Here is a 144,179-nt window from a genome sequence, read left to right on the forward strand (position 1 = left end):
ACCTCTACTTTCCTTTACTATGCATAAAAGCCTTTTTGGTGTATTTGCTTTTTTGTTGGAGGTATATTTTTGTACCTTTATATTTAATTGCTTCCCATTAAGGGGGGGCACCTGACATCTGGGGCAAGAAAAACTGATGTAATGGCGTCGGCTGCATGTTTTATACCCCCGATGACCTGACATCATGGAAGAAGGGACAGCAACCAACGTAGGACCCAAGACTTTATTAAACAGGCCAACTGAGGGCTACCTGCAAGCAGATAACCCAAATGTAATGACTGCAACAGTGAATACACTCAAACATCTACATTTATGGTAAGTGTACACAACTGTACTTTTTATGTAATGGCTTGTGTCATAATGATGCTTGCATGTCTGAACAAAGTTTTTGAATGCTACAATACAAACTGGTGGAGATTTCATAATTTTGATACTTAACTGGTTTGTTCAGACAAGACACATTTTTTGTGCCTGACCTACTTACTTACTGTATTGTAAAGACATACCAATGTGCACTAGCTTGTAGAGCAGTTATGACTTTACTTCATTGTCAATGTTAACGAAAAGGTGTGCCCAGCCAGACATGCTCTTGCAAGTTTGTAAGCCCATTATATACTATTTCTCCAAAGTTAATTATGTAGCCAGCAGTAGTTACACAATAATTGTAGATGTTAGCATTTGGTTACATCAACACTGCTTTGTGATTGTTGCTAATTATTTTTATCTTCTTCTTCTTTCGGATTTTCCCGGTTAGGGGTCACCACAGCAGAACAGTGGTCCACAGAATGATTGGCAGTGGAGTATTATGGTGTTGAGTTGTCAGCCCGGCACTCAGCCTTCCACAGAAGGCACGCACATGCACACACTCACACCTAGGGCCAATTTAGAGTGTCCAATCCCACCTATAGCATGTCTTAGGGATGTGGGAGGAAACTGGAGCACCCGGAGAAAACCCACGCGACCGCAGGGAGGACATGCAGACTCCACACAGAAGGCACCCCAGCTGAGAATCGAACCAGGGAACTTCTTGCTGTGAGGTGGCAACACTAACTACTGCACCACCGCGGCCGCTCCACTGTTTCATACTGCTCAATATACCTCTCAACTGTCCAGATTTTTGCAGAATGTCCAGATTTTTGACTCATGTTTTTGGTCTGCTCCTCATAAAATTTGTGTTTTTTCTGGCAATTCACAATGATGTGAGTATTGAAGTTACTAAATAATGACATACATTTGAGTTTGAGTGCATATCCTTCAGAAAATATGTTTAAAAACCCTGTTACTCTAGCAACCTTCTAAGTTTATAAGAGCAATATTTAAAATATGTCAACAAATAAAAAATGCAAGGTGGTATGAGCAGACTGTGTTCCCAAAAAAATGGTGTATGCAGAAAAATATAGGAAACACCAGACCACAGCAGATAGTATCAAGTAAAACTCCAAAGTTTAATCCACAGTACAAAAATGGTGAGTGCTTTCGTAGCCAGAGCTACTTCATCAGACAACTCAGTAAACTCCACTGCTGTTTTTAAAAATCCTTGTGGAGTTTATTGAGTTGTCTGATGAAGTAGCTCTGGCTACGAAAGCACTCACCATTTTTGTACTGTGGATTAAACTTTGAAGTTTTACTTGATACTATCTGCTGTGGTCTGGTGTTTCCTATATTTTTCTGCATGTACCATTTAAAATATGTCCCTATTTTTGAGCCTTTGTCCCCCCATTTTGTTGGGCTTTGTCCAGATTTCTTGCACTAAGGTTGAGTGGTATGCTGCTCAAGCACTACAATTTCATATTGGTTTCCCCTAATTCATTATCATTTTAGCTTAGTACCAGTTATTAATGGTGTACTGAAGATTGATTTTTAGGTATTTATTTTCAGAACTTTAGCAGATTGTGAAATACACCCCCCCTCCAGAGAAGGTCTCCTTAGGTGCTCTGGATAGCATCTTTGGTGTCTTTCTGGGCTTAAATCAGTGGCCTAGGAAATGCTAAGGAGGTAAATTCATTTTTAGACTGAGTTCTCCATCTGGAGCTGTGTTGGTATAGTAGCGGTGTATTCAGACCATTGAGAACCTTGTGGCTCTTCCTTTGTCCTTGGACACGGCACAGCTCGTTCATCCTTTCTGTATCTGATCTCCTTCTTAGAGTATGGCTATGGTAACCCATTCTTCTTTCAGTGTGGATCTGGTCATTCCTTCTTTACCTGTTAAAGTTGTTATTCATTGTTCTTTCACAGAGAATGTTCATAACTTTGACAGTAAGCTTGTATTAACATGTTTATTGTTTGGAGCTACCATACATTAATGTTAATTAACCCCGTTATGTTCACTTTAAACTGCTGTACTGCACAACCATCTAAGTAACACACACTAGCTAGGAGAGTAATTGAACTGTGACTTTACTGTAGTTTGAATAATACAGGAAGATCACAAAAAGCTGGAGACTATGCTCATGCATGCATATCCCGTACACATACAGTAAGGTCCAGATACACTATGAACTTATTGCTTGCCAGCCTCTGAAAATTTCATATGGACATATGTATGTGCAACATCTGTTTCAGTTTCTTCTTTTTTAAAGCCAAACTGCTGAAATTTTTTTGCATTCATTTGAAGTTGTCAGAGCAGTAGAAGCCCAGGAAATGACAGTGATTTTAGAAATTCCACATTAATGAAATGATGGGGTCCACCGCCGCACACTGTCCCACAGCCCTTATGGTGTATAATACAGTATACATCACAAATATTTTCTTTGCTGTTATCATCAGTCCAGCATTACAAAAATTGCTGAATTCCTGTCTTCCCTTAAAAGTCACTTCTCATCCTGAACATCATTATGCATATATTGTTCCCACAATTTCCATTTACTTCTATGTAATTTGCTCCTTCTGTTTTCTAAAGATCCATCTTCCAGTTTTTTTTTTATCTCTTTTATAATATTCAGTACCTCAGATACAGTTGGTATAGACTTTGATTTCTATTTTCAAGTAATTGCTTTTTTGGTAGCCAACAGAATTAAACTTAATAAGGCCTTACTATATCTAGGCAGTTCACATCCTGTATCCCAGATCAGAAGAATCATCTTCTTACTTACAGCCATTCACGCATGTCTTTTGCGGTCGAGTGGCCTTTGAAAGACATGCGTGAATGGGCGTGCCTTCGCTGAAGGTTGGGCGTCGGGCCGGCAACTCAGCACCATAAAAAATCTACTGCCAATCATTAACGGACCGGAGTTCCGCTGTGGCAACCCCTAACCGGGAAAAGCCGAAAAGACAAACAAATTTACAGCCATTTGCTCTCCCAGTAATTCTGATACAGTACTCTGTAGGGAATTTTTTAAATCTGCCAGCTCATTAAACTCCCAACATATGTTCCCAGTTACCTCTTTCTTCTCCATCACACCATCACCATTTGCTATTTACTTTATGAAAAATTCTTTGAAGTCTGCTTGGGGTATACAAATACCTATGCAAACACGTCCAAGCAAAGATCCTAAAAATTCTGGACTTGGTTCTATACTTGGGAGCCATACATATGTCTTTCCATTGCTTTCTTGTGAATTGCTTTTCCAGTCTTTGTTCCCAGTCTTTAACCTTTTCTGATTGATTTTTATAGTTATCATGCAGTATTTTATAAGTAGTATTAATTATTCTTTTTGTAACAGCCATGTCTGTCGTAGATTCAGCTAAAAACTCTATCAGAACAGGTCTTTCACTAAAATCCCCATCCATTTCTCTTTGCCTGTACTCTTGAGATCAACCCCTGGTAGGGAAGGCAGTCTCTAGCCCACAATTCAAATGTCTTGGCCTCATCCCACTCTTTTACCTTTTCTTCTTGAGTTATTTGTTCCCAATATCTTGGATCCTTTGTCATGTTTCTCCAGCAAATTCCAGCCCACTATTGCCTGTTTTATGTACCCGTACTTGCAGTCATCGCTACTGGCAAAATCGCCTTTCTCTATTCTCGTATTGGCTTAGTTCTTAGAATACTTTCTGCTACTTTATCAAAATAATATTCTGTGTGGTTGTTATTATTCTCCTTAAGGATCTGCATCCAAATCCCACTCTCTCTCTCTCTCTCTCTCTCTCTCTCTCTGTCTCTCTCTGTCTCTCTCTCTCTCTCTCTCTCTCTCTCTGTGTTTCTTGAACTTCCCCTTTGCTTCATCATAATCCCTTTCCACTTTGAATTGTAACTTTCTGCTTGTATTATTTATGCAAGTCTGAACTGTGTAGCTCTAAAAATATCCCTTCAAATCAACTAAACTTAAACCTTCTTGTTCTGTTGGAAGGATCAGCTTATCCCACTTAACTCTTGCTCTCTTTCCATCCCAGATAAATTCCTTCAATTCTTTATTAATTATTGTATGCAAATTCTCCTGGGGTTGATAAAAGTACTCCTGACCATACCTCTCAACTGTACCAAATTCCTTGGTATTTACCGGTTTTGATGTCCAAATAATGGGGTGCCACGAATTCCAGAGTAGCCCCTTTAATTCCCTTTTTTTTTTTTTTTTGAAGTCGCTGATAACATTACATGCAGGGCATGCGCATTGACGTCAGCTCCATGAGGGAGACTGCCAGTCTGTTGGTATAGGGCTCGGAATGTCTTTGTTTGTTTACCCCTTTTTTTTACGTACGTTCATTCGTAGTCTACTACATTCATTTTGATTGAATTAATGTTCATTCGCAGCAGCAGCACAGCACATAGCAAGTGCGGTGGAGGAGCTGTAAAGCTGTTTTGTTTCTTTTAATATTTAATAAGTTAAGTTACTAAGTAAACTATTTAAACGTTCTGCTTCTGCCAGTGGCACGCAAGTAAGCCAAGAAGGAGCAAGTGCTACAACTGCAAGTTCAAGTTGTGCAGAGTCTGGAGTCCCAGACCGCTCCGTCCAGCATCTGCTGGTTGCAACTCCAGGAATCCCATCCCAGACCCCAGAGACCCAGATCCAGGATCAGGAGGGATAGGAACAGTACACAGCAGTCAGGATGAGAAAATTTCTCTCTGGCAACTTGACTTACAGATCCAGGATCAGGAGGGATAGGAACAGTACACAGCAGTCAGGATGAGAAAATTTCTCTCTGGCAACTTGACTTTCTCTGGCTCCTTCAGGTAAGAATAAAAAAAATGGAACAGACATTGTTTCAGTCCTTTAGTTAAATTAAATAGTATTGCAGACTTGCAGTTGAGAGTTGCAAATGAGGGACATATTATTGCAGGAATAAGCAGAGAGACATGACACACAAGAGTGGGTAGAAAGGTTGTGCTAGTTAGGTGTATGTTCTCATGTTCAAAAAAATGTTATGGGATTTGAGTGAAGCCAAGAGCTTACCAAAACATAAAATACATGCTGAAATCCAAAGAAACAAAGAGGCTCATGTCATGCTTGTAATATTTTTTGGAGAGCCAAACTATGTCATGAAGGCTACATACATGTGCGCATTTTTATATTGCTTATTAATCTGTTAATAGGGTTAATGGTTCAGAGACGGTTTTCAGTCATGATCCAGGCCAAAACCACAAGTATATCAAAGGAAAAAAAATATATAAGAAGATGCAGAACTAAAGAGTACTTCGGTAGAGATTATGATGATAAAAATGACAAGGTATAGCAGATATGTAAGTATCTGGATTATCTTCCAGTACAATGCCTGCTTAACAAGAAATCTTGTCCTCTGCAGAATTCGCTATAGCCTTGGCCAGTCTGTCTCTGTCTGTAATTTGTATTGTATTAGCAGCAGCAGCAGCAGCAGTGAGCGACTGACTCAGCAGAGTGGACTCTGTACTGGAACTGTAGTGTGTGTGTGTGTGTGTGTGTGTGTGTGTGTGTGTGTGTGTGTGTGTGTGTGTGTGTGTGTGTGTGTGTGTGTGTGTGTGTGTGTGTGTGTGTGAGTGTGCACGTGCGCATGCGCACTGTGCACAATTTTATGTAGTTAGTTACCTTCTTGCAGAAGGAAGGGTTAGTCCACCCAGGCCCTACACCTGCCCACCGGTGTCCACACTACACGATGGAATCCATATCTATTCTTTTGCATTCCAAAGAAAGTATGAGAAAAAGATTTACTTTCTTGACCTCCTTCAGGTAAGTTAAAAAATAATAATAATAATAAATAATAGTAAATAATAATAGTAATAATAATAATAAAAAGAAAACAAAAACAGAATTTGCCCCTGATCCTTCATATATCCTCCTAGTTAACCTTATTATTGTATCAGGAAATGGAAATGCTTCTATTGCCCTACTCATAAAATACCAGCTTACTCTGCCAACTGCTTTCTCTGCATGAACACCCAAGAACAACAGACGTATTTTATTACATTCTGCTTCCCTCTGGAACATTATCAATGTCCTTCCATATCACTGTTGCAGTATTCTTTACTAAAGGGATCTCCTGCCAAGGATAGACCAGTATCTGGTCAGCATACCAAAGCCTGTAGACACCAACAAGATTTTGGGAGAGTCCTTTTTGATCTTGTGCACAACTCTTGGCAGCAGATTAAGGGGAGGAGAGGCATACAGAAACATTCCCTTCCAAGGAAACGACAGGACGCTCACTTTCCTCAAAGGACTTGGTATTCTTGAACAAAATTAAGAAAGCTGTCTCTTCAGAGGGGAGGCAAAAAGATCTACCTGAGGAATACCCCACTGATGGAATATGTCCAGAAGCACATCTCTGTAAAGCATCCATTTGTGAGCCTGTGTTCTGGAACTGCTCAGAGAATCTGCCAGTAGACTATACTCCAAAGGAATGTAAAGTGCCTGAAGAGTCACCTGAAACCTGAAAGCCAGATCCCAGGACTGAAGAGTTACTGTCCTAGAATATTTTCAGGGGACTGGGAAGAAAATGGGAATGAAAGGCCTGTAGAATCAGAAGAATAGCCTTCATCTCTTTTTACATTGATATGGTCTGACCTCTGATAGAGAGGCCAGAGACCCTGAACATTCAGTGGTCCACAAGAACACCCCACCCGAGGTCTGAGGCATCTGTGAACAGTTCTTGGAAAGAAACTGTAGCATGAAAAGGCACACCCCAATTGAGAGAAGTTGCTGAATCCACCACTGGAGCTCCACTTTGAGAAAAGGAAGCAAAGGAACAGGGGACTCTAAAGGGTGGCAGTGTTGAAGCCACACTGATTTGAGTTACCGGAGCCCAGGAAACGTGAGAATGATGGAGGCCATAAACCCCAGAATCATGAGAAATTCACACACTGTGAAAGAAGACAGAGGAAGAAAAGACTGGAAGAAGGTTGTCAGAGACAAGACCTTGGGAATGGGAAGAGAGGACAGTACCAGAATCGTCTGAATCTTGTAACCGAGAAAAAATGATCCTGGGAGGACATAAACAGTGACTTCTTGAGATTGGTGGTGAACCTCAGACTTTGTAAAAGACAAGTGGTAAAGTGAGGATCCTGTGGAACGCTGATGGGAGATTAAGCTAGAATTAACAAGTCATGTAGATAAAGGAATGTCTGCATCCCTTAAAGCCTGTAAAAGGCAATGACAGGAGCAAGGTATTTTGTGAATACCCTTGAGACAGTAGAAAGGTCAAAAGGCCAAGCAGAGGACTGAAAATGAGAGGAAGAAAGAGAGAAACTTAATTTCCTGAACAAAGGGTAAATAAAGATGTGAGGGTAGACATCTTTCAGGTGTAGGGAGACCAAGAAGGCCTGGATGAGAAGAAGAAGAAACAAAGTCTGAAGAGACAGCATCCTGAAAGAAGAGACCTTGAGAAAAGTGTTGAGGAGAGAGATGTCCAGAATTGGTCTCCAAGACCCCTCCTGCCTAGGAATAGAAAATATCCTGGAGTAAAAAAAACTCTTCCCACTTGGATCAGTGGAGCAGGTTAAGTCGTGCCCTGATCCATAAGGGACTGCAAAATTTCTGGGAAAATAGAGAGTTGGTCTGGAAGAGGATGCGGAATGCCTGAAAAGGGAAGAACAGATTTTCATGTCATGAAATACTCCTGGTAAATGATAGCCAGCACCAAAGAGTCTGAGGTGATCTGTTGCTAATATGGGAGAGACAGAGAAAGGCGGAGAGACATGGGGACCTGGACAAAGGAAAGAGGAGGCAAAATGTCAAACAGAAACTGGCTTGTCCTGAAAAGAAGGCTCTGAGATTTAGGAGATTGAGTGGATTTAGCAGGAGGAATATGCCTGGACCCCTTCTTACCTTTGTGATTACTAGTCTTTGTTCTACATCTACTAGAGCTACACATTTTCTGTTTTTGTGATATGTCTAAATGGAAAAGATTTTCTGTTTGGTGCCTTTCTCACCATCAGGATCCATTCTCAGTAGGGGTTCCTCTGGTTCTCTCTTATTTGTGTGATCTGCTGCTTGCTGACTTTTCATATTCTTATGTTAAAGCTCACGTGTCAGCTGTATCTGCTTGTGTGCCTTTCAACCCTCCTTTGGCCTCTCAGTTTGAGGTCAAGCAATATCTTAAAGGCGTCCTTCATATCAAGCCCCAAAGAAATCGTGTTCCTCCTCCTTGGAACCTCGGTTTTGCCCTTGAAAAATTGACTCAGGCTCCTTCTGTACCTGCCAGTGCAGCTTCCTTACACTTTGTACTTGGAAGATTGTTATGCTGTTGGCTGTGTCTTCTGCCAAGGGAGTGTCTGAGCTTCAGGCTCTTACAGCCATTCCTCCTTTAATTTTTCACAGAGGCAGGGTGTCTCTTTGTAGTAATCCTTTTTTATGCCTAAGGTGGTTAATGAGTTGTTCCTTAATCAGTCTATTCAACTTCCTTTGTTTTTTTCTTTCTCTGTAGTCTGCCATTGAGAAGGTTCTCCACACCTTAGACTTGCATAAACAACTCAGGTATTTGGATAAAACAAATGCTATTTTCAAATCTGAAAAAACTTTTTGTTTCCTTTCATTCAGGGACTTTGGCTCTAGCTGTTTCCAAGCATACCATCTAAGGCCATTTTCTTTTGTTATTCCTTTCATGGCAAAATGTTTTTTTTTGTTTGTAAAAGCACATTCTGTTAGGATGGTTGCCTCTTCTGGTGCCTTTTTCAAGGGTTTGGACACCATTTCCATCCTTGAAGCTGCTACTTGGTTCTCTTTTCATACTTTTAGTAAGCAGTACAAATTAGATGATTCTAGGGCCAGGACAGGTTTTGCCAGGACTATTCTGTATGGGTTTGTAGAAGGCTCTTCTGTGCCTTCTTCCTCCCAGTCTTCTTAGCTCTTGTACTTTCCCTTTAGTGAAGAGTATTGCAACACTGACATGGAAGGACATAGTGCAATTGTGTAAAACCTTACCATTGTAGTAGATGTCACTCTCTTCAGTGTTGTAGTATTCAGTACCTCCTTCCTTCCCCACTCTATTATGGCTCTTGCCTCTGCCTTTTGTTACCCTGCTGGCCGAGAGGCTCTCATTTCCTTTCTCTTCTGTATTTTTTTTTCCTCTGGATGTACATGTTCTACTTTGTCCTTGGGGGTATTTTTTCCTGCTGGGACAATTCAGTTCTGAGTGTTTGTGTCTGTACATCACCTGTATACCCTATATCCTACATGGGGAGCATACATGTGATGTGTGACACCTGTAAGATCTAAAGGCTTTGATCTGATGTTGTCCTTTTGATTCTTCCGCAACGAAGGATGGACTAGGACATTATGGGTAGAGGGAGGAGCTTGAGAGTTGGATCCAATGTCTATAGTATGCTGCTGAGTCGGACCTGAGGATCGGATCAGTAACCCATTTGTTGAGGAATAATGAAAATAGACAACACAGAGGCATAGTTATGGCGAGTACCTAACTTTTAAGTGTACTGGATGGATGTTGGACTATCCTTGGCAGGAGATTCCTTCAATGAAGAATACTGCAACATTGAAGAGAAGCACATCTATTGTTAAGCTAAGATTTTACACAACTGTATTTTCTATTAATGTTGTCTAATGCTTGCCTCCCTTCCACAAAGCCACATTGATCCATATCTGTTAATCTGGCAATACCTTTGCCATTCTTTTAGCTAGTATAGACATAAACACTTTGAAGCCGCGGTGGTGCAGTGGTTAGTGTTGTCGCCTCAGAGCAAGAGGTTCTCCTGTTCGATTCTCAGCTGGAACACCTTCTGTGTGGAGTCTGCATGTCCTCCCTGTGGTCGACTGACATTTAAACACATGCAGGTAGGTGAGTGCGTGAATGAGTGTTCCTTCTTTGAAGTTTGGATGTCGGGCTAGCAACTCAGCACCGTAAAAAATCCACTGCCAATCATTAGCTGACCAGAGTTCCGCTGTGGCGACCCCTAAATGGGAAAAGCCAAAAGACATTAGTTTTAGACATAAACACTTTATAATCATGGTATAAAATTAAAATTGATTTGAATGAAGCTTGGTCTAATGGGTCTTTATTGGCCTTAGGTAATACAGTCAGCACAGATTTCTTTCAAGATGTTGGTGTTTCCCCTCCTCTTAAAATACTATTAAACAAAATCTTCCAAATCTTTATCACTTTCTGCCCTCCTAACTTCAAGTGTTCCACATGAATACCATCTGTTCTTGGAGAGTTTCCTGAAGAATCATAACCATTTTTATCGCATTCTTTCCTATCTTAATTGTTGAACCTCATCTACCTGTAACCATGGCGTCGTTAAGTCTTCCATAAGTATTTTCATTTGTGCTCTTTCTTGATTTCCACACTACTTTGCTTTATACAGATTTTCATAAAATTATACCTAAAACTGCTACAGGACCTCTGGTTATTTTTCTTATTATAGGCTCAGTAAGACAGGCAACAACCCTTTCTTCTTCCTGCTGCCTAAGTCGTTGTACTAAAACCTTTTGTGCACTGGAGTTTTTATTAAAAAATACTTGCTTAACAGCAATCTTTCTCAGCTCATGCATATTATCAAGACGCTCCCTTATTTTCTCTTTATTACTCTACATTTGTGCCTCTTCTTCTGTGAGATTCCTCTTATTCTGCAGTACTTTAACCTTTGTCAGCCCCAATAAATAATTGCTGACTTAACCATATCTTTCTCTTTTTCATTTCATCCATGTTTTTAAATGCCATTTTCATTTTATCCTACTCGTTAGCTATAACTTCTGAAGGTATTATTATCCTCCTTAGTAACTCTTGAATAATATCTGCTACACATTATTTAAATTCCTCTGTTTTTAACAGGTAAGTGGGAAAGTGCCATTGTCTCATTTTTACTTCATTACCCTGCATTTTTATCTTAGTTTTTATTGGCGCATGACCTGAAATAGCTATTTGATGTGTCAGAGCTTTCAGTTAAATGCAAATGTCCATGTGAAATACAATGCCTGTCCAGTGTAGCCCAGTTATTGTACCTTGGGGAATAATATTTAAATTCTGTCGGAGGTCTTACTACTGAATTTACATCTTCCATACCAAATATTTTCATAAACTTCTTCAGAAATGTACCCTCTTTTATTACATTTTTCCCTTCTAGGTTTCCCTGATGTATCCTCACGTTTGCAAATCAAGATGTTCTTCATATACTGATCACTGCTGTAGTAGCTTTAGCTATATGTTGCCAAGGATATAACAGCTGGCCAGCTTAAAAGCTGCAGGGCACCTTCTACAATCCCAATCTGTCAATCAGCTTGAGCTGAGCTGAATAAAAGACAAGTCTGGGTGCAAAGCCTCTCAAAGCTTTACTGCTGCCAAAGAGTATGCTCCTGTGAGACTTTTTGAGGAACGATGGTTGGCTTGTGCATTCCTTACCTGGGCAGATAATTTCCAATTGGGGGTAAAAAACTTCCATTTTCTTATTTTTTAACGATGTTTTATTACTTTCCTCTTCAGGAAACTCCTTTTAAAGCTAGGAACATTGTGTTTTAATGGGTCTAATTTAATTCACCGAAAGTACATTTTACTGAATCTGAAAAGGCCAACTCCGGTAAAGCAAAAGTGCAGTTTAACAAAAATGCACTATCGCAAAATACACATCACCAGAGTACCAAAACACTGACATATACACTAAAAACAATTTTTTTTGCTGCACCCCCCCCCCCCACTAATTATATGTACTAACTCTGAGATTGCACTACAGTGAGGAAACGAGTACATTTCCTTATCCTCACTGTACTGCGATCTACATCAACAATCCCCAACTGCTGTACAGGTTCCACTCCCGTTGCAGGTGTAAATCATAAGGAAAAAAACACCACACCTGTTCTTCCACAGGATCCCGGAACTGCCAGTCATTGTTCGGTGATGTGTACTTCACTGTAGTGCATTTTATTAAACTCCAATTTTGCTTTACTGGAGTCGGCTTTTTCAGATTTGGTAAAGTGTACTTTCGGTGAATGAAAGTAGACCCATTTTATTGGATTGTATTGAGACTGTAACGTACCACGTCATTTTACGGGGAACACTTGTTGTTTCTATCAGCTTAAAAGTAGTGTTATTTAATTGATAAACAATTTTTTTGTGGAGAAATTGTTTATTTTAAGGTTGTGGGGCTGCCAGGCTGCCAAAGTATTTTAAAGTACTCAGTACTGTGTTTTTGGCATTGTTGCTTGTTTTCCCTAGGATAAAGGCACCATTTTCGGCTTGACCATGGAACAGATTGTCAGTCCCATGGTCAGTCCTTCTTCAGCCACAGAAAGGAAAAGTTAAGCAAACAGCCTTTGCCATCTCAGCAAGCTAGCAGTTTGCTTCAGCCACAGGTGGGTGACTCTGCTGTGGTCATTTGTTGTACCTCAGACCACTCATCTTTTAACACAGATCCCACTGGTGTAGCACTTACAGCCACTGTGGAACAGAGGTTAGCCACATCCTCTGTGGCTGTTGGGGTCCCCTCAGTGGGCAAGGAAAAGCCACTGCTGTTGGTCCTGGGAGAGGGAATAGGGAAGGTTTCCCAGTTGTCAGAATTCTGCGCCCATCCCTGGGAAAGCAGCGGCTGCCATTAGTAATCCAGCTGGCCCCATGTTTCCCCATTAAAAAGAAACAGAAAACCAAATATGTATCTACTCTTCTTCAAATTTCTTTGGATAGAAGTAGTTTACTGGGATTGGATCAGGGTTTGAGTCAGGCTGTTGATCCTTCTTGCAGAGCAGTGTCTGTCAAAAGAAAGAGTGTTGCCTTCTTTCCTGAAGAGATTCGAGACTCTTAATTTGAACAGGAAGATACAGGGATAGATTCAGGGTTTTGTCTTAAGATTTCTGATTCAGAATCAGAGGAAAGCTCTCTTTCTGATTCATCCTGTCATGGTTTCTCTTTCTGTGAGACCATTGCTAGAATGTCCCATTGTTTTCAGTGAGAGGACACTGAGGTTTCTCCGTCCCTCAAAAAATACTATGAATCGTTACAGAAGGATTTTCCAGAACCTACAGTTATTTCTCCTCTCTTGTCTGCTTTAGAAGGTGTGTGTCTTACTGCCTGCAGTTTTCCTGATAGTCAGCCAGCTGTCCCTAAAAAAGGCAGATATGATGTGCAAAGTTCCTCAGTCTTTTTCATTTTCATACACCATTCCCAAACCTGACTCAGCTGGTATAGCCTTAGTTGACTCCACTGCTGCTAAGCACTTCATTAATTCCAATCCTACACTTTCTAATAAGGATGGGAAAATTATTGATAGGTGTGGGAAAAAGTGTATACTTCTGCAGCTGTGAGTTTCAGAATATTAAAGTGTCAAGCTCATATGTTAAAGTATATTGTTAAATATTGTGAAAGTATGAGGATGTTTTATGTATAGTTTCTTCTTGTGAAAAGAAATTGCTTTAAATAACTTAGTTTCTTCTGTTGCACAAGTCACTACTTCGTGCTTGCAGTGTGTTTATGACTCTGTTGATAATAATTCTAGGGCTTTGGCCACTGGTACAGTTTTAAGGATGTCTGCTTGGCTGCATTCTCAAAACTTCCAGATTATGTTAAAAATGAGATTTTAAATTTTCCCTTGATAAGAGATTTAGTGTTTGGCCCCTCTGCTGCAGAGAAGATTTTTCAGCTCTCCTTTTCCAAATTGCCTAAGGGTCATAGGATCATAGAATCATAGGAAGTTACTAGGCTATTAGCCTGAGGCCCTTACAGGCCTAGCCAAGAATTTAGCCCATGTTCCAACAAGACAGCACCCTATGCCACTGTCCAGCAGGGACATAGGTGGAATCCCAGGGATCTATTTTCTGTTCCCCATCCAGTTGTCCAAGTTGCGCTTAAAAAGGTTTAATGAGGTACTCTGTTTTACATGAAGAGGGAGTCCATTCCACAAAAGGGGGGAGTCTCTGGGACACAAATCTGCCCTGCCAACAAGTCCTATTGATGTCGCAGACCAGGTTGAGGTCTCACATTCGGGTTACTCCAATGGAGTTTGGCTTGCGGATATGCAACAGTCCCATCAGGGTGGGGTCTGAGATTGCTTTGTATGCCAGAAAGAGGTTACCTCTGAGGAGTCTGTAGGAGACTGAGTAGAGGGACAGTGCTTTTGGTTTACCTTTGAATTGCACGCCATGTGTCCGACATGCATAATGCCGAAAGTATGGCTGCAAAAAACAACAATGACGATTCACCATGTGTTTGAATGGCAAATAAGCAAAGTTTTTTTGCCATTCAACCATATGGATTAAATGTCGGAAATGGCTTTCCAGCAAATCATTTTCGACATTTGATCCTTCGCCGTTCTCCGTATTTCCGTAATACTGGTCACACAACAGGACGATCGCACATACCATGTGCAACAAAACGAAGGTAAACCAGTGCTTTTAGCCTATCTGTGTAGGGTAGATGTTTGAGGCCCTGGATTCTCCAGGTGAGGAATCTCTGTGGTCTCTCCAGCTGCTGCCTGTGCTTTGTGAGGTACATGCCGAAAGGGGCATTGTATTCAATAATCGGTGTTATAAGGGAAGAATACAGGGATGTTATGACCACCTTGTCCCTGGATGAGATACCCTTACTAATGAGGTGGGTTATGTAGAAAGCTTTCCGTACAATGGAGGCAATATGGTTGTCAAAAGTCAGTTTGCTATCAATCCTGGATTCCAAGTCCCTCACGAATGATCGCTCGCTTAGTACCTTATTATCAATGCGATAATTTGTGGGGACGTCACTCTCTCCAAAAGGGATGATGATGCATTTTTTGGTATTCAGTTTGAGGCCATGTGTCTGGCACCAGTCACTTGTTTGGGTGAGACCCTGTTGGAGGATGTCTACAACACGCAGCTTGCAGTCATCTGCACACTTGGTCAGCCATAGCCCACTAGATTTGGCCTGCACCTCTGAGATGTATATCCCAAATAGCAAAGGCCCCAAGACCAATCCCTGGGGTAAACCACTTGTTACGGGTTTACTACGTGAGATGGCTTCCCCTCTTTTGACTAGGTGGGGTCAGTTCTATCAGTGAGCCAGTTTGCTACCCATCTGGCAACATATGGACTGATGGCTAGTTGAGAAAGTATATTTATTATACCTGAGTGGGGAATAATATCGAGGGCCTTGGCCAGGTCAAGGTAGGTGGTGTGCACTGTCTTCCCCTCTTCTGTGGCCTTGGTGAGTGTCTCAAAGAAGTCAACCAAACTTAACAGGCATGCCCTCCCCTTGACAAAACCAAATTGTGTGGGATCAAGTGTCTGGAGATTGCCATTGTCCTTGTAAATGAGGTCCATGATGATCTGCTCTATGGCCTTGCAGATCAGGCTAGTTAGGCTGATGGGTCTATAATTTCCTGGATCGGTGGATGCTCCACCTTTCACAAAGGGATGACAGTAGCTGTCCTCCACTTGCCTGGGAGAAGCCGGTACTCGGGCTTTGGTTGAACAGGGTGCCTAATGGTCCTGCAAGTTCCTGCATTAGTTCATGTAGGATGTTATTGGGTCCCATGGAGGCTATATTTTTTGTCTTTGAGAGGGCAGTGATGACTTGTTCCCTAGAGATAAGGGGAGGGGGCAGGTACTGGGGATGTCCTCTTTTTACTGCTGGGGAAGGACAGAGGAGTGAAGTTTTCACTGAAACTGTCTGCCAGCAGGTTGGCTATATCTACAGGGTTTGTGTATGTGGTGTCCTTGGCCACCAGTTCTGAGCAGATCTGGGTGCTTCCCTTGAGACTGTGGACATATGTGAAAAAAAGCCTTATGACTGTCTTTAGTAGATGTGGCCAGTTTGGACTCGAAGTTTGCTTTGGAGGATTTCACTAGTGTTCTTATTTGCTTGTTCAGGCTAAGGAGAGATTGCTTCCAATTAGACACCTGCTCCTTCTTGGTCCTGGACAGCAATTTTTATTCGTTTTATTATGAGTTTATTTATTGTAGATGTCCACCAGACAGGTTTACTCTTCCTTGAGGAGGAGGATTTCATCCTGTCTGGTATTCCTGATTCCATGCAGCTATATAAATGCTCATATAGCACTCTGGTGTAAGTTTGGACATATGTGCCAGTTTCTGTGGAGGGGGAGGGGGCTGTGAAGCTGTTTATACCTTCCCTCAAGAGGCTGTAATCAGCTTTGGATAAGTTTTTTTTTTTTGACCCTAGCAGTGGGGGGGTTGGGGGAGAGGGTGACTTTGAAAGTGACTGCTTTGTGGTCGGATCTTACCAAGGATGATGACACTGGAGGGATGCTGCATTGGTTACTCATGTTAGTTAATACCAAGTCCAAGATATTTTCAACTCTTGTTGAGATTTCAACTAACTGGTCCAAGGTATTTGCATTGACAAAATCAAGCAATCTCTGGGCATTTGTGTTTTGGCATGAGTATTTCCTCCAGTCTATGGTTGGATAGTTAAAATCACCCAGGATCAGGGTGAAGGAATGACTCTTAATAGATTCAAAGAGGTCCACATAGGTGGAGTGGGCATCTTGAGTCAGAGTTGGAGGCCTGTAACTAGCTATGATTTGAATAGGGGTCTAGTCAATTGTTAATTTCCTGTGCATCATACTGTTTGACCAGCCTAGAGGTGTGTATGTCTTTTATAAATATTGCAACTCCACTTCCTTTTGTTTTGCTGCCCACAGCTTGGGGTCTGAGTGAATTATAGGATGAGTAACCTGATATGGCTAGAGTGCTCTCCACAGCTTTGAACTAGGTTTCTGTGACTGCACACATGTCAGCTTCCTCCAGGGTTAAGAATGCTTGCAATGAGTGCAGTTTCATGTTTAGACTTGTAGCGTTTAGCAGCATGAACTTTAATTTATGTTTAGATGAAATTTGCATGTTGGTAGTTTTGACCTCATGGCATTGTCAAAAAAAGGCACTACGGGGGAGGCAAGAGCCTTTACCAGGAGCCTGAAACCCCAGGGAGACAGACGCAGGCCATCTCTGGCAAAGCATCATGGCTTGTCAGTCATGTCATCCCAGACTGTCAGGTTACGGGATCCCCTTTGAATGACAACTAGAAACTAAGCCAGTTGTTAAAGTCGATAATTTTCTGTTTGTATTGAGTCATCATTCTGGGTGATGGTAGACTGCTGCTTAAGGCTAGGGATGTACTTGCCTGGTAGACATACTCAGTGAGCTCGATCATGTCTCTCTTCTTATAGTCTAGGGAGGTACATCTCAAGTCATTCACTCCAACATGGACTTTGACAGAGGCATAACAGTACCTGTTGAGAGACTTGAGTGCATTGGTGATATGGTGGATTCTGGCACCTGATAAACAACTAACTTTTGACTTTCTCCTCATCCAGCCTGGTGAGGGGCACATCTGTGTGTCTCACAATGGAGTCTCCTATGACTAATATGTTGGTTTTATGTGTAGTCCTTAGTAGCTGTGAGACACAGGTGTGTGGACTATGTGTGGTGTGGTGGGTAGTGGAGTTTCCATGCATTTATGCCTCAGAGGTCTGTTTTGTTTGGGTGCACTTTTGTTGAGGGCCTCCGCATATGTAGGAATGTGTTGTGTTGGTGTGGGTGATGGTTGAGGTATATGGTGTCCGTGTTGCCAACCTTCTCAGTGCCAGATATACTGGTTTGTGGGGGAGAGAGCAATGACACTAGGTGCTTGATGTATTTGCATCTCTCACAAATTGTGTTCCTAGATGATAGTAGTAGAGGGTTGTCCGTGTACATGAGGTAGTTGCTACACTGTCTCAGGATGCCCATGTTGACCAGACTGGCAGGAGAAAATGTAAATGTAGAAAATTGTCCATCCATATTTGTCAGAAACTGAAAGAGCTAAGAGGGTAAAGGGATGAAGGTCTATGAGTAGCAGTACTAGATGATAACACAAGTGCTACTAAGGGAAAACTTGTAGCTGGAATACCTAAAAAGGGTTAAAAACGTGCAGCTGAAGTTTTGGATGTTGTAGACCTGTATCTAGGCTATGCTACCTCAATTTTAAGGTTAAGAACTCAGTAAGAAAAAACTCACAATGAAGCACAGATTAATCACTTACAGTCGAAAGAATAGAACTCGCAGTATGAAAAAACAGTTAAAGAGCAACGAAATGCAGTAAAATGCATTTAAACAGTAATGAATTGCAGTAGATAGCAATGAAATATTGTTAATCAGTAGATTGCTTTGAAACAGTAGCTTGTAAATCACAACAGTAACAGACAGCACAAATAAAGCTGTGAGTCAGTAGAATACTGTCATCAATTTAGTGAGGCTACCAACAAGCAGTAATAAATATGGCAAACTAAATGCAGTTGAACTCCTAAGCACAAGCAGCAAAATGAAGTAGAAAGAGGTACAGTTTTTTTTCCTTTTAGTAAAAAGTGAAGAGACAGAAGATAATGAGATAATTCAAGGTTCAGAAGCTAAAGGGTGGGCCTTTACTAAGTTCTCACTATAAACAGTAGAATGAGCTCATGTAATGTGGCTGGAGGGAATGTCCAGTATCAACCCTGAGCAGCCAAGTGCTCCGAATTATGCAAAATGCTCCGCATTCAGTCATAAACAAACTTAATATCCTGCTGTTCCACACTGAATAGCTTTGGCTCTGCTAAACGGCTTTTGATTGGTTCATATATCGCAATTACTGCCAATCGGCATTGCGGTATACAAACCAATCAAGTAGCTGTTCCACTGTTCCACATTGAACAGTGTTGGTTGTGCTACACAGTTTTTGATTGGCTTTTATACCGCAATTACAACCAGTTGACATTGCAGTATATGATCCAATCAAGTAACAGTTCCTGAAGATGGGAGCCAGTCAGAGCTCCCAAATTACAAATTCACTGAAAAGGACATTGACATCATTGCATGGTGGTTTCATGAGGATATGTTGGACCATCTCATGAAAAAAAAGAGACTTGTACCTTCTCCTAATGCAGTACTGGCAGTTGAAATACATGAATGACATCTAATGTCTGGATATATGATGTCAGGGCTCCAGATTTAGGTGACTCTCACTTATCTTCTTCCCACTTAAACAGGACACAAACCATAATGTATACCAGTAAGGGAATCACCGGAAGGATCATAATGCTACATTACATATCAGATTACACTTTAATATGCCCAGCCACACTCAGGACAATGTCATAGTCACTATATGAGGTTCTACTACTGGACAAGAAAAGCAGACAAGCCCATTTAATGCAGACACAAGTTAAACTAGGAACGCATTTTGTTTCTACAAGTCGCTCACTGTTTTGGGGTCATTTCAGTAATCGTACTGCTCATAGAACGAGTCATTTCATAGATGTTTACTAATGGAGTCAAACGCATATAATTTAAACCTGAGTAAGCGCAAAGCAGTAGCAAAAATATGCATGCACAAAAAGACATCAATACTCACAGTCTGAGCTCCCGTAAGTTAAGTTGTTGCAAATAATCCTGTATGCCTCCATACCTGTCAACCACTTAGCATAGTAAATCTGGATAAAGTTAAACATGATGGGGGGACGATTGCCCAAAAATAGGGACAACATTTTAAATTCTGCTCTTTTAAACTTAGAAAGTTGCTAGAATAACAGGTTTTATGTTACCATACATTTTCTGAAGGATATGATATCTGAAACTGATATTTCTGTCATCTTATTTCTTTCCTCTGCCATTTGCCAGAAAACTACATATTTTATGAGGAACAGACCAAAAATATGAGGCAAAAATGTGGGCATTCTGCAAAATTCTAGGCAGTTGAGAGGTATGAGTCAAGGGTGAGAGAGTGAGTGTGTGTGTGTGTGTGTGTGTGTGTGTGTGTGTGTGTGTGTGTGTGTGTGTTTGTGTGTTTGTGAGTTTTTTGTATCAGTGAGCCACTGTCTTTTTGCTTCTGCATGTGTGTGTGTGTCTGCACGTAAATGTCTGTCTGCAAGAAAGTGTGTGCATTATTAAACACTTACATACTGTGTATTTTGGTTGAAAGGCCATGACCATGGTGAAGGTACACGTTTCACTCAATGTGAAAATAGGGTGTTCCACATTTTGACTGTTTGTCACACATTGCTATGGTCTGTGTTCCACATTGTACTATTAGCAGGTTGAGACCTATGTATCAACCTTCTCATCCAGTTTCTGCAAAAAACAGAGTAAACAGTCTCAACAGAATTCAGGGAAACAGAAGTTTAAGAAGAAATGGCACGGAGGTTCCAAAAAGAATTCTCAAACCTCCCAAAACTAGGGACACTCCAAACAGATTGTTTAGACAAATAGGTTCTGAAAATCATTTGTCAGGGTTGCAGATAGGAGTGGGGGGAATGTCTTCCTTTCTGGAGAGTCATTCCTCATTCTGCAGATCACTGTTTTATTTCCACCTGTTCTTCATCACATGCTGTCCCAAGGAGTGATAGAACCAGTTCCTTCTTCCCAGGTGAGGAAGAGTTTTTATTCAAGGATGTTCCTAGTGGCAAAGAAAGAAAGTGCTTGGAGACCAGTTCTGGATCTTTCTTTCCTAAACCTGTTAGTGATAGTGCCCCGATTCAGAATGAAGTCACTTCACAACCTGTTGCCACTTCTTCCTCTTTCAAGTTCCCTGTTAATACTTGACTTAAAAGATGCTTGTCATCACACTGCTATTCATCCAGACATGAAGCATATACATTTTTGTGCGGCTGGATCACATTAGCAGTTCTCTGCTTTACTCTTTGGACTATCCACTGCACCAAGAGCATTCACAAAGTGTGTAGCTCCAGTTACAGCTCATGTTTCTGTATTAAGATGACTTGTTTATCTTTGCAGAGTTTTTTTTTCAAAATGTCAGGAATCTCTCACTCGGGTGAAAGATCCTCTTGCAAAAGTTGGGATTCCAGGAGAACATTCAAAAGTCTTTCTTGACTTTCTCACACAAGATTGTGTTCTTGAGATGTAAACTAGAGACCACAGTTTTCTTCCACAGGAAAAAATAAGATCTTTATTATGATCTGTTTCTAAGGTTTTCCATTTAGATTTCGGTCACTACAAGGGAATACCTCAAGATTTTGGATCTCATGACATTTAAAATTCTCACGTTACCCCTGGTAAGACTTTACACGCGAAAGATACAGTAGTATCTGAAATCTCTTTGGTCCCAGCATCAACACCCTTTAGTTTTCAGATCCCAATACTTGGCATTTGCCAGAAGAGAAATCACTTGGTGGGGACAACAGTTATCATTAAGTCAAGGTCTACATTTCTCCCTCCCTGCTACAAAGCAGTCGGTCACCACAGATGCTTTAGATTTTGCTTGGGAAGCAGTTTCAGGAGAGATAAAAGTCCAGGGGTGTGGGACACCAAGGACAGATACAAGCACATAAATATTATGGAGATGCTTGTCTTCATCAACGCACTCACTTCTCTGAACCATCTTTGCTTCCCGGGACCTCTTCAAGTGGTTACAGACAACATCACTGTGATGTAGTACATTAGCAAGCAAGGAGGAACCAGGTCATACCCCCCTTTGCAGACTAGCCATGTTAGCTTGGGATATAGCTTCACAACATAGTCTCAGTCTACAGGCATCCCACATTCCTTCAGAGCAAAATTGTATTGCAGACATACTGAGCAGGACAAGGGCAGATCCTCATGAATGGAAACTAGCTCCAGGAATCTTCCAAGGTTTGACCCATCTGTGGGGAGTTCCTCAAGTAGACCTCGTTGCCTCCTGTCTGAACAGTCAACTGGCAAAATTCAGTTCAAGACTCCATGCAAGAAGGGCCCTTTTTCAGGAATGTTCCTGTATGCCTTTCCACTGATATCCAGGGTACTTTTGAAGATTCAGAAGGGATCCTCTAAGATCATTGTGGTGACTCCCTTCTGGCCCAGGGAGCTGTTTAGAAATGGCCAGAAACAGTTACCTCAAGCTTCCTCACAGAATGGGTCTACTCAAACAAGAACAAGGATATTTGATAGACCCCAGCATTAGTCATCTTCAGTTCACGCCTGGATGGTATTATTTTAATTCCTTTTAGGCACCTGTTTTCTGAGGATGTGCAGCAGGTACTAATGGAGGCAAAAGAGCCTGCTACTAGAAAATCATATATTAGCAAGTGGAGAGAGGGTTTCTAGCTGGTGCCAACAACATAAGCAGCACCCATTCAGGGCTAGCTGTTCTCTGATTTTACAATATTTGTGTGTGTTATTATCCTATGGCCTTTCTTATTCCTTTGTCAAAGTTTATTTATTAGCCATTTCAGCATGTCTGCTCATGGATCCTCATCTTTCAAGACAGTCACATTTCAAAATGTTCTTGAAGGGGATTTTGCAAAAGGGGCCTCTAAGAAACCGGTGGCCCTTCCCTGGGATCTTAAATTTGTGTTAGAGAAACTAACACTTGCCCCATTTGAACCAGCTAATCTGACTGACTTGAGGTTCGTAACATGGAAAACAGTTTTATTGGTTGCTCTGACCTCTGCAGGAAGGGTATGTGAGTTGCAAGCTCCTTTGGTGAGTCAACCCTACCTCATTTTTCACAAGGACAGTGTTTCTTTGAAAACTAATCCTTCTTTTATGTATAAAGTGGTATGCAAGTTTACTTTAAATCAAACTATCCATCTTCCCAGTTTCTTTCCTTAAACGGAAAATGAGGATGAAAGGATGTTGCATACCTTGGATGTCCACAGACAACTCAAGTACTGTCATGACAGAACTAAATCTTTCAGATCATCAGGTCAAGTGTTTATTTCTTGTGAAGGTAAGAAGAAGGGGCAGCTGTTGTCAAAACAGACCATTTCCAAGCGGTTGTCTAAGGCTATCACCTTTTGTTATACTCACCATGACATATCTATTCTAGGCAGGGTCTCAGGTTGAATTCTAGAAGTATTCTAAAAGCTGCTGCTTGGTCCGCTGTACATACTTCTACAAAGCACTATAAACTGGATTCCTTCTTTAGTTCTAGGTCATGCTTTACTAAGACCATTCTCCAGGGGCTCCTGGAACATTCTTCCACCTCACAAATATAGTTAGCTTTTGTAATGTACCCATATAGCTAAGACTACTGCAGCATTGATCAGTATGAAGAACATAATACAGTTGTGCAAATTGAACTTGTCATAACAGTAGATGTTCAACTGATCATTGCTGAAGCATCTGCTCCCTCCATCCATCCCCTTTGTTTTTTGGTATGTTTTTTTATGCCAGGGTGTGGATATTTATTTTTTGATATTCCTAGCATTGTCCTTTCAGTGCTCAGTCTCCTTCTCTCTGCTGGCAGGAAAGCTCTGAAGGACTTCACACCCAAACTTGTCTGTTAATCAGCTCAGTTTGGGCATGTGGAAGGTTTCCTGAAGCTTCGGAAGCTGGTCAGCTGTTACATCCTTGGCAGGATATAACCCATGTAGCTAAGGCTACTGCAGCAGTTATCATTCAAACATCCACTGTTACAGTTCAGCTTACACAGCTGTACTTTCCAGTCCCCACCTAGAAGTAATATACCCTGCCGAAAGCTGATTATTTCTCCCAAAATGTTCTTAAGCTCTATAATAGTAGTTTTTGGTGGAATATAAATACTTGTCAGCATAATTCTCCTCCCTTTCCAATAGCCCCGTACTACCACAAATGTGCCCAACACACTGGTCGTAGGTGACTCGATAGTGAGGCACACTGATGGCCCACTCACTAGGTTGAATAAGGAGAAAGTAACAGTCATCTGCTTGTCAGGTGCCAGGATCCGCCACATAACTCACGCACTCAGGTCCCTCAACAACAGGTACAAGTATGATTCTGTCATTGTACATGTGGGTGTGAATGACCTGAGAAGTACCTCCCTGGGCTACATGAAAAGAGACATGGAGGAGCTCTCGGATTATATAGCCCAAATGGGTATGACCCTAGTCCTAAGCAGCCTCCTACCATCACCCAGAATGATATCACAGTACAAGCAGAAAATTATTGATTTCAAAAATTGGCTAAGATGTTCATCGTGTTACACTGCTGCAATCATCACACTTGGGTTATCCTGCCGTCAGGCGGTCCCGCAGTCGGCCAGAGTTCCAAAGTTTTGGTCCGGCGTCTGTTGCTGTCGCTTCTTCCCTGACGTCAGTGCACCAGGGGTACATAATATGCATCCGATGCCATTTTCTTCAGTCTTTCTTGCCGCACGGTGCCCGAAGCAGAAGCAGTTCGCAAGTGCCGGTCGGACGATTCCTGAGATTTTCAAAGTCGAATTTCAGATCCGAAGTCTTCAATAAAGCTAAGTACCTCCCGTTGGGGAATCCTTTTTCTTGCCTCAGACCAATGTCAGATAAAGTTAATAATTGTATTTCTTGTGGGAAGCAAATACCTCTTAAGGACTTTCACTCTTACTGTATTCCATGCCTAGGCCCTGATCACAACGTCACTAGTTGTCGGTTTTGTGCTAGATTCAACAAACGCACTATAAAGAGATGTTTTGATTTTGCTTTACACTACTTTGGCCAAAGGTTCAATTATACCATGCCGCCGGATCAGCCGACGACTTCAATACCGAAAAAACGCAAAGACAAAGATAAAGACAGGCATCCGAGGTCCAAAACCGACGACAAAACCTCTTCTAGGCCAGTCGCCAGTTCTCAGTGAGGCACTTTCGCAGCCCCTGACACCCGCTACCTCAGAGCCACAGGCTGCTTCTGACTCCCACATGGAGACAGATAGGCCTCTGGAAACTCAAGGTATTGAGCCTACGGAAACTAATCCCTCAGATGGGTCCGGAGCCGCTGAGCAGGCACCGGCTTCTGAGGGTGTTTTTAGACCTTCACAACTTGCCATTAAGACAACAGCCAAGACAAAGGTACCATTAAAGACAAAGAAACAAGTACAGCATTCTCCAGGAGACTCCTCCATGCCTAAGAAACAGATGCTTAAAATGGCCGAAGACCTCATTACTCTAATCAGGGGTTCCCATCCCCCTTCTGAGAAAAGGCCTAGGCAGGATACAGACTATGACTTCTCTGATCAGGTTTCCATTTCCTCTGATTCCTCTTCAGACCAGGGATATTCTTTACCCCCCTATGAGGACTGTGATGCTGAGGAATCTATCCCTTCAGCCTCTCCTCCTGAGGATTACTCTTTTGGGGAAATTTTACATACCATGAGGGAACATTTCCACTGGGAAAGTCAGGAATACTCAGAATCCAAGAAAAGGCTCAGGGATTTCCTCTTATTGCCTCAGCACAGGCCCCTGGCTATTCCGCCTGTGCTAGACATTGTGGATGATGTGTTCTCTGAATCCAGCTTATCTCCTGACTCTTTGCCCCCTGCTCCAGCAAAGCCAGATAGGTATTATAGAGTCCCTGACTCTCACAAGTTTCTTTACAAAAACCCTTCTGCTGATCCAGAAACTATTTCCCAGGGTCCAAAAGGGGTGAAGGCTTCCATTGCAAAAAATCCAGTACCCTCTGACAGAGATTCCAGAGCTTTGGATAGATGGGGGAAGAAAGTATACACGTCTGCAACTTTAGCAGTAAGAGCTTTAAATTGCCAATTTCACATGCTTAAGTACCAACAATATTTAATGGCTCAGTTAAAACAGAAAATGCTTGCTAGCTCAGAAGCTTCTGATTGTAAAAGAAATGCAGGATTTATTGCACGCAGTTGAACAGGTGGGAAAACATACTCTGCAATGTGGTTTTGATTCTTTAGAGGCCTCTTGTAGAGCTGCAGTTACAGGTTCTGTTATTCGAAGACATGCTTAGTTAAAAGAACAGAGTTTACCTGATCATGTTAAGGCAAAGTTATTGGATGCTCCTTTACAACATGATACCTTGTTTGGTGTTAAGGCAGAAGAGATGTTAAAGAAAATGGAGGATAAAGCTAAATCTATGCAAACAGTCAAGGATTTCTTACAGGTACAGCCACCTCGGTTTAGCAGAAATTGGCCAACAAATAATTGGTCTTTTCCAGTGTCAGACAGGCCACAGAGAGGAAGATACAGATGCCCAAGAGGCAGATCTCAACCCCAAGGCTCAAATAGGCAATGACAGTGGGGCACCTCGACCCCAAAAGGAGGTGAGGACAAGTCTCAACCTTACAGGAAACAGTCACAATGACTTTGCTTTGCGTATGCCAAGCACGTCCCTTCTGGAAGCCCCCTTAGGGGGAAAACTAGCACTTTTTTCCCAAAACTAGCAAACAGTCACCCAAGACAAATGGGTCCTGAATATTGTGTCTCAAGGTTACAGATTCCACTTCCATACTTTACCAAAGCTAAAAAGAATGCCAGACCTGCCACAAAATCAAAGGGCAGAGGCACAAAAACAAATTTCAGCACTCATGGACATGAGAGCTATACAAAAAGTACCACAACAGGAACAAGGACAAGGATTTTACTCAAGACTCTTCCTGGTCCCCAGAAAGGACAAAGCCTGGAGGCCTATACTGGACCTTTCAATTCTGAATACTTACCTGGATATTCTGAAATTCAAAATGTTGACATTACAGCAGCTTCTACCCATGCTGGGCAAGAAGGCTTGGCTTGTTACTCTGGACCTCAAAGAGGCATACCTGCATGTCCCTATCAGACAAAATTGCAGAAGATACCTCAGATTCAAAGCTGGTACAATGCACTACCAATTCTCTGCACTGCCCTTTGGCTTATCTACTGCGCCCAGGGTCTTCACAACGTGCCTGGCACCAGTAATTGCATTTTGCAGACAAAAAGGAATTCAAATATATCCATACCTGGATGACTGCCTCATTCAAGCAGAGACAAAGGACATTCTTCTACAGCATCTGGCGTTTGTGAAAAAGTTGCTAATTTCTCTAGGGTACACAGTAAACAAAAAGAAGTCAAAACTAGTGCCCTCACAACAGATTACATTCCTGGGTGCCAGCTTAAATACAGCGGCCCAGATGGCTTACCTCACGCCAGACAAACAAGTGTAACTAACTCAATACTTTCAACTACTGGCAAAAACGTTCCATCTCCCTGCAAGAAAAATTCTGCAGGCCCTCGGATTCATGGCATCCTGTATACTACTAATACCACATGCCAGACTGCATATGAGGAAATTACAGTGGTACCTAAAAAGTGTTTGGACTCAACATTCTCACAGTCTAGAAGCAGTAATTCCAATAATTCCCTGCCTACAACAGGAGTTTCGATGGTGGGCACAGGCATGTAACCTTAACAAGGGTCAGCCTTTTACCCAACCCACAGCCAGGCAAACTCTAACAACAGATGCTTTGGATTACGCCTAGGGAGCACACATGGCAGGGAAATGCATACAGGGCAAGTGGACCTCAGACCAGATGTATCTTCACATCAATCAAAAAGAGATGTTGGCTGTTCAAAATGCCCTAACAGCTTTCAAGGACCTTCTACATCCAGGACAACTATTACTAAAGACAGACAACACCACAGTAATGTGGTACATAAACAAGCAAGGGGGCACTCATTCCTATCCCCTATGCATGCAAGCCATGACCTTGTGGAACACAGCTCTAACGTACCAAGTTCACCTGCAAGCACAATTCCTGCCAGGCAAGAAAAATACTCTGGCAGATGACCTAAGCAGAAATATCATGGACCCTCACGAATGGAAATTGAATCCACAAATCTTCAGCATGATAACACAAAAATGGGGATGTCCAGACATAGATCTTTTTGCCTCCCCTCTGAATTGCCAGCTACAAAAATTCTGCACAAGGACTTATCACAAACAAGCATGGAAAGTGGATGCCTTCTGTTCAGATGGAAAAACCTAAAAGTCTATGCCTTCCCACCACTGCCTCTCCTTTCAAAGGTACGCCTAAAAGTCAGACAAGAAAAAACACAGATGATCCTGATTGCTCCAGACCGGCCACGCCAGCACTGGTACCCTATCTTAAGGAACTTGGCTCAGGGCCCACCATGGCTTTTGCCCCAAATTCCACACCTTCTGACTCAACAAAACAATCAGATCCTGCGCGATAATCAGCTCAAAACCCTAAACCTGGCTGCATGGCAGATAGTTTAGTCAAAAAGGCAACACCTCTATCTAAAGCTGTTATTGATGTCATTTTGGAGGCCAGGAGGCCTAGCACCAGGAAAGCTTACTCAGAAAAATGGAAGAGATTCTGCGCCTGGAACCAGGCTCACAGCCTTGACCCTCTTGTTCCAAATATTCCTCAGATTTTACAATACTTAACTGAGATGCTGGACAGAGGCCTATCCTTTTCATCAATTAAGATCCACGCCTCTGCCATTTCTGCACATTACAACACGGATCCTCCTTTATTCTCTCATCCCTTGCTAAAGCAGTACCTCAGAGGGGCTAAAAACATAAGACCGCCCCGGAGAGCACCAGCACCAACTTGGGACCTCAATTTCGTTTTGGAAAAACTGACCCTGCCACCTTTTGAGCCAGCCAATACAGCCGACCTAAAATTTTTATCATGGAAAACAGCTCTGCTTCTGGCAGTAACTTCAGCACGAAGTGTCTCAGAGCTACAGGCATTAATGGCAGTGGAACCTTTTATAATTTTTCATCAGGACAGGGTATCTTTAAGGACAAACCCTACCTTCATGCCAAAGGTAGTATCTAGTGTGGCTCTTAACCAAATCATCAATTTGCCTACTTTTATCCAAACCCCCAGAATAAAGGGGAGAAACTTCTGTATTCTTTGGACATACACAGGCAACTACGATTCTACTTGGACAAAACAAAAGCTTTCAGGAAAACTGATCAACTGTTTGTAGCATATGCTGCAGGATCACAAGGCAAGGCTATCTCAAAGCAGACTATATCCAAATGGATAGGACACTGTATTCGTTACTGCTACACACAGCATGGAAAATCAGTCCCTAATAACATTAGGCCTCATTCCACCAGGGCAACAGCCACTTCAACAGCCTTTCTCAGAGGAGTACCTACCAAGGAAATTCTGGAGGCTGCAACTTGGAGTTCAGTGCACACCTTCACCAAGTATTACCACCTGCCTCTGTACTCTAAAGCCAGCTCAGGATTTGCCACTGCAGTTCTGCAGGGCCTCTTAGCCAATCCTAACTCTTTATAGACCAGCCACCCAAACCTAGCTTTGGGATTCAACCCAAGTGTGATGACTGCAGCAGTGTAACACGATGAACATAGTACAGTTTTGTACCTACCATAAATGTAGATGTTTGAGTGTTCACACTGCTGCAGTCCAGGTTACCCTCCCTCCATCCCCTCTGAACTAGCTGGACTTATCTATACCCTTCTTTCATATACAACCTTTGGGGTGTATTTGCTGGTAGCTGAAGGTATTGTTTTTATTTTATATGTATATTTTTGATTAACAATATGTATTGCCTACCCACTTGGGGGCACCTGACATCTGGGGCAAGAAAAACTGAAGAAAATGGCATCGGATGCATATTATATACCCCTGGCGCACTGACGTCAGGGAAGAAGTGACAGCAACCGACACCGGACCGAGACTTTGGAACTCTGGCCAACTGCGGGACCGCCTGACGGCAGCAGTGTGAACACTCAAACATCTACATTTATGGTAGGTACAAAACTGTACTTTTCTGGTGTCATTCTAAGGGGATCCAGTATCTGTCTGCCTGGGATGACATGATTGACAGACCTAGATACTTTGCCAGAGATGGCCTGTATCCATCACCCCTGGGCTTCCGGATACTGGACAAGGCTCTTGCCACCCTTGTAGTGCCTTTTTTAGGTGGTGTTCCAAAGACCAAATTACCACCATAACAGTTACAAACAAATGCAATCTGAGGGTCATGCTGCTCAACGCTAGAAGTCTGAATCTCAAAATGCACTCACACGAAGCTCTCCTTAAAATGGTGTACATCGACATTTGTGCTGTAGCAGTGACCTGGTTTAAGGCAGCAGATAGCACCCCTGCACTACCAGGCTATAACTCATTCCATACCTTTCGGCCCTAGAACTTGGACCAAAGCTCCAAAGGTGGTGGTGTTTCCATATTCATAAAGGATGCGCACAACTCCCGGCGGGTAGCCCAACATGACGCATCAGAGATGCTTCAGGTGCAGCTAACATTGAGTAACACAGCGATTCAAGTCATAGCCTGCTACAGATCCCTAACCATGACCCAAGACTCACACTCCACATTCCTAAGCACCCTGGAGAATATTATGGTCCAACCTAGCACTGTCATATTGGGTGACTTCAACTACCCCTCCATTAACTGGGAAAACTACTCATGTACCAATACACTTGCCCAAATTTTCCTGGAATTCATTAATTCCAGTGCCCTGTCCAGCTCATTCTTACCTCCAGTAGAGGTAGCAACATCCTTGACCTGGTCATTACTAACATGGGTGACCGTTGCTCTGTACCAATAGTCAACTCCTCCCTGGTTAGATCCGAATACAAACTAATCACCTTGGAAATCCACATCCCTCCCACCCCTCCCCGCAAAGGTAACCACCATGAAAAACTTCTCCAAAGCTAACTTTGGGCTCCTAAAACCAGAGGTGGCTAACTTCACGTCACCCATGCAATTGGAGAGCAGCTGCATGGCCGCCGAATCCTACACGAACACGTGCACAAATGAATGGATCTCACCATACCCAGTAGAAACAAGACACTCTCCTCCAAAAAAAGGAAGCCAATCTGGTGGTCCCCTGCCATAAACAAAGTTTACAACAGGAGGAGGAAACTGATGAGAAATAAGGTGAAGTCCCAAGAATGGAAAATCTCCCTTATCAGCTTCTACAAAAAGTTGAGATCCCTCATCAAATCCTCTAAAGCTAGCTATGAAAACAGAATTGCAGCAGATAGTAAAGACAATCACAAGGCCTTCTATAGTTATTTAAAGAATCTCCATGGCAATACCCAGATTTGCTCGGAGCTGTTGCACAATGGCACCTCATATACCAAGCCATTAGATATTGCCAATATACTGGCCACCCGATTCAGTGCCAACTTTACCCCTCTCTCCCCCACCAAAGGACCAATCACAATACCAGTAGATTGCCAGGCACCCAGTATTACTGCTGCATAGGTTAAAACAGCACTGTCCAAGGCCAAGAATACAGCTTCTATGGGACCTGACAATATACCTGGCTGTGTTCTACATGAACTACAGCGTGAACTGGCACCTCACCTGTGTGCCCTGTTCAGTCACAGTCTCAGGCTTTGAATGGCGCACTGCTACAGTCATCCCTCTCCACAAAGGAGGAGCGACTACAGACCCTGGGAACTATCGCCCCATTAGCCTGACAATTCTGATATGCAAAGTTATGAAACGCATCATCATGGACCTAATAAACAAAGAAATAGGGAACCTCCAAACTCTGGATACCACACAGTTTGGTTTTGTAAAGGGTAGATCATGCCTGCTCAACCTGGTCGACTTCTTTGTGTCAGTCACCAGAGCTGTGGGTGAAGGCAAGGTGGTTCATACAGCCTACCTTGATCTGGCCAAGGCCTTTGATACCATTCCCCACTCAGGAATCATAGAAAAACTCACTAAGCTAGGCATCAAGCCCTGTATCACTAGGTGGGTTGCAAACTGGCTCACAGAACCCACTGACTCCAAGTCAGACTGTCGACCAGTCACAAGTGGAGTCCCACAGGGTTCAGTCCTAGGTCGTCTTCTGTTTGGTATCTACTTCTCTGAAGTCCAGGCAAATGCAAAGGGACTCTGGCTGACAAAGTTCCCAGACGATTGCAAGTTGGCAGCCATAATTAACTCCCCAAGTGATGTTGACATCCTACAGAAAGGCCTCACTGAGACCAATGACTGGTGTCAGAAGCATGACCTTAAGCGCAGTGCAAAAAAAAAGTGTCATTATCCCCTTTGGGAAAAACCCAGTTCCTATGAATTACTGCATCGATGGTAGTCCACTGAACACAGAAGCCGTCATAAGTGATCTGGGAACACAGATTGACAGCAACCTCTCTTTTGACCACCACATTGCTACTGTGCTCAGAAAGTCCTATGTGGCACATCTCATTACTAAGGGTTTTGCATCCAGGAAGAAAGAGGTCATTGTCTCCCTCTACTCTTCCCTCATTAGGTCAGTCATTGAGTACAATGCTCCATTTGGCATGTACCTCACTAGACACCTACAACAACTGAAGAGGGTGCAAAAATTCCTCACAAACTGTTAGGCCTTAAACACTTGTCCTATATAGACAGACTCAAGAAACTCCAACTATTCTCTGTCTCATATCGCCTACTTAGAGGCGATCTCTGCTTGACTTACAAAGCCATGTCTGACCCAGCTCTATTAGAAATGCTACATCTAAAGAAATCCCAATCCCTCCACACTACACGCTCCACAAATCTCAACCTCATTGCTACAATCAACAGAACAAGCTGGAGGGACAGGTTCATAACCCAGATACTGTCCATGCTATGGAATAGACTTCTTGTACATGTCAAGCAGAGCATCTCACTGGCCCTCTTCAAGAGAAATCTTGATGAGTGGATGGGAAATAGAAAACTCACCCCTGGGATCACTCCAGTGGCTCTACTTGACAAAGGCACTGGGAACTAAGGTCAGGTGCCACGATGCCAGGGTAATCCTATGGGTTAGGCTTGTAAAGGCTCCAGGGCCATTAGCCTAGTACACACCTATGAACCTATTACTGTCTTTTTTTCTTCTTCTGGCACTATTGGAGCCTCTCTTGCAATTAATATAATTACTCCCTTTTCCTTTGTCCCTAATATTCTGTTGAATATCCTTCTTGAAATCCTTTCTTTGTCAAATTCACATGCTCATTTCTGTCCAAATGTGTCTCTCGCAGCATTGTGTTTTGCACTCTGCATTTCTTAATATAATTTAATACTCTTTCCTTTTTCTCTTTAGCTGTAAGACCATTTACCTTCCAAGATAGAATGGATAAAGTAGCCATTGTGATGATAGGAAGATACTTATGACAAATGTTAACAGCTTAGTTCTCAATCTTTTAACTCCAAAATCAGAGAGACATCCAGAAATAATCAGGGACAATCAGAGGGACTGTGTGAAGTTGACAGAATAAGATGATGTGAATTAATGTTGCAATTTCTAAAGTAAAACAAGTCTGTAACTCTAAATCTGATGTCATTTTCATTCGTTCCTCAACTGATGGGTTTGGATCCGAGACTCAGAGCCGACTCAGCTGCTTCTACCAGGTCATCGAATCCCAGAACTCTTGAGCTCCTCCCTTTACCCATAATACCCTACCAATTTAATGTACCTCAGATCTTGTATGCCACCATTAAGTATCAGATATGGATTCCTAGGTCTTGAACGTTTTTTTGCGTGGTCTTCTGACTTTTCCTTGCTGTGGTGTTTGTGAGTTAATTAAGCTTTTTTTAAATATTGACTTTTTTCTTTCTCCCTCCCATTTTTTTAGTCTTAGCCAATTTTTTACAATGTTTCTTTTTATTGTCAGTTACCATTGTAGTACTTCTCTCTTTACCATTGCTGGTATCCTCTTCTTTCTTTTAAGTGCTAAGTCTACCATCATTGGTATTTCTTCTCTTTTTCTTTCTTTCTCTTCTTTCTTAAAAAAAAAAGAAATAGTCTGTCTATATAGGTAGATTATTTTCTTATAGCTTTTGATAGGGTAATATTATTTAGTACCCTTTTGTGTTTAGCTGTGTGTTGTTGGTAGCAGTTTTGATAGGGTAATATTATTTAGTACCGTTTTGTGTTTAGCTATGTGTTGCTGGTAGCAGTTTTTAAGATGTCAGGCAAATCCTCTGGGTTTAAAAATGTGTTTCCTGTGGGTGTAAGATCCCAATTTCTGATGCCCACAAGGAATGTGTGTATTGTCTGGATCCTTCACATCTTGAAGTTGACTGTGCCATGTGCTCCAGATTTAATTCTAGGGCCTTGACTGACTGCAAGAACAAATTGGTTCTGCACGGTCTGTTGTCCTCTACATCTTCCTCTTTTGTGATTGGGGCTCAAACCCCCTGTAAAAAGTGAGAGAAATCTAAAGTTGACACTGTTACTAAGGACAAGGAGTCCCAGAAAAGGTCTCCAAATCAATCTTCAGCTTCGGCTTTTTCTCCTTTAGTGGAGCCTCCTACTAAGATTCTTAAAAACTCTAACTTGGCTCTGTCAGCTCAAAAACCAAGGTCTTCTTGGATCTGTAACCCACCGCTTCTAGTGGATCCGATTCCATCCAGGTTCCTCTATCCCTTCTTAAAGGAGTTGGTTTGAAGGTTTTCTAAGCCTCCTTCAACTACGTCCTTTCTTCACTCCTCTAGAAGCCTTTCAGAAGCAGGCATGAACAGGATGATGAGGAAGTTCCTCAGAACACAGATAAAGATGGGGGGTCCTCCTGGTTCCGACCCCTTCTGGGCCTTTGAGCCGATGTCTCTCCACTTCCCCTCTGGTAGTTCCTTCTCCTATCCATCCTTCTGTTCTGGAGCCATCAAATCTGGGATCTCTGGATGTGTCTACTTTGGATTGAAAGATTTTTTTGCTCTACAACTCTGGTAGTTTCACCTGAGCTTACCAGCACCATGTGTTTTTGAGCCAGAGGACAGTCTGAGACAAAGCATTGGTGCCAGATTCAGGGTCTTGAGTTGACTGCAAAACTTTTGGAACCATCTCTTCCCCTTGGAGCCTAGGCGTTGGATTGCTCAGGTCCAACTTCCTCTGGGTGGAACACTGATGGGGTTGCAGGAGGCCAATGATACAAGAGGCTCCAGCTTTGGAGCCATCTAATTCTGTTTCTCCTAGGCAGTCTGCTTTTGAGGTTGTGGAGAGGGTTTTCTCCATCACTAGAGAAGAGACATCCTTGCCCCCATCGGATACGACAACCCTGCCTCATACTGTTCTATGTTCTGAGCCTTAACCATCTCTTCCACAGGGACAGCCAGCCTGAATGAGCCTCCAGCCAGTCCATCAGGGTGTTATTATGTCTTCCAACACTTCCCCAGAACATCCCACTAAGGAAGTCCCTCGAAAGAGGGAGTACAAGAGGAGGCACTTGGATTCCCCCAGGAATCTCTCACAGAGGACCCTGATTTTGATGAGGGGGAGGAGTCCCCCAGATCACCACCTCATGATGTCGTCTTTGGAGACATCTTGGCGCTATTGAAACAAAAAAGATGGTTGGTCTTCTAATACTCCCTCCCAGGAGGAATTGGTGTTCCTGGAGGCTTTTGGGTTTGGCCCATCTACTTCTTGTGTGACCACCCTGGCCAGTGAGCTCATGGACTTAGTCTCTTAGTGGACATGATAGGTGCTGGACACTGTTGAGCCAGTACCAAAAATGTCAGATAAAATTCTTGCCCCCTAAAGATTATGCACACTGGAGCAAGGGAACACCTGTTAATGCCATGGTTGTGACTGCAGCTACAAGAAAAGAGCTAGCAGAGCAGAATTCTTGTGCCTATCCCCCACATACCAAAGTCTAGTGTGTTGGACAAATTTGGGAAGCATATTTATGCTTCAGAGACCTTTGCACTTATGTCACTAAATTACTTAGCACATTTTACGAGTCTGAAAATTGATTTGATCATAGAGCTTACCAAATCTCTTTCTGGGTCCATGTCCTCTGAGGATGGAAACTGAATGCCCTCACAGCTGGACACCCTCCAGTCTGCGTCTGTGAGCATTTCCCGTTCTGCAGAAGGTACGTCATGAGCGGCGGGTTCAGGCATAGCCATCAGGAGACATACCTGGATGCACTTATGTGATCTTGCAGAATCATTTAAGTCTTCGTCTGTTAATGTGCTCCTTTGACGGATCTTCTCTGTTTGGCCCTAAGGTTAAAAACATGCTCTCCAGGTGTGAACAAGATGGAAATACCCTGTCTGCTGTGGGCATACATTTTTCTAACCTTTAAGGGCCCTTCTCTAGGAATCAGCGAGGCGGCAGAAATATGTGGTTTAGGAAGTCCCCGTGCCTTTCCAGGATTTAGGTGGAGTTCGTTTCCCCCCCGGGGGGGGGGGGGGGCAGTACTCAAATGGAAGACACTGTCCTTGGAACTGAGGTGGTCCATAGAACCAGGGCATTAGATATTCTTTTTCAAATAAGCCCTGTCAGTGCTCCTGAAGAGAGGCCCAACTGTTCCTCTTTGGAGCCACTCAGGGGTCATTTATCCATGCATCAGAGAGCCTGGCTGTCTATCACAAACGATTCATGGGTGCAAAGGATTATGTCTAGAGGTTATACTGTACCATTTTCCCTTGCCCATCACACAGTTAAAGAAAATCCCTAATGTTCCACCTAGTTTGAGGGAAGCCAGGTTCCACATGAGAATATTTCAATGGACTCTGTCTCCTCATTGGCCCATTCTTCAACATCCATTATCCGCTCCAGTCAAGATCACACAAGCTTGCAAAAGGAATCTTCTTTGGTGGATTCATTCAAACCAGCTCTCCAAAGGCCATCCATTTATTCTTCCTCTACCCAAGGCCACTGTGACCACGGATACCTGCCAGCTCAGATGGGGAGGCACTGCATGGGAAGGACAGTCTAAGTTAGGTGGTCCCCGAAGAAGCCAGGACACACAGTGCCTTGGAAATGAGGTCTGTCCTCCTAGTGTTACAGGCCTTTTATTATATTATCCCTTCTGTGACAGTTGAGATACAGACAGACAGTATGTCAGTAGTCTGGTACATAAGCAAACAAGGGGGAATCAGGTCTTACCCTCTTTGCCGAGAAGCTGTGAGAGTATGGTAATGAGTGATCTCTTCCAGTCACTTTCTAATAGCAATGCACATCATGGAGAAAGACAACATGAGGGCAGACTTATAAACTAAGCAGGTCCATTCTGATGCCTCCCGAATGGTCTTTCAATGTCAGTGTGGCAGAGAGAATTTTCCATCAGTGGGGATGGCCATGCTGCGATCTATTTGCCTCTTCCCTCAACAAGAAATTCAGCAGGTTATTTGCTGTGATCCCTCCACTGAGGGAGTCACCTAGAGATGTTGTAGTTCAAAAGTGGCCTTCCGGTCTTCTTTTGCATTTCCTCCATTGCCACTAATCTCCAAGTTTCTACAGAAAGCAGTATGATTGAAGTGCACAGTTGCCCCCTTTTGGTATTGTCAGATTTGGTTCCCATTTCTTTGACCTAATCATTTACATCCACCCTAGATTCAGGATCCAGCTCCAGATCTCCTGTCTCACCTGATAGGCACAACTCATCCAGACATTACAGGCCTCAAGTTGACTGCATAGTTTCTGCAGTTTCACTGATTGCTAGACAGCCCAGGTTTTCTTCCATGGTCCACCACATTTTGTTATCTTCCCATAAGGCCTCTACTAGAAAGACAAGAGTAAATGGAAAAAGATTTGTCTTCTGGGCTCTTAGCAAAGATCTGGACCCTTTTTCAGTGCCTCTATCAGCAATCCTTGAGTTCTTAATGTCGGTCTTTAATGAAGGAGCTAGTTTCTCAACTACTAGAGGCATGTTGGCTGCCATCTCTAATTTCCTCATGGTCGAAATAACTCTGTGTTAGCCTCTTGTAAGTTATGCAAGGCCTTTCTTTAGGGATCTTTTTTGCTTAGATCTCCATTAATAGATCCTACTCCTCCTTGGGATTTGAATTTATTGCTTTAGGCCTTAACGCAGGCTCTGAACCTTCAGCCAAAGCAGACCTAAAATTTTTATCGTGGAAAAGCATTTTTCAGGTGGCTGTTACGTCAGCTAGAAGGCGTTGTCTTCAAAACCTCCTTATCTAATTCTTCTAAAACTCAGGGTGTCTTTGAGAACTGCCCCTTCTTTTTTTGCCTAAGGTGGCTTCTGAGTCAAATATTAACAAAGTCATTAATCTTCTTTCCAAAATTTTCAAACAAAGCAGAGTACATGTTACATCTGTTGGATGTGTATAGACAACATCATTTCTACCATCATAGAACCAAAGACTTTAGGAAGTCTGACCATTTTCTGCTACCTGATTAGCAGTCCAGTTTCTAAAGTTACATTGGCCAAATTGCTGACTGATTGTATAACCTTTGTTTATGGTAAATTAGGTTTATCTTTACCAAAACGTCCTAGGGCTCATTCCACAGGATCTATGGCGGTTCTTTAGATGCTATTTGTGCAGCTGCTTTGTGGGCTAATCTACATTAATTCTTCTATTCGTTGCTAATTTCAAGTTGGATTTGATTTCTAGGAACAGAGCAGCTTTTTGCTGAGCACTGCTCCGGAATTTCCTTCTATAAGGGCCTCCCATGGTTTCAGTAGTTGTGGACTCTGTCAGATAAGTTGAGGAATGAATGAAAATATCAGCATCACATAAAAAAAGTTATTTACTCACCATAACATTCCATAACATCATACCATAACATTCCATCTGTGTTGTCCATTTTCATTTTTCTTCAACTCCCTGCCCACCTTCCACCACCCTTATGTATTTATTTATTTGCTTCTGGGGAGATCTAAGAGCTGCACAGGAACCTCTGTTCCTTGTTTGAGCTCCAACTTCCCTTTTTCTATTCTTCCTCAGGTATTTTCTGTAATAGGTGGCCCTTTTATGTGTAGGGGCAGCAGACTCGATCTAAGGTACTTTAGGTTGGCAGGCCATTATGGGTAAAGGGAGGAGCTCGAGAGTTCTAGGCTCCATTAATCTGGTAGAAGTGGTTGAGTTGGAGCCGAGTCTGGGATATGAACCCATCAGTTAAGGAAGAATGAAAATGGGCAACCAGATGGAATGTTATCATGAGTACATAACTTTTTCTTTACTTTCATTAGTTATTAAGTGTAATCTGCCACCTACTCTCCTAAAATTGCCAGTTTTAAAAGGAATAAGGAGCACAAAGCAAAAATAAGAGCCAAAATCAAGGATGTCCGTGAAAATCAGGATAATTTGAGAGGTATCTACTAACTTCAGTGGAACATACTTATCACAAAAAAGGGGTATGGCCATGGAAGCCTAGTTTTCCTCAAAATGAGCAATTTTTTTAAAAATAAATTGTATTTATAATACAGTTTTTTTCACAACAAAGGATTTTTCTGCAGTGGATTCATTGATCACATGTTTTTTTTTATACATACAGGTTAAAGGAATGCTTTTCAGGCATTCTCTGAGAGATTAATTATTAATAACTGTGGCTTGGAGTTTTATTTTTCCTGCATGACTTTGCACGGTGGCTCCTGTACCTATTCCCACTTAGCCAGTCATTCCACAGAAGTGGGAGCCAGGCTTTCCCAGCCTAAGCTTAGATAGATTTTCCCCGATGTGTCTAGATTTTGGTAATGTGACCAATTATAGACTTATTTACTGTTCTTCTGTGCCTAAGATTTTTGGAAGGTGTATTAATTGGCATATTGCCAAAATCTGGAGAAATCTTTAGAGATTCCCATTTTGTTAGACACACACAACGACTTCTGTGTTGTTCTCAGCATTTTTCATTCTGGCTATAATACTGCTACTACTGCTATATGAACTTTTAGTGTCTTTGTCTGAAGAACAATTAATAGTGGTTTATTTACTGCATTTGATCATGGGAAAACTCCAACTGTGTAATAAGTCCTCTTTTTAGTAGAGGCCCTGGGAGAGAAGCTGTAGCTGACATATTTATACTCATAAGATACGTACAAGCATCTCTCCTAAGATCAGAAACACCTGATCTAGGGAGCAAAACCTCATCTGCAAAATAAATAAGATGTTGGAGGGACAGATGTGTCTCAGCAATTACTTTTTCTCTAGAACAGGATTCCCATCCATGTAAAGCAGAAGTCGCATCTGCACTTATTCAAGCACAGTTTGATCAGTAGATAGTGTACATTTACCCTGGTCTGGCAACTATGTCCCTATTAGAATGAGAAAACTTATAAATCCTTAACCTCTTCATACCCAAGTTATACTCCATATCATAACCTGTCAAGTACAGTTTGGAAGCATGGCTATGCTTAAAAAGTCCCTTTAGGATTGTTAGCCTAGTAATTACCTATTACCTTTGAACCTATTATGAGCTTCAATTGATGCACTTCCCTGTTCCTGTAGAGTAACTCTAGGCCAAGAAATCCAACATTTGAATTGCATAGCAGTAACAGTGAAAACAGTTGGGAGCATGTAGTTTGAAGGCTGTAATATGTCTCATCTTTATTAATGATCTGGTAACCTGTAGATTAGTTGAAAGTCACTGTTTTCATGGATGGCTGTTTCAGTGTGACTACTGTGTTTATGTGGATTAGTATCAAGGTGTCTGCACTGATTCACTGAATGAAGCTGGCAAAGGAACCAAGGTATTGGAAACAAATAATTAGAGAGGGAAAGGTAACAGAATGGGAAGAATCCAATTACACATTTAGATTGCAGGTTAGTGATTCCCTTCCCTAACAGGGATTGGTATCTGAGTATAGATGAAAGAGAAAGAGACAGGAGAATCCTAAATGCAAGACCTGCACTAGTTGATTTTTTAATTGAATTTAGAATTGAAGCTGCTGTTAAAGGTGTAATTAGTATGACATATAAAATATTGCACAATAAGTATAGGAATCAATCAAAAGAGATCAGAAAAGATCGGGAAGAGAGATTAGATATGCAGTTCATAATGAATCAGTGGGAGGGCATCTGTATGGCTCCCAAATATGCAACAAAATCTAGAAGATTTAGGATTTTTGCTTTGAAGTGTTTGTGTAGAAAGTTTTGCACCCCAAGAAGACTCCAAAGAATTTTTCCTCAGGTAGATGGCAAATGTTGGAGGTGTGATTGGGAAAGAAAGAAGTAACTGGGAACATATGTTTTGTGTAATAAGTTGGCAGACTTAAAAAATTCCGTACAGAGTACTCTGCAAGGAATACTGAGCGAGCAAATGAGTGTACTTAAGGAAATAATTTTTTTGAGCTGAGATACGGGATCTTATTTGCCTAGACATAGTATAGCGTTGTTAAGGTTAATATTGATGGCTGCTAAAAATGGAAATCAAAATCTAAACCAACTGTTCTTGAAATGGTGAAAATTGTAACAGAAAGAAAAGAATAGGAAGTGGGATCTTTAGAAAATGGTAGGAGTAAATTACACGGAAGAAATAAAAATTGTGGGAATACATAAAACATTTGGAGGGGGAATGAGGTTTAAGAGAAGACAAAAATTAAACAATTTATGCAATGCTGCTTTGATTTATATGATATGCAACAATATATGCAATGTGTTGTTGTTGCTTGTCTTTCGGCTTTTCCCGGTTAGGGGTCGCCACAGCGGAACTCCGGTCAGCTAATGATTGGCAGTTGTTTTTTATGGTGTCGAGTTGCCAGCCCCACACCCATTCAACGCATGTCTTTCAAATGCCCACTCGACCGCAGGAAGGACATGCAGACTCCACACAGAAGGCAATCCCTACCCAAGCCGAGAATCGAATGGGAGAACCTCTTGCTGTGAGGCAACAACGCTACCGCTGCACCACCGCGGATGTGTAATGTTTGTAAATATGAACTTGTTAATATGGTTTGATTACTTTTATATAAATGTGTTTGCCTATGTCACAATTGATAAATTCAATAATGACAGTTTTGCTTTTCGTTTGTGAGTGTGTGTGTGTGTGTGTGTGTGTGTGTGTGTGTGTGTGTGTGTGTGTGTGTGTGTGTGTGTGTGTGTGTGCGCGTGCTGGAGCTATTGCTGTTACCAGATGCAGCTTAATCCTTTAGGGGTAGTAGTTCGTTTGCCAAGGTTGTGCAGATGTGAAATCAGTATATTTATCTCATTCATACCTAAGACATGAATCACATGTGGTTTTGCTTCTTCCCTGCAGCACTAGTTGTACAGGCCACTTTATTTCGTGCAAACTTAGTGCTTGATATACAGACCACACACAGCATTATTATTACAATTTTGCTTAATTGCAGTACTGAATTCATGCTATTCACTGTCAACATTAGGCACTTTAAATGTAGTGAAATATTTAAATTAAGTAAGGCAAAAAAACCCTGCTTTTCTTGTTTAATTTAAGTTGATTTTACACACATTTAAATGTCGGAGAGCCCCCGGAAGTTGAAGTCCAGCCTGTGATCAGTCAGGAATTAACTAACACATGTTCAGTATCAATGAGTTAAATGAGGAGGATATGGTAGATTATCCCCTGCAAAAAATTTATTTTTGGTGATTTATTTAGTTTTATTATTTTTTGTACGTACAAGTTTAAAGGAGCAGAATAAACAAATGGATTGAATAATCATAATCTCCTTTCATCTTCACTCGTACACAGCACACCTCTTTTCACTGGGTTTAATTTTGAACCCTCTGTGAAAGAAAACATCAGTTGAGCAATTTCATTTTCATATTTTACTGGTATCATATAAATGTTCGACATGCACACTATTTCTCCCATTAATACAGAATTCACCAGATAAGCCTTTTTTCTGAATGCTAATATATACGTCCTCCACAGAAGACATGCTTTTTCATTTATTTTATTAAACCCTCTTATTGGACATAACTTCATCATTTTTCCAAATTTTATTCCTAGCAAATGCACTACATTTATTGAAAAATACACCCCCCGGTTTTTACCACATTACCCAAACCCTTACTTTTATCTGTATTCATGGTCATTCCCATTTTCTTTAAACATCCATTCAGACAAACCAACATTTCTCTCATCCATATTTAGTTCTTAGAAACTCCAACTGTGTTGTCTTTGTATGCCAAAAGCACCAGTATCCCAACCTGACATATCTAACATCTTTCATTTTATAAACTACTTCATTCACTGTTATAGTCATCACCAGTGCAAACGATTTTCCACTTATGGGTCATCCTTGTCTTATAGCACACTTCATGCATCTTTCTTTACTCAACCACCCATCCAGTAACACCCTCACTCTGTTATTCTGATATGCTGACATACACACTCTCCTAATTCTATTACTTAGTCCTTACTTTTCTATAACATCCCATAAAACATCATGTCCTACTTAGGTCCACAGGTAAGTACTAGGCTATCTGCCCAAGGGCATTTATAAGCCTAGCCAGAGTGTGTTGGCTTTCGCCACCCCCCTTAGATTAGTTCGCTGTGCCTCTGACCAGCAGAGCTATTAGTTCCCTGTGCCTCTGTCCAGCAGAGCCACTGCAGTGATTCCCCGGCGTAAATTTTCTGTGTCCCATCCACCTGTCACAGTTTCTCTTGAAGAGTGCTAGTGAAGGACTCTGCCTGATGTATATTGGAATCTTGTTCCAAAGCATGGGAAGTCTCTGGGTCAGGAATATATCCCTCCAGCATGTCCTATTTATCGTTGTGGTAAGGTTTATATCCCTAGAGCGTGTGGCTCTCAGGGATTTTTTTTTTTTTTTTTTTGGTGGAGCATATCCATCAATTCTGGGTTGGACATGGCCTTGTATGTCAATTAGAGATCACCTCTGAGTAAACGGTAGGCAACCGAGTACAGCTGGAGTTTCTTTAGTCGGGCTGCATAGGTCATCTGTTTGAGGCCAGTAATCCTCTTGGTGAGGTACTTTTGTGGTCTTTCCAGCTGTTGCAGGTGTCTTGTAAGGTACATCCCAAATGGGGCGTTGTATTCTATAATGGGGTCTAATAAGTGATGAGTAGAGAGGCACAATAACCTCCTTTGTTCTGGATGCGAACCCTTTTGAGATTAGGTGGGCCACATAGAAGGATTTTCTAACCACCTTGGCAATATGATTATCAAAGGAGAGATTGCTATCTACTTGGGTCCCCAGATCCCTTATTACATTTTCTGTATTTAGGGGACTACCACCTATGTGGTAGTTTGCGGGTACTTTGTTTTTTCCAAAGGGGATGACTATGCACTTTTTGGCATTTAGCTTGAGGCCATGATTTTGACACCAGGTATCTGTCTCAGTGAGACCCTACTGGAGGGTGTCTGTTTCAGCCAGAGAATCAATTACGGCCCCTAGTTTGCAATCGTCTGTGAACTTGGTCAGCCAAAGTCCTCCTGTGCTTGCCTGTACCGCTGAGAAGTATATACCGAACAGGAGGGGTCCTAGGACTGAGCCCTGGGGGACGCCACTTTTAACTGGTTTAGAGTTGGACCTAGAGTCTTCAACTCTCACCGTCTGGGTTCTGTTCGTGAGCCAATTTGCAACCCATTTTGTGACATAGGGGTTAATATTCAGGTTGTTGAGTTTGTCTATAATACCAGAATGGGGAATGGTGTCAAAAGCTTTTGCAAGGTCTAGGTAGGCTGTGTGGACCTCCTTATCCTAATCTAATGCCTTGGTAACTGTCTCAAAGAAGTCCACCAGGTTTAGGAGGCATGATCTGCCCTTAACAAAGCCAAACTGGGTGGGGTCCAAAGTTTGGAGGTTCCCAATGTCTTTGTTAATGAATTCCATAATGATGTGCTCCATAGCCTTGCAGACCAGCTAGTCAGGCTTATAGGGCGATAGTTCCCGGGGTCCGTTGTGGCGCCACCTTTATGGAGTGGGATAACTGTTGCTGTGCGCCACTCTGTGGATACGTAGCCTGTAGAGAGGCTGAGTTTGAACAGTGTATTTAGGTGAGGGGTTAGTTCATTTTGGAGCTCTTGTAAGACACAGCCTGGGACACCGTCCTGTCCCATTGAGGCTGTGTTTTTGGCTTTGGATAGGGCTGTTTTAACTTGTGTGTTGGTGATTGTCGGGGCCTTACATTCTTCTGGTATGGTTGTAGACCCTTTAGGGGGTGTGAGGGGTGTGAAGTTTGCACTGAACCTGTCTGCCAAAATGTTGGCAATATCAGTTGGTTCAGTGTATTCTGTGCCATTCTGCACCAACTCAGAGCAGATCTGAGAGTTTCCACTTAGGTTCTTGACATAGCTAAAGAACGCTTTGTGGTTATCTTTGGAGTCCTTGGCAATTTTTCTTTTGAAGCTAGCCTTGGATGATTTAATAAGGGATCGTAGTTTCTTTGCTGATACTGATTAGGGATGTCTTTCCTTCTAGGGATTTTGCTCTTATCTGTACTAGTTTCCTCCTTCTATTGTAGAGCCTGTTTATGGCAGAGGTCCACCAGACTGGCTTCCTTTTCCTGGAGGAGTGAATCTTGGTTTTACTTGGGATGGCATGATCCATGCATTCCTGCAGGTGATTATATAGAGTGCCTTTGTATAGGTTTCAGCAGCTTGGACAGCATTGCCCATTGGAGTGGGGGCTGTGAATCTTTCCACCTTGGTCTTAAGCAACGTGAAGTTTGCTTTTGAAAAGTATTTCATGGTAGATCCCTTGATTGGGGTTGGGGGCGGAATGTGAATATCCAGAGTGATTAGTCTATGGTCTGATCTAACCAGTGGGGGGTGATGTCAGTGACGACAATATGTTGTTCCCTATGGTGGGGGTGTTGACCAGTTGATCCAGGGCATTCGAGTTTATAAATTCTAGGAAGCGTTTATCATATGCCTTGCTAATATCACATACCATGAGTTTCACATCCTTTCTTTTACTTGTAACATCATGCACAATTTCTCTCAAATCCAGTAATAATTCTTGACATCCCCTCCCATTTATGTCATAAATTTCTTCTTCCATATCAGTCATGCTTCCTTCTATTCTCCTCTGTAATATTCGCATACAGAATTGTGTTATTTAGTGCTATGGGTCTCCATTTTCTATTTTATTCTTTTCATCTTTTTACCATATAAATTTTAATATCCCACTGGATAACTCTTCATAAACAAACCCTTCCTTCGACAATTCATTCAAACATTTGCAAAACACTCTTTGCTGGTCCATTAATTTCTTGTAAATTCCATACCGTGTTCCATCTAGGCCTGATCCTGAATCATCATTTACTTTCCTAAGTATTTCAAACACTTCACTACTAGCAATTTATTTTTAAAATTCTTCCTTAACTCCGTGTGGAAATTACTTTCCATTCTGTCTTATTTTCCATCCTTATTTCCACATGCTGACTACAATACTCATTATTAGTTCTTGAGTTCTTTTTACTGCCCCTTTAACATTTTTTTCATTTCTCTCATTATACTAATATCCTTCTCCTTTATAAATAAAATCTCTGTGTAAACAGTCATTTCTTATTTTTTCCTCAATTTTTTTATATATTTTTTGCATATTATAATGCTGTCTTGTATTATTCTCTAAAATACGTTTCTGTAAAAATTTCCATACTTCATTTTCTCTTCTTTTCTTGCATCATCCAGCTAGTGAAAAAATAATTTTTTATACTTCTTTTTAAGTTCAGTTCACCAGTCAGACCAGTTTTTATAGAAGTCCTTCAGGGTTATATGATCCTTCTGTAATTGCAATACTTCCCACACTCCAATTTCATCCCATAATTTCCCATTTATTCTTTTTATTCCCTTTCTTTGTTTTAATATACTGCTTTTCTTCCATCACCTCCATCCATAATGCTAAATGGTCTGAAAAAAAATCACAACTGTATCACCATCTGTAACCCCCAAACCTTTAAGATCCACAACCGATTTACTGATTGAATGCTTTCATCTCACAATAGAAACTTCATCAGAACTGATGAAGTTTCTATTGTGCGACGAAAGCGCTCAATCAATAAATCGGTTGTGGATCTTACTGGCTTCTATCTGGCTTTTTATATCGGTTTGCGGTTGGTGTGTGCTTTTCATAACCCCCAAACCCTCCAATAATACAAAATAATCAGTTTCCGATCCAAGTGCCCTGCTGCTATAAGTACATTGACTTTTGTTCCACACAGCTTATTTACTACATTTTATCAGTTTGTGTATTTCTTTTAACATCGTTCCCTTTCTTTTTTTCTTATTTGTCTTCCCCTTAAATCACAATTAAAGACCACCACATAGTCTACTATTTAATGAAACAGATTACCTTTTTCTTTGCTAGTTGTAATGCTGTAAATCTATGGGCATATTCTCTGCATCTCACATCCACAATGAAAACAAATTATCTTTGTCTTTGCAAGTTGTAATACTGTAATTCTATAAGCATATTCTCCACGTCTCACATCCACAATGATTAACCTTTCCATCCTTTCCAACATTAGAGCTAGTATTTTCACTGTTTTTTTTTTTTTTTGTTTTTGCACAATACAGACACTCTAGAACATAGTTCACTCCTTAAGTCCCATAATATATTACTACCCCACAATTTTTCTGTTTGTGGTCTTTTTTCTCTTATCAGGAATCTTACATGCTCTAACAGAATAACATCCACATCATATTTAGCACAACATTCCAGTTTCCCTATCCTTCTTGGTGTGTTAATAATGCAGTTTATATTTACTGAAAGTACTTTAAAATTGTTGCTTTTCCTTCTTTTTATGTTTAGGGAAAATATTTTTAAGTTTTTGTTTTCTTATTTTTACGCTTTCCCCAACTGAATATTTTTTTCAGGGTTTATGTACAAATAAGCCTTTATCCTCAGAAACAGATTTTTCACTGGCTAGAACTTCAAAAAATTATTATTGTCAATTCCTTCTCCCGACCCCTCTTCCAGCAGCAGTTTTGCTCATCCTTTTCTCCCTTCCATATTTTTACTTCTTTATAGGTTCATAGGTTGGTACTAGGCTATCGGCCCTAGGGCCTATACAAGCCTAGCCAAACAATTCCCCGGATATTTCTTCCCACAATATTTACTTCCCTGGACCCCTGTCTAGCAGGGCGACTGACGTGATCCCTGGGGTGAATTTCCTATCTCCCATCCAATCGTCAAGATTCTTTTTGAAGAGGGCCAAAGAGGCGCTCTGCTTGACATGTATGGCAGTCTGTTCCAGAGTATGGGGAGTCTCTGGGTCAGGAACCTATCCCTCCAGCATGTTTTGTTCATTACGATGACAAGGTTTGGATCCCTGGAGAGTGTGGCTCTGAGGGATTGGAATTTTTTTAAGTGGATCATGTCCAGCAGCTCAGGGTTTGACATGGCCTGGTATGTTAAGCAGTGATCCCTTGAGTAGACGATATGCCACAGAGTATAGCTTGAGTTTTTTAGATGGTCAGCGTAGGGCATCTGCTTTAGGCCTGTGATTCTTTTAGTGAGGTATTTCTGCAGCCTTTCCAGCTGTTGCAGATGTCTTATGAGGTACATACCAAACAGGGCGTTGTACTCTATAATGGGTCTAATGAGGGATGAGTACAGTGGGCCAGTGACCTCTTTTTTTCTGGATGAAAAGCCCTTAGTGATGAGGTATGCCACATAGAAGGATTTCCTGACTGTTGTGGCAATGTGGTTATCGAAGGTGAGACCGCTGTCCACCTGTGTCCCTAAGTCTCTCATCATACTTTCGGTATTTAGTGTACTGCCACCTATGTGGTAATTCATGGGTACATGTTTTTTCCCAAAGGGATAACTATACATTTCTTGGCATTAAGTTTTTGTCCATGGCTCTGGCACCAAGCATCTGTTTCTGTAAGACCCTTTTGTAGAATATCCACAGCATTTGGGTATTCAGTAATGGCTCCCAGTTTGCAGTCATCTGCGAACTTTGTTAGCCATAGTCCCTTAGTGTTGGCCTGTACTTCAGAGAAGTAGATGCCAAACAAGAGCGGTCCCAGGACTTAACCCTGAGGTACTCCACTTGTCACTTGTCTGGAGCTGGATTTGGAGTTGGCTACTTTTACACTGGATTCTGTCAGTAAGCCAGTTGGCAACCCATCGAGTGACTTAGGGATTTATGCCCAGCTTACTATGTTTATCTATGATTCCAAAGTAGGGGACGGTATCGAAGGCCTTGGAGAGGTCCAGATAGGTTGTGTGGACCACCTTACCCTCGTCCACAGTTCTAGAGACTGATTCGAAGAAGTCAGTCAGATTCAGGAGACAAGATCGGCCCTTCACGAACCCAAACTGGGTAGGGTCCAGTGTTTGAAGGTTGCCAATGTCTTTGTATATAAGTTCCATGATAATGCGTTCCATGCCCTTGCAGATCAGGCTTGTCATACTGATGGGACGGTAGTTCCTGGGATCCAAGGTGGATCCCCCCTTGTGGAGTGGGATAACTGTAGCTGTACACCACTCAGTGGGCACGAAGCCTGAGGTGAGGCTATGATTAAACATGACACTTAGGTGAGGTGCCAGTTCATTTTGTAGTTCATGTAGTACACAGTCCAGGATGTCATCTGGTCCCATGGATGCTGTATTCTTAGCTTTGGAGAGAGCGTTTTCTACCTGTGTGGCCATGATTACCGGAATTTGGCAATCTTTTGGTATTGAGATGGGCCCTTTAGGGAGTGAGAGGGGGGTGAAGTTGGCACTAAATCGATCTGCCAGGATATTGGCAATATCCTTGGGATCAGTATATTTAATGCCATTCTGTTGTAGCTCAGAGTAGATCTGAGCATTGCCATTTAGATTCTTGACATAACTATAGAAGGCCTTGTGGTTGTCTTTGGCAATTTTATTTTCGTAACTAGCTTTGGAGCATTTGATGAGGGATCTCAGCTTCTTACTGCGGCTAGTAAGGGTGTTTCTTTGGATCCTGGGATTTTCCTCTTTTGTGCAACAGTTTCTTCCTTCTGTTGTATAGTTTGTTTATGGCAAGGGACTACCAGATTGGCTTCCTTTTTTTGGAGGAGAGCGTCTTGGTTCTATTTTGGGATGGCACGATTCATGCACAAGTGGATGTGCTCGTACAGTGCCTTAGTGTAGGATTCAGCAGTCGAACTTACAGCTCCCTTCTGCATGGGTGCCATGAAGTTTGTCACTTCGGACTTAAAGTAGCATGAAGCTGGCTTTGGAGAAGTTTTTTATAGAGGTATCCTTACTGGGGGGTGGGGGGGTGGGATGTGGATGTCAAGGGTGATTTTCTTATGGCCAGACCTGACCAATGAGGGGGTGACCACTGGTGTGGAGCATCTATCTCCCATGTTGGTAATGACCAGGTCTAGAATATTGGAGCCCCTGGTGGGGCAATGGATTAGTTGATCTAGGGCGTTGGAATTTATGAATTCCAAGGACCGTTGGGAAAAGGTGTTGGTACCGAGTAGTTTTCCCAGTTAATGGCAGGGTAATGTTGAAATCACCCAGTGTTAGGGTGTTTGGTAGTATCTTAATATTTTCCAGTATGTTTAGAAGGGTGTAGTGAGAATCTTGGGGAATGGTGGGGGATCTGTAGCAAGCTACAATTTGGATTGCAGTCTTACCTAGTGTTAGTTGCACCTGAAGAATTTCAGATGCATTGTGTTGGGCAATTTCTTTTTCACCTAGTTCACCCCTTCCCCAGCCTCTTTTTGTTTTCCCTTATGTATGTTTTCTTCCCTTTCCCCTTATTTTTCATTATTTACTGTTTGGTCTTGACAATAGCTGCTAAAGTGTCCCTTTTTAAAGCAATCTGAATTCACCCACACACCTTCTTGGTGCATGTCCTTTCTCGACACACTGGTTATATTGTATCTTGTCACATCCATTAATAATATCGGAAATGTCCCCACAAACCAAACAATATTTTAGGCTGGCCAGCATATCTTAATGTCCCTCTATGACTGTACACAAACATAACACTTGGCAAGTGCATCACTATGTTTTTTTCACATTTCAAAGCCACTTTCAACCTTTGCATTACTATGTTTTTTTTCACATTTCAAAACCACTTTCAACCTTTACCCTCCATTCCATAGTTTCTCTAATCTCTAACTTTCACAATGTTATCAAGTTTCACGCAAACCATGTATGCATTTTTAACACCATATTCTTCTTCTTCTAGTTCATTAGTTCTAAACTGCAAATTAACATTTTTTAAGTTTTAACTTAGTACCAGAAAACAAATAATTGTTCTACAGATAAATGCCCTTTTTGTTACACAGTTCCATAAATTGTATCATTAGTCCATCAGTTTCAAATGATAAGTCACAAAAAGTATGTGTCCCTGCATATATAAAACTCCAGATTTCGAGGTTTAAAACCCAGAACAGTTACCAAATTGTGTCATATATATCATCTGTTACAGGGTAAGTTTTTCTTCTTACTCTCCCAGCCAGTTTTCTCTTCTTTTTAAAAGTAGTTTGTTGGTGATCTCCTTTTTTTGCCTTCTGCCACTGCCACATATATTCTAATTACTGGATTCTCTGCTGCCACAAAACTATATTTCTTCTCAGTTTGTTGCTGCTTTACTCTTACTTTATGTAACTGATGTATAAGATGTTCTTTGTGTTTCACTGTTGCAGTCATTACATTTGGGTTATTTGCCTGCAGGTAGCCCTCAGCCGGCCCGAATATCAAAGTCTTGGGTCCTGCGTCTGATGATGTCTCTTATTCCATGATGTCAGGTAGTCAGGGATATAAAGCATGCAGCCAACGCTATTACATCAGTCTTTCTTGCCGTGCGGTGCCCGAAGCAGAAGCTGTTCGCAAGTGCCGGTCAGCCGACTCCTGAAATTTTCGTTTTCGAGTTTCAGAACTCCTTTTTCTTGCTCTAAACTGATGTCAGTAAAATTTAACACTTGTATTACCTGTGGAAAGCAATTACCTATGTTTCAGAGCAGGTTACATGCACTATCAGTTCTCTGCACTGCCCTTTGGCTTATCTACTGTGCCCAGGGTATTCACAAAGTGCCTAGCTCCAGTCATTGCATTCTGCAGGCCAAGAAATATTCAAATATACCCATACCTGGACGATTGTCTAATTCAGGCAGAAAGCCAGGACATGTTATTAAATCATCTGGCATTTGTAACGAATCTGCTAACCTCACTGGCGTACACCATAAATGAAAAGAAATCTCATGTAGTACCCTGCCAGCAAATTGTATTCCTGGGAGCAAGCTTGAACACAACTTCCCAGATGGCCTACCTCACGCCAGAGAAACAAGTTTATTTGACAGCCTACTTCAAACTACTGGCCACAAAGACCCAGCTATCTGCAAGGAAAATACTGCAAGCCCTGGGGTTCATGGCCTCTTGCATCCTACTAATTCCATATGCAAGACTGCATATGAGGAAACTACAATGGTATCTAAAAAGCCTATGGCGTCAACATTCTCAGGACCTGGAATCAATGATTCCTGTCATTCCTTGTATAAAGACAGAGTTCCTTTGGTGGGCAGAGGCCTGCTACCACAACAAGGGACTGCCATTCACTCTACCCCCTGCCGCCAAAACCCTAACAACAGACACATCAGACTATGCATGGGGGGCTCACTTGGCAGGGCAGTGCATGTAGGGCAAATGGAACCCGAGTCAAATGCACCTGCATATCAATCAAAAAGAAATGTTAGCTGTACAGAATTCTCTGACAGCCTTCAAGGACCACATTCTTCCAGGACAATTATTGGTAAAAACAGACAACACCACTGTTATGTGGTACATAAACAAGCAGGGGGGAACTCATTCGTACCCCCCTCTGCAGACTAGCCATGGCTCTGTGGAACACAGCCTTGAGCTACCAAGTGCACCTACAAGCTCAATTTCTGCCAGGCAAGCTAAATTCACTGGCAGACGACCTAAGCAGAAATCTCATGGACCCACACGAGTGGAAACTGGAACCAAAGATATTCAACATTTTGAGAAACAGATGGGGGAGCCCAGAAGTAGACCTGTTTGCCTCCCCTCAGAACTACCAATTGGACAAATTCTGCACAAGGACTCCCCGCAGACAAGCTTGGAAAGTGGATACCCTGTCCTTCACCTGGGAAAGCCTCTCAGTTTATGCCTTTCCCCCTGTGCCTCTCCTCTTGAAAGTTCTGCTAAAGATCAAACAGGGAAAACCAAGGACAATACTCATTGCACCAGACTGGCCACGTCAACACTGGGTACCCCCTCTTGCGCAGTATGTCAATGCTGGAACCATGGCACCTGCCTCAGACCCCCTCCCTGCTGTCCAAGCAGGAGGGCCAGATTCTGCATCCCCAGCTTCAAACCCTGAACCTTGCAGCCTGGCTAATTACCTGAGCTCTCCCAATACCATCCGTCAGTAAGCAAGTGCTGGATGTCATTCTGGAGGCAAGGAGGCCTAGTACTAGAAAATCCTATGCTGAAACATGAAAGAGATACTGTTCTTGGAGCCAGACTCAGGGTATGGGCACAGCTGTGCCCAGCTTACCGCATATTCTTCAATACTTAACATAAATGCTCCACAAGGGCCTTTCCTTCTCATCTATTAAAATTCATGCCTCAGCCATTTCAGCACATTATAATACTGAGCCACCCCTCTTCTCTCACCCCCTGCTGAAGCAATTCCTCAAAGGGGCCAAAATTTAAGACCACCCAGGAGAGCCCCTACTTCAGCCTGGGACCTTCACTTTGTATTGGAAAAGCTCACTCTACCTCCTTTTGAGCCAGCTGCAACTGCAGAGTTGAAATTCCTTTCTTGGAAAACAGCCTTCCTTTAGCCATCACTTCAACAAAAAGAGTGTCTGAATTACAGGCCCTCTTGGCAGTGGAGCCCTTCATCATCTTCCACGCAGACAGGGTGCCCCTCAGGACCAATCCTTCCTTTATGCCCAAGGTGGTATCCAGTTTGGCCCTTAATCAGTCCATTCATTTGCCAACCTTCTTTTCTAATCCACAGAACAAAGGAGAACGAATACTGCACTCTTTGGATGTGCACAGACAACTTAGATTTTATTTGGACAGGACTAAGCCTCTCAGGAAAACAGAACAGCTGCTAGTTGCCTTTGCTGCAGGGGCAGAGGGGAAGGCCATTTCAAAGCAAACCATTTCTAAGTGGATAGACCATTGCATTCATTTCTGCTATAAGCACCATGGAATACCTACCCCACAGGGGATAAGATCACATTCCACCAGGGCAGCATCTACTTCAACAGCCTTTCTCAGAGGTGTCCCTACCAGGGACATCCTAGAAGCTGCTACCTGGAGCTCTGTACATACCTTCACCAAGCATTACCACTTGCCTATTTTTTCTAAATCCAGAGCTGGTTTTGCCACTGCAGTCTTGCAGGGCTTAATAGCTGGTCCTAATGCTCTCTAACCGCCTCCTCCCTTCCTTAGCTTTGGGAATCTACCCAAATGTAATGACTGCAACAGTGAAACACGAAGAACATGGTACAGTTGTGTACACTTACTGTAAATGTAGATGTTCGAGTGTATTCACTGTTGCAGTCCTGGTTACCCTTCCTCCAGCCCCCTGACTTCTGTTGGCTATACCTTTCTTCTTGTTTAGTGTGTTTAAGCTTTCTGGTGTATTTTCTTTTTGTTGGAGGTGTAACCTTGTATATAATTGCTTCCCATTATGGGGGCACCTGACATCTGGGGCAAGAAAAACTAATGTAATGGCGTCGGCTGCATGCTTTATACCCCTGACTACCTGACGTCATGGATATGAAATATTTTATTTCTTCATTTATACACCAAAATGTATAATACTTATATTTATACAGTTTTACTTCTAATTTCTCATCTTTTTCATTTATCCACTTTAAAACTTGGTACAAATTTAATGAATTTAAATTTTAAATTTAATTCACCACTGGGTTAAATAACTCTAAACCTCCTTCCTTTTATTTACATACAAGACTTTTCCTTTTGTTGGTGCTAGTTTAGATATTTTTAAGAACCGCCTGAACACGTATTATGAGAACAACTGTTTTGGTATATTGACAGGCTAGAAGGGCATTAATACCAGTGCTTGAAAAATATGTATGTAACATAAATACGCTTGCAGTTTTTCCCGTCATTAGTGACTGTATCGAATAAGCCTTTTTTCTGAATGATAATCTGTATCTTCTCCAGAAAAGGCAGGTTTGTTTTATTTCTTCTGTTGTTTTTCCCCATTGAATTCTATTTGCATCTTTATTCCCAAATGTTATACCTAACACAGAAATTTAATTCATTATAACATACACACACCCTATCTTTACTACAGCACCTAAACCTTTACTTTTCTTTTTACTTAAAACCATCCCTATCACCTCTAGACACTCCTTTGTGCAAATTATTACTTCTTTTATCCAAACGTTTTTTGCAGTTATTATGCCATCTGCATATGTTAACAGAACTGGAATTCTTAACCCTTCAGGTGTTATATACCCTGCCTCCTTCATTTTGTGATTTATTTCATATACTGTCAGATTCATAACTAATGTAAAGAGTATACAACTATATGGATATCCCTGTCTTACACCACTCTTCATATGTACCTCTTGGCTTAACCAGCCATTTACCAGTATTTTTACTTTACTATTATTATATGCTGACATACATAATTTCTTAACTTTCTCATTATATTATATTCTTTCATTATTGCCCGTAAGATGTCATGTCCAGTTGTATCAAATGCCTTATTAAGGTCTCCTATCATGATTTATGCATCTTTTCTTTTCGTAATATCATCCACAGTTTTTCTAACCATCGTCAATAATTCTTGACGACCCTTCCTCTTTGAACTGTATATACTATTTCCTGTAATATCTTCCATTTCAGTTTCAAATCTCTTTTGTATCTTTTTCATAACAATCTTATAATTAGTATTATTCAATACTATCAGTCTCCAGTTTTTTAATTGTTTCTATCTTCCTCCTTCCCTAGGAATTCATGTATTCCAGCACATAATTCTTGTACGTAAAACCTTCATTTAACCATTCATTTAAAATCTTTATTTTTTATTTATTTATTTTTTTTGCCAAACCTTAATTTTTTTGTACATTTCATACCATATTCCATCTGGTCCTGCAGCCAAATATGTATTTACTTGTCCTAATACTTTATATAGGTCATTTAAAGAAATCTCTTTTTTTCTGTTAACTTTTTTACTTTACATGTTAATTTCACTGCTGCCTTTTTTCTTTAAAAATTTCTTGTACATATTGTACTACACTATTCATAATCATTTCCTGTGTTCTTTATATTTCTCTTTTTACATTTTTTTATTTCTCTCATTACACTACCATCGTCCTTTAAAAAATCTGCTTAAGTAACTTGATACTTCATCTCTTTTTCCTTGTAAAATGTATCTTTGCTTATGTAACAGTTCTTGTATTTTTCTTGATTTCTTTCAGATAATTCTTTTTCTTTGTCAGAGTACTTTCTATTATTATGATGTTCTTTGTGTTTCACTGTTGCAGTCATCACATTTCGGTTATCTGCTTGCAGTAGCCCTCAGTCGGCCTGATTATCAAAGTCTTGGGTCCTGCGTCAGTTGCTGTCTCATCTTCCGTGACGTCAGGTAGTCAGGGGTATAAAACATGCAGCCGACGCCATTACATCAGTCTTTCTTGCTGTGCGGTGCCCGAAGCTGAAGCAGTTCGCAAGTGCTGGTCGGTCAACTCCTGAAATTTTCGTTTTCGAGTTTCAGAACCGAAGTCTTCAACTAAAGCTAAGTACCCCGTTGGAGAAACTTTTTCTTGCTCTAAACCGATGTCAGTAAAAGTCAATAATTTCTTGTGGAAAGCAAATACCTCATAAAGATTTTCATTCGTACTGTATTCCTTGCCTAGGCCCTGACCACGATGTACCTCGCTGTCAGTTTTGTGCCTTATTTAAACCACAAATCTATTCGTCGTTGGTATATTTTCACTTCTAAATATTTTGGTGCTTGGTTCAATTATCCAGATACGTCTTCGGTAAGCCACCCGACTACTGACATTCCAAAAGAAAGCAAAGATAAAGACAGAGACAAGCCGCATAGGTCCAAAGCTGTCGATGACGCTTCTCCTAAGCCAGTCGTCAGTTCGCCGGTACTTAGTGAGGCACTTTTGCAGCCCCTGATACCCGCTACTTCAGATTCGCAGGCCTCTACTGAGACCCATTCAGAGTCCGGTATGCCACGAGATGCTTCAACTGTGGAGCCTGCGGATGTCTCTACCTTGGATGGGTCCGGAGCCGCTGTGCAGGCACCGGCTTCTGGGGGTGTATTCATGCCTACTGACTTGCATATTAAACCGACGCCATGTTCTTCTTCAAGGCCTAAAATTCGAACCATGGCTGAAGACATTATTACTTTAATCAGGGGAAGCCAACCTTCCCCCTCTAAGAGACCTAGGACTGAGTTTGCTTATGATACTTCTAACCAGGATTCTGAACTTTCTATCTCCCCTGATGACCAGGATTTACCCTTATCTACCTATGAGGATTCTGATGCAGAGGACTCTATTCCCTCTGCTTCTCCCCCAGAGGGTTTTTCTTTTGGTGAAACCTTGCATACTCTTAGGGAGCATTTTCACTGGGAAAGCCAGGATTACTCTGATTCTAAAAACAGGCTTAGAGATTTCTTACTCCTGCCCCAACACAGGCCTTTAGCTATCCCTCCTGTGCTGGACATTGTTGACGATGCCTTTTCAGAATCTAGCTTGGCCCCTGACTCTTTACCTCCTGCTCCCAGAAAACCTGATAGATATTACAGGGTTCCAGATTCTCACAAGTTCCTTTTTAAAAATCCTACTGCGGATCCCGAGACACTTTCACAGGGACCCAAGGGCATTAAGGCTACTATTGCCAAAAATCCTACCCCCTCTGATAGAGATTCCAGGGCCCTGGATAGATGGGGTAAGAAGGTGTACACCTCTTCAACCTTGGCCATTAGGGCCTTAAATTGCCAATGTGATATGTTAAAGTATCAGCAGCATATTATTGGATTGCTTAAACAGAAAATTATGTTGATTCCTGATTGTGCTGAAAATAAGGATTTACAGGATTTAATGCATTTTGCTGAACAGGTTGGAAAACATACTTTGCAGTGTGGTTTTGATTCACTAGAGGCATCTTGCAGGGCTGCTGTCACCTGGTCTGTACTTAGAAGGCATGTTTGGCTTAAGGAGCAATCTTTGCCAGACCATGTTAAAACTAAATTGCTGGATGCTCCCTTAAATCAGGACCGCCTGTTTGGCAACAAAGCAGAAGTTCTTAAAAAGATGGAGGAAAAACCTAAATCTATGCAAACTGTTAAGAATTTCGTACAAGTGCAGCCTCCTAGATTTAGTAGGCATTGGCCCTCAAAAAAATTGGTCCTTTCCTGCCTCTTCCAGGCCTTCTCAGTTCAAACCTAGAACCAGCAGAACAACCAGGCTTCAGTCCCAGGGTATGCACAGGACTAAGCAGTGGAGGGCTCCCACTTCCAAATCAGGGAGTAGTAAGACTCCCCCCTATGGTAAGCTGTCTCAATGACTTAACTTTAAAACTTCCAAGCACTTCTCAACTGACTTCTCCTTTAGGGGGAAAGATTGCTCTGCAAGCAAAAAACTGGGAACTCATTACCCAGGACAAACTGGGTTTTAAACATAGTTTTCCAAGGATACAGATTTCACTTCCACACATTACCAACCCCAAACGGTTGGCCAGATCTATTTATTTATTTATTTATTTACATTTGTTGACTGGGAGTGTCCAACTGGACATAGGTCCATTTTCAGCGGAGGCCCGGGGAGAAAAGCTCCACAGTTAAAATAAACAGACAGTAGTTACATTGGATTACATAGCGATTAACAGTTTAACATAGCAATTACTTAAAACATATTTACAGATGAAGAACATAGTACATCAGTAGATAACTAGAATCTTTATCTGTGAAGTACATAACCGACATTAACAAATGTTACAATAAGAAGTTCCTGCTGTATAATAAGTACTAGGCTTATGAGCATCTGAGCTTGCTATAATCAAGGTAGTTAGTGGAGTGGAAAGAAAGGTAGTGGTTGAATGGGGTGGGTGATATTAGAGTGGGAGTTGCAAGGGCATAGCCAGCATGTTTTTAGGTGCGCTTTTAGTAAAGTTTTGAAGTGGGTGCATGATGGTACGGAGGTAATTGTGGGTGGGAGGGAGTTCCATAATTTGGCTATGGTGCAAGATAATAGTGCTTCACAAGCAGAGGTATTGGCTTTAGTGATCTGCAAGTGATTTTTGTTGCTGGATCCTAGTGGTCTGGTGATGCAATAGGGTTGGAGTAGATTCTGGAGGGATGGAACATTTAGTGGATAGTTTACTAGTTTGTGGGCGAGTGAGAGCTGATACCATTGAAGGAGGTGAGGGAGTTCAAGCCAGCCCAGTTCAGCAAGTGAGAGACAGTGGTGACTACGGTAGGATGCCCCTGTGGCAAATTTGGCGATTTTGTTGTAGCAGGTCTCTAGCTTGTTTAGATCGCATTGCCTTAGGTTAGTATATATTGGAGAGGCATAAAGCAGGGAGGAGATAAGGTGGGAATTTGCTATTGAAATCTTTGCTGCTTTGGTGAGAAGTTGCTTATTTCTGTATAACACTGCTAGTTTTTTGTGGACTTTTTTTATGGTCATGAATATGTGAATGTCAACACTCCTAGCAATTTGGTGTGTTCAGTTGGGTATATAGTGGTGTTGTCTTTTGCTGTGATGTTAAAGTGAGCGTTGTTTTGAGTATGTTTGGTGGGTTAGAAGATGAGTAGTTTAGTTTTGTTTGTGTTGAGTATTAATTGGGCATCGGATAACCAAGTTTCAATAGAGGAAAAGGCTTCCTGTGTGACTTTTTGCAGTTTGGGTAGGGACTGGGCTGAGCAGATGATGGTTGAGCCATCTGCGTATTGTATGAGTGTGCTATGCTTGGTGGTAGAGGCTAGATTATTGGTGAAAACAGAGAAGAGTAGGGGTCCAAGGATGGATCCTTGGGGAACCCCTATGGAGACAGGTAGTTGGGGAGATATGTCATTCTGCCATACAATGGATTGTTGGCGGTCAGACAGGTAACTCTGAAACCAGTTGGTGACTGATTGAGAGAAGGATAGGTTATTGAGGACAGAGATAAGTTGTTTGTGTGGGACCATGTCAAATGCTTTAGATAGGTATAGGAAAGTAGCAGAGGATAGATAGCCATTGTTTTTATGCTGAAGGATAGTGTTAGTAAAGGAGAGTAAGGCAGTGGTGGTGCTATGGTTTGGTCGGAAACCATGCTGGGTATTGGAAAGGAGGTTGTTAGTAAGGAGGTAGTCTGAGACCTGAGAGTGTATGCATCTCTCTAGTATTTTGGAGAGTGGAGAGAGAATAGCTATGGGGCGGTAATTGGTTAGTTCTGTGGCGGGTCCGCCTTTGCGGAGGGGAATTATATGTGATACTTTCTACATTGTGGGAATGTAACTTTCTGACAGAGATCGGTTAATCAAGATAGATACTGGGTAGGCCAGAGCATCAGTTGCGATTTGTAGGTATTCACTTGGGAGGTTGTCTGCTGCTAATTTGGTGGGCTTAAGTTGAGCTAAGAGTTTTTTTTTATGTTGGAGGTAGGTACAGGAGAAAAAGAGAAAGCAGTGGGGAGATTACTAGTTGAAGGTGTGGGATGGAGGGGAGGGGGTTGTGTTGTTTAGCTAGTGATAGTATGGTTTCTGTGAAGTGTGTGTTGAATGAGGTAGCAATATTTTCTGAGGAGTGAGGGATGTTAGGAGGAGGGGTACTGACTTTACGTGGGTGGAGGATGGAGTTTTTGGAGGACCAGAATTGTTTGGGGCTGTGTTGTGAGGAGTCTAGGGCAGACTGGTAGTATTGGAATATGTCCTGTTTTATTAGCTTTTTGACTCTATTGCGTAGTTCTAGGAATTTCTGTCTAGTTGAGGGGATCTACCCCCAAATCAGTGGGCAGAGGCTCAAAAGCAAATACTCTCTCTCTTAAGATTAAAGGCTATCCAGACTATACCAGAAGAGGAAAAGGGACAAGATTCTACTCAAGACTTTTCCTGGTACCCAGAAAAGACAACTCATGGCATCCTATCCTGGACCTTTTTATCCTAAACACCTTTTTGTTGATTCCTAAATTCAAGATGCTAACTCTTCACCAGTTGCTTCCCATGATAGGCAAAGATGCCTGGTTGGCAACACTAGATTTAAGGGAAACCTACCTGCACATCCCAATCAGGGAATCTTGCAGAAGATACCTATGCTTCAAAGCAGGCTGCATGCACTACCAATTCTCTGCACTGCCCTTTGGCTTATCTACTGCGCCCAGGGTATTCACAAAGTGCCTAGCTCCAGTCATTACATTTTGCAGGCAAAAAAATATTCAAATATACCCATACCTGGATGATTGTCTAATTCAGGCAGAAAGCCAGGACATACTTTTGAATCATCTGGCATTTGTACAAAAGGTGCTAACTTGTCTGGGGTACAGTGTAAATGAAAATAAATCACAGCTGGTACCCTGTCAACAAATTATATTCCTGGGAGCAAGCTTGAACACAACTTCCCAGATGGCTTTCCTCACGCCAGAGAAACAAACTCATTTGACAACTTACTTCAAACTAGTGGCCACAAAAACCCTGCTATCTGCATGGCAAATACTGCAAGCCTTGGGGTTCATGGCCTCGTGTATTCTACTAATTCAGTGTGTAAGACTGCATATGAGAAAACTACAGTGGATCTAGAAGCATTGATTTCTGTCATATCTTGCCTGTGGTTAGAATTCCTTTGGTGAGCAGAGGCCTGCCACCAAAACAAGGGACTACCATTCACTCTACCCCCTGCCGCCCAAACCCTAACAACAGATGCATCAGACTATGTATGGGGGGGCTCACCTAGCAGGAAAGTGCATTCATGGCAAATGGAACCCAAATCAAAAGCACCTGCATATCAATCAAAAAGAAATGTTAGCGGTACAGAATTCTCTGACAGCCTTCAAGGACCACATTCTTCCAGGACAATTATTGGTAAAGACAGACAACCCCACTGTTATGTGGTACATAAACAAGCAGGGGGGAACTCACTCGTACCCTCTCTGCAGACTATCCATGGCTCTGTGGAACACAACCTTGAGCTACCAAGTGCACCTACAAGCTCAGTTTCCGCCAGGCAAGTTAAATTCACTGGCAGATGACCTAAGCAGAAATCTCATGGACCCACACGAGTGGAAACTGGAACCAAAGATATTCAACATTTTGAGAAACAAATGAGGGAGCCCAGAGATAGACCTGTTTGCCTCCCCCCAGAACTACCAGTTGGACAAATTCTGCACAAGGACTCCCACAAGCTAGCTTGGAAAGTGGATACTCTGTCCTTCAGCTGGAAAAATCTATCAGTTTATGCCTTTCCTCCTCCTCTGTCTCTCCTCTCCAAAGTACTACTAAAGATCAAACAGGACAAACGAAAAATTATACTGATTGCTCCAGACTGGCCACGCCAACACTAGTACACTCTATTGTGCAGTGCGTCACAGCTAGCCCCATGGCACCTGCCTCAGACCCCCTACCCTGCTGTTACAACAGGAGAGCCAGATTCTGCACCCCCCAGCTTCAAACCCTGAACCTGGCAGCCTGGCTAATTACCTAATGTCCCTGTTACCATCCCTCGGTAAACAAGTGTTGGATGTCATTTTGGAGGCAAGGAGGCCTAGTACTAGAAAATCTTATGCTGAAAAATGGAAAAGATTCTATGCCTGGAACCAAACTCAAGGGATGGCCACAGCAGTGCCCAATTTACCTCAGATTCTTCAATACTTAACTGAGATGCTTCACAAGAGCCTTTCCTTTTCCTCCATCAAAATTCACGCCTCGGCCATTTCAGCTCATTACAACACAGAACCACCCATCTTTTGTCACCCACTGCTCAAGCAGTTTCTCAGAGGGGCCAAAAACTTAAGACCACGCAGAAGAGCCCCAACACCAGCCTGGGACCTTAACTTTGTATTGGAAAAGCTCTCTCTGCCTCCTTTTGAGCCAGCTGCAAGTGCAGAGTCAAAATTCCTTTCCTGGAAAACAGCTTTCCTTTTAGCAATCACTTCAGCAAGAAGGGAATCTGAATTACAGGGCCTTATGGCATTGGTGCCTTTCATCATCTTTCATGCGGACAGGGTGTCCGTCAGGACCAATCCCTCCTTCATGCCCAAAGTGGTATCCAGTGTGGGTCTTAATCAGTCCATTCATTTGCCAACCTTCTTTTCTAATCCGTAGAACAAAGGGGAATGGATACTGCACTCCTTAGATGTGCACAGACAACTTAGATTTTACTTGGACAGGACTAAACCTCAAAGGAAATCTGAACAACTGCTGGTGGCATTTGCTGCAGGGGCAGAGGGAAAGGCTATTTCAAAGCAAACCATTTCTAAATGGATAGGCCAATGCATTAATTTCTGCTGTAAGCACCATGGAAAACCTGTCCTACAGGGGATTAGACCCCATTCCACCACGGCTGCATCTACCTCTACAGCCTTTCTCAGAGGTGTCCCTACCAGAGGCATCCTAGAAGCTGCTACCTGGAGTCCTGTACATTCTTTCACCAAGCATTACCATTTGCCAATTTTCTCTAAATCCACAGCTGGCTTTGCCACTAAGTCTTGAAGGACCTTATAGCTGGTCTTAATGCTATCTAAATTCCTCCTCCCATCCTTAGCTTTGAGAATCTACCCAAATGTGATGACTGCAACAGTGAAACACGAAGAACATAGTACAGTTGTGTACACTTACCATAAATGTAGATGTTCGAGTGTATTCACTGTTGCAGTCCTGTTTACCCTCCCTCCAGCCCCCTGACTTCTTTTCGCTATACCTCTATGCTCCTTTACTAAGCTTAAAAGCTTTTTGGTGTATTTGCTTTTTTGTTGGAGGTATATCCTTGTGTGTGTGTGTGTGTGTGTGTGTGTGTGTGTGTATATATATATATATATATATATATATATATATATATATATATATATAGGGGTCTACTACTAATGCCCGAAACGACGATTCCCCGACGTAAAACTCACCGACGCCAGATGACCGACAGGTAAGTGTACCGACAGGGTGATTTGCCGACAGCGGAAAGACCGACAAGGGAATGTGCGATCGCGACGCGGTAAGTGTGCGATGGTGACGGAGTTAGGAGCGGTCAGGTAAGTGCTCGAGATTGTGGGATGTCGGGTTAGGCTGTGGGAAAGGTGAGTGTGTGTTCGTGTCGGAGGTATGGTTCGGGTAAGGTAAGTGTGTGCTAGTGAGGGACTGTAGTTTAGGGACGGGTTAAGTGAGTTAGGGTTAGGTGCAGGTAGCCGATGTGTGCGTTAGTGTCGGAGCTTGCGCTAGGGGTGGCTTAAGTGAGTTAGGGTTAGGGTGCAGGTAGGTGATGTGTGCGTAGTGTCGGAGCTTGGGCTAGGGTGGGTTAAGTGAGTTAGGGTTAGGGTGCAGGTAGGTGAAGTGTGCGATAGTGTCGGACCTTAGGGTTAGGGTTTGGGTCAGGGCTAGTGTGTATGCTATGTAGTGTCGCGTGTTGTTTACGTTCCGTGTGTCGGTGTAATGGTGTTCGGTGTTTTGCGTTGTCGGGTTTGTGTGTTGTCGGTCATCTGGCGTCGGTGAGTTTTCTGTCGGGGAATCGTCGTGTCGGGCATTAGTAGTAGACCCATATATAGATATGTATGTATTTAATTGCTTCCCAGTAGGAGGGCACCTGACATCTGGGGTAAGAAAAACTGATGTAATGGCGTCGGCTGCATGCTTTATACCCCTGACTCTGACGTCACGGAAGATGAGACAGCAACTGACGCAGGACCCAAGACTTTGATAATCAGGCCGATTTAGGGCTACTGCAAGCAGATAACCCAAATGTGATGACTACAACAGTGAATACACTCAAACATCTACATTTATGGTAAATGTACACAACTGTACTTTATAAATCTTCTGATGCATTGCTATTTGTTCTTTTATATTTTTCTTTCTCTACTTTCCTCACATCAAATTCCCACTGTAAAACATTTTTTATATTTTTCCTTAAATATCCACCTTACAGACCAGTTTTTACAAAATATTCTTACAGTAATATGATTTTTCCAAAACTGTATTATTAATATCTTTCCTTCTTCATTCTTTGCTTTCTCATTTATCCTTTGTATTCCTTTGCCTATTTTTATATATTCCAAGTTTTTCTTTATCCCTAGCCATATTGCATAATGATCAAAAAATCCTGTTTCAGCTACCTCCCCTTCTCCATAACTAAGCCTTCTGATACTATTAAAATAATCTATTTCATTTCTATACATACCCATTTTGTAAGGCCATGAATTTTTGTCCCAAAGTTTTAACTTACCACATCTTATATCTTCTGACATTTTTTGGTACTTGCGTATTATTGCAACCAGTTTCCAAATGGCAGGTAATGGGAAGTTGTTCATAGGATCATAGGGGGTTACTAGGCTATTGGCCTTGTGGCCCTTATAAGCCTAGTCAAGAGTTTAGTCCATGTTTAGACAAATCAGCACCAGATGCCCCTGTCCAACAGGGACACAGGTGGGATCCCAGGGGTATATTTTCTGTTTCCCATCCAGTTATCCAGGTTGCACTTAAAAAGGGGTAAAGAGGTATTCTGGTTGATGTGGAGAGGGAGTCTATTCCATAGATGAAGGAGTCTCTGGGACACAAATCTGTCCTGCCAACAAGTCTTGTTGATGTCACAGACCAGGTTGAGGCCGAGCATGTGGGTTACTCGAGTGGAGCTTGACTTGTGAATATGCAGCAGTCTCATCAAGGTGGGTTCCGTGATCACCTTGTATGCCAGACAGAGGTCACCTCTGAGGAGTCTGTATGAAATTGAGTAGAGGGAGAGGACTTTTAGCCTATTTGTGTATGGTAGTTGTTTGAGGCCCTGGATTCTCCTGGTGAGGAACCTCTGTGGTCTCTCCAGCTGCTGCGTGTGCTTTACGAGGTACATGCCGAAAAGGGTGTTGTACTCAATAATGGACCTTATAAGGGAAGAATACAGGGATGTTATGACCTCCTTGTACCTGGATGAGATTCCCTTACTTATGAGGTGGGCTATGTAGAAGGCTTTCCGTACAACGGAAGCAACATGGTGGTCAAAAGTCAGGTTGCTATCAACCTGGGTGCCCAAATCCCTCACGACTGATTGCATGGTTAGGAAATTATTAATTTGATAATTTGTGGGGATGTCACTCTCCCCAAAGGGAATGATGATGCATTTTTGCTATTCAGCTTGAGGCCATGTTCTGGCACCAGTCATTTGTCTGAGTGAGACCCTCTTGGAGGATGCTCACATCACTAGGGGAACTGATGACAGCACCCAGGTTGCAGTCATCTGCAAAACAGGTAAGCCATAGCCCACTGGTTTTGGCCTGCATCTAAGAAAAGTATATCCCAAATAACAGAGCCCCCAAGATCAAACCCTGGGATACTCTGGTGGTTATGGGTCTACTTCTTGAGTTGGCTTCCCCTATTTTGACTACGTGGGTCCTGTCACTGAGCCACTTTGCCACCCATCTGGTAACATATGGATTGATGCCTAGTTGAGAGAGTTTGACTGTTATGCCTGAGTGGGGAATAGTGTCAAAGGCTTTGGCCAGGTCAAGGTAGGCGGTGTGCACTGTCTTCCCTTCGTCCATGGCTTTGGTGACTGTCTCAAAGAAGTCGACCAAATTTAGCAGACATGACCTCCCCTTGACAAAGCCAAACTGTGTGGGATCAAGTATTTGAAGCTTGTCAATGTCCTTGTTAATGAGGTCCATGATAATCCATTCCATGGCCTTGCAGATCAGGTTAGTTAGGCTGATGGGTCTATAATTTCCTGGATCTGTGGGCGCTCCACCTTTGTGTAAAGGGATGACAGTAGCTGTCCTCTACTCAGCTGGGATGAAGCCAGTACTAAGGCTTTGACTGAATAGGGTGCCTAATGGTGCTGCATGTTCCTGTCTGAGTTCACGTAGGATGCAGCCTGGGATGTTATCGGGTCCCATGGAGGCTGATTGACCTGTTCCCTAGAGATAAGGGGGGAGGGAGCAAGTACTAAGGATGTCCTGAGTTACTAATGAGGGACAGAGGGGTAAAGTTTTCACTGAATCTGTCAGCCAACAAGTTTGCTATATCTACGCGGCATTTATATATGTGATGTCCTTGACTACCAGTTCTGAACAGATCTGGGTGCTTCCTTTGAGGTTGCAGACATATATGAAGAAGGCCTCATGATTGTCTCTAGTAGATTTGGCCAATTTGGACTCGAAGTTTGCTTTGGAGGATTTCACTAGTGCTCTTATTTGCTTGTTCATGCTAAGGAGACATTGCTTCCAATTGGGCGCCTGCTCCCTCTTGGTCTTGGACAGCAATTTTTTCCTTTTGTTATAGAGTTTATTTATTGCAAATGTCCACCAGACAGGTTTACTCTTCCTTGCGGAGGTTGATTTAGTCCTGTCGGGTATTCCTGATTCCATGCATCTATATAAATGCTTGTATAGTGCTTTGGTGTAGTTTTGGATACTGGTGCCAGTTCCTACAGAGGGGAAGGTGGCTGTGAAGCTGTTTATACTATCCCTCAGGAAGCTGTAATCAGCTTTGGAGAAGTTTTTTTGTCTGATCCTAGCTAGAGGGGGGTTGGGGGAGATGGTGACTTCGAAAGTGACTGCTTTGTGGTCGGATCTTACCAGGGATGATGATACTATAGGGATGCTGCAGTGGATACTCATGTTGGTTAAAACCAAGTCCAAGATATTTTTACCTCTTGTGGGGATATCGACTAGCTGTTCCAAGGCATTTGCATTGACAAAATTGAGGAATCTCTGAGCATTTGTGTTCTATCACGAGTAGTTCTTCCAGTCTATGTTTGGGAAGTTAAAGTCACCCAGGATCAGGGTAAAGGGTTGAATCTTGATAGATTCGAACAGGTCCAAATAGGCATCTTGAGTCAGATTTGGGGGCCGGTAGCTAGCTATGATTTGAATAGGGGCTTGTCAATGGTTAACCGCACCTGGAGTGTCTCCTGTATGTCATACTGTTTGACCAACCTGGAGGTGTGTATGTCTTTAATGTATATTGAAACGCCACCTCCTTTGGCTTTACTGCCCACAGTTTGGGGTCTGAATGTATGATAGGATGAGTAACCAGGTAAGGCTACGGTGCTCTCTCCACAGCTTTCAATCAGGTTTCTGTGACTGCACAGATGTCAGCATTTTCCAGGATTAGGAATGCTTGCAATGAGTGCAGATGTTCATCGTGTTTCACTGTTGCAGTCATTATACTTGGGTTATCCTGACGGCAGGCTACCCGCAGTCGGCCTGAATTCCAAAGTCCTGGTCCGGCGTCGGATGCTGTCACCTCTTCCCTGACGTCAGTGCGCCAGGGGTATAATTGATGCAGCCGATGCCATTTTCTTCAGTCTTTCTTGCCGCGCGGTGCCTGAAGCAAAAGCAGTTCGCAAATGCCGGTCGGCCGACTCCAGAGATTTTCAAATCCGAATTTCAGATCCAAAGTCTTCTTTAAAGCTAAGTACCCCATTGGGGAAACTTTTTTCTTGCTCCAGACCGATGTCAGAAAAAGTTAACAATTGTATTTCTTGTGGGAAGCAAATACCTCATAAGGATTTTCACTCTTACTGTATTCCTTGCCTAGGCCCTGACCACAACGTTGCTAGCTGTCGGTTTTGTGGTAGATTTAACCAATGCACTATTACCTGTCGGTACGATATTGCCTTTCATTACTTTGGTCGGAGATTTAATTTTATAATGCCGTCGGAACAGCCAATGACCGGAGTTCATAAAAAGTGCAAGGAAAAGGACAGGCATCCGAGGTCCAAAGCCGACGACGAGGCCTCCGCTAGGCCAGTCGCTGGTTCTCAGTGAGGTGCTTTCGCAGCCCCTGACGCCCGCTACCTCAGAGCCACAGGCCGCTTCCGACTCCCACGTGGAGCCGACTAGGCCTCTGGATACTCAAGGTATTGGACACTCGGAAACTATTCCCTCAGATGGGTCCGGAGCCGCTGAGCAGGCATCGGCTTCTGAGGGTGTTTTCAGACCTACAAAGTTATATGTAAAGCCTGCCTCAGCTTCAAAGGCAAAGACTAAAGCAGCTCTAAAGACAAAGAAACAAGTACAGCATTCTCCTGGACAGACTTCCATGCTTAAGAAACAGATGCTCAAAATGGCTGAAGACCTAATTACTTTGATCAGGGGTTCCCATCCCCCTCCTGATAAGAGACCTAGGCAAGAGACAGAATATGACTCTTCTGATCAGGTTTCCATTTCCTCTGATTCCTTTTCTGATCAGGGATATTCTCTTCCTCCCTATGAGGATTCTGATGCTGAAGAATCTATTCCTTCAGCCTCTCCTCCTGAGGATTACTCTTTTGGGGAACCCTACATACCTTGAGGGAGCATTTTCGCTGGGAGAGCCAAGATTACTCAGAATCTAAGAAAAGGCTCTGAAACTTTCTTTTAGTACCTCAGCACAGACCTCTGGCTATTCCACCTGTTCTAGATATTGGAGATGATGTTTTTTCAGAGTCCGGCCTGTCTCCAGATTCTTTACCCCCTGCACCTGTTAAGCCAGACAGATATTACAGGGTTCCAGACTCACATAAACCCTGCTGCTGACCCTGAAACTATTTCCCAGGGTCCCAAAGGGGTCAAGGCTTCCACTGCTAAAAACCCTGTCCCCTCTGATAGGGATTCTAGGTCACTGGACAGATGGAGGAAAAAGTTTACACTTCTGCTACCTTGGCTGTAAGGGCTTTAAATTGTCAGTTTCATATGCTTAAATATCAGCAATACTTAATGTCTCTGCTTAAACAGAAAATGTTGACAAATACTGAATGTGCTAATAATAAGAAAATGCAGGATTTATTACATGCAGCTAAACAAGTGGGAAAGCATACTTTGCAATGTGGTTTTGATTCACTGGAGGCCTCTTGCAGGGCCGCTGTTACAGGTTCTGTCATTAGAAGGCATGCTTGGTTAAAGGAACAGAATCTGCCTGATCATGTTAAGGCAAAATTATTGGATGCTCCATTACAGCATGATACTTTGTTTGGTGTTAAGGCAGAAGAGGTGTTGGAGAAAAAAGAGGATAAAGCGAAATCTATGCAGACAGTTAAGGATTTCTTACAGGTACAGCCACCCAGATTTAGCAAAAATTAGCCTTCGAAGAATTGGTCCTTTCCAGTATCAGACAGGCCACAAACAGGCAGGAACAGATGCCCTAGAGGCAGATCCCAGGCCCCAAGGCTCATACAGGCCTAAACAATGGGGTGCTTCTACCCCCAAAAGCGGAGAAGACAAATCACAACCATATAGGAAACAGTTCCAATCACTTTCCTCTGCCAATACCAAGCACTTATCTTTTGGCAGCACTCTTAGGGGAAAACTAGCACTTTTCTCACAAAATTGGCATATAATCACCAAGGACAAATGGGTCTTAAATATAGTGTCTCAGGGCTACAGGTTCCACTTCCACATACTTTCAAAGGCAAAAGGTATGCCAAACCTGCCACACAACCAATGGGCAGAGGCACAAAAACAAGTTTAATCTCTCATGGACATGAGGGCTATTCAGCAAGTACCACAGCAAGAGCAGGGACAAGGATTTTATTCAAGACTTTTCTTGGTACCCAGAAAGGACAAAGCCTGGAGACCAATACTGGACCTGTCTACTCTAAACACTTTTCTGGACGTTCCAAAATTCAAAATGTTGACGCTGCAGCAGCTTCTGCCCATGCTGGACAAGAAGGCTTGGCTTGTAACTTTGGACCTAAAAGAGGCATACCTGCATGTCCCAATCAGACAATCTTGCAGAAGATACCTCAGATTCATAGCTGGCTCAATGCATTACCAATTCTCTGCACTGCCCTTTGGCTTATCTACTGCTCCCAGAGTCTTCACAAAATGCCTGGCACCAGTAATTGCATTTTGCAAACAAAGAGGAATACAAATATATCCTTACTTGGACGACTGCCTGATTCAAGCAGAGAACAAGGACATTCTACTGAAGCATCTGGCGTTTGTAAAAAGATTACTAATTTGCCTAGGGTACACAGTAAACGAAAAGAAATCAAAACTGGTACCCACACAAGAGATAATATTCCTGGGTGCAAGCTTAAATACAACTGCCCAGACGGCTTATCTCACACCAGACAAACAAAGACAACTGGCTTCTTACTTCAAAATGTTGGCAACAAAGACCCAGTTATCTGCAAGGAAAATTCTGCAGGCTTTGGGTTTCATGGTATCCTGCATTCTGCTAATTCCATATGCAAGGCTGCATATGAGGAAACTACAATGGTATCTAAAAAGTGTTTGGACTCAACATTGCCACAGCCTGGAAACAGTAATCACCCTCATTCCCTGCCTGTAACAGGAGTTTCGATGGTGGGCTCAGGCCTGTCATCACAACAAGGGATAGCCATTCGCCTTACCCAAAGCCAGGCACACATTGCCAACAGATGCATCAGACTATGCCTGGGGGGCACACATGGCAGGAAAAATGTATTCAGGGCACATGGTCCCCAAGCCAAATGCATCATCATATCAATCAAAAAGTGATGCTAGCTGTTCAAAATGACCTAACAGCCTTCAAGGATCTGCTTCATCCAGGACAACTGCTGATAAAGACGGACAATGCTACAGTCATGTGGTACATAAACAAGCAGGGAGGCACACATTCCTATCCCCTCTGCAGAATAGCAATGATTTTGTGGGACACAGCATTGACTTACCAAGTACACCTGCAACGACAATTCCTGCTAGGAAGGATAAATAGTCTGGCAGATGAACTAAGCAGAAACCTCACGGATCCCCACGAGTGGAAACTGGATCCTCAAGTCTTCAGCATGATAACAAACAAATGGGGATGCCCAGACATAGATCTATTTGCCTCCCCTCACAACAGCCAACTACAGAGATTCTGCACAAGGACTTATCACAAGCAAGCATGGAAAGTGGATGCTCTGTCATTCAGCTGGAAAACTCTCTCAGTATATGCTTTTCCTCCTCTGCCTCGCCTCCCCAAGGTACTCCTAAAGGTCAGACAAGAGAAGCCAAAAATGATTCTGATTGCCCCAGACTGTCCCTGCCAGCACTGGTACCCAATCCTATACAGCTTGTCTCAAGGCACAGCCTGGGCAAATTCCTCACTTACTGACCCAACGAAACAGTCAGATCCTGCACAGCCAACTCAGGACCCTACATCTGGCAGCATGGCAGATAATGTAGCCATCCATAACACACCTCTCTCTAAAGCAGTGGTAGATGTTATTTTGGAGGCCAGGAGGCCCAGTACCCGAAAATCTTATGCAGAAAAATGGAAGAGATTCTGTGCTTGGAACCAGGCACAAGGAATTAACAAGTTTGTACTAAATATTCCTCAGATTTTACAATACCTAACTGAGACGCTGGACAAAGGCCTATCCTTTTCATCGATTAAAATTCATGCCTCTGTCATTTCAGCTCATTACAGTACAGAACCTCCTATTTTTTCTCATCCATTGCTAAGGCATTACCTCAGAGGGGCAAAAAACATAAGGCCTCCAAGGAGAGCACCAATACCTGCATGGGACCTCAATTATGTCTTGGAAAAACTCATACTGCCTCCTTTTGAGCCAGCCAATACAGCTGAGATAAAGTTCTTATCATGGAAAACAGCTCTACTTCTAGCAATAACCTCTGCAAGACAAGTCTCAGAGTTACAGGCACTCATGGCTATGGAACCTTTTATCATTTTCCATCCAGACAGGTTTCTCTAAGGACAAACCTGACATTCATGCCTAAAGTAGTGTCCAACGTGACCCTTAACCAAACTATTCATTTGCCTACTTTTTATCCAAACCCACAGAATAAGGGTGAGAGACTCCTGCATTCTTTGAACATACACAGAAAGCTCTGTTTCTATTTGGACAGAATTAAAGCTTTCAGAAAGACTGAGCAACTCTTAGTGGCATATGCTGCAGGATCACAATGAAAGGCTATCTCAAAGCAGACTATTTCTAAATGGATAGGCCACTGCATTCATTTCTGCTATTCACAACATGGCAAATCAGTGCCTAAGGGCATTAGGCCACATTCAACCAGAGCAGCAGCCACGTCAGCAGCCTTCCTCAGAGGAGTACCAACCAAAGACATTTTAGAGGCTGCTACTTGGAGTTCAGTGCACACTTTTACAAGGCACTACCACTTACCTCTCTACTCTAAATCCAGAGCAGGCTTTGCCACTGCAGTTCTGCATGGCCTTATAGCCTCTTCTAATCCTATTTAGACCCAACCATCCAACCTCAGCTTTGGGATTCAACCCAAGTGTAATGACTGCAACAGTGAAACACGATGAACATAGTACAGTTGTGTACCTACCATAAATGTAGATGTTCGAGTGTATTCACTGTTGCAGTCCAGGTTACCCACCCACCATTCCCCCTTTTCTTTGCTGGGACTTATCTGTACTTTATTCTGTACAACCTATGTGGTGTATTTGCTTGTAGATGAAGGAGATGTTTACTTTAGTGCATGCATACTTATTGCCATTATTTTAGCCTACCCTTTTTGGGACACATGACATCTGGGGCAAGAAAAACTGAAAGAAATGGCATCAGCTGCATCATTTATACCCCTGGCGCACTGACGTCAGGGAAGAGACGACAGCAACCCGACGCCGGACCAGGACTTTGGAATTCAGGCCGACTGCGGGTAGCCTGCCAGCACGATAACACAAGTGTAATGACTGCAACAGTGAATACACTCGAACATCGACATTTATGGTAGGTACACAACTGTACTTTTCATGTTTAGACTCCTAGCGTTTAGCAGCATGACCTTTAATTTGTGTTTTGTTGAAGTTTTTATGTTGGCAGTTTTAACCTCATCACTTTTCCTAAAAAAGGCACTATAGGGGAGGCAGGAGTCTTGGTCAGAAGCCCGAAGCCCAGGTGAGACAGATGCAGGCCCTCTCTGGCAAAGCATCGTAGTCTATTGATCATATCTTCCCAAGCTGTCAGGTACTGGATCCCCCTGGAATGACACCAGAAACTAAGCCAATTGTTAGTCAGTCATTTTTTGTTTGTATTGAGGCATCATTCTGGGTGACGGTGGAATGCTGCTTAAGGCTAGGGACATACTTGCCTGGGACACATAATCAGTGAGCTCAGTCATGTCTCTCTTCATATAGTCCAGAGAGGTACGTCTCAAGACATTCACGCCAACATGGACTATGACAGAGTCATAACAGTACCTATTGTTGAGAGACTTGAGTGCGTGTGTGATGTTGCGGATTCTGGCACCTGACAGACAACTAACTGTGACTTTCTCCTTATCCAGCCTGGTGAGAGGCACATCTGTGTGTATCACAGTGGAGTCTCGTATGACTAATATGTTGGGCTTTTGGTGAAGCCTTAGTGGGTGTGAAGCACAGATGTGTGGACTATGCATCTTATGTGGTGTGGAGGGCTGTGGAGATCACATGTGTTTTGCCTCGTGTGTTTAGCCTCGGAGGTCTCCTTTGTTTGGGTATGTTTATATGGAGAACCTCCGCATATGTACGTGTGTGTTATGTAGGTGTGGGTGGTGTTTGAGGTGTATTGATTGTGTTGACAACCTTTTCTGTGCGAGATAGACTGGCTTGAGGGAGAGAGGGCTTGGACTCTAGGTTCCTAATGTAATCGCATCTCTCACAAATTGTATTCCTAGGTGGTAGTAGTAGATGGCTGTCCGTGTACATGAGGCAGTTACTACACTGTCTCAGGATGCCCATATCAACCAGACTGGCAGGAAAAACTGTAGGAAGTTGTCCATCCATATTTGTCAGAATCTGAGGGAGAAAGGGGCCAGGGAGAGCTAAGGGGTGGGCCTAAAGCCCATGTGCTTAAACCAAAACTAAGAGCTTAGAATAACACTTAACAATTTAGACAGTCTATAAACAAGTAGGATTAAATGCAACAGAAAAGATGCAGTTGAACACTTTAGAGAGCAGGCAGTAAGTAGCAGGAAAAAGCAAAGCAAGATGAAGTAACAGAGTAGTAGGAAGAAACACAAATTAGAAAATATAAGCAGCTGAATAGTGTCTTTTTTCTTTCTTTATTTTTTTATAAAGTAAAAAGGGAGAGGGCAGGAACAGAAGATAATTCAAGGTTAAGAGACTAAGGGGTTTGGCCTTCCAAACTCATCTCTGTATTAGGTAGAATGTGCTAAAGAGATGGGACTGGGAGAGGTGTCGCAGATCAAATTTACAGTAAGGGCGGGCAACTGCAAAAGCCACCAGCTTTAAAAACACAACAGCAGTAGGGGGGGGGTGGAAGATAAAAGTTTCAGCAAGATCAGAAAACAAAATTATGCCAGCACGTATTTATAAATTCAGTCAAGAAAAAATAGACAATGCAGAACTCTGAACAGTTAAAGTGCCAAAAAATATACTTATCAGCTCCAAATTCCAGATTGTTTGAAAAGCACTCTCAGTCAGAACACAAGGAGATTCTAGCAATGATATCCAGGAATTTACAAAATTGTAATGTTTTTATACCAGCAAGACAGAGCCCAAGCCTTGAGGCAATCAGATAACACAAAAGCTGCTAGATCAGTTTTACCAACTTTGAGAACGCAACAGCAGTAGGGTAGGGGTGGGAGGAAAAAAGTTTCAGCAAGATCAGAAAACAAAATTCTGCCAGCAAATATATAAATAATTCAGTAAAGCAAAAATAAAGATAGTGCAGAACTCTGAATAGTTAGTGCCAAAAAATATACTTCTCAGCTCTATGTTCCAGATTGTTTGATTGAATCAAGAAAGTATGCAGGTTGTGGAATCCAAATGAGAAAGAGGAACTACTTAGAAGGAGGACGTGGGTATTTGTAGATGTGACAGGTATAAATAGTTAAAAGAAGTGCAAAACTTTGTTCGTGGACCGCAGACCCTGAATGTGTGTAATATGATCGAAGGCAGGTTGTGGGTCATTTCTATTCTTAGTTGCTGTTAACACAGATTGTGTTTACATATTTCATAGTACAGAAGTGGTATTGTGTGTGGGTACGCTACTGTGTTTTGACTTTACGTTTGTGAAGAAAATTGATCACATTTGAGGCGCGTGTCAGACAGAAAGGTGGGTGCAGGCAGTGTATACCTCTCAAACTTTTCTCTATCTGTTATTGAACTGTACTTGGTTATAGTACGTCATAAGGGAAAATTGTAATTGAAAAAAGGCTTACAATCATACTGTGTTGGTCATGTTTAGAAAATATATAGATTGCATGACTCGTATTTGATTGTAGTAGGGCCGCAATCTGGTAGAGGGAGTGCTCATATTTGTGGATGCTGTGTACAACTGCTCTCCATACTCCTCCCACTCCAACCATTCAGTTTATAAGGAGAAAGAGACTAGTAAAGGTTACTGAAGCCCTAGGTTGTAAGTGTACAATCACTGCAGTAATTCCCTCAACATAACATAATCATCCTGTGCTGTTTTGGAGGAGCTTTCCGTAGTTACATATTATCACCATCCTTGAAGAGGAATTTGAGACTTATTTCTCTTCCTGACTGATTACCTAGTGTCAGAGATACCTAGTTATTAGCTTACCCACCCCTGCAAAAACACAATGACTCACTTGTTTGCCCATACCTTGAAGAATTATGACACATTGGGAATCTGGTTGTGATAATACATAACTACCCATTTTTCTTTTATCATTTCCTTTCTTTTTATGTTTGCCTCTTAAATCACAATTAGTCACCTGTTATTATAATATTCATATTTATCACTACATGGTCTAAAATCTGATGAAATAAGTTTTTCCTTTCTTTCTTTACAATTAGTATGAGCATGTAATGTTATAATTCTGTATACTTGTTCTTCCTGTTTTAAATCCACTGGTTAATCTTCCCATTTTTGCTAAAGTTACATCTAATATCTTTACTGTATTTCTATAGAATAGGGCTATTCTAAAACATTTATTTCCCAAATTCCAGATTGTCCTTCCTCCCCCAAACTTCTTTTTTTGCAATCTTTCTTCTTTTGTTAAAAATCTTGTATCTTTTAATATAATTCCATTTACTTCACATATATTACACCACTCCAACATCCCTGTTCTTACTATATTCTCATTACTATTCACATTTACAGAAAGCACTTTAACATTTTCATTTTTTTCTTTTCCTTATATTCATGGTTTTATAAGCTAATAGCTAATTACTTGGCTTGCTTTCTTAATAGGCCATTTTAAATGTAGCCAGTTCCCCTCTTAAAGGTGAGAATGAAGCACTGTACCTTGTGTCTTTGAGTCAAGCACCTTAACCATTACTACAACTCCAGTCATTAGCTGTATACCTTCTTTGTCAGCCATTTTCTTTTTTTTTTTCTTTTTTTTTTTTTGTACTTATCCCTTTACATTTTATTTTTCTATCTTTTATCCTTTTAGCAATATAATTCATTTTTTTTTTCTTACTACATCCCAGTTTATCTTCTTCATCACTTACTTCCTAAGCTTCTTCAGCCTATTTACTACTTTCTTCTTGTCTAATTTTTCTTCTATTTGTACTACTTCTAAAATGTATTTTCTTTGTTCATTTTCTTCTTTCTTTTTCTTTCCTCTTATTTTCGTAATTGCAATCCATCCATAAATGTCCAATTTTGTTAAATTTGTAACATTGCATCATTTACCTTTTCCCCTAAAATACATTTTTTATCACAGTTACTTATTAATCAAAAGTCCTTCTTTTCCACACACACGCAAAAACATGTTTCGGTTTGTCCCTAGTGTTTTACAGCACCCCTGTGACCCTCTACAGTTATCATGCTCGATAATACATATATTTTTTTTCTTTTTCTACTTTTAACACAGTAGTATAGTCTCAGCCACCAGTCAATAAACCTGTTTTGTAATACACTTTTGCAATGTCCATACATTTTTCTACCTCTATTCAAAATTGTACATGATTTTTCTTTTTTGTTTTCCTATTAAATGCTTTTATCACATAAAGATTCCGTGAGTTACAGTCTTTATTTTTTCATATTCTCCAAGAAAACTTTCCAATGGAAAAACAATCTCAAATGTAATGTCACAAAATGTCTCTGTTTTAAAGAATGAATGCCGTTACCTCATGTGCTTTTATACCCAATGGAGCAATTAAATTGTCTCACACTCCATACTTGTCCATTTCTTTGTCTTCTTTACTTTGAATCCTTACCATGTCCTTCTATTTTTCATTTTCTTTTGCCTTCTTTTTGCCACCCCGTTCTGCCTTCTTTTACTTTCTCTGCATATGTTTTCTTTTCCATTTCACCAGTGTTCTTCAGGATTGTCACTGCGTCATCCTTTTGCATTTTCTCCATAATGTCCACCTAGGAAATATCTCCTTCATTTTTTGGCTAATTCTGCATCACAATTTCTTTAAGTAAGTCATCCTCCAACTCTCCAGACTGCAGTGGTGTAATTGTACATCCATAATTTGCTGACACATCTTCATCAAACAGATTTCTTTGAAACGTCTCAGAGTCCTGCACACATTCTCCGGTTTCATAATTTGCTTTCTCCTTCATTTCTCTCACCTGTCCATCTCCTACTCTCTCCATCTGCCTCCGTGTTTCTCTGAGATACTTCTGCACCTGGATCGGAAACAGGAAGTGCTCCTGCAAAATGGCCCCACTTACAGAAAAGATGAGTAGGGGAAGTTTCCTGATATCCTGCTAAATTTCCCCTGGTAGTGTATATACCACTTTAGTCTCCTTTGAAAAGAGGCTACTAGGATAGTACAAAAAAAAATATCCAATTTGCTAAGTCTATTAAGGATAGAGAGTTCATAGCAGTACTAAGACAGTGCAAGATTAGGAGACAGAAACAAGGCGAGGCAGTATGTGTTCAGAAATCCTTATTTGTCGTCTTGCTGTTTTTGTTTGGGAAGATAAGAGTGTTGAGTGAGTGCATGCTGTGTACTTAAAGGCATTGATGTAGGACTGACATATTCATTTGCAGAATCATTTTCTAACACGCAAGCATCATATGCAGGTCATATTTAACAGTTTTCTAACAGCCATGTCTGTCAGAGATAAAAGAAAAGGTGAGTTTGTTCTACCAAAACTGTTTCATGCTGTTTTTTTCCCATGGGTTTATGTAGTACTAAATTCTTGCATAGCTTTCCCATGGGCAGATGCCAACATTGGCAATGGAGAATATTCAAAGGCTTTAAATATTATTTATGTTATGTGTCATGATCCTGATATTGGTTTTTGCATTTGATCATTCGTCTCCCCTGTACCTTTAACATTAATTGTCTCTCGAAATAGCATTTCTGGAGGAAAAGGTATCCCAACAGGGGGAGTTGTCACATATTTGGTTTTATAAGGCCGCATGACAAGGAAATTATATCTGAAACTATTTTACTTGAAACATAACTCTTGGTAGTGGTCCATATTTAATTTTTAAATACAATTTTTTTTCCTTCCATATCTGGCAACCATCAGGTCTCTCACAGTTAGGTACTGCTCATTTCATCCCCGCTGTAGGCATCTCCACCTATGCACAGGAAGGGATATCAAGTATATTGAATGACCCTAAGCCCCTCCCCTTGGCAGAGGGAACAAGCAACCCCCATCAGTATGAGGACTGCAATGCTTTCCACGATGCAAGTTCATGTTCCCATGCACTCAAGTGAAACCTACCACCTATTTGACTTGGTGGCCAAATGCCTAACCCCATTTTATCCTTTTCAGCACCACAAGTCCAATGAGGTATAAAGCCAGCAAAATAGAGTACAGGGATAAGGTCCTGACTACGGACTAGGTAACCAAAGTTTGATTATTGGCGTGGGCATATTAGGAAATGGAAGGAGAGGCTGGTCCTCAGATGAAGGAGGGATGGGCATATTTTGTGTTAGATTTCCCTGGTAGAGGTTGGGGAAATAACCATATTACTGCTGCCTGACAGGTAGGCAGGGTTGCTTGCCAGTGTGACCCCCTTATGGAAGGAAGGAGCATTTCAGTGTATATCGCCCATTGCAAGTCCCACCCACAGAGTGTCTCTGTGCAAGCATAGAGGAGGGCAATGACAGGGAAAGAAACACTCTCATGGCAGCTGTCTGACATAAACCTATTTATGCCATGATTTCCATGCCAGTCCCACCTGTTAGTTGGACATAGTAAGGGATAGGTAGACATGATGACTGAGGAGAGAGAGAGAAAGAGAGAGTGGCACTGGGGTCTACTGTTGGTCAACTATGTGGGAGACAAAATAAATGAAAACACTTTTCTAGTGAGGTGCTATGGCATTGGATATCCTCTGTCTGCTTCCTCTGTGCCCATCATATCCATGTCCGCTCCCAACAGATGCCAGAACCAGTTCTCAAACCCAGATCATCTGGGCTGTAGTCAAGGTTTTATCTGTCTGTATTGTTACAGCCTTTTTAATCTTCGTTTTTGTACTAATCAGTGTAATGCAAACTGTAACTTTTATCCAAGTACACAGGCAGAAAAAAATGCCTTTGCTTCTCTCTTTTAAGATAGTCACCCTATTTTAGCATATGCCATTGTCATCAGACTGAAAATGCTAAATATACTTCCTAATTTCTAGTCCAGCTTGTTTTAAAAAAGAAAATTGTTTTCTTATCTCAAGTCTTCCTTACAGTTGCGACTGACTGGCTAAGGCTGTCAGTGAGCTAGCAAAGTTTCATGTTGGTTGAGTGGCAGTCTTGGTGTACTGAATTTGCGTCTGGGAATTGTGGTAATTAGTGAAAATGTTGCTGCTTTAGTTTGTGTTTTGTGCTCACATTACTTTATTACTTGCCTCATAAAAGTGTTTGGTGGTATTGCACTCTTCAGTAAGGAAGCATTTCCTGTTGGACTGCATAGTTCAATAAAATACATAGCCCATTCCTAGCTGTAATAAATTAACTTTTTCATGGCAGATTGTCAACTGCCTTGCTAAGTTTGTTTATCCCAAGAAAGAGATGCCTAAGTCAGTTAACTACAAAGATGAATGTGTGTTGGCACTGTTAAATATTTAAAATGTTTCCTAATTGATTTCTTTCCCTGTATCTGATTGTTCTGTCTGTCACGTGTATAAACACTCTGCCTGCAGTTTGACATGTCTTGTTCTACTTAGTTTCTCCTGTCAGTATTGTGACCTCAGTTTCTCAGGCAGAGCCACTTATGGAGGTCACAGTAATAAGGATTAAAGCTAGACTCGTCATCTGTGAAGTAAAGCATTTTTTTGCGTAGCGGGTCAGATGTTGTCAAATCATGAAATTGCTAATGAGGAGGAGAAATACTTTAGGAACTAGAAATTTGGAGCTGTCTTCTTTTTAAAAATGTATGTATGTATATATGTAAATCCAGGGCATTATTACTGATATCCATTTAAAATTAAATATAGACAAAATGCAGTATTTCACTGCAAATTATATAAGCTCTGTGATGCATTGTTTAAGACTCAATCCTGGTACTGCCAGTATTTGGTTGCAGCTTATTATCTGCATACAAGTCACTTGCACCGAATGCATTTGTTTTAATTAGGTGTTGCATGTTTTATTTTCCTTTAAAGCAGGAGTTGGTAACTGTATCACCTGTTATTTCTTTGGGTAATGCAAATAGAATTTCAGTAAAGATGTTTTATTTATTTTGACATATGAATTAGTACTGTTGTTAGTAAATATAGTATTTACTGCATTTTTGCATGTTGCATACATACGTCGTACTAAAAATTCTCTATAGTAGTTTACATGTTTTACATGTGTTCATTTAGTAAGAGTCTTCACATGGGTCTGTACCTATTCCTTTATTTTGATGGTTTTATTCTGCTCTGTTATAACTGCTTCACATAGACTTTGATTATTTCTGTTGCTACTGCTAATCTCTTGGTGAGAAGAAAGGCTCAAGAGTTTTATGGTTTATATGCTGATGACTCAGATTTGTTTAATAAAGTGATCGCTTCCTTCCTCATTGACACACTGTGTTGTTCATTATACACATTATCATGTGAATTTGCCTTCTTACTAAGATGTAGAGTGAAATTAGTAGTCGTGATCATTCAGATGGTAGTACCTTTTTTTTGTTTATTGAAACTGTAACTCTTCAACTGGCAGTTTTAATACAACTTCTCCAGACAGGGTGCATACGTAGTCCGAAAGGATAATAAGTTTTCTGTATTTTCCTTGTTGGTTTATTAACATACACATGTTGGTGCATTAAAGAATACGTATATTTGAATTTTATTTTTAGTGGATTGTTTTTAGGGGTTTATAGAGGCAAAGCAGGGTGCTTTATTACTGTATTGATCAAACATATTTTGGCTGCACAAATATGTCCATGATTAAAATGACTGTGTGATTAAATTTCTGACTAGCCAGGATCTACCAAATGTGCCATTGTAAAGACAGTATCTTTCTTGCTGAAAAATTAAGTTTTGCTGAGACTGCCAAGAGAATTTGTAACATTTTGCTTGAGATCATTTATTAGAACATTTTCTCAGAAAATGTCAGTTATGAAAACATGTCTTTTTGCCAAGCAGTTCAAGACTGGCAGTGTTTTTATAGTTGATTAATGCTGATGTTTTCCACCTTAATTGTTTATATTGATATTTGCCATGTGAAGGGCAACATCATCTATACCTGTAGACTGTGTACTGTTTACTGTGTATGTCTGAACTATCTGTACAAATGTATTGTTTAATACCAAGTCCATAACAGTTTACTCTTGCAGCCAATCCTATCACAGAAGGTTAGATTATTACTGTTTAGTACTGCAAATCTATGTATTTTAGGAGGGAGTAGTCAGTCTGTTAGTAAAACTATTTGATGTTCTTGCCCATTTGGGACTTGACATAAGCAGTCTTTAAATGCTTTGCTTTTTGGCTTGAGTTCATCACTTGCAGGTGCTTCTGGCTTCTCTGAGCAGTGGGGGAAGAAAGAAAAATCATAGGGATGAGAACATAGTTGGGCAAGCATAGTGAGAATGTGAAGTCAATTAATAAAATTACTCATGGACCTACTGAGGAGTACAGTGATGTTTGCCAAGAGAAAAAAAAGCTTGAACATTAGTTTTGTTGAGTGTTGAATGAAGTTCGCAACTGAGAGCTTCAGCCTACTTAGTTTGATATATCTGCATTTAAGATGCTTTTAATTTAATGTGAAATATGAATTTTCTCCATTAATGTACTCTGGAACATGTCCCTTGAAAGTAGTGCATCACTGTGCCCTGCTTTTGATGCTGAACATTTTAATGAACATCAATGGACTTGCCTGTACTTGGCTGCAATTGTCAGGAGTTGTAGAAAGCCTGTTAAAGCCAAACTGCATACATAGTGCATGCAGTTTATTTCTTGATTTGTTAACTAGATAGTACCACTGTACTGACTAGAAATATCCTAGAACATTTTTAATGTGGAGCTTTCTACTTTCGGGAAAGTAGGTGGCAAGGTCAGATTGTCTCTTTGTTGCAAGTTCCCAGAATAGTAAGTTTTGAGGGTATTTTTGTGGTATGTGCAACCACTTACTACATGTATTATTTTTGTAGAGGTGTATGTGATAATTAACCATTGTGAACGACAACAGGATATGGGGAACTTTGGAAATCTGGCATAAAATGACTGGCTTATATTTGTAATATTATTAGGCAGAGTGTCTACAATCTTCGAATTTGACTTGTCACATGCCCATCCCAATTCATTACTTTTCCACTGAGTTCAAAGTACTGATTCCGAAACTAAAGGTAGTCTAGTTTTATGTAGACTGAAATGTATTTTTTCAGCATCAGAATGTTTTTGTGGTACTAATACACTATAATATATAATACTCTCCTGCAACTTGTAGAAGAGAGAGAGAGAGAGAGTGATCCTCTGTATAATAGAGACAGTCATATAAAACTGTAATTTTTTTATTTGTTTGAGAACAGCTCTATTTTACAAATTTTCTAACTTCCTGTGCTGTTTCCATCTGCTAAAGGCACTTCCTGGAACACTCAGAATGCTGCTTTCAGGTCTTGGTCATGACTATTCATTGCTATCCTCTAGTCTAGTCCTTTGCAGTCCTATGCTGCTCCCCATGTCAAGCCACATGCAACTAGATGAAACTCACTGTGCCCTCACTAAGCAGGGGCTTCCCCACTGACGACTGTGTCCTTCTGGCCATTGTTAAGTGACATGTAGACATATAGATAAAGTTCTATATTCTCACAGTGTATTATTGATTGTTATAATCTTAATCTTCCTTGTGCTTGTGGCCTTGGAATTTTTTTTTTCTTTTTCTCACTGTGTATAATTGACATTATATAATCTTGTTGTACTTTGTGATTGTTGCATTTGTAAACTTTTGTCTTATTTGTGGAGCTTTTCTCCCCGGGCCTTTGCTGAAAAAGGACCTGCTTCCAGTCGGACCTTCCCGGTTAACAAATGTTAAATAAATTAGTAAATACATAAATAAATAAACGTACTGCTTCAGGGATTTAGATTACTGAAAACAGTGCAGTACCTGTGACAAAGAACATCAGTATTTTCTGTTTTGTAAGACCAACATATTTAATGGCTTGTAACTTCCTTCTACCACCATTCAGAAATAATGGCAACCGAATTCTAGACTTTTCACCATGGGCTTTAACGGATCAAAGGTCCCCCGCCCCTCAAAAAAAAAAAGTAAGTAATTAGCTCCAATACTTTATATATTAAAAAAACATGACTTACAAGTACCTCCTGGCATTTCTGTTGTAGTCTACTTCCTCAGTGCACACCATGGTAGAAATGAGTGAAATCTCATGATGTTTTCCTTGGGAATTTTGCAGTGCCATTACTTTGCCTGTCGCATCTGAAAGTATTTTGACAAGGAAAACAAATGTCATTACTTTGCCTGTCACATCTGAAAGTATTTTGCCAAGGAAAACAAACACAAGGAAGCAGGGCCAGCCATAGGTGAACAGACATCCAAGGCTGAGGGTTCTACTGAGCGCCCTCTGACCCCCAACACTAAGTGCCACTTTTTCTTCTGCTTTCCTCTGCTTAAGCATGAGAGCATGTTAGTATAGGTAGGAGATGCAGGTGCCAAGTTTCAAAACTTTCTTGCCAGTAATGCGCTTAGTCAGATATGTCATGTTCTCAATGTCTTCAATGTCAGTGATTGGCTTGCGACTAAAGTTTTCTGGGAAGATAAGTACCCCTTGCGGACCTTTGTTACTTTTGTCAAATGTGTTTTGTTTCGTTTTCTATTACTGGTTTATGTTTATCAAGAAAGGGAAATATTCTTGTGGTAGGCAGATACCTTACAGAGATACCCACACAGCTTGCATTTTTTGCCTTTGAGAAAGTCATGACATCCAGTCCTGTCGCATCTGTTTATCTTTCACTCCCAAAACCATTTGTAGTGGTCTTAATGGCCTAAAACTATTTCTTGAAAACCTACTAAAGTTCTTGGTGCATTTGTCCATGGTTCCTGAATCCTCTACCACAGACATTACCCTTCTTTCCAAAAAATAGAGAATACTTTCAAAATAGGCTTCTGAAGAGGTACTTTTGTCCACTTCTTTTCAATGGCCTAGGAAGGTAAATCTACTGTGGTGGTTTCGGAGGGGTCTATATTAGATCAGCGAAATGGCATTACATCGAATGCCGTTTCGACAACACATACAGACCGAAATCTGAAAATAGTGAAGGCTCAGATCAGTGATTTCTTTCCCAGGGAAAAAAATCGCTTGGCCTGAGCAATGACATTGCCCTTTATCCCACTGTAGTGCGATCTTGGAGTTGGTATATTTAGTTAGGGGGGGTGTGGGGGCACAGACCCCCACTTAGTTATGCTTGAAATTGTATGTATGTGTTTTTGGTGCTATCAGTTTTTTTCCTAGGGAAAGAAATCGCTGTTTTGAATGTTCGCAGTTTAGTGCAGTCGGTGTTTGTGTCGCTGAAGAGGCATTCGATGTAACGCCTCTTCGAGTTTTTAATATAGACCCTTTTCAAAGACCTTAGATCATCAGTCCTAGCTTTCTGGTCCCTCTCGTAAGGCTCCACAGTGTTTCCTAATGTCCAGGACATACACACATCCAGTCAGTTCAGGCATCAGCCCAGACGAGAGAACCTCATTTTCTGTGGGCTGAAGGAGAGGAAGGAGTACATTGTTCTTGATTAAGGAAGACATAGCTGGGTCACTTATGGAGGTCCAGACATCTGAGTCTTCCAAGTCTATCAGACTAAAGACCCCAAAGAAAAGTGTCAAAAGTCTAAATGCTTGTTTCCCCTTCAACTTTTACCAGATTGAAGAAATCCCAAGAGGTCTGGTATAGCTTTACCTAGGGTCTGTTCAAGGCTTTGCAGTCTTTTCATTTGTCAGCCTCTGTGGCTTTCCATACTAACAGAAAGAAATCCCACTCTTTCTCTGAAGAGGAGGTGCTGTCTGACGTGATGGGAAAGGTTTGGAATACGCTTTTCATCACTCACTTCCTCCATTCTGTACAAATCTGAATTAGAGAAAAGTCTATCCTCAGGTTCTCCAAATGAAGAAATTTCCTTTTCTGACACCATTGAGGAGAGTTACAGTGTCCTTCAAATGGAAAGGGAGAGAGGTTTCAGAGACATAAAAATGATATTATGACGTCTAGAGCTTAGATTCCTCCAATCTGGGGGCTTTGGAGGAAGCATTTCAGTTCAACTTCTACTTCTCCAGATTCACAGCTTTCTGCACTAAGGACACCTAACAGGTTGTACAAGGTGCAAGATTCCCATATATTTCCCTTTTGTAATTCTATTGCAGGTCCTTCTGTGAGTTCTAGTCAGGGAGGCTGGATCTAAACCTTTGGCTGCTTCTAACCCTGTCCCAAATGAAAAGATAATAGGGGCTTTGACGTGTATGGGAAGAAGGTGTGTCCTTCTTCCACTTCAGTTTTCAAGACATTCTGAACCTTTATGAACCTATGAACCTGTTAGACCCATATGACTATGTATTTACTTTCTGTGTTTTCTGAAATGCAACAGTCTATAGGTAACCTTCCTGCCTCTGATGTTAAAATGGTTGTTGTGTTGTGTCTTTTGGCTTTTCCCGGTTAGGGGTCGCCACAGCGAAACTCCGGTCTGCTAATGATTGGCAGTAGATTTTTACGTGCCGAGTTGCCAGCTCTGACGCACAACCTTTAACGTGTCTCCACACAGAAGACGCTCTAGCTGAGAATCGAACGTCTTACTGTGAGGCGACAATGCTATCGCAGCACCACCACCGTGGCCTCTGATGTTAAAATGGTAGCCATTTGAAATTTAGGCACCCGCTTCAGTGAGTCCTGCAGTATGATGACTGAATGACCAACAAAAAAAAAACTTACATATACTAAGTCCAAGATGGACATTTCTTCGAATACAAAAAAAAACAAGTTTAATGGAGAAGAGTGTTTGTTCAATATTCTGTTTACTCTTGCATTTTCATTTTTTTTTTTTTTTTTTGTTTTTTCAGTGTGTCAGAGTGCTCAGTGTTATGAGTGCTAGCATTTCAGGAAGGGAACCTTGTAAAACTAATTTGTCAAACCTGGTGTCATCTGCTTTCCAGTTCACAAAACATTCAATAAAATGTGATTATGGCACAGTAAATGATGTGTCAAGAGCTGGTCCCACATGGTCTGTGATGTGCAGAAATGGCTAGTTAGACTCCAGAATTTCCCAGAGGATGTCAAAGCACAGATTTTAAATGCTACCTTGGAAAAGGATTTTCTTTTCGAGAATTCCTCTGCAGACATCCTCAGAATGTTTGAGGAAAGTGGGAAAGTTAATGCAAGAGTGAAATAACGTTTTCTTTCACCAGTCCTAAGGTATCATGAAATTACCCCTCAGATTCTGGGCTGTACTTTTATAAGTCCTTCAAACCATCTCAACAAAAATCCACACAAGAGAAAGTGTTAAGGGGGCTCAAAGAAGAAAAGGAATGTACTCCAAGGGTCTTCCTTACAAAATAAAAATGCATGACTACCTTTGGACCTCATTACCCTACTCCCTCCCTATCTCAGCCATTCCACCCAATATAGCTGGCAATCATTCTCATTCTCTGCTTTTCTTGAGACAAATAACAACAGACAGTTGGGTACTGAACATTATTCATAGGAGCCGCAAATTGCAGTGCATCCCCGCGTCTACAATCAGGAATCCGTCTTCCTCCAAATAAGCAGAATAATCTGTTCTCCCAGATTCTTAGGGATATGTTATGTGAGTGTTTAATCAAGTCTGTACCCCTTCCCAATAGGGTAATGGATTCTATTAAAGGAAATTGCTAGTACCTAAGAAACAGACAAATGGAAACCAGTCTTAGATTTAAATCATTGTTCCAAAGTTAAGAATGTTAACTTTGCAGGCCCTTTTCCTCTTCTTCCAAAATATGTGTACTTGGTCACTCTAGACTTCAGGGATGCATACCACCATATTGCCATTCACAAAGAGGAGTAAACACTGAAGAAAAACAGCAGCTAAGTTAGAATTTTCACTGTGTAATGGGATGTATGCAGGTGGACCCTTAAGGACATTTTGATTCGGCTGTATGGCCTTTGAATACTCATGACATTTATTTATTTATATTATTTTACATTTGTTTACTGGGAATGTCCAACTGGACACAGGTTCTTTTTCAGAGGAGGCCCGGGAAAAAAGCTCCAGATAAAATTACATAGATCAGCAGGAAAAAATCAACAAGTTGTACAGCATATATATCTAGTAATGCATAATAAATGGCATAAGATAACATATAGCAAAACAAGATGAAGGACATTAGCATATAGTTTCATTTGGTAGATAGTGCCAATATTATACATATCTTGCAAGTTTCCTATGGTACATAATAAAAATAATATATATTTCTTACAACCATGTAGATAATGCAGGTATAGAAAACACACTAAGAAGAGTATTTGCTCACACAGTGGTGTAGACGGGATACATTGAGATTAGGTTTAGATGGGGAATAGGTTGTTCAGTAGTGTTTATCGGGGGGAATCACAGGAGCATAACCAGGTATTCATATAGTGTATTTTGAGGAGCTATTTGAATTGAATGGTGGAGCTCATGGAGGTTAGGTGGTAAGGTAAGGTAAGGTGTTCTAAGCTTTAGAAATAGAATAGCTGAAGCGAGATTTCCCTGTCTCATTGATTTGTTTGATGACATCTAGGCGGTTTTGGGTGCTAGATCTTAAGGTTCTTGTAGTTGAATAAGGTATAATTAGATTCTGTAGTGCTGGGGTTTTAGCTGGGTGGTAGTATATTTTTTGTACCAGTGACAATTAGTTGAGTTTCAGTAGCTGTGGCAGCTCAAGCCAGCTAAGTTGCTTGAGAGGTACACAATGATGGGTCCTATATGGGATCTCAGTAGCAAATCTAGCAATCTTATTATAGCAGGATTCTAATTTGTTTAGGTCGGTTTTGCAGAGGCTAGTATTGGGAATGCGTAGAGGAGGGTAGACTGCAGATATGTCCTGGCTATGGTGGTTTTGGTTTGTTTAGTGAGAAATTGTTTGTTGCGGTAGAGGAGACAGAGTTTTTTTTTGTGAACCTTCTTGATAGTTTGGGCTATATGAATGTCATATTTAAAGTTGCTATCTATTTCTACACTTAAGAGTTTAGTGTGGGAGGTAGGGGTGATCGTGATTTTGTTTTTGGATATGATGGTGCAGGTGTCATATAGGGGAGAGGATCTACAAGTGCTGAAAAGAAGAAGTTTTGTTTTATTTGGATTTAGGATAAGCTGGGAGTTAGTGAACCAGGTCTCAGCTAGTGAGAAGGATTGTTGGGTCAGGAAGTGTAGTTCCATCTAATGTGTGATCTGTGAATATGAGGGTGGTGTCATCAGCGCATATTGTATTAACTGAGGCATTGGGTGTGGATGATGAGAGCTGATTGTTAAATAAAGAGAAGAGTAGTGGGCCAAGTATGGAGCCCTGAGGGACACCTAAAGATACTGGCAAGAGAGAGGATAATTGGTTCTGCCATTTCACTGCTTGTTGACATCCTGATAGGTAACTTTTAAACCATGATATAGAGGGGGCGCTGATATTTAGGGTGGGTAGTGTTTTAAGGAGTCTGTTATGATTGATCATGTTGAAAGCTTCAGACAGGTCTAAAAAATGGCAGAAACTAGTTGTCCCTTGTTTCTGTGGTGGTTAACTGTGTTGGAAAAGGACATTAGAACTGTTGTGGTGCTGTGGAAGGGTCTAAATTCGTGCTCATTTTTAGATGGAAAGTTATTTTGTAGAAGTCCATGAGTTTGGTGTGAACAGCTGTTTCCAGAATCTTTGATAAGAGTTGATAAAATAGCAATTGGTCAGTAGTTATTGAGTTCTAAGGAATTGCCTCCCTTGTGCAATGGTATTATGTGGGAGATTTTCCATATATTAGGTACCTTACACTCTGTTATAGATCTGTTAATTCGAATGGCTACAGGATAGGCTATGGCCTCTGCGGCTAGCTGTAAGAATTCTGCTGGTAGATTATTTGTGGCCAGGGTGGTTGCTTTAAACTTGTGGAGGAGTTTTAAAATGGATTTGGTTGAGGCTGTATGCAGGGTAAAGTGGGTGATATTATCTTGTGAGTTAGTGCTATTTTGTATGGGTGGCAGGTCAGGGCTGCTACTGTTACATTGGGTATCTGCAAAGGCTTGTACTGTTTTGGTGAAAAATTTATTAAACTGAGTGGGGATGTTCTCATGGTTGTTTACTGTTGTATGTGTAGGGGTAGTAGACTTTCCTGATTGTAATATAGAATTTGTAATGGCCCAGAATTTTTAAGGGTTCTGGATATGTTTTTCTTGGAGATTTTGATAGTAGTTGATTTTGTCAGATTTAATGAGTGTTTTGGCTTTATTATGGAGCTCTGAGTAGTTTTGATTTGTTGATTGGGATTTGTTTTTATGGAAATGTATCCATGCTTTGTCCCTGTCTTTGAGGATGGATTTAGTTGCCATAATTAGCCAGGGAGCATACTTAGCCTTTCTTCTAAGGGTTCTGGTAGGTGCATGATGGTCTAATATTTGTAGGAAAGTTGAGTTAAAGTAGTGGACTGCCTCATCTAGTGACAGTGACTTTAGTGGTTTCCAATTGCAACTCTGTAGGGCATTTATAAAGTCATCTGTCTTGAAGTTTTTTTTTTGTTTCTGACTACTGTAAAGGTTGTCTGGTTAATTTGGGGAGTTCTTTTTCTAAAATGGAAAGTAGCCTGATGGTTGCTAAGGCTGTTTGCCAGACAGCCTGCTTAAGATGCAAGTGAGGGATCAGATATAAGAATCCAGTCCAGGATGGACTGTCATTTGGTTGTTTTATCAGTTCTGGTGGGGGATGAGATAAGTTCGGTAATCCCATGGAGGTTAATGTGAGTGGATAGATTGTGGCCAGAGCAGTTGTGCCAGTCTGTATTAAAATCTCCTAGTAAAATATTTTCATGAGGGAGGGAGTTTGAGATCCATTCTAGCAAGTTTTCCATACCGCTAATGTTGTTACCAGGTGGGCAGTAGCAGCCTATAATATTTATGTGTTTATTGGGATTCAGCTTTAACTGTGTAAGGATGATTTTCACATTACCTATGTCGGGAATATTAGCATGAAGTTGTTCTAACATGTCATGATCTTGGAATAGTAGTGCTACACCTCCACCCTTTTTAGCTTTTTTGTCCCTGCATGAGATGTTATAGCCTGGTGCTGTTATTTCATTGCTATTGATTTCTGGTTTTAGCCAGGTTTCGGTCAGCAATACAATATCAGGTGTATATAGACTTAGAAGGGCATGGAGTTCATGAGCTTTATTTTAGATACGTCTTACGTTAATGTTAAGAAAGAGGAGAGAGGCCTTATGTCTATGGATAAAGTGGGTAAGGTGATCATGGTGTGAGTTTGGTAGAGTGATGGGACCAGAGTTGGTGTGTATGTCCCCACAAAATGACAGTTTAGTCAGTAAATATAGGTAGAGTTTGTTAAACTTATGGGTAGCAATAATGTGTTTTAGTGATGTGTGGGTTTTGCATTTGAGTGATTGTATTTTATGGAGGTAGTAGTCAGTGTGAGAGCATCTGAAGGTAGGCATGGAGCTATGTGTATGCTTGGAGATACAATGTGATAGTCAGTGGTTGCAGTTTGTCACAGTAGGGAGATGTTGCTTTGTAGTTGAGTGTGGTAAGAGGTGAGGGCTGTGAGTTGGATGAGTATGATAGTTGTGACTGTAAACAATAGGGAAGTTAGTATGTGAGTACTTACAGTATGGGACATTATAATATTATGAGGTTAAGTAGATTGAGTATGTGGAGTGCTTGAGTAAGCCTATGTGGTAATATTAGTTAGAGTGAGGGTGAGGTATGATAGCTGTGGTGAGGATGAGGGTGTAATGATGTGTGATATGCTAATTGGGTTAGTGGGAGGAACTGAGTGTTAACTGAGGGGTGTGGTGTGTAAGTATAAATTAAATGAAAGTGGGGTGGGAATGGAGGTAGGGTAGGGGACCGGAGTGAGCCTGGAGCAGGTTGCACCCATCCTTGGAATGGACTAGCCCTACAGACCAAATAAAACTAACTCCAAAGATTCAAAATGCAGATAGCTGAGACGGACAGCAACTGAGATATTAATGAAGGTATTGAAAAGGCTGCAAAGAATAAAGTAGAGACTGAGGACTACTACTAAAAGAAAAGCAACAGTACCACTGAATGGGGATGAGTGCAGGAGAAGAAGCAGACTAGCTGTATAGCCACAGAGAAAGCAGCGTGAATCCATAGTCGAGAGAAGTCTATGCTGGTAGTGATAAGTGGAAGTGGGGGGGAATTACAGAGAGATTATGTTAAGGAAAAGGAAAGGGTTAGAGACTAACAAGAGTGGCAAGGGGCCAAGGTTTCCTAGTGGCAAGCTCCCTATTTAGGGCAGAAAAATAGTTATTTACAAAATAGTTGAGACATATACTAGCTTTCTTAGTGGTGATGACTTCATCTCTGTGAATGTACTCTTAAACAGGGTTTGGGAAGTTTGAATATGCTGCTGGAAACACTCAGCCTAACAACCTAACAGGTAACTTAATATTTATGGACATCAGGCTTATTTTTTAAGCTCTGTGTTTCTAAAGTATAGCCAGGCTATCCACTTATATGCTGTACTGATGAGGTCACTAATCAGGCAGAAACATGCATGTCTGCAGTTCGTGGGGTTTGGCTTTATTGGCATGAATGCACCCTTAAAGCCTTAAAAAGTAAAAAGTCATGGACATTCAGAAGTCATGTAGTTGAAACACTGTATGTTCGGGTCTTCTTCCCCTCCTCAACAAGAGTTGTCCAGCACCACTGACTCAACTCTGAGGAGAATATGGAGGCTTCTCCTCAAAGCTTGAGGGATCAGGCTTTCTGACCTTTAAACTACTGTTAACTACATTCCTGCAAAAGTATGATAAACATGACATATAATGCCATTTTATACCTTTTGGCTTCAGCCTACCTTTTTGGAGCAAGAAAGCTTTGACATTTGGCAGCTGTATGTCATATTAGTACTATTATACTATCACACTTAGACAGACATAAGGTATGTGAGGAAGTGCTCAAAACCTTTAATATATTGGCCATGCATCCAGTACCCTTGTCAGGATACTGGAATTGACTCAGTCTCTCTTTGGAGCCTGACCCTTTTGGAACACATGATGTTAGCCTTTGTGAAGGTCTGACTTTATTACTGTGTCATGTCAGCTCTCTGTTTGCTTAAGGAAGCTAGAGAAGACCTTTGTTACTATTTCCACTGTTCTTCCTCTGGGCTCCGTTTCTGTATAAAGGTCTGCAAATACTTCTTCTTCAATGCTAGTGCCTTCTACATCGGTAGACTCCTTGGTAACAGCATTGTTAGAGCTTGGGTCATCTAGGACTTAGAGACTCTGTACTGAGTGCTTGACACTGACCCTGACCTCGATGTTGGTAAGGCCATTACCTGTGTCAACACACTTGCCAGTCAACTTCTTGGTATTGAAATCTTCAGAGGTGACTTTGGCTTCAGAGTTTTTGGTGCTGACAGCCCATGTCAGTGCCCATATGGTGATACCAGTGATGATGTGGTCAGTGCCAGTGGCTTTTGGCCTGGGTGCTTCTGCTGTACAGGTACATTCTCCATTGATTATACCCAGAGATGCAGTCAACATTGGAACCTTCATCCATACATCATCACTGTTCGCACAGGACAGAAGATTACATAGGCTGAAATTGCTGAGATCTGGGGCACCTTCTTCCCAGGAGAGATCAGATGACTTTCCTCTAAACCCACTAAGGAAAAGATGGTATAAGAGGAAACAGCTGGACTCTCCTTCAGAGTCTTCCTCTCCAGACAAAGGAAGTTTTCCTCAAATCCCCTCCTGAAGGTACCACATTTACTGAAGTCCTGGAGATGAGGCAAAGGGGATCTTGACCAATAGATCCCACCTATCAGAAAGAAGAGATTTTGAAAGAGGCTTATAAGTCTTCCACACCAGTGTCCTGGGTAGTGCCCACCATCCAGAAAGCTTGTAGATATGGTGTACTCCAAAATATTGAAAGAGACAAATGTGACTGAGCCTATCCCTTGTAAGCCAGATAGAGTACTTTGGACTCACATAGATAACATTGGAGTAACAAATCCTCTTGTAGATTCCATGGTGGTGCTTGCCCCCACCAAGCATGATTTTCCAGTAGACAAATGGGGTATCCATTCTCCTAATGGGATCTCTGAGGATGGATATATGTGGAAAGCACTTTGGGTCCAGTACCTTCTCATTCAGAGCCTTGAATAATCGGGTGCACATGATTAGGTTTCAGATGGATTTAGCAGAGAAAACATTTGACACTCTGAAACAGTTGCCAGCTGGTGGTCAGAGATCACATTTGGAGACCCAAGTGGCAACTCTAACGTCTGTCTTTTCACTGGCCATGCCTTTGATACATAACACAATGGATGGAGCAGCTACAGTGATGGGTTAAGATATTGCTCTGCAGAGGCAAGCTTCGTAACTCCTGACTTACTTCAAAGAGCACTTCAAGGCAGCATTTGTCAGTGCTCCTTTTGACAGAACGCCCTTGTTTGGGCAAAAGGTGAAAGAAGAACTGCTGTAGTGTGAGCAGGATGCCAAAATGTTCACCTCTGTTGCGGTCAGGTTTTCAGCACCACAAGTGACTTTTCACTGGAATCAAAAAAAATGCCAAAAATTTATAGTTTTGCAAGGCCGAGCAGCCTCAGATCTGATAGCAGTATGACCAGGGTTTGTATAGTGGGAGGACTTCTCTTTTAACTTTCACCCTAGAGAAGGAGGGTTGGCCACACCAGCAGGACTTGAGGTGATCCATTTGAGGAGTCCATCAGTCTGAGTCATGAAGCGTTATCTAGTTGTCTTGCTCTGCAGACAGTCGGGGGATGACATTCCTATCTCTTCACATAGGCGGCCATCATACAGGAAAGGTGAATAAAGGAAATTGTATTCAGAGGCCATTCTGTTCTGTTCTTGACAATGCTTAAAATGTACCCTTGCATTTCCCAACAATTTCATTCTGACAGAGGGAAGAAAATTTTCCTCCTCTTCCAGAAAAGAGCTATTCAAGAAGTCCTACCAGATGAGAAAGAGTTTGGTTTCTACTTTTAGATTCTTCTTGGTGCCCAAAAAGACATAGGACCTCAGGCCAGTTCTTCATTTGAGTCGTCTAAACCAATACACGAAGGAGGAGTCATTCTAGATGGTCATGGTGCAGTCTGTCCTGTTGTGGTTGCAGGCGGGAGACTGGTTGTGATTTTTGAATCTCCACGATGTATACCTACACAGCATAATAGTGCAGCTATCATAGGTAGGTACTAGGCTATTGGCCCTAGGGCCTATATAAGCCTAGCCAAATGGTATCCTGGCTTTTGCCACCCAAGAAAATTATTTTCCTGTGCCCCTGTCAAGCAGAGCCACAGAAGTGATCCCCGGGGTGAATTTCCTATCTCCCATCCAGTCATTAAGATTTTTCTTGAAGAGTGCTAATGAGGAGCTTTGTTTGATATAGATAGGTAGTTTGTTCCAGAGTATGGGAAGTCTCTGAGACAGGAATCTATCCCTCCAGCATGTTCTGTTTATTGTGGTGACAAGGTTTAGGTCCCTAGAGCGTGTAGCTCGGAGGGATTGGGATTTCTTTACGTGGAGCATGTCCAACAGCTCTGGGTTTGACATAGCTTTGTATGTTAGGCAGAGATCGCCTCTGAGCAGGCGATATGCGACAGAGTAAAGCTGGAGTTTTTGAGACGGTCTGCGTAGGGCATCTGTTTGAGGCCGGTAATCCTCTTTGTGAGGTATTTCTGTGACCTTTCCAGTTGTTGTAGATGTCTTGTGAGGTACATACCAAAAGGGGCGGTGTACTCTGTAATGGGTCTAATGAGTGATGAGTAGAGGGGAACAATAACCTCTTTTTTTTCCTGGATGGGAAACTTCTTGTGATGAGGTGTGCCACATAGAAGGATTTCCTGACTACTGTGGTGATGTGATTATCAAAGGAGAGACTACTGTCCACCTGTGTCCTAAGGTCTCTTATCACACTTTTGGTGTTAAGTAGACTACCGCCTATGTGGTAGTTCATGGGTACAGAGTTTTTACCAAAAGGGATGACAATGCACTACTGTTAGATGGGAGACAGTCATCACCAGTTTCATAGCCTGCTATTTGTACTTACCACAGCTTCCTGGGTGTTTACCAAATGCATGATTCCCTCTGTTGCTCACATCTGACTACTTGGAGTAAGGATTTACACTTAATAGATGATTGACACATAGACGCACCCTGTGTGGGAAAGCTTCTGCTAGCAAGACAGTACTTGGCATTGAATTTTACAATGGACACGTAGGACTCAGAGGGATCAAACAACCTAGCTCATCACACACATAGTCAAGCTTTCAAGTACCTGCATCAACAGCATGTTGTGGTGGACAGATCACTGGAATTTGTCCATGGGGCACCCTTTATTTGGCTTACCCCCACTTCCTCAATGACAATGGATGTGTCCATTCTGGGATGGAAGGCACTTGTTTACACAGAGTCATCCAAGGTAGATGGACTCTACAAGAGGTAAGATCACACATCAACATTTTGGAGATGACAGCAGTCCTCCTAGCATTGCAGGCCTTTCAGGACTTGCTTCTCTGGGGTGTAGTACATTGTCATTCTGACAACGTGGTGGTGGTGGTGTGGCACATAAGCTAGGAAGCACCCAGTCTTATCCCCTATGCAGAGACACCTTGAGGATTTGGGAATGGGCGGTAACATTTCAGTGCTTTGTTGTAGCAGTGCACATACTGGGGACATAAAAAGTAATTGCAGACAGGTTGAGCAGATAAATATTGCTCCCACATGAATGGTCTGTCAACAGTATGACCCTGATATGATCTCTCTTCTTCACCATATAACACCAAATGCAAAAGTTTCATCACCATCATCCCCCAAGAGGGATAGTCACCAAGAAATGCTTTATTTCTCTTCCTGTCATAACCAGATTTTCCCAAAAAGTCAAAATGTGCAGAATGAAAGCCCCTTAGCCCTGTTCTAGCCATGCCAGATATGGTGCTCCTTTCTGTAGCCTCATCTCAAGAGAAAACCTATTTTTCCTACCACAGCACTTATGTCTGTTCTCTCATGCATCCATGTGGAGTTGCTAGTAGATCTGAAGAAATGACAGGCTCTAAACTTAGAAATAGTGGGAGTGCTTTAATTACTTTGAAGCCATTTATCTGTCATTACATATATGAAGGTGTTAAAGTTGCAAGAGGTCCTTGGGTTCAAGCATTTTTTAAAACTCCTGACATTAACTATAGACTCTCTGAATGTATTTTGAATAAGATTCTGTTAGGTTGGAATGTCTGGAGGATGGCTTCTGCTCAAAGAAGGTACAGTGGGGGTAGCAGAGTCTAGCCTGAATGTAAAAGTCATGATAAAAGAGGTGCAGGCTATTACTGATAATACAAGAAGGTTTGGCAGCCATAATCATTCATTAAAGCCAGTTATCTTGTCTTTGAAAACTTAGCATCATTCTGTAGGATGGCAAAATATCTGAAATATTTCTAACATTCGTCTGTTGTAGTAAATTTTAAATTAATTTCGACAGACCAATCTTACTAATTCTGGTAGACAAATGTGATGGCTTAGGAGATAAACATTTTGTCTACTTTTATTCATGACATAGTATCATAAAAGTAGAATACATTAAAAATCTGAAGCAAAAATATTGCAAGCCCACTGAAGTTTTGAGCCTTTATTTAAATTGCAGTACCTGTTCCTTTGACAGTTTTCAATATTTTAACCACCAATTGCAAAATGATGTATTTGTCTACCCCATATCAGGAGTATGACAGCAGTCAATTTTACAAATGCAGGTCAAAATATTTTTGTATAAGCAAAAAAAAAAAATCCTCCTGTGTTGGTAGACAGAGTATTCCCAGCAGACTGCGGACATTTTTCTTTTATCTAGCACTGTGATTGCAAAGTTTATTTAAAACTGTGAAAGTTATGATTTTTCTTCTTCATAGTTTAAGTATTCTTTAGGATTGTCACTCACATCATCAAACATACTCAATCCTTTGTAGCACCTCTCCAACATTAGATTTTTAAACTGTATTGCTTTTTGGATGCCCTGGCAAGAATTGCAAGCACGCTGTACTAAATACCATTTTGTGGCAGTAAAGTTTGCATTGATTGCAAGTTCTTTTTCTACCCTTTCTAGTGTTTTGTACTGCATAGTTGACTCGAGCTCTTATTGCATTATACACCTCTCTGCTGAACCACTTTCATTCTTTTTTCCAGTAGCAGCATTATAATAATTAAATTCAGGGTCATGAGGCAGCTATAATTTTTCCTGGCATGCATCAGGCATAAGTCATGTAAGCAGTCTTGGATGGGGCTCCATCCATCTCAGGATGTGCGTGCATCCACACACCCTATGGACAGTTTACAATTTTACTGTTTCATCTACTGGTTTTATTTATGGGTTATTTGAGGAAACCGGAAACCTTGGCAGAAGAAGCCCATGCCAGACACAAAGAGGATATGAAAACTCTGCATAGAAGTCACCCTATCAGTTAAATTTCTCCATTTGAGAATGTTAATTTATCTCCCTCAACTCTATGCATTATCATCTCCTCTCTCATCTTCTTGCCATACCTTCTTTATGTGTACTAAAGGTGTCTGAATTCTTTATTTATATATTTTAAGTTTAACAAATGAGTTAATTTAGGCAGGAAACCTTTGCAGTGGAGTTCTATAAAAGCAGGTGAAGCTAATGGCTTTTAATATATATTTTAATTGAATGTGCTTATTGAATTTTTTTTTTTACTTAAAATGTCTTGTATAATGCATGTATATAGTTCTACTTTATACTGATATGTATTATCGGTACCGGTCAATATGTTACTGCTTTCTATTTGCTAACGTTTATTATGACTTTGTGTAGCTATACTATGGTTTGTTGTTTAAAATGTTAAACCATATGGTGGTGTTTTATGTAGCATCAACTAAGTGAAGAAAGGTAGCAGTCTGTGATAAACATATATGTCTGGTTGCAAATGAGTAGTAAAAATATTAGCATATATGTCTGTGTGTTTAGAGGGTGGTCCTTTTGTATAATGGGAGCCATACAGCATACAGATGCACACACAGCATTGCATGTAGCCACTTGAGGAATAAGAAGAGTGAACCAAAATTATAAAAACGATTGAAAACCTGCTACAAAGGGGAAGGATCTTTATTTCTAAAGAAAGAAAGTGATACAGCAGTTTAACACCTTGAATAAGGTCTCTGTTGCAGCTTGCTAGACCAAAAGTGAGAAAGGTTTGGTCAGTATTGTACAAAATACTGTAACTCTGTATTTTAGCTGTCTGTCACACATGCCATGTATTCCTTAATTTTCTGTACCAGCTGAGCTGTAATGTTACCTCTTTTGCTTGAAATAAAATCCCAACAATGTGGGTAATTCATGGCAAATCCATAATTTCTTTCTTTTTTTTCTCGATAACACAGCACTGGTGTTGTGGAAAGGTGCAGAATATTTCTGCAACCCTCACTGATCTTGTTAAAACATACTGACAGGAGGGTCAAGGATATATATATATATATATATATATATATATATATATATATATATATATATATATATATTTTTTTTTAATTTCACAATTCTGATCTCTCATAATTTCCTTTTTAAAAATGTTCTGTATATTTTTGGGAATGCATGCCGAAAGAACAGGCAGATGATATGCGGACTTCCTCATACTGCAAGGGGTGCACAAATGTTGAGATAGTGTGTGGGTATGAAAGGGGCTGGTTTCATTTTCTTGGAGACACTGTGTGTGCACTAGACTGTTGCTGTTTCAAGTCATTAAACTGCTGTCCTTGAAAGTAACCAGTAGAAGCCCATTTAATTTTTTTCTTTATCATCCTGTTTCTTTTGATGTTTTACTAGAGAAGAAATATCTCTGAACTGCTGAGTAGTATATAAGGATGAATTGCTCTGTAGCCTATAAGTATGGAACTATGCTTTAAATTTCTGGCAGCAGTAGGATTGTAACATGATTTATTACAAAGAACATTGCACCAAAGACTTCAGTCTTGCAGAAGAGGGCACGGTTACTTTTGCTACCAGTTACCCCTCAGGTGAGAGAGTCTCATAAAAGGAAGAGTTAGATATGTAAAGGTACATCTGTGGATGAATTTGCTTTGGCCTTAGTTTGGATCTGATGCTTACACATACATGCACACACACTATTATGAGCTCATATGTTGCTGCACAGCAGTGTCTTTTGCAAGCAGTGGTGTAGTGGGATGATTCAGTAATAGTGCAAGTTTAATAGAGGCCAATCCTAAACTAGTAGCAATGTCTCTGTATCAACCAGATGGAGAAGAGCTTTCCCAGGAATAGTAGCTCAAAAACATGTGCTCATCATATAAAGTAACAGTCGCAGCATATTAGCTAGAAAACATGTCTCATCATATAAAGTTATACTGCTTTGGCTTGCAGAAGGAATCCCGGAGTTCCATCAACAAGAATGAGTTGGCAGTGTGTCTGTATTCTTACATTTCGTGTGCATTTCTTTTTTGTCTTAATTTGGTCAGTTATGGTTGACTGCCAGTAACATCACAGGTTTGAGAATGGGTTTCTGTTATCTGAGGGCTGACACGTGGAGAGAGAGAGATCTTGGGTTTGTGTTATCTGAGGGCTGACACGTGGAGAGAGAGAGAGATCTATAATGAAAAAAACTTGCTTTCATGTAGGTAAAGATGTTATTTTATTTGGTTGTTAACATCTAGCAGAAACCATGTGTTGGGAAAGAGGGACACAGCAGACATGGGAAGTTTAACAACCTGTTAAAAAATAACACACTGGGTGACTTACAGGCCTGTAATCTGCTTTTCCAGAGTGATTATTAGTGCAGTACCATTAGAGAACCCTCCATTTCCCCAATGCAAATTTATAGTTTTCAGTTTTCAATTATTTGGTTTTCATACATTGCTTCATTCAGGGTTTTAGTTTTTGAATGGCTGGCTTAGATCATAGTCCCTTGGACTCTGTCAGAGATGCCATTTTCCAAATCACATGAAAATTGTCAGGCTCCCCTAAGTATCAGAGAAATTCTTTAAGCCTCCCTAAATAAAAAAGGACCACCTTTAAACACACAGATGCAGTGCAAATATTTTTACTATTGATCTGCAGCCAGATACTCATGTTTATCATCGATTGTTGTCTTTCTTCATTTAGAATTATACCACATAAGCACTATCATATGGTGTACCATTTTAAGGATATAGCATTTTCAGACTTTCATGGACCTTCTCTGAAGCCGTGCTTCATATAGGATATTATACCATGACCCCCCCAAAACGTGCACGCTGATTGGCCAGCGTGCCCGTTGTAAATCGAGTTATACTAATGGAAAAAGGTCCGGTCGCCCGGACTTTTTTCCATTAGTATAACTCGCTTTAAAACACTGTCTCGCTATGTTAAATGGGTTTAACATAGCGAGACAGCTTTAAAATAAGCAACGGAGATCTCCATTGCTTATTTTAAAGCTGTCTCGCCATGTTAAACCCATTTAACATAGCGACAGTGTTAAGCAACGGAGAAAGCAAGATCTCCGTTGCTTTTTTAAGTGTCTCGCTATGTTAAATGAGTTTAACATAGCGAGACAGTTAAAATAAGCAACGGAGATGTCCGTTGCTTATTTTAAAACTGTCTCGCTATGTTAAACTCATTTAACATAGCGAGACTAAAGCAACGGAGATCTTGCTTTCTCCGTTGCCCACAGCCTGATGTACTGCGCAGTACATCAGAGCTGCCGCGGATGCCAGACATCTGCGGAAGGGCAGTAAACAGGCATTATACTATGCCATTATTTAAGAAAAGTAACAGTTTCTTTTCTTAAATAATGTCATATAATAGCAATAACCCACTTCTGGGTGTGGGTAATGCTAAATTTACCCACGGTTGGCTTTGTTTGGTCCCTCGGGCTTCGCCCTTGGGACCAAACCACGCCAACCGTGGGTAAATTTAGCATTACCCACACCCAGGCGTGGGTTATTGCTATAGTAGTTTTGCCGTTTCAGAAATGGTGTGCCTACACCCACTCCAGTGACATGTTGTTGTGGATTCATTTTACTAGTTTTCATAGTTTTGTAGAAGATTCATTATGTAGTACACTGCAAGTCAAAGTTCCAGAAATAAAAAGTAGCAGTTACTGTTCATCTTACAATAGGTAAATACCAGCCTTTACATTGATAAACACTTATTCAACAGTGACACAAATAGCATGCCCTGTAACTATGTCAGTGTTAATTTGAACAACAGAGATATTTTGTTGTCCATCTAGAACATTTGGCTAATGCAGTTCTTCATAGGATAGAAGAGTAACTAATAATGATGATTTTATATTCTGCACATATTCAGACACATCCATGAATGTTACAGCTAGCTTAGTCAGTTACTGATACTGTGCATGACATAGGAGTGCTCTTTGTAAAGTCTTCCTAAAAAGCATCACTATTTCAAAAGATTACTAAAATTATGTTTCGCATAAACTTCCCCAAACTATGTTTTAGCTAACACAGTTTTACTCTTTATTTTGTTTTATTACATTTCTTTAATATAAACTGTCAGTTGTAAAAAATTGGTGTTCTTCCATCTGTATTTACGTAGGCTCCATTGACCCAGTTGCTTCAGCAGCCCAAAACATAAAACTTCCCCATGAAATTTATTGTGGCAGTTATTTATATTACATAGGATCTAATGTTATATAGATGTTCCTTCATGCTTACCTTTAATGATATAAGTGATACTCCAGCATACAGTGTATTACGTGTATATAACAGTATGATCCAAATAACTTAGTAAGTAAAAAAAAAAAAAAAACATAAATTAGAGCATTTTTGTTAGCTCTGGGTAGATTACATGCAGGTTATTTTGATCTTAATTTGGCTACAGACTTAAAATGTTAAACTGGGGTAATTGGTACATTTTTTATGGTGAAATGTAATTGATAAATACTTATGTGAAATATAATTTGCAATTTTATCAAGATTTTTTTATATGAATGTAGTATGTTGCAGTGTTTGATGTTAATAATCAGTTAATGCATAACATTTATTGGTTCATCTGAATATGCTAACTTTTGAGTAAAAGCAACTGTTAACCAGGGTTACACACTTTATGCCTCTGTTCTAATTAAACATCGGGATACCCAGATACTAAAAATAAATTTTGTGTTTAACATTGCTAAGCTCTTATTGTTTTCCATACCACAAGACAATATTAGAAGCCATACCTTCCAGGTAAAGAGCTAGCTAACAACCAACAGAAGTGTGTTTTGTTACATTAAAGGTTCAGAGAGGTTAAAATGGCTGCTAGACTGAATTGTCAAATGGCAGTGGATCTAATTTTTTTTGAGTAATCTATACATGCAGTGTCAATAGAACATATGCAGGAAAAATACTTAGTGGTCTAGAACATAGCTGACTCTCAGGACAGACCAAGACCTCCGGAATGCTAAAGATTGTTTTGGTACTGATTGACGGGATTTGTGTGAATCCCAAATGGATTCTTCTGTGCTCCCAACCACTCCACAAGTTATCCCTCTCAGATTTGCCAATATTTTAGTAGAAAAAGCCCCATCTACTTTTCAGAGGAGCAGTTTATCTGTTGTATCAGAATTTTAAACTCATGTAATCCAACTTCACAAATTGTGGAATTATTTTACTAGTTTTCATAGTTTTTTTAGAAGATTTATTATGTAGTACAAAAAATTGTATTCTTTTACCAGAGTTTGTAGTGTATTATGCAGTGTAAATGCCTTTATTAGCCTATGTGGGCTCCTACTATAAAAAGTTTAGTAAACTATTGCTAAAGTCGCAGTAAGTAATCCTAAAACTGATTTTGTATCTTTGTATTACAGGCAGTCCCTGGGTTACGGACATGTGACATGCGGACAACCCATAGGTACGAACGGGCTGCCGCAATTTCGGAAAAAAACGTGAAACTAAATTAAAATCTTTAAAGTTCCTCAAATCTTACTTTAAAATTAAGAATTCTGTTGCACTTTCCTTTTCCCCTTTTTCCTCGTTTGTGAAGCTGCTCGCACATCTTGTTAGAACAGTTACTTCCACCCTTACGGAGAACAAGAGATCCAGTTGGTTAAGAGATCACTGTGTTGGCAATCTAATTGTTCAAGACTGCTGGTTTGTACAGCACACAGTATTGAAGCAGTTACTGTACTGTACTGTACAGTAGAATGGGCAAATGACATTAGGGCTCACTAGGGTCTAGGTGACAGAAGGAGAGCTGGCAGAGGACTGAAAATTTAGGAAAGAGTGGAAAACATTCGTGGGTGATGCCTGCAGTACAGAAATGTGAAGCGAAGAGGCAAATTTAACATATTTTTTTTTTGTATTGAACATTCTGCTGTACCGTACTGTACTGTATTGCAGTCATGTTTTGACTTGCATACAAATTTGACTTACGAACAGACTAAAAAACGGATCTCATCCTTAACCCGGGGAATGCATGTAGTGTTTTCTTAATATGAATTATGTGCAACCAGCTTCTTATATTACTTTTTACTCTTTTGTTTTTATTAATCTGATGGTAAACTTCTGGATGGGCCTGAAAGTGGTTCACTTTGGATCAGTAATGTACCCTGGTCAATAAATGCTTAAATACATTTTTAGAGGAAGTGACTACATGTTTTTTATATTTTATTTTTAGTTCTTACTTTATGTTTTATTTACTACCTGCTATGGTTACAACCTCTTACATGCACTTATGTACCTTTACATGTTTTGACAGTTTTTATGTATTAAAATACTATGTTGCTTTCTTTTTTCTTTTTTTTTTTTAATCTTTTTGGTTCCCCTAACTTCATCCTGCTGCACCCTTTTCCAGTGCCCCATGTACATCTCTGGGTCTGCCAACATTCTCTAGTCTTTCTAATACCCCAAGCCTTTTTCTCTATTGGCTTGGCTGCAGCGAAGCCTAAGGTCATCTTGCCGGGGGGTCTTGCCATCTCACTATCTGCTGGGGATTTTTCAATTATGCCTAACCCTATTTCCCTTCGTATGGTCTTTTGGTTGTGTCAAAAGGGATGTAATGCTAGGGACGTGCTGAAGTATCGTCCTGCGTCTCTGGCAGCAGAGTTAAGGACGCCACCCTTATCCCTCTTAGGACTACATCCCCTTCTTCATGTGTCTCTGGCCTCCACCAAGGATCATGTGGGGAATGCCCTTGAGACTACCCTCTCCCCTGGAATGGTAGCTCTCATCCCTCCCTTGCCAATCCGTAAGTTACCCAAGCTGCTAATCAAACCTGTGTTCAGTGGACTGTAGTCAGGGCTTTATCCCTTTCTGTCACCTGAGCAAATTATGTTGCTTTATTGTCCTAGAACTGTGTTTTCATTTACACTGGTAGCACATTTGTCATATATCTTGAATGCATTTGGACAACAAATTAAAATGCAGTTTAAGTAAAAGTTGCATAAATAGTCTTATTAACTTTTTTTTATGTTTATTTTAATTTAACTGGGGTACAGCACAGATCCCAAATTGACCAATTTGTCGCAGCCTGGCGTGGTATAAAAAATAGTTGTTAAAGCACAAGTAATGTAAGATTAGGAATACAAGGAAAATATAAAACAAAAACAGGATTTTATATCCCGCAGATTAAGGCTAAAAAGAATTAAGAAACTAAAACAAGGCCTAGTCTGGTAGCTAGTGCAGACTACAAGCTCTTGAGGCGCTACTTCCTGTGAGATATGGTTTGATTGCCTCAACCTTCATCTGCCTGGTGTGTGACCTTGAGCAAGTCAGTTAACCAGACTGTGCTTTGCGGCATTTGGGAATTTGGGCTAGGCTCCTTGATGGACACCTGGACTGCACACCTGGTAACTATCTATGAAATGAAACTCCTCGTGTGCTCCTGTGTAAATACCCATTTCTGTGTTGTGAAGGTTGCATTGTGTATTTTTTTCCTTAGTAAATTTTATATGTCTGGATCTTTTTTCCATCTCCCTAGTGTAAGTGTGTCTGTGCCTTATTGGACCTCCCAATCAGGCTGAAACATATAAAATATTGTGCCGTAATATGTCCACTTACTTCCTCTTCCTCAGGCCAGTTTGCTGTCAATTTTCACACTCTTTCTTGGTCTTGCATTTCTTTGTGTGCAACATAGTTTTAGTCATCTCCTCCAGATATTTAATAATGCAGCATCCCTTAGACCATTTTTACGTCAGCAACCCAGTTCCGTTATCTGCTCCAGATGTTTATTACTGCAACAACCCATAGACCATTTGATGGTACATGATTTAATATTTTATTTTATTTATAAGCTCTTGCCAGCTGTTATATTCATGTGTATAAGTGTTACCATAGTGTTTACCATTTTGAATTATGAAATAGCAGCAAAAAATAAGGCTGACTAAAGGGAGACTACTGAATATTTACTACACACACCAAAAACAGAACTGGATCACATTAGTTTTAAAAAAATGCCTCCCACTCTGCACTACTATAGAAAAGAAACAGAGAACAAATTTATATGGCCAAAAAAAAAAAGATAATAATGTTCACAAATGTATGAAAATGCAGTTGAACCTAAATTATACTGTTATAAAACGTAGACAGAAACATTTCATAAGATTTGCAACCAAAACAACCAACCAACCATGCCAGCCAGGGAAATGCCAAGTTATTAAGGTGGAGCTTAGAATTGCAGGCATATGACATGACAGCACAACACTGTAGTGGGGTTAGCAATACCAATGCAGACAGGCTCTCAAAACAGGGAATGAGATGACATATTCCCAGATAGGCTTATTTGTCTCAAGCCACGTTTCTCAGGGGTCACTTGAAAAACTAGCTTGAGTCTACGAAGGGGGGGGGGGGTGAGAAATGTGATGATATGGGCAAGTGCCAGCATAGCTAGTTGGAGTTTTGTAAAGAATGATATGTCTTTGAATATCAAACTGATTTATACAAGATGCTTGTGCTACAAATGTATTAGTACTGTATGTCATTTGTATGTCAAACTGATTTTGTACAGATGCTTGTGCTGAAAATGTATTGTAAGCTTTGCTTGTGCAGAAATGTAGTAACAATGCACCCTGCTGAAATGAAGAGAAATGTACATGTACTTTTGTAGCTGAATTTAGTGTATATATTTTGATAGAGGATACTGGCACAGCAAAGGTTAACTTTAAGAAAAATAAGGGAAATGTGAATGAGCTGTTAAACCTTTAAAAGGTACCCCACAGTGCTGAACAGGACTGAAGACACGGGTTTGGGGGAAGAGCCTTTGTTCATTCGCTCAGTGATAAGGGAGGAGGTGCCCCAGGCACTGCCATAAACATTTGGATGTGTATTGTGACCATCTGTGCTAATTCCTGTCTCATCTTCAAAGGGGAATACTGTGAGAACCTAGAGTCAGGTGACCAGATGAGGTCATTCTGCCAGCCCTCTTGGAAATTATATTTTAGATATTACAAAGAGAAATCTCAGAGTATTGAGTATCCCGTTTGGTAAGCTTGACTAGAAAGACCCTCACCACAGCATTTTGTCTTGCAGTCATAAGTAATTTAACTAGGGAATAGTAAAATTCTTATTTTTAGATTAGGTCGGAAATATAGTGAAGCTTATCTTAGAGAGTGTTTTTCTTTATTTGTATGAGTCTGTCCATCAGTGTTAATTTCGATATTTTTTGTGATTTGAACTCTGTGGTTTACTGTGAATATATATTCAATATTTTCATGTACTTCTATTATTTATTATTAAATATATTTAAAACTTGTATTGTGTCTGATCCTTGTAGAAAGTACTTAACCTTTGAGAGTGCTTATATTTATTTGGTGACACTGTGGGCCACTCCAGAAGGCCTAGCTGTCTTGGTGAACTACTACCATGTGCATTAGTACTAATATTACACAGTATAATTGGATACCCTTTCAAGAGCTTTATAGGAACTGACTGGTAGCAGTGATAACTTCCTTATGGCCTGGACAAAGTCGGTTGAGCGGGTAATCTTTGCCATCCTTTCCCAGGTGTGTGTATGTGAAAATTAAATCTTACATCTTAGTGTGTGTGTCAGCTACTTTGGGTAGGGATAACAAAGCAGTGGGTTTACAGACAGGGTGCTGGAGGACTTGGCTTAGTCACTGTGCTGAGGCCCTAACCCTGTAGCTCTATCAGTGGGGAGTCTTACTGGGGACCTGGAGGGAGACATAAAGAGACATCCTGAACCCAGGCTGAGTGTTTTCCCTGTGTGCTCTTAAGGGAAACTGTACTTGATGCAGAGAGGTCTGAATCTGGAAATAGTGAGTGTGTTGGTTTGCATTCCAAGTGCACGTCCCTCTCCAGTGTCAGTGGTGAGGATTCAGGCTCCTTGATCACTGGACTAGAATGGGAATGACACATATTGATGGCCATCACATATTGGTAGCAGTGGTGGACATCACAATTGCATTCACAGTTTTTCTCTTTCAGTTTTCTGATATAGTTAAAGAATAACTGGTATAATATTAGACTAGTACCTCGTGCTCAGTTCTGCACAGTTTTGGGACATGTCGGAACTGATTAACAATCAAAATGGGTGTGGAAACCCCAGATGACTGGCAGGCATGCTAATTTGCATGCCACATCATGTCCAAATTACCCACATTACCTAAAATGTTCACTAAAGTATAACAAAACAGTTTCACACACTGAGCTGCATATATACAAATACATACACAGATATGCACCCACACTATCTCTCTCTTTCTCAGATGTAAGCTATGCAAATGTAAAAGCTTAATCTTGTGTGTATTCCTTATCCTGAAGACAAGCACTGCAAACAGAAAAAAAATATCCCTATCCCAATGGCTAGAGGATGTCACTCATGTCACCTAACAATAACAGTCCCCATTGTAGTTACTTGTGGTAGTTTTACTACCTCATCAAGCTGAATTACACTAACTTACTAGCAAGTTGTGACCATTAAAACAGTCTTGTGCCTTTTATTGTTTCTCGCCTGGTTTACAACAAATTCACAAAAACTAAGTACGTCTCATACCACTAACCTGCTCTAACTATTTGCAAGCTCTGCTTACCATACATACTATAACAATGCTTGGCTGGTTTATCTTTAATTTCTACCCCCAGCTCTATCTTAACATTAATACGACACCATTTTTCGTGTGCATTTTAATCTAAATCCATGTTCCATTCAGAAAAAACAAGCAATAGTAGTAAGTGAATAAACAATGGTAGCCTTTTTAAAGCACTTCTGTCTGTACTTATATACACTGTGTTTTGTAGAAAACGGTTTCATTGTGACATTGCTTAACATTTGCAAAATGCAACATCTCAACATTGCAGAAATGTCGCATAAGTATCTACTGCTAGTGAAAGGATTGACAAACTGACCCATTTACTGGGATACAATTAATGGACTCTTGTGTAATGCTGCAAGTACCACCGATGTTGCATGCATCAGTAAAAGGGTTACCAGGTTATGCAAGCTTTTAGAGCACTGGTTTATGGCTCGGGTCCTAAGTAAAACGGGTTCTCAGAAATCATATCATCTGCCTATAAGCAAATGATTAAAAAAGCAAGAGGCATAACATTCAAACCATGTATTGTACTAATGCAAGTCTGACAATTGTGTAGTACTGCAATATTTTTTTTAATTAAGTTTGAAGTGTACATGCATTTTGTTTTCCGTAAATGACAAGTACTTCCTTTGACTTTTGCATGCCGAAGTTAGATATGACCATCAATATTCATTACATTCATTTCGGCACAGAAATGAATATTCATGCAGCTGCTCCATTGCCGGGCTGGAGGCATGGTTGGGGCAGGATTTGCTACTGCGCATCCTGCGAGGTACTAGTCTAATATTATGCCGAATAACTTACTCCTTTTAACTTTTGAGATCAGTCAATGTTCATACTTGGATCTGGAAGATTTGCTAATAAAACAGTGTAAGAAACTTCTCTGTATGAAAGTTTTTCAATTCCTGCATGTCTAGCTATTCATTATATATTAAAAATCAGAAAAAATCAGAAAATGGTAGTAGAAGTAGCAAACTTAAAAACATCCTAAATCAAAAAATAAAAACTTTTTGAAATATTATTAATATTATGCAGAATTATTAACTATATTAGGTATTCAGAAGTGAAGCAAGCAGGGTAGACAGTCTTGTTTCCAGTCGAAAATCCTTTATTAAGCACGCAGTCTCCAGTTGAAAATCCTTTTGTTAATAAAAATATGTAATTTCTACTCTTTGTTTTTTATTTTTATGGTAACTATTTGTCTTCTTTATTGTGTGATTCCACCAATTTTAACTATATTGTCTTTTACTTCATTTTTTTGACTGAGTTGATTTCCTAAGTCTACAGCCTATTTCCAGGGGAAACTGAAGTGGTATTTATATAGACTAGAGATAATTTAGGGAAAATATGGCCATAACATTATCAGATCCCATCAGAAGGATAAGTCCACCAACCATATTATCAGATATGGAAAAATTAGAGCCATGCTATGTGGTGCTGAGGAAATAGTTACTGTGACCTAGGTGACCAGTATTCAATTAGTTGCCCAAGCAATGGAGATGTCAGACAGGGAGGGAGAAGAGTAAAGAAGCATGGCTCACTTACATTCACTTGGGGAGTAAGTAGGAAAAAATGCACATGAGGCATAGTGGATGGTGCAATTTCCCTTGTGAGGATGGGGAAAAACATCACTTTTGCTTGAGGGGAGGGGCAGGGCTGCCTTAGAGGGCACAAACCTTGCTGAAGCGAATGGATGCCCTTTGCTGCAGCTCATTGTACATCCCTCCTCAATGCTTTTCTAGGTGCATGCATGCAAGGGATGGAACAACATGGAAAAAATATCAAACCAGCTCTAACAGCCGTCTGGATGATAGCTCCTTCTATTCAACCCTTGCATCATTGAGTTATAAAAAATGGGATGATTGGCTGGGATGGGATGGGGATCGGTAGAAAGCAGTGACAAAAATACGTTATGTCAAATGATGACTGTGAAGCTGTCATTTTGAACATTAGTGGCATAGTTCATACTAAAATGTACTTGTGCCTCCTCAGAGGTACATTGCATGTGAACAGTGCCCAAAAGTTTTGAATACTAGATGGATGTGTGATCCTTGGCAGGACATGTCCATATAGCTTAGGCTACTGCAGCAATGATTTGTTCAAACATCTACTATTATGATGAGTTTACTTACATAGTTGTACTTTCATGGTGCTGCCATTTTTGAGAATATGAAGTCATCACTCAGGACAGCATCATTTGACACCAGTTATAGTTTTCTCCGGTGAAAGAAGTCTGTATGAGACAGAGAGAAGAGAAACAGAGTAGTAAGGTGTTCTGTACAGTTAGCAGACCTTAGGCCCAATAATCTGATGTTGTTAATCTTCATTCACTCATTACTGATGGGTATCAGTTCCTTCCTCAGAACCGAGTCATCTGTTATAACTTGCTCACGCTAGCAAAAAAACTCTCGAGCTAAGCTTACCTATAGTGCCCCTTTCTATCACCTCAGATCTCATCTGCCGCGTAGAGTATCAAGACATGTCAGGCCAACTCTCAAGCTAAGTGATTTAGAATTTATATTTCAAATTGGATAATTTTTCTCTACCTTTGAGATTTTCTGCCTTATTTTTAGTCGTTTATAGTTTGCTTACCCTTGCTATGTGTTGAGTGACCCTTTTCTGTTTCTTTACCAAATTTTGGTATTTCTTCGTACCATTGCTGGTACAGGCCTCCCTTACCTTTGTGGTAATCTCTTAATACCATTGCTGGTATTCACCCCCCCCCCCATTCTTTTCCTTTCTTTACCCATTAGGTATTTCTTCATTACCATTGTTGGTAATTTAAAAAAAAAAAAAAGTTTTTTTCTTTTTGTGTGTTTGTGTGTGTGTGTGCCTGCTTGTATAATGTTATTTTGGCAGCTCCTTTCCTTCTTTGGTGATTTGTTGACTTGTTATTTGAATTGTTGATAATGGCTGATAAAAAGGGGGCAACAGGCTTTAAGCAATGTGATCAGTGTGGCAGGAAAATGCCAAATTTTGACAGACATTTGTCCTGTGTTTATTGTCTTGGGGTGCCGTGCTTGAAGGTTCAATCCCCTTGTGACTTTTGTAAGGGCTTTAGCACCCGCACTTTGACTGAAAGAAAAAATAAATGAATATTGAAAGGTCTCCTAAAATCTCCTTTCTCAGAAGCTCTGTCTGAGTTTGAGGGCTCAACCCCTCCTAAGAAGGAACATAAAAAGAGGAGTCAATCTGTACCTTCCTCTCCACATACCAAAAATAAATAGAAAAACCTGTACGCTATGCCAAAGTCCTGGTGAAACTCCAAAGCACAAACAACTCCAAATGAAAAGCAACAGGACACTGCTGTGTGAATAAAATCAAATAAAATTTAATCCAGATAAAAACACTAGGTAAGCTATGTGTTGGATGCCTTGTACAGGCATATTAGTGGAAATCCAACACATAGCTTTAAATTTAGGGCCATTGTCAACATTAGGCTAAACAATAGGGGGGGGGTGATGTCAAACATCAGACAGCTTTGGCTGAATCAAGGTGGATTATTGAGTTTATGGCACACAGGGAACCAGGATTAAATTATGTCATTCCAGTTAAACCCACCCTTTTAAATAGGCGAGTTTTTCATTAGATGTCATTGGCTGTTTCTTTCTTTAAAGTGCTGCTTGTATAATGTGTCTTTGTCTGATGAAGGGTGTAACCCGAAAGCGCTTACCTAGTGTTTTTATCTGGATTAAATTTTATTTGATTTTATTCACACAGCAGTGTCCTGTTGCTTTTCATTTGGAGCTCTCCACATACCAGTGAGACTAAATCTGTTAAGTCCCCCACAGAACTAAAGGCAAAACTCCCTAAATTGACTTCTGCAACCTCGGCACCAGGGCGTCAAACCCTTTCCACAATGCCATCCTCAGCACCAGGGCCTCTATCCCCTTTTACGGTGCTGTCCTCAATTATGGAACCATCCAAGACTTCAGTTCCTGCAGCACCAGCCTCCACTATGGTAGCGATGCCCCTATCGGCACCAAAAATAATCTCCCCAATTCATGTCACTACCCCCCTCCTACACAACCTCCTGGCCCTTTGACCATGGCGCTGAAGGGCGAAATTTTACGTGATACTCCTCGATGGTAGATCCCTTTTTCGGACAACAGTTGAGTCTTTTTCTAGAACTCCCTGATTCTCCATCTGGGATATGAACCCACTCCTCCAGAAGTCTTTCGGAACTCAACATAGTGAGACTTGTGGATCAGCTCCTGGCGGCCGGAAGAATTCCAACTCCTCCTAAATCCTCCCTCCCACCCAGAGCTGAGGAATTTTTCTCCACAGACTCCAATATATATTCCTCCTTTGTCCTCCTTGGAGGTATTGGAGCCTTTGACACTGACACCTATCCTGGTTCCAGCTTCTTCGATTCCATTGTTAGATCTTACCATGGCTGTGGAACCTACATTATGGTCCTCTACTCAGTCTGAGCTGACTCATCCTCGGAATCATGACTGGTCTGTTGGCAATGTGATCTCTATCTAGTATGGCGCCTGTTTTTTCTATGGCGCAGTCTACTACGGTTCCAGTTGTCTTGGTGGCACCAAGTCCTCTCGTGGCTCCTTCCCTCAGGGTGGGCTCGTCGGAAAGGGGTATGACCCCAATCCCGAGGCTGTCTTTCTCAGTTCCGGACTCCCATCCCTCTTCATGCGGGTCTGCTTTACAGTGATGGAGAGGGCATTTGCCTCAGCAGGCTCGAAGCTGGTTCCTTCGGCATATCCTCTGTACCGCAGCTGACACAGTCCACTACTCTAGGACATCGAGCACGGGAACCTCAAGATACCCTTCCACAGGGCACCCCCTCTTGAGTCCTCTTCAGATGCCCCCGCTGAAGAGGTACCCTGTAAGAGATCGTGCAAAAGGAAGCACATGGATAACCCTGAAGAAGCCCTTACTGAAGATACAGACTATGATGAGAAGGAAGGGTCCCCACGGTTGCCCCCTGAAGATGGTTCCTTTGGAAACATACTAGAAATTTTAAAGCAGCAGGGAGACTAGAAGTCTACCAACCCTTCCTCTGAAGAGTCTGTATTCTTGCAGGCTTTCCATGCTCGACCCTCTACTTCCTGGGTGACCCCGCCTTCAGATGACCTAGTTCAGCTCATTGTGCAGGGCTCTTGGAGGAATCCTGACACCGTTGAAACTATCCCTCGGAGACCACTCTACTCATTACTCATTAGACCCATTATAGAGTACAACGCCCCTTTTGGTATGTACCTCACAAGACATCTACAACAACTGGAAAGGTCACAGAAATACCTCACAAAGAGGATTACCGGCCTCAAACAGATGCCCTATGCAGACCGTCTCAAAAAACTCCAGCTTTACTCTGTCGCATATCACCTACTCAGAGGTGATCTCTGCCTAACATACAAAGCTATGTCAAACCCAGAGCTGTTGGACATGCTCCACTTAAAGAAATCCCAATCCCTCCGAGCTACACGCTCTAGGGACCTAAACCTTGTCACCACAATAAACAGAACATGCCGGAGGGATAGATTCCTGTCCCAGAGACTTCGCATACTCTGAAATAAACTAGCTATCTATATCAAACAAAGCTACTGATTAGCACTCTTCAAGAAAAATCTTGATGATTGGATGGGAAATAGGAAATTCACCCCGGGGATCACCTCTGTGGCTCTGCTCGACAGTGGCACAGGAAAATAATTTTCTTGGGTGGCAAAAGCCAGGGTACCTTTTTGGCTGGGCTTGTATAGGCCCCAGGGCCGATAGCTGAGTACCTACCTATGAACCAGACAAAATTCTCTCCCCTCCAGAGGATCAACCCCATTGGTCCAAAGGCTTACCAGTAGATGCTATGGTGGTGGCAGCCGCCACTAGGAAAAAACTTGCTGAGGAGAGTCCTACTGTCCGTCCCCCAAACAGGGCATCTCGGGCGATGGACAGGTTAGGGAAGTGGGTATATGCTTCATTGACCTTTGCCATTTGGTTCTTGAATTACTTGGCACATTTTACCTATCTTCCAAAAGACCATGATCATAGAACTCTCGAGAACACTAGCAGGAGCATTATCTGATGAGGTATTCAACAAAGTTGCCTCACAGCTTGCCACCCTGGAGTCTATATCTAACTCATCCATGCGGTTGATTTCTCACACTACTGAAGGGGAGGCTAGAGTAGCGGGTGCAGGCATTGTCATGAGACGTCACGCCTGGATGCGCCTATGTGATTTTACAGACCCTTTTAAGTCTTCCTTTCTCAACGCTCCCGTGGAAGCTTCCTCTCCTTTGGCCCAAATGTAAAAAAAACACATTAGCCAGGTGTAAAAAGGATGACAAGGCCCTGCCTGCCATGGGCATGCATTTCTCTACTCCTCAATGATCCTTCTGTAGGAATCAGAGGAAAGATGTGGTACAGGAAAGCCCAGGGTCCTTTCTGCGACACACGTGCGAGTTTTCCCCCCAGGGCAGAGGGGGGAACTCATCAGGAAGACACCCCTCCAGAAGTGGAGGGGGTCCGTGTAATCAGGGAGCTAGAGATTCTTTCTCCGGACAGCCCTATCAACGCTTCTGAAGAGCGGACTGATTGCTTACCTCTGGAAGCAGTCGGGGATGGTTCTCTCTGCTCCATCTTGCCTGGCAATCAATAACAACTAATTCTTGGGTGCAGATGATAATTACCAGAGGTTATCACATCCCTTTCGATTCTTTCCCAAACCCACAAAGGCAAATTCCCAACATCCCACCCAGTCAACGGGAAGCAGCAGCTCAAGAAATACAAAAGCTGCTTCTAAAAAGAGTCATCCAAACAGTCCCACCAGACCAGACAGAATCTGGATTTTACTCAAGGTTCTTTTTAGTGCCAAAAAAGACAGGGGACGGAGGCCAATTTTGAACCTTAACATCCTAAACAATTTTGTCAGACAGACAAAATTCCGGATGGTCATTCAGTCTGTCCTTTCTTTTCGTTTGGATGCACTCGATAGATCTCCAGTATGCGTATTACCACATAAAAATTGGCAAACGCTCCAGCAGATGCCTCCACTTCCGACTGGGAGCCAATCACTACCAATTCCAATTGCTGCCCTTTGGTCTCTCTGTGGCCCCCCAGAGTGTTCACCAAATGCAGTGGTAACAGCATACTTGAGACTGCAAGGATTCTGGGTGTTTCTGCATTTAGATGATTGGCTCCATTCGAACGCTACCAAGCATCTGCTGATTACAGCTCTACATTACACCCTAAGGCTAGCAAGACCCTTAGGGATCTCAAAAACTAAGAAAAGTCCAAATTGACTCCTACTCAAAATCTGGAATTCATAGGAGCAACTTTCGACACTCAGTTTTGCCTAGTCTCCTCTTCCACATCCCAGGTTACAAAGACTAAGGTCTCAACTCCAGGTGATACTCTCTCAGGACAAGGCTTCAGCTCATGCAGTCCTTCAGCTTCTAGGATCAATGGCAGCATCGATCACTATAGTTCCCCTTGCAAGACTACACATGAGCTTCCTACAGTGGCTGTTAGCAGCACAATGGTCCCCTCTAACTCGTCATATGTCCTTTCAGATCCGCATAACTAATCGATGCAAACAAGACTTAATTTGGTGGATGAAGCCAGAAGAAGACCTATAGAGTCGTCCCTTCTCCCCCTCTCAGCCAAGGCCATACTCATCACGGATGCTTCCCTAATGGGGTGGGGGGGTGCATTTCCAGGGAAAGACAGTCCAAGGCACTTGATCCCCCATGGAGGCCAACCTGCATATTAGTGTTCTAGAACTTAGGCAGTGCTTCTTGCGTTGCAAGCATTCCAATCTGTCCTCCCATCAGGGACAATTGCTATCCAGTCGGACAAGATGTCCGTAGTCTGGTATATCAACAAACAAAGGAGGACCAAATCCTGCCAGTTGTGTCGAGAAGCCATGAAAACTTGGCAATGGGCGATATCTTCCAACTGCTTTCTTATAGCAACGCACATTCCCGGAGATTCCATCGTAATTGCAGACAAGCTAAGCAGATGCATTCTCTTGCCTCATGAATGGTCCCTCAACCCTGTCATAGCGACAAAGATCTTCAGTCGCTGGGGCCAGCCTGGCTGCGATCTGTTCATGTCCCCTGTAAACATAAATGCAACAGCTACTTTGCCCTCCCTGATCTCCACTCAGGGGGGGTCCCCGAGGGATGATTTAATACACGATTGGCACATGGGATCCTTTATGTCTTTCTTCCTCTGATCCTGAAATTCCTAAAGAAAGCTCTTCAGTTGAGAAGCAGAGTAATCCTCATTGCCCCCGACAGTTTTGGTTTCCCTTCCTTTGGCCTCACCTCCTCCAGCAACTGTGGATTCTGGATCCAACTCCGGAATTGCTATCACAGCCGCAAGGGTTGATCCATCTGAACAAACCTAGTCTCAAGCTGACAGCTTGGATCCTCCACTTCCAGTAATTGCCAGGCAGAGTAACTTATTCTCCCCTGTATGAAACATTCTTCTGGCTTCCCACAAACCATCGACCAGGAAACTTTATCTTAGCAAATGGAGAAGATTCATAATCTGGTCTCAAGAGAAAAGACTTGACCCCCTTCTCGGCCCCAGTGAGTTCTGTATTGGACTGTTTAGTAATCCTTCTCCATTCAGAAGCAGCAGCTTCCACTATATGAGAACACCTGGCGGCTATCTCAAACTTCCACAATGGGTTCCAGGACTTGTCCTTGATATCTCACTGTCTCTGTAAAATCTTTTTGAAAGGTGTCACGCACATTAAACCACCCTTCAAAGAGCCAATCGAACCTTGGAATCTGACTTAGGTGCTACAGTCCCTGACTAGTCCTCCCTTTGAGCCTGCCGCCACTTGGCGATATGAAATTTTTATCGTGGAAAACTCTATTCTTGGTAGCTATTTACCTCAGCAAGGTGAATATCTGAAGTACAAACTTTGTGCATAAAACGTCCTTACATGGTTTTCCATAAAGACAGAGTATCACTCCAGACTAATCCCTCCTTCTTACCCAGAGTTATTACAGATTTGACTATTAATCAAACAACTGACCTGCCAGTCTTCTTTCCCGTTTTTTCTAATAAAGGCGAATATTGCTTGCATTTGCTTGATGTGCATAGACAATTACATTTCTACTTGGACAGGACTAAATCACTACGGAAAACCAACCAATTATTTGTATCCTTCACAGGACCAAAATTGGGAAAATCTGTTTTTAAAGCAACTTTAGCTAAATGGCTGAGAGATTGCATTACCTTTATTTACCAACAGAACAAAGTTCTTCTACCAAGTAAGGTCAAAATGCATACAACCAGATCAGTGGCGACATTTGTTGCCTTTCATTCAAGAGCTTTCATGGATGATATTTGTGCATCAGCAACATGGGCTACTCCTCATACCTTTATCACTCATTACAAATTGGACTTGGTCTCCAGGGGGAGAGCATCCTTTGGTTCAGTGGTGCTCAGGAATATCCTTCCTTAGTGCCTCCCAGGACATAAAGTAGCTATGGACTCTGTCTCGTCAGTAAAGAATGAATGAAGATTAACAACATATGATAAAGAAGTTATGTTCTTACCATAACATTCCATCTGTGTTGTTGATCTTCATTCATTCATTACATCCCACCCTCCTACCCCCTCTGAAAGACTCCTGGAGGTTCAGATTTGGTCCAAGCTTTCTGATAAGGAATTTGCTCAGATAAAGCCTCCACTTTCTTTCTTACGGTCAAACTTGATCTGAGGTGATAGAGAGAGGGGCACTATGGATAAGCTTAGCTTGAGTTTTTTGGCTGGCGCAAGCTTGTTATAACGGCCGACTCTGTTCTGAAGACGGAATGATACCCATTAGTAATGAATGAATGAAGATCAATAACACAGATAGAATGTTATGGTAAGCACATAACTTCTTTTTTCTTTGGAGTTTTTGACAGCAGATCATGTGTATGGACAAGTATGTGCCAAAGGAGTATTGTATTTAGGTAGTAGCCTAATAATGAAAGAGTAGATGTATAACTTCCTTGGACCTGATGGAAATACCCTTCATAATTATCTGGAGTAAATAGAAGAATTTCCTAACAATGGTGGCAATTTGATGGTCAAAAAGAGCTCATTGTTTACAAATGTGTCAAAGTCCCTGAAAACGGAGTCAGTAGTTTTGGGAGGGGGGCATTAATGTGTTATGAGCAAAGGTGCTTGTTTTTGCTAAAGGACATGATACAGCAGTTTCTGGGATTTAGCTTGAGACCATGTTTGTAACACCATTTGTTTGTACGTATTAGTTAGTTGTTCTTGTGGAATCTGGGAGTCCCCAGGGGGGTTGATGATGGCTTTGTGTTTACTGTTATCAGCAAACTATATCAGCCAAATGCCTTTGATGTCAGCTTTGATTGTCTCTCGTTTGGCGCATAGGGTTAATGGTGTGATCTGTAGTTATTGTGGTGCATGGTTTGATTCACTCAGTCCTCGTTTGTCTACTTCATGAACTTGAGCAAGTGACTTAACCAGTCATTACTCCCAGGGCACTCCTAAAAATGGACAGCACAGTGGTGCAGCGGTAGCTTTGTCACCTCACAACAAGAGGATCTCTGGTTCAATTCTCGGCTGGGTTTCCTTCTGTGTGGAGTCTGCATGTCCTCCCTGCATTCGTGTGGGTTTCCTCCAGGTGCTCCGGTTTCCTTCCATGTTACAAAGACATGCATCTGAAGCATTTCTCCCCTGGCCTCCGCTGAAAATTGGCTTTGTTTCAAGTCGGGCTTTCCCAGTTAACAAATGTTAAATAAGTAAAATAAAAAGAGTAAGTATGTCCAATGAGCCTACGTGGTTAACCAATGACTGTTATTATTATTATTATTATTATTATTATTATTATTAATTATGTCAGAAAGGAAAATAAACAGGAGCAGCCTGGGGGATACAACTGGGAATGAACTTTTTCCCAGAGAGGGTGTCCCCAATCCTAATTTGCTGAACTTTGTCTGTGAGCCAGTTTGCTGTCCATTTAGGTAACTTGAGGGTATAAATTTAGTTTGATAAGTTTATATATGATGTATGAGTAAGTATTGTGTCCAAAGCTTTGGGTAGGTCAGGTTAAGCTGTGTAAACTGACTTTCCCTCATTCAAATTGGTGAGAGACATGCATGCTGTTAGTTAGCCAGTGTGAGACATCCATTGGTACAGTTTGGTAAAAGGCTTTATTGCTTTTACAAGTTCTAGATAGAGACCCTTGTCACTATCATATGATCTGAAGTAGTTAACTTCATTTGTGCATCAACCTATGGGTCTTCGGATCCATATCGGATCCGAGCCGGCAGTTTCCAACAGCATAGATCCGAGCTCCAAGCTCCTCCCCCTACCCATAATCCCCTGCCAACCCTACCTGACCTCAGATCTAGTTTGCCGCGGTTTCATCCAGCAGCTCGATCACTGAGTTCCAGGCTTTAGCGTTTGTTGTGAGAAAATTTTACTTTTTTTCTCTCCCTTTTTCTGCAATTTTAGTGTGCGTGTGTTGTGTACAGTTCCACTCTTTTACTCTTCTTGATAGTTTTCCTTCCCCACCCCTGTTAGTGCGATAGGGAGTGTGCTGTGTGTTGGGGCCTAGCGTGTGTGTTTTTCTCTCAGTATGTCGGAGGCCCCAAAAGCTGTTTTCTCCAAGTGCACCGAGTGTGGCCATAAGCTATCCCTGGCGGATGGCCACACTCAGTGCGTGTTGTGCCTTGGGGTTGGACACCTGTCTTCAGGCTGCTCCATATGTGCGGCGTTCAACCCCAGGGCACTTAAGGACCAGAGGACTAAGCTGGTTCTGGCGGGACTGCTGCCCCCGGACTCAGCTTCGGCCTCCGGTCCCACGGTGGCTCCTGCCGCGGCTGCGGCTACTGCCACTCCTGCCTCCCTTCCCCTGGCTGGGACTCAACCTCCCGCTTTGGGCCAGGAGGATAGGGAGTCCAGGAAAGAGAAGCAGAAGGAGAAGCACCACAAGCGGTGGGCCGAGGCCTCTTCGTTGGCCCTGCCGGCTAAGCGGTCTTCAACCTCCAGGACTTCCAAGCCTTCCACCCCTCGGCTCCGGTCTCCTTCCTTTTCACCGGGACCGGAGGAGGAGGAGGCCCGGCCCCCATCGAGGTCATCGAGGCAGCACTCCCGTCCCGCCTCGGTGGCCTCTTCCAGATCCACCCGAAGCCTAACGGATGCAGACTTGGACCGAATGATGAAAAGATTCCTCCAGGCCCAGCTGCAGATGGGAGTGCTCCTGCCCCCCCCCCTCCGTGGGGAGCTCGACCCCTTTTTTTGCCCCAATTGCTCCTTCTCCAACCCGCTTCCCGGGTTTGGAGTTTTCGGAGCCGGGTAGAGTCAGCACTGGGGGGTTGTCAGCGCGACACTATCGGGTACTTTGGCGCCGACGTTGCCCTCGAGTCTGTCGGGTCCCTTTTCTTTGGATCCACCGAGCTTTGGATCCGGGGGTCTCAGTGTGCCTTCTGCTCCGCCCACGTCAGAGCATACTGGACCTTCGGATCCGACCGCGTCAGCTCTGGCCCTGATCCACCCGTCGGATCCGAGGGAGGGTCTGCTCTCGGATCCCAGAGAGAGCAGCTCTCCTTTGGCATTCGACATAGTGGAGAGGGTCCAGTCGAGGGATTCCAGACCCCCGGCCTTGGCTAGGGCTCCACCCTGCACTCCTTCTCAGATGGGTCCTACTTCTGTCAGCCAGTCCCAGGGACAGCCTGCTCCGATGTCCCAGGTCGTTCCGTTGGAACATGACGTTGCTGGTGAGGTCTCCTCGGACAGCCCCCCCGAGGAGATTCCTCACAAGCGCAAGTGCAAGAGGTTGTTGGTGGCGGCGGCCACTAAAAGGGAATTAGCCCAGGAGAGTCCCTCGATCCATCCTCCAGACAAGGAGTCTCGGTTGGTGGATCGCTTAAGGAAGCAGGTTTTAGTTCAGCTACCTTCTCAGTGAGGTCACTGAACTACATGGCACAAGTCATACAACTGCAGTGAGACCTTATCAAAGAGTACGCCGTGTCGCCCCCGGAGTCCATGTCGGCTGAGGACAAACAGTTGTACTCTTCCTGAATGGCCACTCTTATGTCTATCTCGAACACCTCTATGCAGCTACTGTCCCACGCCACGGAAGGGGCCGCTAGAGCTAGCGGAGCAGGCGTCGTTATGAGGCGACAGGCCTGGCTCCGCCACTGTGATTTTGCAGAACCCTTTAAGGCGTCTTTCGCTAATGCCTCTTTCGATGGTTCTGCCCTCTTTGGCAAAACCATACGCGATACCTTGATCCAGAGTGAGAAGGATGGGAAGACGTTGTCTGCTGTCGGAGTCCGCTTCTCTGCTCCCCAGAGGTCCTTTTCCAAGAACCAAAAGGGACAGAAGAAAATGTGGTTCCGGAAGTCGCAACAGCCCAGTTTCGCTCCGGACCCCCAGTCCTTCCACGGCAGAGGAGGACAGGGTGGACGCCGCCCTAGAGGCAGAGGGGGCCCGAAGAACTTTGGGTCCAGAGAACCGTTCTCTGACCGGCCCACGCAACAGCCCTGAAGGGTTACCTGACTGCGCCATTCTGGAGGCAGTTGGGGGGCGCTTCTCGAGGCACCTAGCAGCTTGGGAGTCCATCACGACCGACCGCTGGGTGCTTCGCATCATATCCAGAGGATACCAGATCCCATTCTCCCATTTCCCTCGCAATCCCAGACACCTCCCCGACGTCCCACCCGAGCAGAGGGAGGCCGCAGCTGCGGAAATCCAGCGGCTGCTAGAAAAAAGAGCCATCCAGCACGTCCCCCCAGGCCAGTACGGATCAGGCTTTTACTCCAGGTTCTTCTTGGTGCCAAAAAAGACGGGGGACTTCAGACCGATCCTCGACCTATCCCTCTTGAACCTGTCAGTAACCAAGGAAAAGTTCCAGATGGTCACGCTTCAATCCATTCTCCCCCTCCTGCGGGAGAATGACTGGATGTGCTCTGTAGACCTCAAAGATGCATACTACCACATTTTGATGGACAGACGATCCAGGAGGTTTCTCCGCTTCCGGCTAGGAGCCAGCCATTACCAATTCAGGGCCCTTCCCTTTGGTCTCACCACAGCCCCCAGGGTGTTCACCAGAGTTCTCTCGGTGATAGCGGCCCACCTGCGACTGCAGGGCATTCAGGTTTTCCCATACCTGGACGACTGGCTCCTGACCACCCCCACAAGGCATCTACTCTGCACAGCCAGAAACTCCTTTCTTCACCGGCTGGGGATCACTATCAACATAGAGAAATCTTCCCTTTCTCCAACTCAAACCATAGATTTCATCAGAGCCAGGTTGGACACAAACAGGTGTCTAGCCCTCTTAACTCCAGACAGAGTGCGGACTTTAAGACTCCATGTGCGGGCCATTCTCCTACCCCAGGCACCCCGGGCGGAATTGGTCCTGAGGGCTTTGGGCTCGATGGTGGCCACCATCAACCTATTGCCGATGGCTCGTCTGAACATGACAGTCCTGCAATGGATTCTCCAAGTTCAATGGTCTTTTCTGCAATTCCCCCTGTACCACCCTATTCCCCTCAGCAGGGTTTGCGGGAAGGCCCTCTTATGGTGGCTCCAATCCCCGGACCTCCAGAAGGGGCTGCCCTTTTCTATGTCCCCTCCCCTAACCAAGGTGACCACAGACACCTCTCGCCTCGGGTGGGGGGGGCATTGTGCGGGCAGTACAATCCAAGACACGTGGAACAGCATGGAGACCTCTCTGCATATCAGTGTTCTAGAGATGAGGGTGGTGCTTTTGGCATTGCAAGCACTACAGAGCCTTCTTCCCGTAGGAACGATTGCAATCCAGATGGACAACATGGCAGTGGTCTGGTACATTAACAAACAGGGAGGAACCAAGTCTTATCCCCTTTGTCGAGAGGCCATGAGAGTGTGGGAATGGGCGATTTCCACCAACCGCTTTCTCATAGCGACGCACATTCCGGGAAGGTCCAACATTTTAGCAGACAAGTTGAGTCGCACCATCCTCTCGCCGTACGAGTGGTCTCTGAACCCAGAAGTAGCGTAGCAGATATTCTCCACTTGGGGTCAACCTTGTTGCGATCTTTTCATCTCTCCTTCAAATGCGAAATGCAACGACTACTTCGCTCTAATCCCCCCACCCGGGGAATCCCCACGAGACGCTCTGGTGCATGCTTGGCCCCCCGGTCTCCTTTATGTTTATCCTCTTCATCTGCTGATGTTGAAGTTTCTACAGAAAGCCAGTCGGTTGCAGAACAAGATAATCCTCATTGCCCCATTCTGGCCTCGCCAGGCTTGGTTCCCGTATCTTTGGTCTCACCTAGTGAATCCTCCCTGGATTCTGGATCCCATTCCGGATCTCATAACCCATCCATTGGATCTTCCGACCCCGAACCTGGACAACCTCAAGCTCATGGCTTGGTTGATCCAGATGTCCTTCAAGGATGCATCTGCAGTCATAACATATGGATTGTCCTGCCTCAGGCAGCCCTTCGGCCAGCCGGATTGCAAAGTCTGGGTCTGGCCTCGGCTGATGTCGCACTTTCCCCGACGTCAAAGCGTCTGGGGTATAAAAGCATCAGCCTACGCCATTTTCCCCAGTTTTTCTTGCCGCGCGGTGCCCGAAGCAGAAGCTGTTCGCAAGTGCTGGTCGGTCAGATCCAGAGATTTCAGCTACCGAAGACTTTGAAAAAAGCTAAGTACCCCGTTGGGGACTCTTTCTTGCCTCAGCCGATGTCAGACAAAGTAAATAATTGTTTAACTTGTGGGAAACAAATACCTCATAAGGATTTCCATTCTTACTGCCTTCCTTGCTTAGGCCCAGACCACGACGTATCAGCTTGTTTAGCCTGTGCCTCCTTCAACCGACGGACTCCTAGACGTCGGTCGGAGTTTGCAGAGGAATTTTTTGGAGCCGCTTTTGCTTATAAAATGCCGTCGGAGACTCCGACTTCGCATATGGTCAAAAAACGCAAGGAAAAGGACCGACACTCGTGGCCCATGGTTTCGGCTGAAACCACGGCTAGGCCTACCGTGAGTGTCTCGGTTTCGGCCGAAACCGAGTCCACGGCGATTCCTACTTCCGAAACCATACTTCCGACCACCGAGGCCAGAGAGGCCCCGGCTGAGTCGGCTTCAGAACTCCCTACCGAAGCTAGTGTTCAGGAATTGTCCGACACCATACCTTTGGACATTTCTACCCCTGCACGTGGGGCAGCTAGGCCCCCAGCTTCTATGTCTATTAAGGCCTTCTCCAGGGCTAAAGCTGCCAAACTTTCAAAAGCTTTGCCTGCCAAATCTACATCACAGAGGCCTTCCTCTAGTTCACAGATCCTCAGCCTTGCTGAGGACCTTATCTCCTTAATTAGGGGTTCCCAACCTCACCCAGACAGGGCCTCTCAACCTCCTCCAGACAAAAGGCCCAGGACTGACCCCTCTGAACCTCACTCCTCAGATTACTCCACGGATGGATCTGATTTGTCAGACCACCAGGAAGGGGCTTACTCGCCTTATGAGGATTCAGATGCAGAGGAATCTATCCTTCGCCTCCCCTCCTCAAGAATTTTCCTTTGGGGAGACTTTACACTCCATGAGAGAGCACTTTCAATGGCAAGGTCAGGATTTCTCTGATTCTAGAAAAAGATTAAGGACCTTTTTGCATTTGCCTCAGCATAGGCCCTTAGCTATACCTCCTGTTCTAAATGTAATTGATGATGTGTACAATGATGTCAGTACAGCCCCTGATTCTCTTCCTCCGGCCCCTGCCAAACCTGACAGATATTACAGGGTCCCGGATTCTCATTTCCATCTGTATAAAGCCCATGCTGCAGACCCAGAAACTATTTCTCAGGGCCCTAAAGGGGTTGCAGCCGCTACTGCCAAAAATCCCCTACCCTCTGAAAGAGAGTCTAGAGCTTTAGAGAGATGGGGAAAAAAGGTTTATACATCTGCTACTTTTTCTGCCAGGGCATTAAACTGCCAATTCCATATGATACAGTACCAAGAATTTTTGTTAGATCAACTGAATAAGAAACTTTCTTCTCCTGAACCCTTAGACCGTAAATCCCTTCAGGATTTGGTACATAACTCACAACAGGTTAGTAATCATTTTTTAAAATGTGGCTATGATGCACTGGAGGCTTCATTTAGATCAGCTATGACTGGGGCAGTTATTCGTAGGCATGCCTGGCTGAAGGAGCAATCTTTGCCAGACCATGTCAAAGCTAAACTCCTCGATGCTCCAATGGAGAAACAAAATTTATTTGGCTCCCCTGCACAGGAGATTCTAAAAAAGGTTGAAGAAAAAGCAAAATCTTTGCAAACAGTTAAAGATTTCCTGCAAGTTCAACCACCGAGGTTCAGCAGAAACTGGCCTACAAAGAATTGGTCCTTTCCAGACTCATCCAGAGCACAGAGAGGCAGGAACAGGCCCTAGAGGCAGAGGTCAATCGAAGGGCCCCTACAGAGGCGGTCAGTGGCAGCCTGCCAACCAGAGGAGTAGTGCAACAGCTACAACTACAACCACTACTACAGGACAGACCCAATGACTTGACTCTGATTCCGCCTACCAGGGATCAACTGGAAGCACCCTTGGCGAAAGCTGGCTTTATTCTCAAAAAACTGGCATTGCATTACAAAGGATACATGGACATTGCAAATAATAGACAAAGGATACAGGTTTCACTTCCACACTTTGCCAAAAAGAAGCAGAATGCCAAACCTTCCACCAAACCAGAAGGCAGATGCTTTAAGACAAATCAGCAATTTACTTCAGATGAAAGCTATAGAAAGGGTACCATGTGCAGAACAAGGCCAAGGATTTTACTCCAGACTATTCCTTGTACCAAGAAAAGAAAACCAATGGAGGCCTGTTCTCAACCTGTCCGCACTGAACACATTTCATTGTGCCAAAATTCAAAATGCTGACCCTACAGCAACTCCTTCCCATGTTGGGCAAGGAGTATTGGCTGGTGACTCTAGATCTCAAGGAGGCATACCTGCACGTCCCTATCCGACCAGATTGCAGAAGACACCTCAGATTTCTTGCAGGATCCGAGCATTATCAATTCTCAGCATTGCCCTTTGGCTTATCTACTGCGCCCAGAGTATTCACGAAATGCCTGGCATCAGTAATTGCACATTGCAGACTTCAGGGAATTCAAATTTATCCATACCTGGACGACTGCCTAATACAAGCGGACAACGAGAAAAAATTGTTAAAGGACTTGGCCTATGCCATACACCTGCTACAGACCTTGGGATACACAGTCAACATCCAAAAGTCAAGACTAGTACCATCCCAAAGGATAACCTTTTTGGGTGCAGATTTGGACACAATCACCCAGATGGCTTTTCTCACAGAAGAAAAACAAAAACAACTTCCAGATTACTTCATGATTCTGACAAGACAAACTCAGCTTACTGCAAGGAAAGTCCTGCAGGCCCTGGGTTACATGGCATCCTGCATAATTTTAATCCCACATGCCAGGCTGCATATGAGGAAATTACAATGGTACCTAAGGAGTGTATGGTCTCAACACAGTCACAGTCTAGAAACCATGATACCAATCATTCCATGCCTTCAAAAGGAATTCCTGTGGTGGGCCCAGGCCTGCCAGTCCAACAGAGGGTTGCCTTTCAACAAACCAAAAACAAGGCAGACCATCACCACGGACGCCTCAGACCAAGGATGGGGAGCACACATGGAGGACAAACGTATCCAAGGCCTATGGCCTCAAGGGCAGATAAGCATGCACATAAACCAAAAGGAAATGCTGGCAGTGAGGCATGCAATCGAGGCATTCAGACCCTTCCTCCAACAAGGACATCTGTTAATAAGGACAGACAACACCACGGTCATGTGGTACATAAACAAACAGGGAGGCACACATTCCTACCCTCTATGCCGGATGGCTATGAATCTGTGGAATCTATGCCTGAATCTCAATATCCAGCTGCAGGCCAAATTCGTACCAGGAAAAGAAAATGCACTAGCAGACAGCTTAAGCAGAACTACCATGGATGCACACGAATGGATGCTGCATCCAGACATCTTCAAACTCATAACAAAGACATGGGGAATGCCGGAGATAGATCTGTTCGCCTACCCACTCAACCACCAACTGAAGACATTCTGCTCAAGGACATACCACCCACAAGCATGGAGGGTGGAGACTCTCTCTTTCAGCTGGAATGCCCTAACAGTATATGCCTTTCCACCTCTCCCGTTGATGTACAAGGTTCTACTGAAGATCAGGGAGGAACAGCCAAAAGTGATACTAATAGCTCCGGAGTGGCCAAGACAACACTGGTACCCACTATTGAGAAGCATGTCTCAGGCAAATTCATGGCCTCTTCCCCTATGGCCTCTTCTTCTAATGCAGAACAATTTCAAGACCCTGCATCCCAACTTGAAAACATTGCAGCTAACTGCCTGGAAAATTCCTTAAATCCCAACCAAACTGTTTTATCTCAGAGGGTGAAGGACATTATCCTGGAGGCTCGCAGACCTTCCACAAGGAAGACATACTCAGCTAAATGGAAGAGATTTCTCATTTGGAGCACATCAAAGGGCACAGATGTCACAGTGGCAAACCTAGCACACATCCTAGAATACTTAGCAGAATTGTTCCACAATGGCCTGTCTTATTCTTCCATTAAGATTCATGCTTCAGCAATTTCAGCAGAATACAATATGGATCCACCTATCTTCTCACACCCTCTTCTCAGGCAATTTTTGAGAGGGATCAAAAATGTTAAACCTCCAAGAAGACCCCTCTACCTGCATGGGATCTCAATTTTGTGCTGGAAAAAGTGACACTACCTCCTTTTGAACCAGCAGCATCAACAGACCTACAGTTTTTATCTTGGAAAACTGCATTCCTTCTGGCAATCACTTCAGCAAGAAGAGTATCTGAGTTACAAGCATTAATGGCAGTGCAGCCTTTTCTTATTTTTCACCAGGATAGAGTGTCACTAAGAACCAATCCTACTTTCATGCCAAAGGTGGTATCTAGGGTATCCTTGAACCAAGCTATTCACTTGCCTACGTTCTTCCCCAACCCACAGAACAAAGGGGAAAAACTTTTGCACACCCTGGATATACAGAGACAACTACGCTACTATTTGGACAGAATGAAAACTAGCAGAAAAACTGACCAACTTTTTGTAGCATATGCAACTGGGGTGCAAGGAAGAGCAATTTCCAAACAGACAATTTCAAAATGGATAGGAAATTGCATTTGCTTTTGTTACTCCTTTCATGGAAAGACAGTTCCTGAAAACATCAGGCCTCACTCCACAAGGGCCACAGCCACCACTACAGCTTTCCTACGAGGGGTGGCTACCAAGGACATTTTAGAAGCTGCTACTTGGAGCTCCGTGCATACATTTGCCAAGCATTACAATCTACCTTTATACTCCAGATCCCGAGCAGGGTTTGCAACTGCAGTGCTGCAGGGGATATTAACTACACCATCCTTCTCTTAGTACCTCCTCCCCCAGATTGGCTATGGTATTCTACCCATATGTTATGACTGCAGATGCATCCTTGAAGGACATAGTACAGTTTTGTACCTACCATAAATGTAGATGTCCGATAGGTATGCATCTGCAGTCAGGATTACCCACCCTCCTTCCCCTCTGTGGTATTCCTAGGGTACTTACCCTCTTTCAGCTAGCTGGGGAATCTATTATGGTGTATTTGTTTGTTTATACATGTATATAATTTGCAAATGTTTGGAACTTTTCAGCATTTATCCAAATTTAGCCTTCCTAGAGGGAACCTGGCATCTGGGGCAAGAAAAACTGAGGAAAATGGCGTCGGCTGATGCTTTTATACCCCAGACGCTCTGACGTCAGGGAAAGTGCGACATCAGCCGAGGCCAGACCCAGACTTTGGAATCCGGCCGACCGAAGGGCTGCCTGAGGCAGGACAACCCATATGTTATGACTGCAGATGCATACCTATCGGACATCTACATTTATGGTAGGTACAAAACTGTACTTTCCAAGGTTAGCTAGGACTCCCGGTATCTCTTCCCATGTCAAAGCTATTCTGGTGGCGGCACATAAGCCATCCACCAGAACGGTCTATGGTAGCAAATGGAAACATTTTTCTATTTGGGTGGAGCACAGAGATCTAGATCCGTTCACAGCTCTGTTGCCTTCGGTGCTAGATTTCCTATCAGGTCTCTTCGATCAGGACGCCAGCTCCTCTACAGTCAAGGTTCAATTGGCGGCAATCTCTCACTATCACGTAGGAAGCGACCTTGGACCGTTGATCTCCTCTAGGTTATGCAAGGCCTTTCTCAAAGGTACCTTCTTACTCAGACCCCCGGTGAAGGAAGCAGTCCCTCCTTGGGACTTAACTTTGGTATTGCAGGCACTTACAGCCCCTCCCTTTGAACCTGCAGCTTCAGTAGATCTAAAATTTTTATCATGGAAAACTGCCTTTCTTGTAGCTATCACCTCAGCTTGAAGGGTTTCCGAAATTCAAGCCCTTTGTGCAAAACCACCTTATTTGTCCTTCCACAAAGACAGAGTCTACCTCAGGACCAATCCCTCCTTCTTCCAAAAATTGCATCCGAATCGAATATTAATCAGTCCATTAACCTACCAGTTTTTTTCCCAACTACCAGAACAAAGGGGAACATAAGTTACATTCGTTGGATCTGCACAGACAACTGCACTTTTATTTACACAGAACAGCTGGTCATAGGCAATCAGATCAGCTGTTCATTTCCTTTGCCAAATTTAAGTTAGGAAAGGCTGTTTCTAAAGTCACACTATCCAGATGGATTTCTCAGTGTATTCTGTTGGCATATGAAAGTACTGGTCGGCCCGCACCTCTAGGAGTCCATGCCCACTCTACCCGGTCTGTCTCTACCTTGGCGGCCTTTCGTTCTAGACTCTCGTTGGATAATATCTGCTCAGCAGCTACATGGGCTTCGTCTCATACCTTCATTAATCACTACAAGCTGGATATTGTCTCCAGAGGGAGAGCATCCTTTGGCTCTGCAGTGCTCCGGAACATCCTTCCTTGAGGACCGCCCGAGATTTAGGTAGCTGTGGACTCTGTCCCATAGGTTGATGCACAAATGAAGTTAGCTACTTCAGATTAAGAAGTTATGTACTCACCATAACGTTCCATCTGAGTAGGTAAACTTCATTTGTCAGCAACCGACCCCCCCCCTCCGTCCCCCTGACCTTCGGATGTTCGAGATGTTACCTTCCTTATGGCAAGGGTATGTAGCTAGTTTGCGGGTGATTGTTTGTATGCTTATCTAGCTGTGGGCAAACTCGATCTGAGGTCAGGTAGGGTTGGCAGGGGATTATGGGTAGGGGGAGGAGCTTGGAGCTCAGATCTATACTGTTGGAAACTGCCGGCTCGGATCCGATATGGATCCGAAGACCCATAGGTTGCTGACAAATGAAGTTTACCTACTCAGATGGAACGTTATGGTGAGTACATAACTTCTTATTCATTTATCAGTTAACTCTGTTACCTGATTGTTTCCAGCCCCCTCATAAGAGCAACTAACAGGGTTTCTACCCGCTTCGCTCCCCACCCTACCCCCTATTCCCTCCCGCCCCCAGTGGTCCCACCTTTATTACACTCACAAACCCCTCCCATGTTTCCAGTAGCCAACCACAGCACTAACCCAACACTACCTCCTCCATCTTCCCACTACTGTCACACCTCCTCAACTAACATGTACAAGCATACCTTACCTATGCTCACAGCATGCACTCTCCTTGCATATCTTACATCCTACCAAAGCTACATCATTCCCCCACTCAACCACTACCACTGTACTGCTACTCACACCACCACTCATGTCTCACCCTCACTCAGCTCCCCTCCCACCAACTCAAGAAACATCCCTATGCACCCCCCACATATTCTACCAACTATATTACTCAAACATAAAGCATTCCTACAACTTAACACAGTAACCCTCCCACCATACCTATTACCCAAAAAGCACAATCATAAAGTTTCCTTTATAAAAAAACACATTCAAAAATTGAGAAAACTAATAACCTCATGCATATCTAAACTAGCCCTAAGTGGAGATATCCACCCCAACCCTGGCCCTACCATCTCCAACCCCAGTCCTCATAATCAGACTAGAAACCACAACTTCTCCCATATTACAGCCAATAGAAATCCAAGTGGCTTCCTTCTACTAAGCCTAAATATTAGAAGTATATCCAACAAAGTCCATGAACTCCATGCTACCATAGACTTGTACTCCCCGGATATAGTCATCCTGACAGAAACCTGGCTAAAACCTCACATTACCAGTGAGCAAATACTCCCTACAGGTTATGGCATACTAAGAGTAGACTGGCTAAACAATAAAGGAGGCGGTGTAGCTATAATATTTAAACAGCATCTAAACATCCAGATCTTAAAATCATCAGCTCCACAAATAGGCAATGAAGAAATAATATATACCAACCTCAAAATAAACCAAACCAAAACCATCAACATAGATGGATGCTACTTCCCACCTGGCCAAAACATCCCTCCACTAGAAAACCTCCTCAGCTGGTCTACCCACCATCTACCCCAAGAAACTATCATTTTAGGTGATTTCAATATTGACTGGCAATCAACCCATCATGTAAACCTTCATGGCTTCACCCAACTAGTCCGGTCGCCAACCAGGATAAATAAAAACTCCAGCAAGCACACTACCCTGGACTGGATACTAGTCAGTAAGAGCCCCCAGTCATATATAACAGGCTGCTTATCAGATAGCCTCAGTGATCACTCCCCAACATTCCTACTCAGAAAATACCTATACCAAGCTAAACCTGTCATCTACCGACAAATACGTAAAAAACTAAACTTTAACCCACTCACATTCATCTCATCCCTCAAAGAATGTAACTGGCATCCTCTAAAGTACCTCAGTCTTGATGACGCAGTTGAATTTTTTAATACTACCTTCCTGAGCATCCTTAATTACCATGCCCCCATAAGACTTTCCAGAATCAAAGCACAACCCTCCCCATGGCTACAGAAAACCACTAAGTCAGAAATGAAAAACAGGGATAAAGCCTGGGAGCACTGGTGCAAAACCGAAACCCCCTCAACTAGACAGACATTCCTAGAACTACGCAATAGAGTGAAAAAGCTAATAAAACAGGACAAATTCCAGTACTACCAGTCTGCCCTAGACTCCTCTCAACACAGCCCCAAACAATTCTGGTCCTCCATAAACTCTATCCTTCACCCAGGTAAAGTCAGTACCCCTCCTCCTAACATCCCTCACTCCACAGAAAATATTGCTACCTCATTCAACACACACTTCACACAAACCATGCTATCACTAGCTAAACAATAGAACCCCCCTTCCCTCCAACCCACACCTTCAACTAGTAATCTCCCCACTGCCTTCTCTTTTTCTCCTGTACCTACATCCAACATAAAAAACTAAACTTAAGCCCACCAGATTAGCAGCAGACAACCTCCCAAGTGAATATCTACAAATTGCAGCTGATGCTCTAGCCTACCCAGTATCCATCTTGATTAACCGATCTCTGTCAGAAAGTTACGTTCCCACACTGTGGAAAGTATCACATATAATTCCCCTCCACAAAGGCGGACCCTCCACAGAACTAACCAATTACCGCCCCATAGCTATTCTCTCTGCACTCTCCAAAATACTAGAGAGATGCATACACTCTCAGGTCTCAGACTACCTCCTTACTAACAACCTCCTTTCCAATACTCAGCATGGTTTCTGACCAAATCATAGCACCACCACTGCCTTACTCTCCTTTACTAACACTATCCTTCAGCATAAAAACAATGGCTATCTCTCCTCTGCTACTTTCCTAGACCTATCTAAAGCATTTAACATGGTCCCACACAAACAACTTATCTCTGTCCTCAGTAACCTATCCTTCTCACAATCAGTCACCAACTGGTTTCAGAGTTACCTGTCTGACCGCCAACAATCCATTGTATGGCAGAATGACATATCTCCCCAACTACCTGTCTCCATAGGGGTTCCCCAAGGATCCATCCTTGGACCCCTACTCTTCTCTGTTTTCACCAATAATCTAGCCTCTGCCACCAAACATGGCACACTCATACAATACGCAGATGATTCAACCATCATCTGCTCAGCCCAGTCCCTACCCAAACTGCAAAAAGTCACACAGGAAGCCTTTTCCTCTGTTGAAACTTGGTTATCCGATGCCTAATTAATACTCAACCCAAACAAAACTAAACTACTCATCTTCCAACCCACCAAACATACTCAAAACAATTCTCACTTTAACATCACAGCAAAAGACAACACCACTATATACCCAACTGAACACACCAAATTGCTACGAGTGGAAATAGACAATAAACTAAAATTTGACATTCACGTATCCTTGACCATAAAAAAGCCCACAAAAAACTAGGACCACTATACAGAAATAAGCAACTTCTCACCAAAGCAGCAAAGATTTCAATAGCAAATTCCCACCTTATCTCCACCCTAGTTTATGCCTGTCCAATATATACCAACCTAAGGCAATGCGATTTAAACAAGCTAGAGACCTGCTACAACAAAATCACCAAATTCGCCACAGGGGAATCCTACCGTAGTCACCACTGTCTCTCATTGCTGAATTGGGCTGGCTTGAACTCCCTCACCTCCTTCAATGGTATCAACTCTCACTCGTCCACAAACTAGCAAATCATCCACTAAATTTCCCATCCCTCCAGAATCTACTCCAACCCTATCAGACCACTAAGATCCAGCAACAAAAATCACTTGCAGATCACTAAAGCCAATAACTCTGTTGGTGAAGCACTATTGTCTTGCACCATAGCCAAATTATGGAACTCCCTCCCACCCACAATTACCTCCATACCATCATGCACCCACTTCCAAACTTTACTAAAAGTGCACCTAAAAACATGCTGGCTGTGCCCTTGCAACTCCCACTCTAATATCACCCTCCCCATCCAACCACTACCTTTCTTTCCACTCCACTAACTACCTTGAGTATAGCAAGCTCAGATGCTCATAAGCCAGTACTTATTATACAGCAGGAACTTCTTCTTGTAACATTTGTTAATGTCTGTTATGTACTTCACAGATAAAGATTCTAGTTGTCTACTGATGTACTATGTTTTTCATCTGTAAATATGTTGTAAGTAATTGCTATGTAAATTGTTAATCGCTATGTAATCCAATGTAACTACTGTCTGTTTATTTTGACTGTGGAGATTTTCTCCCCGGGCCTCCGCTGAAAATGGACCTACATCCAGTTAGACACTCCCGGTCAACAAATATAAATAAATAAATAGATAGGAGAATACATGAGTAATGTGAGTAAAATTCAGATGTTATGGTTTATTGTTTTAGTGACTGCTTCTTGAAGATCTTGTGTTATGGTATACTTATGCAGCACAGTCCTTTGCCTAGAGTGGAAGAATTTTGATGCACATTCAGTAACAAAGTTTAACTGGATAGTTTTTCAAACGTATCTGCTAACAGTTCCCCCTGGCTTGTCTTATGCAGTGGCTTCTCTTCCTTCACTCATCTGACTCGTTCATTCCCCCTACTAAAGGATGACAACCAGGACATAAGGGGTCCACCAGCCCCCGGCCCCAGGAGCATACACTGAGCCACTGGGAAGCCAAGAGTCCTGTGACTCATTTGTTCCCTGCCTAACAGGCTCACCAGCACCACCAATGTTGTAAAGAACACTGGGCCCATTGCCTGACAAGGTGAGCTCCCGACACCCATTTGTTGCCAGGGAGTTCACCAGCTGCCATCCCCATAGTAGAGGCGAGAGTCAGGTTGTAGGGAGTGAGACAGTCAGTAGGTCAGGCAGATCTGCCATTGAACCCCTCCCTTTTTGAAAGTTTTTGGACTCTCAGTGGTTTCCTGATCATGGGATGAGCTTGTTGGGATACCTGCCTGATCTGACTGGGTCATAGTCAGGGCTTTTAGCCCTCTTTGCCATGGGTCTTGCCTCTCCCAATCTTTTAAAATTGTCAATTTAGAATTCAGACATTACTTGAACTACCCATTATTACATTGAAAATTCCGGTCTACTGTACAGTATTGCAGGTGTTAGTACTTTTGTTTTAGTTTCAGTGATCTGTAAAATAACTGTTTCCTAATGATGTAGTGCCAAGCAGCACATGACGGGAATGATTTCTTTTATTTTTACTCAGAACACTTTTACCTACAATCAGGAAGAACTGCAGTTGCAGAGGTAACTGTTTTTTTGTATTTTTTTTATTTTAAAATCATTAAAAGTGCACTTTCAAAATTTGAAAAAATAGGCACTATGCCACCATTGAGGCACGTTAGACAATTATTTCATAACTACATTAATAGTAGTAATATACAGTTAATGTACACATCTATACAGTTGACCAAAACTGAAGAGCACCGCAGAAGGGAAGTTGGTAGTAGAGACTGAGTTGTGGATAGTGGGCTAAGGGTATAGTTAAATTTTTTTGTTGAGATAAGTAAAACTTTCCTCCGTTTATCAGTATTTTAGAGCTGCGGCATGCAAGATTTGTGGCTATGTTGTTCCTTGCTTCGTAGATAATCTCTTATACCATATAACAGTGTTTATGTGGGGGGTTTTGTTGCTTTTTGGGTTTGATGTTTGCATTGATCTGGTTCTGTTTGTAATTTCTGTAAATTAATTTCTCTTGTATATGTAAATACTAACTTTCATAAAATGCATACAATGTAAATATGTATTCTAAGTTTCTCAAAAATTTTGATGAACGTTTTTGTAAAACTGCTTGTTTTTAGCATACCGCATACTAATTCCTGAATGAGTAGCCTGAGTTTCTTAACATATGTATATACTACTGGTGGCACATGCTACTTAAATGTTTATTATGACTTTATGACAGAATTGGGGAAGATAGACACCAGAGAAGCTGATATAATTTATTTTTTAATATGGCTGTCAGCCTACAGTGCACTTTTGTGTAACATCATCTGCTGTTTTCCATCCAGTCCATTTTTAGTACTGCAGGGCAGTGTTGGCAGTTTATCACTTGCATGCTGAGATCTCAGCTGCTTTCTCTTAAGAATCTTATCTTTTCTTCATTCTTGGGATAGGGTGCTATTCTTAGCCCTGTTCTCTACTGTCACAGTAGCTAATTATTAAGAAAGCTCATGCTGGATTATGTGAATGTGTTTTAACATTAAAGCTGTAGCTGGTCAAGCTGAGGCACCATGACTAGTCACAGAGATCCCGCACACCTCATTTGGTTAGCAGAGACTGCTATAAGTAGTAGGGGAGCATTGGAATTTAAACCTTTCATTTCTGAAATTGTGAAGTTAAACACAAAACTATTAGTAAAGACAAAATAAAGTACACATTGCTATGTATTGTGACATGTATTCTTTTAAACTGTGAACAGGAAGACATTCTTTAAGATTTAGAGGTATGCAGTAAGGGGATACAGCTATATTGATTTTCAGTTCCATGCCTGTTTTTCCTTTCATCAGTTGACATAACAATTTCCTTTGATTATTCACTCAGGAAATTGAATAATTTCCTTAATGTATAATTAGATTAAATTAATGCCGTCTTATCACATTGAAGAAATAACAGGAGCTTTCCATCTAACCAGATTTCTCATCTATTGTGTAGCAAGGTAACAGTTTGGACCCACCATACCATTCAGTGTATAAGCTTTTTTTTCAAGCTGTTTATCAGTATGGAAATAAATCAATGCAGTGCTTTGAGTAGGGTTATTACGACAGACGTGATAACATTTATATACATTCCATATACATATAGGTTTCCGACTAGGGTCTTTTTTACATCACATTTAATTATGTAAACTAACCAGTAGAAGGAGACAGGGGAATCATCGAATATGCCTGACTGCTGCAGCTGCTCCCACTCTTACATTCCTTCCCTCTAGAATCCTACAGTTTTAAAGACCTGTGATATCTTAGTTTCTGCATCCATTCTTGCCTTATTTCACTACCTATTAATCATTTAGTCTGTGAAAGACTCCATCCATATATCTAGACAAGCCAGTTTCCTCTTGATCCGCTCCTCTTACACCTTCCTTGCTTTCCAGTGTAATCCAGTCAAATGTACCCCCTATGTGCATTATGTACCCATTTCATGGCTCTTGTCTCTCCTATTTTCAGTAAAAAAAATGTTGAATTTCCCGTTCATCATGTTTCTTCCCTTACATTCCCCACCGGTTTATTTGCTTTCCTCAATACTCCTTCCAATGCTGTGCTCTGTTTACTGAAAGGTCACCAGAACTGTGTGTAGTTTTCCAGTTGTGTCTTGACCAGTGCCCGAAAAGAGAGCATTACTACCACCCTGTCAATGTATTCTGGCTTTTTAGATAGTTTGAATTACGTTTCCTTCCACCGTTTCACTGTTAGCTTTATGCTTTGTTTTCCAAATTGCAACTCCAAATCCTTTACTTGTTATGGAATTTTTAACCTAACCCTCCTAATTGCATATTGTGCCCATTGGATGCCATTCCCTAGGTGTAGCCATTTGCACTAGAAGGAGTTGGAGTAAAACTGCCCATTTAGTAGCACATGTCCATTCTCCTTATGCCCCTCTTCAGGTTTGCTTTCCCATGTGCTTCCAGTCTGCTAACCTTGATGTAGTTCACATTGTGATTAATCCAGTTTTCTGTGCCCAGAAATGGATACATTAAGTGGAATAGGGCCCAAGACTGATATCTGTAAAATACCAGATGTTCTTCGTGTTTCACTGTTGCAGTCATTACATTTGGGTAATCTGCTGGCAGGTTGCCCTCAGTCGGCCTGAATATCAAAGTCTTGGGTTCTGGGTCGGTTGCAGTCTCCTCTTCCATGACATCAGGTCGTCAGGGGTATAAAACATGCAGCCAACGCCATTTTCTTCAGTCTTTCTTGCCGCACGGTGCCCAAAGCAGAAGCAGTTCGCAAGTGCCGGTTGACCGACTCCTGAAATTTTTGCATTCGAGTTTCAGAACCGAAGTCTTCAATTAAAGCTAAGTACCCCGTTGGGGAAACTTTTTCTTGCTCCTTACCAATGTCAGTAATAGTTAATAATTGCATTACTTGTGGGAAGCAAATACCTCATAAGGATTTTCATTTGTACTGTATTCCTTGCCTAGGCCCAGATCATAACGTGCTTGCACTATTAAGCGTCGGTATATTTTTGCTTCAAAATATTTTGGAAACAGATTTAATTACCCTGAAATGTCGTCGGATAGCAATCCGACTACCGGAGTTCACAAAAAACGCAAAGAAAAGGACAGAGACAGACCATCAAGGTCCAAAACTGATGACAAAGCTTCTCCTAAGCCAGCCACCAGTTCGCCGGTACTCAGTGAGGCATTTTCGCAGCCCCTGATACCCACTACTTTCGAGTCACAGGCCTCTACCGAGACCCATGTGGAGTCCGGCATGCCGCAAGATTCTCAAAGTATTGTACCCGCGGATGTCTCTCCCTCGGATGGGTCTGGAGCCGCTGAGCAGGCACCGGCTTCTGAGGATGTTTTCAGGTCTCAACATTTCTATATAAAACCAATGCCAGCTTCAAAAACAAAGACAAAAACAACTTCTAAGGCTAAAAAAACGATGCATGAGCCACGTGCGCAGGCCTCTATGCCTAAAAAACAGATGATCAAAATGGCTGAAGATTTAATTACCTTGATCAAGGGTTCCCAAACCCCCCCCCCCATAAGAGGCCAAGGCAAGACACTGATTATGAATCTTCAGATCAGGTTTCGATTTCTTCTAATTCCTCTTCTGATCAGGAATTTTCTATACCACCCTATGAGGATTCAGATGCAGAGGAATCCATCCCATCTGCATCTTCTCCTGAAGATTATTCTTTTGGAGAAACCTTGCATACTTTAAGGAAACATTTTCATTGGGAGAGTCAGGATTTCTTGGAATAAAAAAAGAGGCTTAGGGATTTCCTCCTTCTTCCTCAGCATAGGCCTTTGGCTATACCTCCTGTATTAGACATTGTTGATGTGTTTTCGGAATCAAGCATGGCTCCTGATTCCCTACCTCCGGCTCCTAGTAAGCCAGATAGATATTACAGGGTTCCTGACTCCCACAAATTTTTATTAAAAAATCCTGCTGCTGACCCTGAAACTATCTCATAGGGTCCTAAAGGTGTAAAGGCCTCAACAGCTAAGAATCCTACCCCCTCTGATAGAGATTCCAGGGCGCTGGATAGATGGGGAAAGAAGGTTTATACGTCTGCAACCTTGGCATTTAGGGCCTTAAATTGCCAGTTTCATGTGCTTAAATATCAACAGCATGTTATGGGATTATTGAAACAGAAAATGATGTTGATTTCTGAATGTGTGGAAAATAAAGAATTACAGGAATTATTGCATGCAGCAGAACAGGTTGGAAAGCATACTTTGCAATGTGGTTTTGATTCCTTGGAGGCCTCTTGCAGGGCCGCAGTTACTGGAACTATGATTAGAAGGCATGCCTGGCTCAAGGAGCAAAATCTGCCTGATCATGTTAAAGCTAAATTGTTGGATGCACCTTTACAGCATGATACTCTGTTTGGTAATAAGGCAGAAGAGGTTTTAAAGAAAATGGAAGACAGAGCTAAATCTATGCAAACTGTAAAAGATTTCTTACAAGTGCAGCCACCCAGATTCAGTAGACACTGGCCCACAAAAAAATTGGTCCTTTCATGTGTCCGACAGAGCCTCATGAGGCAAATCCAGGCGCTCAAAAGGCTCTAGATACCAATCACATGGTTCTTACAGGTCAAAGCAATGGGGTGCCTCTACCTCCAAATCTGGAGGGAACAAAGCATAACCTTACAGTAAACAGTCTCATTGACTTCCCTCTGCCATCACCAACCACTTATCTTTTGGCAGCCTCCTTAGGGGGAAAATTAGCACTTCATGCTCAAACTTGGCAGTTAATAACCCAGGACAAGTGGGTATTAAACATAGTACCCCAGGGATACAGATTTAATTTCCATACCTTGCCAATTCCAAATGGTTGGCCAGATCAACCACAAAATCAATGGGCAGAGGCACAGAAACAAGTTACATCCCTCATGGATATGGGGGCTATTCAACCAGTACCAGAACAGGAAAAAGGGCAAGGGTTTTATTCAAGACTGTTCCTGGTACCCAGAAAAGACAATGCCTGGTGCCCAATACTGGATTTATCGATTTTGAACACATTCTTGGACATCCCAAAATTCAAAATGCTGACTTTGCAACAGCTTCTGCCCATGCTGGGCAAGAACGCTTGGTTACTGAGTCTAGACTTAAAAGAGGCATACCTGCATATCCCAATATGGGAATCGTGCAGAAAATACCTCCGCTTCAAGGCTGGTTTTATGCATTACCAATTCTCTGCACTGCCCTTTGGCTTATCTACTGCGCCCAGGGTCTTTACAAAGTGCCTGACACCAGTAATTGCATTTTGCAGACAAAGAAGCATACAAATTTATCCTTACTTGGACGACTGTCTCATTCAAGCAGAAAACAAGGACATTCTTCTTCAACATCTGGCATTTGTAAAAAGGCTTCTAACATGCCTAGGGTACACAATAAACGAAAATAAATCACAACTGGTACCCTCTCAACAGTTTACATTCCTGGGTGCAAGCTTGAATACAACTGCCCAGATGGCTTACCTTACGCCAGACAAGCAAAGGCAACTGACTACATACTTCAAACAAATGGCAACAGAAACCCAGTTATCTGAAAGACAAATTCTGCAGGCTTTGGGGTTCATGGCATCTTGCATTCTACTAATTCCATATGCAAGACTGCATATGAGGAAACTCCAGTGGTATCTAAAAAGTTTATGGAGTCAACATTGTCTCAGTCTGGAAACAATGATTCCTCATTCCCTGCCTACAACAGGAGTTTCTTTGGTGGGCAGAGACATGTCACCAGAACATGGGACAGTCTTTCACTCTTCCCCCTGCCACCCAAACCCTAACTACAGATGCATCAGACTATGATTGGGGGGGCCCACCTGGCAGGGAGATGCATTCAGGGCATATGGAACCCAAAACAAATGCATCTGCATATCAACCAGAAAGAGATGTTAGCTGTTCAGAATGCCCTGACAGCCTTCAAGGACTTACTTCATCCAGGACAACTACTGATAAAGACGGACAACACTACGGTTGTGTGGTACATAAACAAGCAGGGAGATACACAGTCCTACCCCCTATGCAGACTAGCCATGGCATTGTGGGACACAACCTTGACTTACCAAGTACATCTTCAAGCTCAATTCCTGCCAAGAAAACAAAATACTCTGGCAGACGACCTAAGCAGAAATCTTATGGACCCTCACGAGTGGAAACTGGATCAACAAGTCTTCAGCATGATGACAGAGAAATGGGGGAGTCCGGACATAGATATATTTGCCTCTCCCCAAAATTATCAACTGGACAAATTCTGCACAAGGACATATCACAGAAAAGCATGGAAAGTGGATGCCCTATCCTTCAGTTGGAAAAACCTATCAGTCTACGTCTTTTCTCCTTTGCCTCTTCTTCCCAAGGTCTTACTAAAGGTCAGAAAGGAAAAAACAAAAATGATCCTAATTGCCCCGGACTGGGCTCGCCAGCACTGGTACCCACTTCTAAGGAATATGTCTCAACTCCCTCCTTGGTACTTGCCACAAATACCTCATCTACTGTCTCAGCAGAGCAATCAAATTCTGCACAATCCGTTCCAAACTCTGAACCTGGCAGCATGGCTGATCATGTAATTATTCAAACAACACCTCTCAGTAAATCTGTGATGGATGTCATTTTGGAAGCCAGAAGGCCTAATACTAGAAAATGCTGTGCTGATAAATGGAAGAGATTCTGTGGTTGGAACCAACCACAAGGAACTGACACAGCAAAGCCAAGTATTCATCAGATTCTACAATACTTGACTGAGATGCTTGACAAAGGCCTATCTTTTTCATCAGTAAAAATCCATGCCTCTGCCATCTCGGCTCATTACAACACAGAGCCTCCCATTTTTTCTCATCCTCTGCTAAAACAGTATCTTAGAGGGGCCAAAAATTTAAGGCCTCCCAGAAGATCACCAACTCCTGCATGAGACCTCAATTTTGTGTTGGAAAAGCTCACCCTGCCTTCATGTGAACCAGCAGATACTGCGGATATAAAGTTTTTATCTTGGAAAACAGCTTTCCTGCGGGCTATCACTTCAGTAAGAAGGGTTTCAGAACTACAGGCCCTCATGGCTGTGGAGCCTTTTATTACATTTTACCCGGACAGGGTGTCTCTCAGGACTAATCCTTCCTTTGTGCCTAAGGTGGTATCCAGTGTGGCTCTTAACCAAACTATTCACCTGCCAACATTTTACCCAAATCTGCAGAACAAGAGGGAGCAGATTCTGCATTCCTTGGACGTACACGGACAACTAAGATTTTACTTAAACAGGACCAAATCTCTATGAAAGTCTGAGCAGCTGCTGGTGGCATTTGCTGCAGGATCAGAGGGGAAAGCTATTTCAAAGCAGACTATTTCAAAGTGGATAAGCCACTGCATTCGTTTCTGCTACTTGCATCATGTTAAACCGGTGCCCAAGGGAATCAGGCCACATTCCACCAGGGCTGCATCTACCTCAACAGCTTTTCTCAGAGGGGTGCCAACCAAAGACATTTTAGAAGCTGCTACTTGGAGCTCTGTTCATACTTTTACAAAGCATTATCATTTGCCTCTCTTCTCTAAGTCCAGGGCAGGCTTTGCCACTGCAGTTCTGCAGGGCCTTATTAGTTCCAGCCTCCCATCCATAGCTTTGGGATTCTACCCAAATGTAGCGACTGCAACAGTGAAACACGAAGAGCATAGTACAATTGTGTACACTTACCATAAATGTAGATGTTCGAGTGTATTCACTGTTGCAGTCCTGGTTACCCACCCGCCACCCCCTTTTTTCTAGGACTTCTCTTTCCTTCACTATATTCTACAGCCTTTGTGGTGTATTTGCTTTTAGATGAAGGTAAAGTTTATGTTGTTACAATTGCATTTATATATATATATATATATATATATATATATATATATATATATATATACACATATATATAATTTTTTTTTTTTTGGGGGTGTGGCACCTGACATCTAGGGCAAGAAAAACTGAAGAAAATGGCTTTGGCTGCATGTTTTATACCCCTGATGAC

This window comes from Protopterus annectens, chromosome 7.part0, assembly GCF_019279795.1.
Source record: "Protopterus annectens isolate FY-2018-M chromosome 7.part0, PAN1.0, whole genome shotgun sequence".
In the NCBI taxonomy this organism is placed as follows: Eukaryota; Metazoa; Chordata; order Ceratodontiformes; family Protopteridae; genus Protopterus; species Protopterus annectens.